This window comes from Cervus canadensis, chromosome 28 (genome assembly GCF_019320065.1).
Source record: "Cervus canadensis isolate Bull #8, Minnesota chromosome 28, ASM1932006v1, whole genome shotgun sequence".
Classification (NCBI taxonomy): Eukaryota; Metazoa; Chordata; class Mammalia; order Artiodactyla; family Cervidae; genus Cervus; species Cervus canadensis.
The window spans coordinates 46290627-46410154 of record NC_057413.1 but is presented as its reverse complement, the minus strand read 5'-3'; the positions used below and the strand labels follow the sequence as shown (position 1 = coordinate 46410154).

The 119528-nt window shown below is 44.6% G+C and overlaps 6 protein-coding genes across 23 annotated transcripts; 2 read left to right on the top strand and 4 right to left on the bottom strand.

Moving 5' to 3' along the window:
* Positions 1-6785: 6785 nt before the first annotated feature.
* On the bottom strand, positions 6786-42881 carry LOC122429837 (adenylate cyclase type 10-like). Its single transcript, XM_043450496.1, has 32 exons — positions 42680-42881; positions 41479-41583; positions 39022-39060; positions 38118-38261; positions 34945-35150; positions 34577-34667; positions 34392-34480; positions 33610-33801; positions 33107-33228; positions 30151-30227; positions 29857-30046; positions 29313-29368; positions 28444-28597; positions 28094-28283; positions 26843-26929; positions 24777-25048; positions 24105-24241; positions 23086-23211; positions 20627-20893; positions 19494-19823; positions 16999-17062; positions 15252-15471; positions 14785-14910; positions 12534-12706; positions 11791-11947; positions 10052-10256; positions 9868-9964; positions 9281-9399; positions 8900-9017; positions 8262-8460; positions 7539-7743; positions 6786-7027 (listed from the first exon to the last, which is right to left on the bottom strand). The coding sequence occupies exons 1-32, from the start codon at positions 42834-42836 to the stop codon at positions 6963-6965; spliced, it is 4779 nt and encodes a 1592-aa protein (XP_043306431.1). The 5' UTR covers positions 42837-42881; the 3' UTR covers positions 6786-6962.
* A 945-nt stretch (positions 42882-43826) lies between these two features.
* Positions 43827-69768, bottom strand: NFYA (nuclear transcription factor Y subunit alpha). 9 transcript variants are annotated; one of them, XM_043449262.1, is made up of 10 exons: positions 69601-69768; positions 62419-62564; positions 60772-60858; positions 57872-58018; positions 52825-52956; positions 52516-52621; positions 51256-51422; positions 49896-50069; positions 48769-48870; positions 43827-46445 (listed from the first exon to the last, which is right to left on the bottom strand). In XM_043449262.1, the coding sequence occupies exons 2-10, from the start codon at positions 62491-62493 to the stop codon at positions 46392-46394; spliced, it is 1044 nt and encodes a 347-aa protein (XP_043305197.1). In that variant the 5' UTR covers positions 62494-62564; positions 69601-69768; the 3' UTR covers positions 43827-46391. The 9 variants fall into 9 exon arrangements, with proteins under 9 accessions (XP_043305197.1, XP_043305204.1, XP_043305202.1 ...); XM_043449269.1 differs by having other exon boundaries at positions 51256-51404; XM_043449267.1 differs by having other exon boundaries at positions 60775-60858.
* A 189-nt stretch (positions 69769-69957) lies between these two features.
* OARD1 (O-acyl-ADP-ribose deacylase 1) lies at positions 69958-78911 on the top strand. 10 transcript variants are annotated; one of them, XM_043449275.1, is made up of 7 exons: positions 69978-70169; positions 70355-70451; positions 70986-71048; positions 71393-71537; positions 72578-72636; positions 73613-73725; positions 75230-78911. In XM_043449275.1, the coding sequence occupies exons 3-7, from the start codon at positions 71010-71012 to the stop codon at positions 75330-75332; spliced, it is 459 nt and encodes a 152-aa protein (XP_043305210.1). In that variant the 5' UTR covers positions 69978-70169; positions 70355-70451; positions 70986-71009; the 3' UTR covers positions 75333-78911. The 10 variants fall into 10 exon arrangements, with proteins under 10 accessions (XP_043305208.1, XP_043305210.1, XP_043305212.1 ...); XM_043449276.1 differs by lacking the exon at positions 69978-70169 and adding an exon at positions 70196-70234; XM_043449273.1 differs by lacking the exon at positions 70355-70451 and having other exon boundaries at positions 69958-70169.
* APOBEC2 (apolipoprotein B mRNA editing enzyme catalytic subunit 2) lies at positions 77721-90965 on the bottom strand. Its single transcript, XM_043449272.1, has 3 exons — positions 90665-90965; positions 81103-81666; positions 77721-78117 (listed from the first exon to the last, which is right to left on the bottom strand). Exons 1-2 carry the CDS (start codon positions 90802-90804, stop codon positions 81123-81125), a joined length of 684 nt encoding a protein of 227 aa, XP_043305207.1. The 5' UTR covers positions 90805-90965; the 3' UTR covers positions 77721-78117; positions 81103-81122.
* Positions 90966-100796: 9831 nt separating this feature from the next.
* Positions 100797-101830, bottom strand: TSPO2 (translocator protein 2). Its single transcript, XM_043449461.1, is given in 5 exon segments — positions 100797-100991; positions 101236-101369; positions 101664-101708; positions 101711-101731; positions 101734-101830. Coding segments are annotated over 5 exon segments (492 nt in total).
* Positions 101831-105236: 3406 nt separating this feature from the next.
* On the top strand, positions 105237-119125 carry UNC5CL (unc-5 family C-terminal like). Its single transcript, XM_043450943.1, has 9 exons — positions 105237-105487; positions 110332-110777; positions 111303-111603; positions 112305-112567; positions 113267-113368; positions 113634-113701; positions 114550-114650; positions 114807-114920; positions 116945-119125. Exons 2-9 carry the CDS (start codon positions 110393-110395, stop codon positions 117165-117167), a joined length of 1557 nt encoding a protein of 518 aa, XP_043306878.1. The 5' UTR covers positions 105237-105487; positions 110332-110392; the 3' UTR covers positions 117168-119125.
* The last annotated feature ends 403 nt before the right edge of the window (positions 119126-119528 follow it).

The following is a 119528-nucleotide window of genomic DNA, read 5'->3' as shown; positions in this document are numbered from 1 at the left end:
AACGTACAATGGAGAAAAGACAATCTCTTTAGCAAGTGGTGCTGGGAAAACTGGTCAACCACATGTAAAAGAATGAAACTAGAACACTTTCTAACACCATACACAAAAATAAACTCAAAATGGATTAAAGATCTATGTGTAAGACCAGAAATTATAAAACTCTTAGAGGAAAACATAGGCAGAACACTCTCTGACATAAATCACAGCAAGACCCTCTATGATCCACCTTCCAGAGTAACGGAAATAAAAACAAAAATAAACAAATGTGACATAATTAAACTTAAAAGCTTTTGCACAATGAAGGAAACAATAAGCAAGGCAAAATGGCAGCCTTCAGAATGGGAGAAAATAATAGCAAGTGAAACAGCTGACAAAGAATTAATCTCCAAAATATACAAGCAGCTCAATACCAGAAAAATGAACCCAATTAAAAAGTCGGCCAAAGAACTAAACAGACATTTCCCCAAAGTAGACACACAGATGGCTAATAAACACATGAAAAGATGCTCAACATCACTATCAGAGAAATGCAAATCAAAAACACAATGAGGTACCATTTCATGCCGGTCGGAATGGCCACCATCAAAAAGTCTGTAAACAATAAATGCTGGAGAGGGTGTGGCGAAAAGGGGACCCTCTTACACTATTGGTGGGAATGGAGAACAGTGTGGAGATTCCTTAAAAAACTGGAAATAGAACTGCCATAGGCCCCAGGAATTCCACTGCTGAGCATACACACCAAGGAAAGCAGAATTGAAAGAGACACATGTATCCCAATGTTCATTTCAGCACTGTTTACAATAGCTAGGACATGGAAGCAACCTAGATGTCCATTGGCAGATGAATGGATAAGGAAGCTGTGGTACATATACACAATGGAATATTACTCAGCTATAAAGAAGAACACATTTGAGTCAGTTCTAATGAGGTGGACGAAACTGGAGCCTATTATACAGAGCGAAGTAAGCCAGAGAAAGAAATGCCAATACAGTATATTAATGCATATACATGGAATTTAGAAAGATGGTGACAATGATCCTATATGCAAGACAACAAAAGAGACACAGATGTAAAGAAGAGACTTTTGAATTCTGTGGGAGAAGGCAAGGGTGGGATGATTTGGGAGAATAGCATTGAAACATGTATATTACCATATGCGAAACAGATGACCAGTGCAAGTTTGATGCATGACGTAGGGCACTCAAAGCCAGTGCTCTGGGACAACCCAGAGGGATGGGGTGCAGAGGCAGGTGGGGTTCAGGATAGGGGGGACACATGTGCAGCCATGGCTGATTCACGTTGATGTATGGCAAAAACCACCACAATATTGTAAAGTAATCATCCTCCAATTAAACAAATAAATTAAAAAAAAGAAAACTTAATAATGCTGATAGCAGTTCTCTGCAAATTGATTTACAGAGTCAACATATTCTATCAAAATTACAGCTGTCCTTTTTGTAGAAACTTGCAAGCTTACAGTCATATGGAAATGCAAGGGACCCAGAACAATCAAAACAATCTTGAAAAAGAATAATAAAGTTGGAAGACTCACATTTCCTGATTTGAAAACTTACCACACGCAGCCGAGAGGAGCTACCCTGAGCTGGAGGTCAGGGGCGGCGGCCGAGAGGAGCTACCCTATGCCCGAGATCAGGGGCAGTGGCTGAGAGGAGCTACCCCATGTCCAAGGTAAGGGGCCGCGGCTGCGCTTTGCTGGAGCAGCCGTGAAGAGAGATCCACATCCAAGCTAAGAGAAACCCAGGTAAGATGGTAGGCACTGAGAAAGGGGATCGGGGGGGATACAGACTGAAACTACAGTCACAGACAACTAGCCAATCTGATCACATGGACCACAGCCTTGTCTAACTCAATGAAACTAAGCCATGCCATGTGGGACCACCCAAGACGGACGGGTCATGGTGGAGAGATCTGACAGAAGGTGGTCCACTGGAGAAGGGAATGGCAAACCACTTCAGTATTCTTGCCTTGAGAACCCCATGAACAGTATGAAAAGGCAAAAAGATAGGACACTGAAAGATGAACTCCCCAGGTCGGTAGGTGCCCAAAATGCTACTGGAGATCAGTGAGAAATAACTCCAGAAAGAATGAAGGGATGGAGCCAAAGCAAAAACAACACCCAGTTGTGAATGGGACTGGTGATAGAAGCAAGATTCGATGCTGTAAAGAGCAATATTGCATAGGAACCTGGAATGTTAGGTCCACGAATCAAGGCAAATTGGAAGTGGTCAAACAGGAGATGGCAAGAGTGAACATCAACATTCTAGGAATCAGTGAACTAAGATGGATCGGAATGAGTGAATTTAACTCAGATGACCATTATATCTACTACTGTGGGCAGGAATCCCTTAGAAGAAATGGAGTAGCCATCATAGTCAACAAGAGTCCAAAATGCAGTAGTTGGATGCAATCTCAAAAACGACAGGATGATCTCTGTTCGTTTCCAAGGCAAACCATTCAATATCAAGGTAATCCAAGTCTATGCCCCAACGAGTAACACCAAAGAAGCTGAAGTTGAACAGTTCTATGAAGACCTACAAGAACTTCTAGAACTAACACCCCAAAAAGATGTCCTTTTCATTACAGGGGACTGGAATGCAAAAGTAGGAAGTCAAGAAACACCTGGAGTAACAGGCAAATTTGGCCTTGGAGTACAGAATGAAGCAGGGCAAAGGCTAATAGATTTCTGCCAAGAGAACGCACTGGTCATAGCAAACACCCTCTTCCAGCAACACAAGAGAAGACTCTACACATGGACATCATCAGATGGTCAACACCAAAATCAGATTGATTATATACTTTGCAGCCAAAGATGGAGAAGTTCTATACAGTCAGCAAAAACAAGACTGTGGCTCAGATCATGAACTCCTTATTGCTAAACACTGACTGAAATTGAAGAAAGTGGAGAAAACCACTAGACCATTCAGGTATGACCTAATCAAATCCCTTACGACTATACAGTGGAAGTGAGAAATAGATTTAAGGGACTAGATCTGATAGACAGAGTGCCTGATGAACTACGGGTGGAGGTTCATGACATTGTACAGGAGACAGGAATCAAGACCATCCCCAAGAAAAAGAAATGCAAAAGAGCAAAATGACTGTCTGAGGAGGCCTTACAAATAGCTGTGAAAAGATGGGAAGTGAAAAGCAAAGGAGAAAAGGAAAGATATACCCATTTGAATGCAGAGTTCCAAAGAATAGCAAGGAGAGATAAGAAAGTCTTCCTCTTGAAACATCCCACCCTCGCCTTCTCCCACAGAGTCCAAAAGTCTGTTCTGTACATCTGTGTCTCTTTTTCTGTTTTGCATATAGGGTTATCATTACCATCTTTCTAAATTCCATATATATGTGTTAGTATACTGTATATTATCTATGGTGAATCAGATCACCAGCACAGGTTGGATGCATGAGACAAGTGCTTGGGCCTGGTGCACTGGGAAGACCCAGAGGGATCAGGTAGAGAGGGAGGTGGGAGGGGGTTTGGGATGGGGAATACATGTAAATCCATGGCCGATTCATGTCAATGTATGACAAAAACCACTACAATATTGTAAAGTAATTAGCCTCCAACTAATAAAAATAAATGGAAAAAAAAAAAGAAAGTCTTCCTCAGTGATCAATGCAAAGAAATAGAGAAGAACAATAGAATGGGAAAGACTAGAGATCTCCTCAAGAAAATTAGAGATACCAAGGGAACATTTTGTGCAAAGATGGGCTCAATAAAGGACAGAAATGGTAGGGACCTAACAGAAGCAGAAGATATTAAGAAGAGGTGGCAAGAATACACAGAAGAACTGTACAAAAAAGATCTTCATGACCCAGATAACCACGATGGTGTGATCACTCACCTAGAGCCAGACATCCTGGAATGTGAAGTCAAGTGGGCCTTAGGAAGCATCACTATGAACAAAGCTAGTGGATGTGATGGAATTCCAGTTGAGCTATTTCAAATCCTGAAAGATGACACTGTAAAAGTGCTTCACTTAATGTGCCAGCAAATATGGAAAACTCAGCAGTGGCCACAGGACTGGAAAAGGTCAGTTTTCATTCCAATCCCAAAGAAAGGCAATCCCAAAGAATACTCAAACTACTGCACAATTGTACTCATCTCACACGCTAGTAAAGTAATGCTTAAATTTCTCCAAGCCAGGCTTCAGCAATAAGTGAACCGTGAACTTCAGATGTTCAAGCTGGTTTTAGAAAAGGCAGAGGAACCAGAGATCAAATTGCCAACATCCGCTGGATCATGGAAAAAGCAAGAGAGTTCCAGAAAAACGTCTATTTCTGCTTTACTGACTATGCCAAAGCCTTTGGCTGTGAGGATCACCACAAACTGTGGATAATTCTGGAAGAGATGGACATATCAGACCACCTGACCTGCCTCTTGAGAAACCTGGATGCAGGTCAGGAAGCAACAGTTAGAACTGGACATGGAACAACAGACTGGTTTCAAACAGGAAAAGGAGCACGTCAAGGCTGTATATTGTCACCCTGCTTATTTAACTTACATGCAGAGTACATCATGAGAAACCCTGGGCTGGAGGAAGCACAAGCTGGAATCAGGATTGCTGGGAGAAATATCAATAACCTCAGATATGCAGATGACACCACCCTTATGGCAGAAAGTGAAGAAGAACTAAAGAGCCTCTTGATGGAAGTGAAAGAGGAAAAAAAAAAAAGAAAAAGTGAAAGAGGAGGGTGAAAAAGTTGGTTTAAAGCTCAACATTCAGAAAACTAAGATCATGGCATCCAGTCCCATCACTTCATGGTAGATAGATGGGGAAAAAGTGGAAACAGTGGCTGACTTTATTTTTCTGGGCTCCAAAATCACTGCAGATGGTGATTGCAGCCATGAAATTAAAAGACGCTTACTCCTTGGAAGGAAAGTTATGACCAACCTAGACAGCATATTAAAAAGCAGAGACATTACTTTGCCAACAAAGGTCCATCTAGTCAAGGCTATCGTTTTTCCAGTGGTCATGTATGGATGTTGAGTTGGACTATAAAGAAAGCTGAATGCTGAAGAATTGATGCTTTTGAACTGTGGTGTTGGAAAGACTCTTGAGAGTCCCTTGGACTGCAAGGAGTTGCAACCAGTCCATCCTAAAGATCAGTCCTGGGTGTTCATTGGAAGGACTGATGTTGAAGCTGAAACTCCAATACTTTGGCCACCTGATGAGAAGAGCTGACTCATTTGAAAAGACCCTGATGCTAGGAAGGATTGGGGGCAGGAGGAGAAGGGGACGACAGAAGATGAGATGGTTGGATGGCATCATCGACTCAATGGATATGGGTTTGGGTGGACTCTGGGAGCTGGTGATAGACAGGGAGGCCTGGTGTGCTGTGGTTCATGGGGTTGCAAAGAGTCGGACACAACTGAGTGACTGAACTGAACAAAGCTGCAATAATCAGGACTGTGTGGCTTGCCATAAGGATAGATATATAGGCCAATGCAACAGAATTGAGAGTTCAGAAATAAACCCATATGTCTAATAAAACCATACATCAACAAAAGTACTTGGGGACTTCCCTGGTGATCTCGTGGTTAAGACTCTAAGCTTCCACAGCAGGGGGCATGGGTTTGATCCCTGCTCAGGGAACTAAAGATTTCTGCCATGCCATGCAGTGCAGCCAAAACAAAACCAATAAATAAATCTTATTAAAAAAATGAAAGTGACAGTATTTACTTAAATGTGGGAGGAATAGTCTTTTTAACAAATGGTGCTGAGATAGTGTATATCTACATGTAAAAGAATGAATTTGGAAACTTAACTTTCACTATATGCAAAAGTGAACTCAAAATAATCAAAGACCTAAATAAAAGCTAAAACTATAAAACTCTTAGAAGAAAACAGAGAAAAAAAATCTTTGTGACTTAAGATGAGCAATGATTTCTAAGATATGACACCAAAGCACAAGCAGCCAAAAAACAAAAACAGATAAACTGGACTTTATCAAAACAAAACACTTTTGTACTATAAAACAATACCACCATGAATGTGAAAAGACAACTTACAGAATTAGAGAAAATATTTGTAAATCAAATTTGATAAGGGTCTAGCACCCAGAATATATAAGAAATTCTTCAAGCTCAACAATAAAAAGGCAAATATTCCAATAACAAATGGGCAGAGGATCTGAACAGACATTTCTCCAAGAAGACATACAAATGGCCAATAAGCTTATAATAAATGAACATCATTAGTCATTAAGGTAATGCAAATCAACACCACAACGAGATATCATTTCACAATCACTAGAATGGCTATAAAAAAAAACAAGCAAATAACAATTGTTTGTGAAGATGTGAAAAACTGGACCCCTTACACATTGCTGCTGGGAATATAAGTGGTATGGCAACTTAGGAGAAAATATGACAACTCTTTAAACAGCTTCTGCATGACCTAAAAATTCCTTTCCTGGGTATATACCGAAAAGAACTGAAACATATGTTTAAACAAAAACCTGCACACAAATGTTTATAATGGCATTATTCATAATAACCAAAAAGCAGAACTAAGCCAGATAACCACTAGCGCATGAATGGATAAGCAAAATGTGGCATATCCATAAAATGGAATGTTATCCAGCCACAAAAGGAAATGCTACAACATGGAAGAATTACCTGTTAATAGATCTCACCTTATATGAGATGGAGTCAGTTTAATCTCAAAGCCTCCCTGGCCTCTGGTCTAGCTATGGTTCTAGTAATAATTTCTGCCACAGTTGCATTAATGAAGAGAGTTAAAGATCTAAATTTCATGCTTTAGAAATACATGCTTTTATTTTTATGAAGATATACAGATAGTGGTGACTATAAAAGGCTAGCATATTTAATATGTATATATACAGCATCTTAAAAAGGAGACTTGGGGGCACAGCTTTGTGTTACATGTAATAAAAGAATCACGGTCCCTTCGGAGGATTTTTGTTTGACTGTTTTAACAGATACATTCTTGAATTTCTTCTTTATCCTTCTTGTTGACACCAGCCTCTCTGACAAATCCTGAAAATAGAAACATAAAGAGTAACACAAACACAAAGAATTTCCTCTGCTATTACAAATTTAACTCATGGCCTGGAAAAAGGAGATTTGCTGGGTCCTAAAGCAAGAAACTATATTCTCTCCTCTCTTTTTCTTTTTCATCTTATCATTCACCTTCATAGACATTACATTGTGATTTCTAAGGCCTTCTTTCTCCCTTAGTGACCATCCAGCTACTCCAAGGAAACAATCTATTTGTTTGCACTGGGACCAAGGGGGAATTTCCTATGCCTAAGACTTACAGATGCTGAAACAAAGGGCTGACAGAGGCTCTTCCACCCCTTACATAAAGGGGTCTCTGTTGAGGCTGAGTCTGGCACTGTGAGAGAATGACAACTACCTCTGAAGCAAGGACTAATCCTTTTATCTCCATGTCCCTTCTTATTTGGACATGACTTTAACTGCTTGTGAGTAAGAATCTGAGACTGTTCTTTATATCTGTCAGACAAACGTTCCAGGAAGGAATGTTTACTTTGTATTTCCAAGTTTTGTTCAAAGGAGTTATTTTCCTCCAGGAATTCTCCCTCTATCCAAATCCTGGTCAGGCAGGTGTCAAAAGGTCTGATGATGTTGGTCAAGGACATCTTTCCATTTCTCATTACAAAGGCTTTAAGCTCAGAGACCCACTGGTGATAGACAGGGCAGGTCACACATCGAGAGAAGAACTCCTTAAAGTACTGAAAGGAAAGGAAGGTCCATTAGCTCAGGGATTAGTACTTTCTTTCCTCCACTCCACTCCATCAGAACTTACTGCAGTTCCCACTCAGCACACTCACTCAGGGCTGGGGGAACAGGAAGGAGTTACTTATGGTCAAGGAGGCCCAGAAAGCTTGTTCTCAGATACAGAGGAACTGGAATGTTTTAGATTCAGAAGTAAAGGATGTAGGAAAATGTGTCAACCTATAGCCAAAGCCAGCGTGGTCTACTGAGGAGGGCTAAGTACTAACATTTTAATGGCACTGGGTAGTAGCTTTTGCAAATCCAGTAATGTTAAGAAACCCAGTCCTGATCTACACGCAAGAATATCTGGGAGGATACATGAGGTAGGTGGATAGAGTCTGTAGGTGGAGGGAAAAAAAAGGGTTCAAGGAGGAAAAAGAGACCGAGGCAGCAAGGAGAAGAGTAAGGGAGAGAGGCAGGTGGCAGAAAGAGTACCATGCCTTAGATGTTAGTTCAGGATAACGGAGACAGGTACCGTGAGGGTTTGGCGGCGAGTCTCTGCAAGAGTTTGCAGGAAGACATCCTCTGGCATTTTCTGTAACACTAGCACATGGCACTCTAGGAATCGGACAAAGCCATGGGAACCAAATAGTGAGGCATCGGTTCCTTTCACCAACTGGCGAGCCTTAGAGAAGTGGTACTCAAACTGATTCCACTGTGAGTCCTGGGCAAACCTGAAGGGAAAGAACCACAGCTCTCAGCTCTCTCCGCTAACTCCCACTATGGCTCCTCCACAGAACCGTCATTACTCTAAGGCTCTAAGACCTCCTTCAGTCAGATTTGTGATTCTGGTAAGGGGCCAAGGCTATTAACTCACGTGTAAGGAGGCTCAAAAGAAAACCAATGACATACAGCTTTGCCATGGATTATCTCACACGTAAATGTAACTCTAAACTGAACCGTTAATCTATGAGCCCAAACCTCTTAAGGGACAAGAAGAACCCTTCCAATAACGTGGGGGGAAATGGGAGGTGAATGGTCTTTAGAAATGGGTTGGAGATGTGGAACCATCCTGCCTTGGAGGGCAAAAGGCAATAGCTTAAATGAGTTCATGGTGTCTTCAAAATTACCCTTTCCCACAGCCCTGAATAAGACTCTGATACCCTACATTACCACATGGCCAGAGAGGAGTGGACCCCCAGCATGACATTGCTCTGAGAATTTAGAATGCAGCTGTGCTCATAGTGTTGAATGAAATGCAGACATTCCCCAAAGGGCCGACACAGCCATCCTGTGGACAGAGAAAGTAACCAGGCTAGTAGTATAAGTTGTCGACTATAAAGTGGTATACAAGGTACGTGGTCCAGGGAGGAGACACCACCTGGAAAGCAGACACCCTGAATCACAATGTGGTTCCTACACTTTAAGGAACAAGGGCCAGGAGCAGAGGCCATGCCCAAAGGACAGGTCCATGAGTGCCTGTGTTCCAAACCTAGGGCCCCACCTGAGGTCTGAATCCCTCAGGAATACAGCAGAGCCCTGCACACGATTTACCTTTTCCGTAGAGCAGCAGATCTAAGCAAGCAGAATAGAAGCAGGCCTGGCCAAGGACATCATGACTCTGGGAAATGAGCGCCCACTGACTCTCCAGCACATGGACACACAGATCAAATCTGCCGAGAGACAGAGCCACTGGGACCAGCTGGAGAATGGGGAGGGCTGTACAGGATAGGATGGGATCCTACACCTTCAAGGTGGCCTAACAGCCTCTAGACCTCTGTTCCATGATTCTATTTATATAGAGAACATCTGTGTCCGGGATCAGACCTATGTCTAAGCAAAGGAAGTGGGAAAATGACTCTGAGACAACTTCCAGGGTGAGCTATTGCAATTACTGACTTCCCTGCAGTAAAACAAATGCGGGGGGGGGGGGAGGGGAGGGGGGGAATATCTAGTGCCCAGACTCTGCCTTTCTACTCCTGACCCCTCAAACTTAAGACGATGTTTCCTGGAGGACTACTGGAGATAGTCCTGGCTGTGGAGACAGGACAGCTTCTCCCTCTCCACTCTAAACTGCTTTAGAAGGTCATACTCTCCCCTCTGAGGCAACAAATACAAAGGACAGTAAAGGATCTTAATACTTCTTCTTCAGAAATGCAGATCTGAAGAGAACTGAGAGAACCAGATTCTCCAGAGCTGGTTTCTTGAGGTGTCTGCATATCTCATGAGCTTGAAAACCTAAGGAGGTTAAAGAGCATCGTGAGGTCTAGAGGTGCGCCTGGCCTCTCTAAAAGCCCCAGGCCCACCAGCCCCAGGCCCCATTACCCAGCTTGATGGAGAAGTCGAGATGCCCAAGGCAGAGTTTGGTGTAGGCCAAGGCCTGCATGAGCTGGGCTGTGGCTAACAGCCCCTCCCTGGAGAACCAACACAGGCTGCTTTTCTGAATGGCCAGCTGCTCACGGTGTAGCCACTCGTCCTTGTCACCCACGTTCTGAGAGAACTGGGAGAGGGCCACATAGGTGGAGACAGCCTGTGGGACAACAAACACGGGGTGAACATCCAGACTGCACAGTCAGGCTGCAGCGCCATCTCACCCCTTTTCTGGGTAAGAGCCCCCACATGCCCGCCATTCACTCTATGTGGCACTCTTGGGGCCACCGCTCACCTCAACTCCAGCTATGAAAACACACTCCTTCTCACCCCTATGTTTCTGATTTGACCATTCTCACTGCTTGTTCTTTAAACAAACAACTTCCTCCATCTGCCCCTCTTCTTTTCCCCAATCCAAGACTTTCCCCTTCAAGACGCTGGCCAAACTGCACCTCTCTTGTTTTCTCTAACTGAAGCCTCTAGTTGCTCCTTAGAACTCTATAGAATTGCTGCCATCTCTGTCATCAGTTGTGTGTACAACTGACATCATCTGATGACACTCTTGAAACTCTCTTTGTTAGATTTCCAATATAAGTAGACTCTGTCACGCCTCTTAGAAGAATTTTCCAACAGCTTCTCGTCTTCTTTGGAGTAAAAGCCCAAACTCCCACAGTGGCCACAAGGCCTGCACCACCTGCCATCCCCCCTCCCTAGACTCTCTGACTCACCTCCTGGCTCTTTCTCTCCTTCTCGCTCCCCTTCAGTCACACTGGCCTCTGCACTACTCCCCAACACAGAGGGCAGGCCTTGTGCATTCACTCTGCCTTCCTCCTGCCCGCTTTTCTCCCAGGTAGCCTCTTCTCCCCCATGGCCTACTCATCTGGCCTCTCATCTCCTTCAGATAGTTGCCCAAATGCTACCTGCTCGGTGAGGCTTTCCCTACCACCTTATTAAAACTGCACCCCTAGTTCCCCTAGTCCTCTGGCCTCTGTCCTCATTGCATTATTATCACCTAACATACTATATATTTCACTTATGTTTCCCTGGAACCAAGATCCAGTGTCTGGTACAGAGTAAGTAAAAGTCGCTCAGTTGTAAGTAAAAGTTCGACTCTTTGTGACCCCACGAACTATACAGTCCATGAATTCTCTAGTCCAGAATACTGGAGTGGGTAGCCTTTCCCTTCTCCAGGGGATCTTCCCAACCCAGGGATCAAACCCACATTGCGGGCGAATTCTTTACCAACTGAGCTATCAGGGAAACCCGGTATAGAATAGGTGTTCATCAAATATCTGTTGAGCAAATGGAGATATACATATACATATATAGACACTAAAATTAGGAAGACAGATTTCCCTTTCTTCTTTTTCCCCAAGTCAGAAAATCTTATCCTTTTTTTCGGAGCACTGGCTTGAGAATCTGATGGAAGCTATGACCCCTTCCCTACTTCTGATCACTCCTTAAATACTTTTTTGTACACACAAATACACACAAATGTCAACATTCAATTCAGAGGGTACACAGATAGCCTCATACATGAAAACTGAGAACCCTGCTCAAACACACAATCAGCAATGTCCTGTTAGGTCTGGGTTACCGTGGAGCCATGCTTAACCAGGGACTTGACAGGGTCTCCCCCCCTAGTGTTTTAGGTTTCTGAGTGAGGTCCAGAGGTAAAGCAAGGGCTTGCGTACCTGGGCTTCACCAGGAAACTCCTTGACTGAGTTCTTCTGCATAAGAGTGGCCAGGCAGGCAAACCTGCGGCTGCTGGCTGTGGCCTCCAGGCTGTAGAGCTGCCGGAGCAGAGACAGACAGTGCAGCTGCTGCTGCAGGACCGCCAGCTTCTTCTTCCTGGTGTGAGGCAAAGGGGGGTGAGCACGCCCTTATTCTTCACCAGTGTCCACCATCCTTTCCCAAAAGAAATCGGAGTCTACTCATCCACAGACTTCCAGACTCAGAAAGATTCCTGGGAGCCCACTACTTCTAACCTCATATGCTTTTTAAATTCATCCCTCTTGACCAAAAAGAAGTTTTCAGAGAGGTTTTTAAAAAAGGTTCATTCTTTGAATTGTTCTTTTGGTTGAATAGATTTCCTATAAATTATTACAGCTCAATAACGAGGCAGTGTTTAATATTATGCGTATATCTGTCAGAGAAATAACATTAAATTCCATATACGTGTATGTGTACAGAGTCAGAGTACACATATATGTATCTTTATTTGAAAAAGACAGGATAATACCATACTTCAAAGACAAAAGATGTACTCATTCTGCTACACTGAATTGGCCCAGAGAGTAAGGTAAATGAATGAGAACTGTTCATATGCTTGAAAAGAGGAGTCTTAAGAGTCAAACAGGCAAAACCCCAGCCTAGGTCCAACTTTAGCTCTCTGTGACCCTAAATGGAACCCGGACAAGTTGGCAAAGCTTCTCACTTCTCACTAGGGTTGTTTCGAGGTTGACTCAGGGAACAGGAATACCAGCATTTTTCTAGAAATGTTTGGAAAATGACACCAAGCCAGGTCCAGGGAAAACTCCTTTTCAGCAGACGAAGGGCTCGCCTAGCCAGTTTTTTGGCCAGGGTGATCTGTCCCATGTTGAAACAGACCTGGAGACAGTCAAGTGAAAAACAGGAATGTAAGCGTGAGAAGAGTACTAAGGACAAGGTTCTGGATACAACACACTGGCTCTTATTCTGGAATGTGTAACTGGGGCCCGAGGTGCCAGAGGGAGCGGAGTTAGAGCAGAACCTGGCCACACTAACAAGCACCCGTAGGGCCATGAGCAAGTAAAGGAGTGAGAGAATGTAATTATGGAGAAAGCACTCTCCTTTCTCATCTCCCACATGATTGTCAGTGAGCAGTAGAGAAAGGCTGCGATTTACAAAGCGATGCTGGAGACTCAAATGGGACTGTCTTTAGCTTCAGATGCCATGGAAAGCATCTGAAATATCACCAAATTTCATCACTCTCTTCATAAACAAGTTGTACCACCACAGTGTATGAAGATAGGAGCTGAGGAACTACCCTGAGGTTATCATATACCTTCATGCTCTATGGCTAAATCCTCCAAGAAAGGGATCAAGTCTATGGTAATTTCTGAACAATCTTAGGAAGACTGCCCAATAATTCTTTCTTTAAAATGGAAAGAAGTAATTATTTAAAACTTTGCTTCCTTGGTGGCTCGGATGGTAAAGAATCTGCCTGTGGTGCAGGAGACCTGGGTTTGACCCCTGGGTCAGGAAGATCCCCTGGAGGAGGGCATGGCAACCCACGCCAGTATTCTTGCCTGGAGAATCCCATGGACAGAGGAGCCTGGCAGGCTACAGTCCTTGGGGTCACAAAGAGTCAGACACGACTGAGCAACTAACACTTTCAAAGACCTTTTGGTTGAAACACAAATAATACAACACTGTGGACTACTGTAATATTCCCTTTGGTGTTCAAAGGCTTTATCCACATTAGGTTTATTCTCCAAGCCAAAGTATCTTAAGGTTTACACTGAAATTAATTTTTACTTACTTTTAAAAAAGTTTAAACCTTGGCTCTCCAACAAAAATCCCCCATAGTTTTAGGGATTCATTATTTATAAACTGATAATCATCCAACACATTTTGCTCTGTTGGATGTAATAGCAATGAGGCTGGGAGAAGTTGCTGAGCTGTCCTGAGTTATTCATACGGAATAATTAAGTTTATTTCTATCTGTCATTTGAAAATGGAATGTCTCATGCCGTGCTTTCCCCAAAGTTTTTATTTGTCATACAAATCTTATTCCTTCAGGAAATTTGTCATAAATGATACAGAATGACCTACAGGGTACATGATTTATTTATTTTTTGGCTGCACTGCAGCCAAAGATCTTAGTTTCCTGACCAGGGACTGAACCCTCCCGCCCATTTGCTGCTGGAGTGGAAGCGAGGAATCTTAACCACTGGACCGCCAGGGAAGTCTTATTTACTGTTAAAGCAAGATGTGGAATGGAGTACAAAGAGCTCCTGTTTGTATTTAACAAAGGAAGTGGGTAGATTATATACATTTATGTATGCTGAGCCCCTCTGGCAAAATACATACAGATATATAACACTAGAGGGAGAACACAGCAGCTGAGCGGTATAGGGTTGAGGGGGGAAGAGTTTGGAAAGTATGCTTTTTTCCTTCTAGTTTTATTGAGGTATCTTTCACACATAACACTGTGTAAATTTAAGGTGTACAACGTGATGATTTCTTTAACTGAAGGACAGTGACATATAGCGTTAGTTTTAGGTGTACAGTATAATGTTTCAATATATGTATATACTGGAAAATGATCACTACAAGTTTAACATCTATCACCACATATAATTACAATATTTTTTTCTTGTGATGAGAACTTTTAAGATATACTCTCTTAGCAACTTTCAAATATACAATACAGTATTGTTAACTACAATCACAAGCTGTACATCACATTTTTAGGACTTATAACTGGAAGTTTATATCTTTTGATCATTTTCACCAACTTATCAACTATGCTGGGGGTGACAAGGGATTAGGAAGTACTCTTTCACATTCTACATGTATTTCTATGTTTTGAATTTAAATCACATTTATAATTGCTCATAAAAAGCAAAGAGACTTTAAAGGAAATAATAGGGTAATCCTTAAGGAGAAATAACCCAAAATTCAAGGTTAACCCCTGCCCTCACCTCCGACTGGAGACGACAGAAAGTGGCTTCTTCAAACTGACAGATCTTCATCTTGTGCTTTTTAAAAAATGAGAATGCGGAGGGTTGGCCCAGAAGACTGCTTGCCTTCCTCAAATAAAAGAAGGCCTCCAAACAAGAGAAGGGGAGGAGAAACTGGATTAGGATTCGGATGCTGCTAAGCGTGTGATCAGGACGACGGCTGGACCAAGGTTATGGAGAATTTGAACTGTGACAGGATTTAACTGGAAATGGGGAGCTGGACTGTGCGGGAAGGAGTCGGGGCAGCATCGGCAGCACACGCACTCTTCACTGCCACACTTCCACTTAGCGCTCTCTCCTAGACCCCTTACAGCTCCTGCCTCTCTCCCACTTTCCTCTGTTTTTTCATACTTGTTGGTAAGAAAGCCCAATCAAATCCCCCCAAGTCATAGGGCTCAGCTCAGGGGTAGAGAGCAGAGCTTGCTTACCATGTAATTATCTGACAGATCCAAGGAGGCAGCGGCAGATTCCAGCAGGTAATAAAATGCACAAGTGGTTTCTCCAATGACCAGGCAGTGCTGGGTGAGGGGCGAGAGCACGCGCTTCAGGACTTCCCTACAGTGGCAGGGCTTCGTGGTCAACATGCCTTTCTTGGGATTGGTCTGAGCCAGTTTCCTGTTCACTTTATCCAGGAACTCTTCCTCTGTTCTTTGTGGAGAGAAGATGAAGAGCTAACAGTGGCCATACAGTACCCACTTTTGCTGAGGCATTACCAGGTCCAAAGCCACTTTGTCTGGGAAGCTTTCCTTTATGATTCATTAATCCTACGTCTATCCTTCTCCTCCATTGATCCACAAGGTTTTGAAAGACAGGATTTTGTTCTTAATGGCAAAGCCCTATTAGGGAGTTTTAAAAACCTAAGGCCAAACTAAGTACCTCACAAACTTAATGGGGAAAAGACCACATCTCAAGAGTAAACTAACTGTGCTACATGAAAACATAAAAAGGATACAAAGCACTAAGTAATAATAAATTTATCTATCAGCCCATTTGAACTCCATCATGGCACATGTGAATATTATTTTATGAAATAACACCATCTTATTCTATAAAAACCCCGCCATTCAGGTAGGCAAAATTGCCTCCCTTTTACAGATGAAGAAACTGAAGCTCTGGCAGGGTCAATGACTTACATATGACCTCGCAGCTACTGATGGGAGTGCTGCGCTTAGTCGCTCGGTCATGTCCAACTCTCTGTGACCTCGTGGACTGTAGCCCCCCAGAATCCTCTGGGATTCTCCAGGCAGGAATACTAGAGTGGGTTGCCATGCCCTCCTCCAGGGGGTCTTCCCAACCCAGGGATCAAACCCAGGTGTCCCACATTGCAGGTGGCTTCTTTACCGTCTGAGCCACCAGAGAAGCCCAAGAATACTGGAATGGATAGCCTATCCCTTCTCCAGGGGATCTTCCCAATCCACGAATCGAACTGGGGTCTCCTCCAGTGCAGGCAGATTCTGAGCTACTGAGTAAAACCAAAACTAGAGTTCATATTTCTGAACTACTAGTCCAGCGCATTTTTCACAGGCACCACAAGTTCATAAGAGGTCTGATCTCTCTGAGATAGAATGACTGAAAAAGTGAGAACTGAGGACGGCTTTGGATAGTGAACATGCTGATAAGTAGAAGGATGTAGACATCACTGAGTACTTTTAAAAGGGAGAATTGTGTGAGTAAAGACACATTAGGGATGGGGGTGATTAGTGTAGAATATAGATTTTTGTTTGAAAACTGTAGGAAATCAGGTTGAATAAATGATAGGGAACTTGAGAGTTGCTGGTGAATTCAAGGTAAATTTGCAAAATTGGTAAGATACGCATTAGAAAGCCAGGAAGTACATGGTTATGAAATATAAAATCATTTTAATATCATCTGGGTTCAAAAGTTATTGAGCAGGCAAATTTATAGCTGAAAAAAATCTGTTACGTGTATAATACATTTGAGAGATACTAAATAAAGTTTTTCTTAATCACTAAGAAATAATTTCCCTATAAACAATCAAACAAAGCCTTTCTGATTCACTGTTAACTTGCATTTTGGGCTGAGTGACAGAAGTCACTATTCCTGGGTGGTCAGATGCCTTCCTTGTCTGTAGGTAAGGTGAGTGCCCTGGTTTAATGATCAGCTGTGTCTTACTTTCTGGCCCCCTCCACGTCCACTCTCAGCATCTCCACCTACCTGCAGTATTCCCTTGTGAAGGCCTCCTGACTTCTGGATGATTCTGTCTGGAACTGAAAAGTGTCTGTAGGGAGAAAAAGATGACTATCTTTAATTGCCTGTGTTTGTATTAACTGAGAACATTTAAAAATTCTTGACTACCTTTCATGAAAATTGCTTCCCCCATTATAACAATGGTAAATTTAGGTTTAAAAGTAACCTTACATGCAACGGTACTAATTCTTTCTTCCTTAAACGCAATTACTTGTGATTTAAATAGTAATTCCTTTCATTCTCAAACCTCCCAAACCAATTCCTAATTCTGTTTGCCAAAGAAATGAATAAAGAATATGTCCCTCTAGTTTGATGACTAATTCTAATAGTAGAAATCTATGAACATATCTGGATCAGATTTATGACTAGATGGGAGAGAACCACAGAAGAAGTGACCTAGTGAAGAAAAACATGAGGGCACAAGATGTCACATCCCACCAGGGTCACAATAGCCAGAAGAGATTTCCAGCTTTACCTGGTTGATCCTAAATAACCTCTATCCTCCAGATTTGCCTCTTTCTCTACAGCTGTCTTCAGATCAAAAGGCAAAAACTTGAAAATGCTGTAGAGATGTTATCTATTTGGGCTCAGGAGCACAGGTGGTAGGATTGAAAAGGAGTCTAAAGGAACCATTATAGGGAGGGTTTGTGTTAAGTAAAAGGACTGCTCGCTGATTATTTAATGACGTCATATAAGGTAAAGTAGGTCTAAGGAAACTGGAATTTGGCAGCACTACTGTGATGCACGATTCTCAGGCACCATCACATCGCAGGCTGAGAGAACAGCATGCTTTGTTCTGCATGTCTGTGCACAGAGACCCAGGGTCTGGGAAGCCTCCGTAAGAGTTCGGCTGTGCTGGAAAGGTCTTGAGCCTCACTCACACCTAGACGGACCAAGCTGTCTCATCTAAAGCTAATACTGACCTCTCAAAAACAAAAGGCTGAAAGGAATTATGAATGATAGTGTGATTTTTTCATAATACCAACCAGGACATTCACTGTTTTCTTTCCTCTTCCCCTCAGAAAGTACAAAAGTGCAAATTACCATAGACCTCATCAGCCAGTGACCAATTTCTCCAAGTCACTGGTCCACCTTCAGAGAGTCATAAGAATGTTACAGCCAGAGGAGGTATTAAGATCATAGATCAAAATCTTCATTTTTGTCTTTTACTACCACCAATTCGCCATATCCCTTTCCCCGCCAACACCAACACCAACTTCTCCTTTATTAAAGTAGAGAAAAAGAAGATATTCCTGGGTCTTGACAGCTGTCTTCAAATATGAAAGAAGGTAGAAAGCTGAAAAATGAGTGAAAAATTTGCAGGAAGGTAGAGTTCACCTTGGTGAAAGAAGTTTCCTAACAGCTACTGAGAATGAAGTGAGCTGTCCTACAAGGCAAGCTAACTGAAAATGTTAAAACAAAGAGGGTGAACTGTTGGCCCTCTGCAGTGAACTCTCAGAGTCCTAACCACTGGACCACCAGAGAATTCCAAGGGTGAACTCTTACCTGGGTTGTGGTAGAGGGCTATAGGTTTGGGGGAACATCTATCCACTAAAGCGTCTTTAAGAAGCTAACCCCTACATAACCCTCAGATCTCACTTCTGGCATTATCTCCTTCAAGGAAAAATCTTCCTCATTTCTCAGGCTGGGCTAATAGCCATTTCTCTAGGTATCCAAATCCCTAGGTAGTCCATTTTATCACCTTTAAGGCCATATTGGAATTCTCTACTTATATGTCTGTACCATCATCAGCCCCCCAAAAATCTGATAATTTCACTTCATATTCTTAACACCTACTTGAAGCATCTGATACACATAAGGACTCCATATATGTGTACCAAACTGAAAATTTATAATAATAAAAACAATAATTAAATGTACTGAGCACTAACCATATGCCTGGTACTATTCAAAGCACACTATATATTTTAACTCATTTAATCCTCACAACTATCCTATGAAGTGTGTACTGTTATTTTTTTCAATTAATTGAAGTTAAGTAACTTGCCCAAGGGGCTCCCCCAAGTGGCTCAGTGATAAAGAATCTTCCTGCCAATGCAAGGAGACATAGGAGACTTGAGTTTGATCTTTGGGTCAGGAAGATCCCCTGGCAAAGGAAATGGCAATCCACTTCAGTGTTCTTGCCTGGAGAATCCCATGGACAGAGGAAGCCTAGCAGGATACAGTCCCTGGGTTCGCAAAAGGGTCGGACATGATTGAGCAACTGAGCACACACACACAGCTTGCCCAATATTGCCAACCAAAACAAGTATGATCGCTAAAGTTCCTTTTAATTCTGAGATCACACTTAAAAAAAAAAAATTTCTGGTACTTCAGTGATAAATGACTCTCTCCACCTATTTTTCTCTCTTAATCTGATTTCATCTTTTGCATGAAGAGTTCCAAGTACATGAATAAAGAGCAGTGATGCCCACATATCTTCTTTCTGCTCCCTGATTTACCTTGGGGAGAAGGCAGCTGCAATCTGTCTGTGATCACTTGTGTTAGTATTGAGCCAGTGTCTTTGTAGCTACAGAATCGGGAGGTCCCGCTGGAGCTCTTAGTGGAACAGATGGCAAAACGGTGGAAGGGGACAAAGTCTCCCCCCTGACAGCTCCCACAGCGGCAGGCCAGATCTCGAAGAAAGCAGGCACATTCAAGGTGTAGGGCTGTTTGCTGTGCCTTGGGCCACAGCTCCCAAGCCCCTTCCCGCAAAAGAGGCACTCCAAATTCAAGCACCTCTGTCTGAGGTAGGGATAGTTCCTCTTGTAGCTTTAGAGGAGAGTCAGCATCTAAAACATAGGAAACGCTAAATGAGAGCCTCCCTTAAGGTAGTAAACTCCCAAGCACATGCTACTAGTTTATAAGAAAATTTTATTGATAATTCTTATTTGGTATTATTGCTTCCTTTGTATAAAGAATTGTATACCAGTGATATTGACCATATTTAGGATAAAGTACAACAGGGAAGAAATGATCAGGAGACAGATTTCTTAGTTGTTCCTCTTAAATTGAGCTCTTTTACTATTAATATAAATTATTATAAACATCAAGTAACCAGAAAGCCTCTGCTCAAATATAAGACTCAACTCAAAGTCAAAGGGAAACTATTTGTGGATTATATGTGCTTTGGGTAGCCTATGTTACAATTTTATTCTTTCATGGGAGAATATGAGACTGCAGCTATTTAATGCATATCTTGCTTTGTTCATGTCTGTTTCAATATCACACTTAACTCCCTTGTGAATTTCTAAAATCAGAAATAATTTACCCACTTTTCTTCTTATTTATTCCAAGAAGCCAATAAAAGACTAGGGCAACACTTTCTAAACCAAAAATCAAGATACAAATACTTAGTGCACGGGGTTTAACATGGAGCAAGAATTCTTGAAATTAAGACAATTTTGAAAAATAAAAGCTATTCAATCCCTATAAACATGGCTCTTCCATGATTAAAGTAATAATCTCCCCAATTCTTTAGACATAAGCTTTAAGAGACTGGGGCCCATGACACATAATATTGATGTTCTTTCTGAACAAATACATCCTCACCCAAAGCTCTCTATTTGGGCCTGAGAACAAGGCACCAGCTCACCTGACTTTGTCTCCTCTTTGGTATGCTCAGTCTCAACAGAGGAAGGCACTAACATTGGCTCAGCAGGAAGCGCTTGGCCCTTACTGCACCAGCGGAGCACGTGTACATCCACAAGATCCTTCAGTACCTCAAGTAGCTTAGTTTTACTCCAGCCAGGCAGGAGGTGCTGCAGCAGATCTATGTGGAAGGAGTGACCAATGACTGCAGCACATTTAACCAGCGACTGTTCCTCTGGGCTCAGTTGATCTAGTTGGTTCACTGCTATTTCTGAAGAAAAAAGAATTAGCAATGAATAAGTTTTCTACCCACACAGAATGCACCATGTTAATAATCTGCTCATTAAAAAAAATAAAAAGGCTTGCTTTTTATTTCACCTGTTCTCCACTCAGCCAAATCTCTTGAAAGAACCTTATCTCCATGTCTTCCTTTGTCCCCATTCCTCACTTATTATTTATCCAACAATCAGGTTTTCACCATGACACTGAAGCTATTTCTTGCGGTCACCAAAACCTTTTGCTGGTAGACCCATTTTCTTCTTACTTTCTCAACTAAACATGGAGGCTGTGGGCTTCCTGGTCCCAGAACTCTAATTAGTGTAAAGAGCTCAAAACTCAAAGCATTTTAGTAAATCTCTCCAAATTCTGATCCATATATTAAAGCAGTTGTTATTAAATCCATTATATTACCAAACCCCAAATCTTGGAATAATTCTAAACTCTTTCCTCTCTCTCACAACCAACTGGCCACCCACTCATTCTCTTTCTGAAAGTTCTTCAGTGTATTTCCTTCCAAACAATTCTAGTCTAAGTAGTCATTTTCACCTGGATCATTATACTATCATTTTGAACATCACAGTCTTCTCTTCTCTTATCCCAATAACATATTAACTAGTGGTAGAACTGTACGCCTAAACTACAAATATAATGTCAGCCCCCTTCTTCAATACTTTTATAACTTATATGGCCTTTTACAATGCAGCTTTGGCTTTTCATTTAGACTTGCTGACTGAACTATTCATTTTAGCTTGTGAGTTAACAAATCCTTTTTCCTTCCCTGTGGACAATACTGACCTTGGGTTAACTTTCTAGCCATTTCCTAGGAGCCCCATAGAATTAGAATGTCAGCTGAGTTACCAGGTAACACTGCTTATGCAAAGAGTGACCCTTGACTGGAAACTGAATTTGGACTAGGAAAACTGTGAATAAGCTACAGCTACCTGGTGGTAAGCCACAGCTTTGTGGGGGTTCTGTGGGTGCAGTGATTCCTGTAACAGGTCACAGTGCCAAGAAGCTCTGCCTACAGGACTATTCTAAGAGATATCAGTTTCTCGTTGGGAAACGGGCCATCTAAGCACCCATCCATCATAGTCTCATCCCATCATATCTAAGGTATTACTTGAGGTTCCAGAGGATAGCAGTAGGAACTGCTGTGAGGATCCCCACTGAAGGAAACCACTGGCTACGTTCTACTAGAGTGCTGTATTTCCTGACCTGTATGATTCTAAGTTAGTAAAGCTAAAGCTAAGTGTGGCCTATCACAGTTGGAGGAATATGAACTGTCCAGATGAACCTAAAACCATCAGAGTGAACAGCTTATGATAGCTAATATTCACTGACTGCTTATTATATACCATGATTTATTTCATTTACTCTTCAACTAACCCCATGAGGTTGGGACTATTATTATCCTCACTTGATTGATGAGAAGACTAAGGCTTAGGTAAGTTTATCTAACATTTCATATCCAGTAAGTGGGGGAACCAATGGTACCCAGGTTTTTCTGATGCCAGAGCCCTGGTTCTTAATTACCAAGGCATTTTGTATTGCTGTTTCACATACATGTCTATATTCTCAGTAAGACCATAGTTGACTTGAAGGTATGCTTAATCCTGAAAGGGGGTTAATAAAGTTCCCTGGCCACCATACATTTGAATAGAACATTAAAGCCTTCATGTATAAAAAGAGCACTCCCTGTCTAATTATGCCTACCCAATTCCGAGGGCTTTATTCTTCATCTCATCAGTCATTATAAACTTATACTTTGCACTCTTTTTGTTAAACTCCTGCTAGGTCCCTAACACTGTCTCTTCACTAGCACCATGGATTTTCTTAAACCTCAGCAACATTTTCTCCCTTGATTACTGTCTCCTCTAGCACAGGAATATGCACAAAGGGAAACTCAGGTCATACATTTTTATTAAATAACTAGAAAACTTTTCCAAGTCACCAGTCAGTCTCAAAGAGAATAGTGGGCTCAGTTATGTAAAACATAACTCAAGTAGCATTACAAGTCTTTAACAACTCTTTAGGCAGTGCCAGAATTTATTTCTGAAAGGCAGGTTTCTTTTTTGAAGAAACAAAGCTAGCATGATAATAAGGGATCTATACTCAATCACCAACCAAATTACTAAGTGCAATGACATCCATAATTGATTCACACGAGGTCTTCAAGGGACCTGCCTTTTAATAATGGTGGAAGGAGCACTGTATCCAAGTTCACATCATCCTTGACTGTGCAGACGTAAAGTTCCTGGCCTTCAGAGCTGGCAGGAGAAATACTGTACATTGTGGATTTCACGGCATTGGCTGTAGGGAAAGAAGACTTTGACTGCTATGCTCAGTGGCTGGAGTTTTAGACACAAAATTACAAGAATGTACTCAAGAAACTGAAAGGTTTAAGGTGAACTGGAGCACACACCTTTAAAGTGGTTTACCCCACCCATCCTGCCTGTTCTCTCATTTTCTCTTAGAAGCTAACAACATTTTCTGTACCACACAGTATCTAACATTCTTACCTTTCCTGTTTACCTCCTAACATCCCTCTCTGCTACTGCATCACAGCTCGAGGATGCCTTTCTGGATTTACACATACTTCTACCTCTTTCTTTTTCCCTTCTTCCATTCTCCATTCAAACCCTCAAGTCATCCTTCTGAACATCACTAATGTGCAATTCGCTACTAGACTCTCATGTTTATCTATTCTTTTTGATGTTTTTAAATCCTATTTTTAAACCCCACTTCTTGGGCTGCTCAAAAAAAGAACTAAAGTAGATCGACTCAATTACTTTATCTGAGGCATTTAGTGTTTTCAACATGAAAAGTAAAACAAGTGTTAGTTGCTTAGTTGTATCTGACTCTTTGCAACCCCATGGACTGTAGCCTGCCAGGTTCCTCTGTCCATGGGATTTTTCAGGCAAGAACACTGCAGTGGGTAGCCTTTCCCTTTTCCAGGGGGATCTTCCTGACTTGGGGATGGAACCCAGTCTCCTGCATTGCAGGTAGATTCTTTACTGTCTCAGCCACCAGACGGTAAACATAGCTGCATATTATTTGTATAGTTCACTTAGCCAGGAAGGCTTAATCCAGCTTATAATGCCAGCAGGGAATAGGCATATGCCTAATAAGGACCAGGTGATGCCATGTTCAGAAACAAACTCCAGCAGCGGGACCAGTGTAGAACCTTGGGAAGTTCAGCTTACCTGAGAGTGTCTCCCACTTGCTGTTCTCCACTTCCTCCTTTTGGAGGTCATGAAAGGACAATATGTTTTTAGAGAGAAGATCCTGGCATAAGACCTCACAGTAAAGGGGGTTTCCAAAGCACCTGCGGAGAAGGTAGCTGTAGAGAGGTAAGCAGGGGATTGCTGACTAAAGAGGCCCACTTGAAGAGAGCCAAGCATAATGGTATTTCATAATGAGGAATACTTCCTTTGTTAAAGTCAGTTCCTGATGATATACACTAACAGAGGGAAGCAGCAGCACAGAAATGTAAAAAGAAGTTTCTGACTGGTTTTGTAATGTATTTTGGCAGTAACTTTTCTTTCTTAACTATTTTGCTTCTGTCGATGTTAAAAGGAACTGATATCCCCTTGCTGAAGGGTCTGGAAGAAACTGGCCTGGCCACACATAATGGAAAAATTAAGCAAGCCATCCAAGTCCTAACTGTCCTGTGAAAACCTGGGTGAATGGTTCAGGGAGGTAGCCCTTTTACTGGGTTACTAGAAGACTGTCTACTCTTAAATCCACTTTTGGGCTTCATCATGGTTTCTAATGCACTTCTCTCCCCCAACTCTGGTGTGAGACCTGAGCCTTCTCTTATATTATGGCACTGGCTCCTCCCTTAATCAAGTGCCCAGCTAGTCCTAGCCACTCACATCTGCAGCTCTTGGGGGATGCTCACCACCCCCAGTTCCCAACATGCCATTCTCAACAGTGAGGTCGCTGCCAACTTCGAAATGGGCACCAGGACAGCTGGAGGGGTCTGCAGGAAGTGCTGGGCCTGGCCACACAGCGTGGAGGTAGGGGTCAATGTCATCACCATGATGACGGGCACAGCGGAGAGCAATGTTCCCAAAAACTCCCAGGAAGCTGCATCCATATACTGGGCCTCGTCAATGAGGAAAATCAGCGGTGTTTCCCTTACTGCCTGGAAATAACAGTAGAGAAACAATGACAACCTCTGATTAGAAATGAAGTCATCTGATTTTCAAATCTACCATGAATTTCCCATCAACATCTTAAATGTCAGTACAGGCTGGTATTTTCAGAGTAAAACATAAACTAAGCTCAGTTAATATTTTACTTTATAAATATAAAATAGAGCCTGTATATCTAATTCCTAAAGAAATGTACTGAGTTACTTTGAACATGAAAATACTCTAACTGAAATATGAAACAAACATCAAAATGTTCTCCAAATCAAACCTGAAGCTTTCAAATATTTCATTTTGGCAAAAGCTTCAAATTGTGTGGAAATTCATAGTATTCTTTATACAGTAACTTCCAAGCCAGGCTGCACATCAGAATTACCTGGCAGTGCTAGCTAAAACCACCAATTATCATGTTCCACTCATGTAGACTTTAATAAAGTATTCTCTTTTATCCACATTCTCCACCCACATTCCATTCCTCACTGCCACAGGTAATCATGCTAGTGTACTTATCATACCACCGTCTGCTTGTATTGCATTCCTATAAAATGCACATTGCTATTTTGTCAAGTAAAATGTTCTTATGTAAATGGTACTGTATTACAGGTCTCATTATTTCTCTTTTTACTCAGGATTTCAAAAATTGGTTTATAACATTATATGTTTTATGTGTACAATATTGTATTTTAACTTCTGCACACACTACATCATGCTTACCACTGAAGGTACAGTTTCCATCCATCACCATATAGTTGACCCCCTTTACCCTCTGGTAACCAATACTCAGTTCTCTGTATCTATGTGTTTGTGTTTGCTTATTTATTAATATTCAACATGAATGAAGTTATATTGTATTTGTCTTTCTCCATCTGATTTATTTAACTTAGTATGGTGCCCTCAAGCTCCACACATGTTGTCAGAAATGGCAAGATTTCATCTTTTTTATTCAGCTATTCCACTTCTGGATATTCATCTGAAGAAAATAAAAACACTAATTTTGAAAGATACATGCATCCCTATGTTCACTGCATCGTTACTTACAATAGCTAAGATGCAGAAACAACTGAAGTGCTGGCCAATGGATGAATGGATAAAGAATATGTGGTGTATATATATGTGTGTATATATATACACACTCAGCCATAAGAAAAGATAAAACAGTCAGGATTATTTTTAGATCAGATAAAATCAGTGGTTATGTTATTATGGTGTTATGTTGTATGTGTTGTTATGTTTTCACCTTCTGCCTTACTAATATTGGCACTATATATACCCCAAGTGTTCATCTATAAATTCATGCCAACACCTCCCTAACCTTCACAAACAAAACACTGCAATGAGCCAGCTACCTGGGATTTATATCCAGGAGTGGAACTGCTAGGTATAGACGACGAATTTTATTAAAAATCTGACTGGTTACTTCAACATAGCTTTCCAGAATGGCTACATCAGTTTCTTCTTATACAGATCCTTGACTCTGTAATCCTAGAATGGGGACTGATTTATTTTTGATAAATAGGAGATAAAACAGTTATCCACCTGCATCTAGAAATCACTGTTTTAAGTTATTAAAATTTCATTAAGAAACAGGACCAGGAAAGAGCAAAGACCTTTTCTTGTATGCTGTGCTGTAGGATGGATTCAAGGTTAAAGATAAATATAACAATGAAGATATCAATAAATATGCAGGCCAAGAAATGTCTAAGTCCAGGTAATATGTGGATAGATTAAAATGAGCATAAACCATTTCCACCTATTAAGAATTAATGGTATGTAGCAAAAATACCCACCTTCTGAAGCACTTCAAAAAAACATGTTTTAATCTTCTGTTGTCTGGCCAGGTCATCCATGTGTGAAACTTTGAAGGATAAGGGAAACTGACCGGGAAAATTAACCATATATTATCATTCAAAATGACAATCTAATAAAAATATACAGGTTCTCAAAAGCAAAGAGAAAATGATTCTATTTTGAGTGAGAATGGGTTTCTACAGGAGTGGACACAGGGTTACAAATACCAATCAAACATCAATATATAGTTCAGAGGGTGAGACTGAAAGTTCACTGGTGGTTAGAGAGAGACATCTCCTTTCCATGCTGAATTTTGGCAAACCCTTAAAGGATCATGACTAAGGAATAAAGTGACAGGTCAGACTTAGCAATGTCATTCTGGACAATTCTAGTACCCAAGATATTCTAAATATACCAAAATGAATGTAGCATGAGACTTGTGAGAAAGAACTGCAATGGACATCTCCAATATTGTGAGCTACCATGGACCTGAGGGCCAAGTGAGACTGCTCGCTGACGACTTCAGGTAAGGCTTGTCTTAAGAGAGCAGTATGCTGAGGGACTGGAAAGATTTTTGTTTTTTCTAGTTTTCATTAGATACAATGCCCTGCATGCTGGGTAAATTAGGAGAAGTGATGGAGGATGAATAAATGGAATTGTGGGCCAGAGAATTCTTAGCCTACTTGCTATTGGGTACTACATAAATCCTGGATCACTGGAAGCTTTTGAGATTCAGATGCTGGTTCAGGTGACATACTCCATGACCCAGGAATGGAAAGGGAAGGTTAAAGAACAAGACGCTGCAACCAACTCAAGAACACATGGATATAACTGCTGGGTATACTTGACTGGTCAGTATCACCTTTTTACCACTTTCACATTTACAATGCACCCTACATCCTCTAAAATTCATACAAAAACCACATAAAGTACTACAACTGTCATTTTGCAGGTGAAAAAAAACGAGGCTCAGAGCGGCTAAGTGACTTGTGCCAAGACGTACAACTAACAAGTTTCAGAGTTGGTCCTAGAATCCACTCTCCTCAAAAAGGAAAAAGTCTGGGTTCTGGTGTCAAAGACTTTTCAAGTCTCAATCCTGCCATTGCTAACTCTGTGTCCTTAGGATATATGTACATGTATGTACATATGCCTAAAGGGTTTTAGATTAGAAGACAATCCTAGGTCCAATTATCCACCAAAAATATCAGTAATATCAGTAATCCAGTTCAAGCAGCTACTGCCTTCCTTACCTTCACAAAGAAGAGGTCATTAAAAAGGCAGTGAAGTGGTTCCTCCACTATCCCACAGAGCTGTTTGTGGAGGCGCTCTTGCCGGTAATGGGCTGGGCATGTATCAATCTCAAAGAAGATGGCCATGAGGGTCTGGATGGCATAGAAGCACTGCTTGGAATCTGCTTTCTTCAGCTTCAATGGCAACACCCTGGTGAATGTTACTATGGTCACTGGGAGTCCCCTGATCCACAGAGAGGTCTCATTCCAGCAGCCCAAGGATGCCGAATCTAATGATACAAGAATCTCACCAGTGAGGGAAAGGAGCCCCAAGAGAAATACATGCTAAGTCACAAAGCAAGAGTCTTTACCTGTGCCCTTCCTTCTGGGCCAGGAAGTTTATTTCAGCCAAGAGCTGACTTTTTCCACAGCCTTTTCCACCTTCATATAGAACTGCCTGTCCCTTCTTCTGGTGCAAACATTCCTGCTGTGCCATTCGGAAAGCTTCCAGTTCTTTCTCCCGGTCTGTTAAAGAGACAAGGAGCACATAACACTCCTGTACTTCTTAGCAAATACTTATTTATTTGAATTAATTTGTAAAGGTAATTCTCAGAATAGCTTTTCCCCCCAGAATCTCTGACAGAATTCCATTACTTGACAAACCTTCAGATCTTTTTTTCCAGAAAATCAACTCTGGACTATACATGAATGTGTGTTGGGCTTACAGGCTTGCTCCAGAGCCTAAGTAATAATATTGAGGACAACTAGGCAACACATGGACATGGGAGCTATATCTGAAGCTTTTTGTTAAAAAAAAAAATTTCCATTATAACTATTGAGTGTTCAGAGTCTATCACTGCTATGTGAAAACAATGGTCTAGTGGATATAGATAAAGCAAATATAAAGACCGGGAATACACAGTGTGGGTGGAACACTCTCAGTGCTATCGTCACTCTCTCAGGATGAGGAATTTCCCTCTAAAGATTTCTCTCTAAAGATGAGAATCCTTACAAAGATTCTTACTAAATGTTGGAACTTGAAATGTAAACATCCAAAGTGGAAAAGAAATGGCAAGTCCTCCTCAAACTTAACATAAACTCACTAAGAAGGTTGCTCTCTATTTTCTATTACAATCTTATATGCATTTAGTCTCTTTTTGCTTTTTAAATCACATTTTGCTTTTTAAATCACATTTAACGATCTACAAAATTATGATTTAAGGTAAAAAGGGAAACTTACCTAGCAAAGAGTGATTTTTATTTCTCTCTGTGGCCAAATGTCTCTTCCCAAACATTCTGGGGAAAAGGAAAAAGGGAAATGTGTTAATTAAAAACAGATTGGGATAGATAACATATTTTTAAATAGAGGACAAGTTGTCCTTACAAACAAATATTTTCAAACAATCAAAGAGGTCCAGAGTTCTGTATAAAAGTTTTTAAAAAACTAAAAAAATTTGCAAGGGGAGAAGGGGAGAAAAACTATTAATTGTTCCAGGCTCAGGGAAGTAAATAGTGAAAGTACACAAAGAAACAAGAACATCTAGACTAGTGACCTGCTACTACTATTCTCTTCATGTTGGACAGAAGAAGTTCACTGAGGAATGAGCTAAGAGCTCAACATAAAATCTAAAGATCTCAGACATGAAACCCTCCTCTTACGTCTCTTATTCCATCAGGCCCGTATTAGAAGCATTGTTCTAATTTCATACAATCAAGCACTGTTTATTTCTATGCCCTGATTCTATAAAACAGATGGGAGTGAACTATCGCATAATGACACTCACATACATCTTCTATGGCCAACGTATTCATATATCTTCCCTGGGTTAGAGATGTTTTTCATCATTTTCTCTGGGAGTTTCTTGAAGTTGTAAGCAGGTAGCATAGATCTCAGATATGTTACCTCATCACAGGACACCAAACCCGGATAAGCAGTTATCATTCTTGCCACGAGGCTTACTTTTGGGCCAATAACTGTATCACAGAGACAGTGAAGAAAAGGATGGAGACTTTTTGATCACCTCCTCCATCTTTGCCCTCTAAATCACAGACCTAACAGTCCAAATATCCTATCCTACCTGTATATTCGTGTCTTGAAACTGCCCCAACCATGCCACAGAATACTGGTCCATTGGTGATACTGATGGAAACAAGCCTGGGGGTGAGAAAAATAAGAGTTGACAACTATGTACTCAGAAGCCTCTAAGTCAGGCACCAGACTGCCACTCCCCTAGATCCAGAAATCTAGTTTTAGAGTCCAGAATGCATACAGCCAGAAGCTGCTGTCAGACAGCACCACATGGTGGGTACAAAGTACTGAATATAAGGGAAATAGTCAAAAGGAACAAAATATTTCTCCTTCTCTAGGAATTTCATTTGAAGAGCTATTAGTAGTGAAAACACTAAAAATACCTTGTATCCATCAGATACTTTATGTGTGCTCTTTGAAGTACTTTCAAATTCATTACCTCACCTGATCCTTTGAGGGATAATTAACAAACATGTGAGGTATGTAGGGCAAATATTTAAAATCCATTTGACAGAAGGAAAAAAAAAAACAACCCATTAATTAACTTTCCCATAGTTGTACGAGTTAATATTAGAACCAGAATGAGAATCCAGGCCTCTTGACTCCCAGACCAATGTTATTTCCACTACACCATGCTACTTCACATAAAATCCCAAACTGAAAAGTAGATCAATAGAACTATACAGAGTTAATGGATCAAATAATGCTAGAATGTGAGAGAAAAGGAATACTCAGAATGTCAGGCTGCTGATAGAAGCATCTCCCAAAATATGCTACTTAGAACATTCATCCTTCTGGGGTTTTATGTCTTGGTGTTTGGTGATCAAGTAAATTTGGGAAATGTTGAATAAAACAAAATACAGCAAATTTCTTCACTGTAAGACTACTCAGAAACTTTAATGTTAATGTATATTGTGAACCTTCAAGAAGGAAATATAGTTGTATCAATTCCCAAATGTACATGACCATGAAGATATTTTCTTTCAGTATTTTTAAAGGGACTTATGTTCTACCAAACACACTTTAGGAAATTACTGAATCAGAAGTATCTTTGAGGGAAAAAAACACTGGCCTGGAAACTAGATTTTAGACTCTATTAGTGTCAAATTACTTGGCTTTTCAACATGACCTATGGGTCTTAGTTTACTTAAGTTAAGGAGGCCAAGTGAGATGAACTCTAAGATCTTGTCTAGCTCTTAACATCTACAATGAAAATGAAAGTGAAAGTCACTCAGTTGTGTCCGGCTCTTTGTGATCCCATGGACTATACAGTCCATGGAATTCTCCGGGCCAGAATACTGGAGTGGGGAGCCTTTCTCTTCTCCAGTGGATCTTCCCAACCCAGGGATCGAACCCAGGTCAAACTAAGGATCAAACCAAGGATTGAACCAGGATCGAACCAAGAGCTAGACAAGATCTTGAGAGCTCATCTCAACATCTACAATATTCTAAACTAAAAAAGACTGAAAGGACCAAGTTATGGTCTAAGAGTCATAGAAGGCATGCTTAAAGGGATTCTAAGATAGTCTCTAATGACCAAAGGAAGGGCTAACAGCAGGACCCTTGAAGACCAGAAGTCAGTGCAAAATTTGGAAACAGAATAGACCGCACTGGAAGGAATGGCTTAGCATACTCATACTGGAGGTACGACTGGGAAGCAGGCTGTAGTATCTGCGGATCTCAACAAGCCTGAAAGAACAGCCATCACATACCTGATGGCTCAGATGGTAAAGAATCTGCCTGCAATCAGGAGACCCAGGTTCAATCCCTAGGTCAGGAAGATCCCCTGGAGAAGGAATGGCTACCTACTCCAGTGTTCTTGCTTTGAGAATTCCATGGACAGAGGAGCCTGGTGGGCTACAGTCCATGGGGTCCCAAAGAATTGGACACAATTGAGTGACTAACACTTTCACTTTTCACTGAGTATCTGAGTATCTATAAAATACCAGGTTGGCCGAAAGGTTTTTCTGGGTTTTTCTGTTACATCTTATTGATAAGCATGAACAAACCTTTTGGCTAACCCAGTAAGAAGTTGGATGAGACAATCTCTAAGTTTCAGTATGAAAAGGGAATATTTGTATTTTGTAAGAGGCAGCTATGAGGTAATGAAAGTAACACAGGTTTGAGGACAGAAGATCTGGGTGTCATTGCCAGTTCTGCTACATGCTGTAACTTCTCTTCCTTAGTTTCCTCATGTGTAGGAGGATATAAATGTTCACACTGGCAGCATATACTATCATATTTCAAAAATGTTAAAGTAGTATGACAGTACATGATATAATTTTTATTCATCTTGAATAAGTATGGCAAGCAAACAAATCTTTGACTCAACGGTGACATTAGGAATGACTGTTTTTCAAATCTATTCATGAACACACTGTCCTTATAGCTTTCTAGTGAAAAACAAAAAATGGTCATTTGAAAAATTCCAACCAATCATGTCATAGTTGCACAACTTCATTAGGACTAGGCTTTTGTAGGTGGGAGAGTGGTGTGGATACGGAGGCAAGAGATCAGTTCAGTGTGAATTCCAGAAAAATCAACAGGACTGGGAAAGACCAAGAGTGAAAGCCAAGAAGAAGAATGTTAACCAGCTGTAGTCCCTTCCTATCGAAGTAATTGCTCCACAACTTCCCTTCCTTCCCCTTCCCTCCCCAAAGACAGGCAGCCATCTCTTCACGTACAGATATGTTAGTTGTATATTGATTTACATATTGGCTGTTCCTTTGCAGCGTTCTAGCATCTTGCTATGCATGCTCTGTACCTTCCCCTCTCCTACCCCACTGGATGAAAGCTTACACCCATTTCCCCTGGGAATCTAGCACATGGTTTTGTATCTAGTGATTTCTTAACATATCTTGTCTTCTGACTTCCCTTAGCATGTTCCCTCCCCTTCGGCAGACTCTGGATGCTCTTGACCCCTGCTACTTGTTACCACCTCCTCCCCTGCCTGCAGAGCCCCACTGGGTCTGAGAAGCTCCTCTCTGCCCCACCTTCCTCCTCACTTGGTCTCAGCAAGATTCTCCCAGCAGAAGCTGAAGATGTTGAAGGAGCTCTCCAGGGCGTGTGCACACTCGTCTGGCTTCTTATCACCAGGAAGGCCGAAAACACAGAGGAACATGCAGCCCTGAGACAGGGGACAAAGAAAGAAGAGGGAAGTTGACCTGGGGAAGAAACACAGCTTGCCTCAACTGAACTAGCTTCCCTGAGTGAAGCCAGACCCTTTCCTGGCTGGGTTTTCTATTAGGCATGAAGGAGTCTATAAGATTCATGAAATTGAATCCTACGCCACATCAACATGGAAATTTTTAAAGAAGAAGACAAAAACTTCATTTAACTATATAAAGAACTGAAATTTAAAACCCAAGAGAAATAAGAACTTTCAAAAATTCAATTTCTAGTGTCTATCTTTGAGAGAGAGCATCTATCAGTGAGAGAGAAACTGGTCATAAGATTATTATTCCTCACTCACCTTTAATGTTGATATGTCAAGTTCCCTTGTACTTACTGTCTCAAACATAAAGATCCGGCTCAGCTGGCCACCCCCTTTCTCTATCACTGTGGAGATGTACAATGCAGCCTCCTGGATAAGATGACACAAATGCAACATCCATGCTGTCTTGTGGAACTCGAGGCTGACCAAAACTATAGTCACAGTACGGAATTCAGATATGTACTCCATAGGCTGGCCTTCATCAATCTACAAAGACACAGTGAGTCACCTTGCTGTATCTTCAATTTCAGTATCATGTTTAGGCATTTAAATTCTATATTCCATGGTAAACACGAGAAAAGGACTTTCGGATATTAGACAAAAAACTTAAAATTCAGGTTCAAGAGGCACAGAACATGTACCAACTAGTGCACTTGGAGTCAAAATCATTTGACTTTAAATCTAACCTACTGATGAAATTTGCCAAGCTTTTCTATTTTCCTGTCTAAGACATAGTTTGATATATCTAATTCTATTAGTCATTATATTACTATAGGATTCACATATACAGAATCAATCAACAAATATTTACCAAGCATACAATCTATACGCTATTTACAGAGTATTAGTTTCCAGAGGGACAAACAAAAACCAAATATGGTTTCTACTTTCTAGGACTGAGAAATCTAAACTTATAAGACATGTCAGTAACTGGTGCAGATGGGAAAATCTGCTGGTATTACAATGGGGAGGAGATGAACTGGATCAATATGAATGGTTGTCACATATGTACATGTACACTTATTTATAGAAACACACACTGCCTATACACAATGACTCAAGAACTAGGAAACAACCTTCTTCAAAAGGTTTTTCATTATGTGCTTCCGCAGGGTTTGCTCAAGTGCAGAATCTGGATCCAACTCCAGGGCAGTTCTTAGAATGTCTGAGAGAAGGAAAGCAAACAAAATGTCTCCAGCCATGCAGAAAATTAATCTTTGAAATGGGCATGGGTAGTATAATAAAGGACAAAGTAACTTACCAGCACTTGTCCGGTAATGTGGCAGATAATCGAGGCACTTGTAAAAATGCTCATCAAAATCAAATGGGTCAATGATCCGCATATCTCTTAACTATAGAAAGGGAACTGCTCAATTCGGTGTCCACCCACCGACCAGATTACCTTTGGTTCTTTAATAGAGGGCTGAGGATGGCATTTCCCTTGTTTATTGCTTATCTTTTCCACCTTACTATTCTGCCTTATATTCCTGGGAGAGTATACCCCACCTCCCTCCAAAATAAAGTTCCAGTGGTTACTGGTTTGGTCTGGTGTTGAGCACTGACAGAGTACTGCCCTGTGTAGTAGGAAGTACTTTTCAGGACTTTCAGTGAATGCGACCAGCCTCCTACCTTCACAGCTTCATCCTCCCTCATGATTTCCACTTCAAACATGTACTGCTCACAGAGCTTCCAGCAGTTCCAGGACAGGACAATCTCATTTGCTTGAGCCAACCGTTGAGCTAACTGGACACCATCGACATCCCGCCCAATCACCAAGAGGTACTGTCGCTGCTCATCTCCAACAATAAACTGGGAAATCCGACCTGCAGACAGACCTATCCAGAGAAAAGAAGACAAGTGATGACTAGACAAACTCAGCTGGCAAACTATGCAAAGGGTGGGGGGGGCGGTGGGGTTGGAATCCCTACATTGCTTTATGCATCATACCAAACTCATTGCCCACAGCTGCAGAAGTATTAGGTGAGCTCACCCTCAAAAATAATACCTTGCTCTAGATCTCCTTCTGTGTTAAATACACCTGGAGGCAGACACTCAAACAAGCCTGTGCTGTATGAGGGAAGAAGCTCTTGGATCCTAGGCATCCGAGAGTCTTCTCTCTAAATTGCTCTTCTAAAACATAGCTAGGTCCTGATGGCAGAGACCAAGCGGTTATGCTAAGGAGCTCTGCCACTCTGTAACCATACCAGCTCTCCTCATACGTAACCAGGACTGAGAGAGCAGGCAATCGGTATTTCACCACGAATGGGCTTTGCCATACCCTTTTTTTCTGCCTCCTGTTTTTCTTGCTCTGGAGGATTTTTTATTGTTAATAACAGCTGAAAAACTGGTTTGCTTGCTGGGAAAGAATGACAATAACAAGGAGAAGTATGCCCTTAGGTTAAGTCACCCAATCCACCCAATCCAACAACAAGGGAAAAGCAATTTTAAAAGAATGACAGGGGTATATATTTTTGGTATACAATTTTGGTTTTTACAAATGTCTGTAAATTTGAAAACACAGCAATGTAAACCATATAAAATGAAATACAGGGAGGAAAAAAAACAATGAACATAGCAACAGCAAGCTGTGGGACAATTTCAAGTAGTCTAGTAGGTATATAACTGAACAGAGGAAGAGTTAAAAGTTATTTAAAGAAATAATGGCAGAACATTTTCTGAATGTTACAAAAACTAGAAACATGTAGAACCAAGAATCTCAAAGATCCCCAAGCTTAAGAAAAATTAAGAAAACTGTACCAAGGTACATCATTATCAGATTACCTAAAACCAGTGATAAAGAAAATATATTAAAAGCAGCTGAAGTGGAAGAGAAGACACAATATATACAAAGAAACAAAAATAAAGCTTTTTTGTTGGAAACACTGCAAGCTAGAAGACAACAGAACAGCTTTCATGTAAGAGGGGAAAACTAGAATTCTATACCCAGGGGAAATACCCTTCAAAAACAGAGGTGAAATACGTTTTTTTTTTTGTTTTTTTTTTGCAGACACAAAAAACCGTATCTCCAGCAAGCCCATACTATGAGAAATGTTAAAGGAAGTTCTTCAACCTCAAACAGATAATAAAAAATGTTGATTAGGACATGGAGAAATTGGAACCTTCATACATTGCTGGTGGAAATGTAAAATGGTACAACCACTTTGGTAAAAAAAAAATTAACAATTTCTGAAAAAGGTAAACATGCATCTACCATTATGATCCAGCCCTTTCACTCCTAGGTATTTAACCAAGAGAAGTAAATGCAAATGTCCATACAAAGACTTGTACACAGATGTTCATGGCAGCTTTATTTGTAGTAGCCCAAAATGGATAACAATAAATGATGAATCTCAAATTATGCTGAACTGACGTAGCCAAAAAGTACATACTGTATGATACCACTTATATAACATTATTTAAAAATTAAAAATAAACTCCAAGATAGAAAGGAGATCTGTGGTTGTTAAGGGATATGAAGGGAAGGGAGGGAAAGTTTATAAAGGGCACAGAAAAGTTTAGTGAGTGTTGAATATGTTCATTGATTGTGGTGATGGTTTCAAAAGTATATACATATGTCTATGTACAGTATCAATTATGAATTATCTACAAATAAAAAAAAAACCAGAAGAACAAAAAAAAAGGATGGTAGGAGAGATGCCATATAACTCAGAATACGACTCTTCACTTCTGCTCCTCAAAATACCAATGAATAGCTGGAGCCAACTTTCGCCCTTACTTCAGAAACCCCTGGAGGCTGTGGATGCCTGGGAAGCAGTTTTTTGTATAGCGCTTCCCCTTCAACCTTGACTCTGCCACTGCTGCAACTGTGGCCTGTGTACAGTTTTTAAATTTCTATGGCATTTATTATATTTTTGATAATGTAATACAGTAACATAGTTCAAAAACCAAACTATATAAAGACTATACATTAAAAAGTCTTGGTTCCAACTTACATATCTATCTACACTATTTTCCCCCAATAGGTAACTTTTATCAGTTTCTTATATATCTTTCTGGTGTTTCTTTATACAAATATAAACAAATAAAAATTCTTACTTTTCCTCCTTACTCAAAAGGTAGCATACTAAACACAGTGCTTTGCATCTTGCTATTTCTCCCCTATATTTTGGAGCTATTGCTATAGCAAAACATCCTTTTTTAAAGTTGTAGAGAATCTCACTAGGTAGACATGTTATTGTTTATTTGACTAGTCTCCCATAGATGTATTGTTTTCAACCTTTTATCACAATCTATATTGCAATCAATAATTTTAGTACATATGATATTTTATAAATATTCAGATGTACCTATAGGATAAATGTTATGGTTGAAAGATAAATGTTAGGATTGCTGGGTTGAAGAAAAAACGTATTTGTAATCTTTATAGAGATTACTGAATCAACCTCCATAGAAGCTGTACCACTACTAACTCTCATCAGCAATGTGTGAGGCTTATTCTTCACAACCTCATCAACAGTGTGCTCAGCATCTGAATTTTTCCGTATCTATAGATAAGAAATGATCTAAATTGGTACTTTCAATTAGTATTTTTCTTATTATGAAGTTGACCAGTTTTCTACAAGTTACAAGGGATGTTTTCTTTATGTGCTACTTGTTCTTTGCTCATTTTTCTCTTAGAATGTTAGTCTTTTCTTGATTTCTAGGCGTTCTTTCTTAGAAAAATTCACCCACTGTCTACAAAAGTTGCAAATTTTTTTTCCCTAGGTTGTCATTTATCTTTTGAATTTTTATAGTGGTTTATTATTATTTTTTCAACTGATCACTCTTTTAGTAGCTAATACCTATCTTTAGCTGCAGGTCCTGGCCTTCTCTGGTATGGTAGATCCCAAATTTCTCCTGTATCTCGAGACTGCATTTTGCCACCAGAGTAATGATGTCACTCAGTTGATTTTGTTCCACTGTCCAGAGTGCTAGGAGTACATTCCCTGCAGAGATAAAAGACAGGCTGACAGAGATCAAATATCTGAATTCACTCGCCAGGGCAAACCCATAGCAATGCAGATGTCATGCAAGGTGTCAGAAAAGGTTTCTTGGCCCTATTTATCATGCTAGGTTAAAATACTGCTTTAGATCCTCAAAACTATTCAGCATATAAAAACATTACTAGGTGGAAGCTGAAATGTTCCTAAAACTAAGGCTATTTCTGCTAATCCTTTCTCTTTTTTCCATCAGTATATTAACAGAAAGTGGAGAGGTACTAGCTAAGAAGTTCACAAAATGTAGGATTACATTCAAGTTGAATTTTAAGATTTTAAGTGGTTTTATTAAATTTAAATGAAAGGATAGGCCAACTCTGTGGCAGATAGCTGTTAATGATCCTGAAGTTCTCCAGAAAGGAGAGACAAACTAGACTTCTCTCCCTATCGTATACTTAGCTTCTGCTATTAGTGACCAAGTTTCTTGTTAGTTTTCTCATGAATGCTTTATAGGTACTTATTTTCCTGTCATTCAATCTGAACAAAATGTAAAGTACATGGGAGCTTACTACGGACACAGCTTTTCCATTAAATTGAGAGATCCTCTGAGGCAGAGACTGTGCTTTCCTCATCTTTGCTTTCCCAGGGCCCAGTACATGTTAAATAACCAAACAATGTTGAATAAACAAATATGCCAAATTCCATCTAAATACAGTCTTCCTAACTTACAGTGCTGTAAATATTAAAAAAAAAAAAACCTGAAAAATACCTGTGATATTTAGGATATCTCCTCCAAAACAGAGCACATCTGAAATCAAGTAAGGGAGAGAGAGGAAAACAAGTCAAAAATCAGAGATATGCCAGATCATGGGCAGGGTCATATATGATGAAAAGGATGGCCTACTGAGTTTTTCCTCCTATTTTTTTTCTGGTTAATTTATTCTCTCTAAAGCTCAGATTCCTTCTTTCTTTCCCCTAAATTCACCCCCAAATCTGTGGTTCCTATATCCGTATTCTCTAAAAACGGGAATGTCCTCCTCAAAAACCCTTTGAAGTTATCTTCAAAACCATCCTATTTGTTCTCTGGATCCTAGTCCCTTTCACCCTCTTAAAAACTTCACTCCCTTTCTTATCTTCTCTCTACTCCATCATTCCCATTAATATATATTTTAAAAAAAAAACAAAAAACCAAAGCACAACAAAATTAACCCATGTATTCTTGACTGTTTTCTTCTCTAGTTATTAGCTCATTTTTGTTACAGTCCCAGCAAAACAATTCTCAAGAGACTGGTGATATACAAGTTTCCCCTCCTATCCTAATCATGCTTATTTTCTTTACCATTCTCTTCTCAGTTTATTCCAATTTGGCCATTTCCACCAATTCACTAAAATTGTCATCAACAGCATTCATCTTGCTAAATTCACTATTTTTCTGACATCACTGCACTTGATACCCTTTCATTTTCAACCCAGCTAGAATGGCCCTCTTCCAGAGACATTACTTCCACTTAGGCTTCAGAAATACCACAAAATCCTACCTGACTGGCTGATTTACAGTCTCTTTTGTAGGCTCTTTCTCCCTAATCAAAATCCTCCCCTGGAATTCCTTAAGGCTTAGTCTTAGGCTCTTTATTTACACTCGCCCCACGTGGACTCAATCATTTATTAACTTTAACATCTTCATGCCATCAACTCACTTTTCAACTCTTAACAGATCTATTCTCTGAACTCCATCTTAATCACAGCTACTAACTTCATTTCTCCCCTTGAATGACTGACTTATTAACATCTTTAAACTCAATCTATTAAAATAGAACCCTTAATTTTCCTTCTCAAAGCCATCTTTCCCATCACGATTAAGTGATACCACCATAAACTCAGTCACAAAAGCCAGAAAACCTGAGAATCCCTTTCCTCACTGCTTCCCACTGAAATCAGATACATTAGAAAATCCTGCCTGCTGAACTGTGAAATATTTATATTTCAAATCAAGTCATCTCCATATAGCTCCCTTCATTGCCATATATCTAGATCAATGGTTTCAACTTTTACTGCACACTGAAATTGCCTGTGAAACTTTAAAAATCCTCATTCTTGGGCCTCACCCAAGATGTTCTAATATAACTGGTCTGGGGTAAAGTCTAGAAAGGATTTTTAAAAGCTTTCTAAGTGGTTATCCAATGTGCTGCAAAGGTTGAGAACCACTAAGCTAGATAAGATCTCCATTATCTTGCTGCAACTGCTCCAAATGCCTCTTCCAGCTTCCATTCTTAACACCTATCCTCCATCAGTTCCCAATAATACAATCTTCATGGGGGTAGGTAGGTACTGCATCTATTTTATTTTCCCATCTGTTTCCAATACCCAGTGGTTCTTGCTTATAATAAATACATGATACATGATGTTCATCTCCCCCTTTCATCTAAACTTGGAGAGATCAATTGAAAGACTTTTTATTTTTAAATTAAAAAAAATTTTGGCCACACCCCACGGCTTACAGGATCTTAGTTCCTGGACCAGGGATTGAACCTGGACTCCAATATTGGAAGCATGGAGTCCTAACCACTGGACTACCAGGGAATTCTCTTGTTCCTCAGAGGTACAGGGGTAGTCAAATAGTCACTTAAATGCCATGAAGTAATTATTCTGGTGAATCTCGGAATAATGACATAACTCAACAGGATACTGTCAGTAAAGGAAGGCAATGTTATATTACAACGTATGTCACATAGATGGTACCCAAAACATGTTTATTGTACAAATGAAAACTCCCCCTGCTCCAGATAAGGCAAATATCCACAAGCTTAATACATGACAGAAAGTAAACACTCATTCCTACTTCAACAGATCAAAATGCAATAACAGAATGGGAGGGTGTTCTGTATGTTTTATCTGATATACACATGAGGTACATATTACTGTTAGAAGAGACAATCTGAGGAATACTTTATTTTGAAATAAAATACAAATATATAAAGTAAAAAGCAGCACTTTCTTCCCCTTTCTGAACAGGATGAATCAACAGGATGTGAAACTGGGTATAATGGCAGATACAGGCAAAGATCTAGCTCATCAGTGGCAAAAAGATATAAAGATATTAAGGATGAGTGACACTAAAAGGATGTCACTCTTACTGTACATTTTAAAGTACCCCAGGCCCCCTTCTGTTACAAACCCTCAGGGGTCCAGCACCACACCTCTTTCCTCCCCGACAATAGTCACTCACGCTCCACGATGTCACTAATGTAATAACTGAAGATGCGGGCCAGTCTGTCCATGTCATGTTCCAACTTGCAGCTCAGGCTGAACCTGTCCATTAACGCTGTAAACCCTGACCACCAAAGCAAAAATCACTATGTTAGCTGCAAATCCTAAACTTTTAGGCTCTATTCCCTCCACACATCAGGCCAGTAAAACCAAAGATCTTTTCAAGATGAGTCATTTCATTATCATTTAACATGATGTTACTGAGCAAGTACTCAGGGCCAGACTGGTTGCTGCTCCGTCTGGGAGTCCAGAGGGCCACCCTCCCCCGTTTCCAGGAGCTACCCACGGTGAAGACTCATCCACGAGAGCCCTTTTTCTTTGGAATCCAGCTACTGCTTTCCCATTACACCTTCTTAAGGCTTCCTGGCCCAAGGACACTGTGGGATCCCTCCTGCCCCACGTGAGGGATAGAGAAACTACTGACAAGGAGAATGCATTAAAGCCTTATGGAAAACTCACGGAGAGCTTTTCGAGGACAGACACCTGAATCACTCATTTTCATATCCGTGACACACTTAGCTCCATAAATATCTGTTACTCATAGCAGTTGTGCATGCATGTGAAATCACTTCAGTCCTTTCCAGTTCTTTATGACCCTATGGGCTACAGCCCGCCAGGCTCCTCTGTCCATGGGCTTCTCCAGGCAACAATAATGGAGTGGGTTGCCGTGCCCTCCTCTTACGGATCTTTCCCACTCATGGATCAAACCAAGGTCTCTTATATCTCCTGCATTGGCAAGCAGTACCACTAACGCCACCTGCGAAGCCCCTCTGCTAGAACAATGACGGACACTTACTTACAGACCCAAAATAGGAATTAACTGAGCAAATAGAATCACTGGATGAAGCAGAATATTTAATGGAAAACGCTCAAGGTTGGGAAAAACTTGGGTTCAAAGCCTGCCATATGACCCTGAAAAATCCTTTCCCCTGTGTCTCAATTACATCGTCGCTGAAGTGAATTCCAGGGCTACGCCAGGTCGTCCGAAAAGGCGTCCTCCTGCTCTGCAAATGGCCCTCTAGTTTTCGGCGGAGGCGGCGAAAAGTGCAGACACACTCCGCCTTAGCTCACCCCGGGGCCACGCCCGTAACCGCCGCGACCCAGACTAGCAGAAGCCCTCCAGCAGGTCGGGAGAGCGACGCGTCTCCCTTCGCCCTCACCCGTCACGTGGACGCCAAGGAGGACGCCCTGGGCCGTGGCGAGCTCGGGTTCGGATCCCCTGGGCTTCCTGAAGACCAGTAGGTCGGGGAGCAGCGCCGCCAATCTGGCCTCTATTGGCCACAGAGGCGGCGCCGCCAGCCGCTTGGCGGTTGCCATGGCGGCGGCGGCGGCGGCGGCGGAGGCAGCAGGCTCGCCCGTCGAGTTACCGGAAACGGGGTTCCTCCCGCGTGGTAGCCAATCTTTAACGACGGCCCTGACTGGTCCCTCCCACCAACCAATCAGTGCGGGCTCCCTTGGGGCCGGTCCCTTGTTTTGCAGCACTTTAGCGCTAGCTCCGGCTTCCGGTGGGCGGGGAGACGGGGCGGAAGGCGGGCTGGGCGGTGTCTTCAAAGGAGCATAACTTGACATTTTAAATGTTTGAAACAAGAAAATGCTTCTACAATGAAACTGATCAACTGGGAAAAGTATCGAAAGGGCGGTCCTTTTCATTTCACCGGCATTGAAAGTTGGGTCATTTTAGTTTCTAAGGACGAATTCCATTTGGCATCTGACGAAAGCACACTTAGAATGGTTTTTAAATTGAACAGTTAGACTAAGGCTGTTTAACACAGGCGGTCCTTTTCTCCCATTTTTGTTGTCTGCCAGGAGGTCATTCGGTATCGGGAGTATTTCCCGAGCTGTTTTTCTCGCACTTTTGTGTGAAAAGGTACTATTTGAGGTTGCCGGTCTGTGGTTCTTATTTGTTAAAACACTAAGCAATAAAAGGATGAGTATATTATGGAATTTTATCAATCACAGAAATGCGTGTTCTACACAAAGAAATTAAAAATCACATTTTCACTGTGTTTAGTTCTACATGTGTCAATGCTGTTTTGGTGATAACTAAAGGGCTAATTTTACTCATGGAATCATTGCCTCTTAGTGAACACGTCCAGTGAGAATATCAAATAAATGTATGATCAACCCACAGGTGACAGTAGTCTCCTCAGTAGAGTGGGAGCGTCAAAACGGCAGAAAAAGAGGTGAAGGGGCAACACACAGCTCCAAGTTTGACATTGTCCATAGAGCACATGTGTTTACAAAGATGGCAATACATAAACACAATCCAGAACCCATGGGATGTAGACTCCTCAAAATTCAAGACACTTTTTAGCATTTTTATATTTATTTTAAAAAATAACAATTGAAATGACATCAATGATCCATCACCTGTGCTTCTTCCACTGCTGAGGGGGTAAAAAAACCCAAACCCTTCTCTGTAGTTGAGTCCCGAAGGAAAATCAAGACATTATTACCAGACATCCATTAGCCAGAAAAATGCTCTAAAAATGCTCTGTTGGTCCAGTGGTATAGATACTGACATGTTCAATGTACCAGTGCAATTAAAATATATACATTTACAATTATTCTGCCAAAAAAAGCACTTAAGTAAAATAACTATGTATTAAACCAATTATTCACTCATCCATTCACTCTTTTTGCATCACTACAGTCACAAGGACAAATGAATAAAAGAACTACGAAGAAAAAAATCCAAACCTCACCCCCACTTTGTGGGTTATTATGTGCTAAAATGACCACAATAAAAGGGTCATGAGCTATCTGAAATGCAATGACAAAATGACAATTGAAGCATTTCATTAAAAAAAAAAAACCCCAAAAAAACCAAAAACAAAAACCCAAACTTGTGAGAAAACAATCCACAACAGTATGAGGTTGGTAGTATATGTACAATCTTACAGACACAAATAAATAGCATTTTAGAACTGTTGTTGTTGGCTTAAGTACTAGAAATTAGGTCTGAGGAATTTCTTTCTGAACTCTGCATCTTGAAGACTCCTAAACAAAACCAAAGGATAAAAACTCATTGTTTTTAGTCATCTGTCATCTGAAGAACCTGGGGCTTACCAAATAAAGTCAACACCAAAAGGGTCAACCCCTTCTGACATCTGGAAGCCAGGACAGATGAGTAGACTCAAGGGAGTAGGGAGATACTTCACTTCCTGCTTTCTCTGCACAGCTCTGTACCTCTGTTTTGTACCATTACATTGATTTCCTTTTGTGATGTTCTCTTTGGTGGGTTTAATTTCTTTTTCCTCTTAATACAGCCAGAGTGATATCAAAGGAAGAGCCAATTTCTAGTCTTGGTATTGAAATCAAAACCAAATGTTCTTTGAAAGAATTACAAAGTTTTCTTTGTTTCTAAAAAAAGAAAAAAAACAGCAGCTCTTCTGAAATCACCTTGTTCTCCCAGGGTTCCACATCTAGAAAAGAAACATTTTTTTTCTGAGGTTTTCTGAGGCACAGCCCACTTTGGGGGCTTCGGTCCTGCTCCTGACCCTGCAGGAATCTCTATCTCCAGTCTGCACTTTATCCCCAGAACATGGATGCAAAGTGAAAGCCTTTCTGCACAAGACCTATGGAGAAAAGGGGAAACGAACAGAAACTGGTACCAAAGAATCAGCTGCCATGGAAGAATGAGAATGTTCACTCTCTGGGGCCAGCACACAGCACAGCAGGGCTGAAGCCAACATCCACCTCACACTCCAGCAGGCAACCTGGATTCGGTCCCAGCCAGCTTGACTGAACAGTGCTTTCCAGAAACTGTCAAGGGTCAAATCTCAGACTTCCTTTCCATGCTTGTTAAAAGGTTAGAGTATAAATGTAAATTCTTCTCTTCATTATAATGATCCATCCCAGGCATCCATCCACTGGCAAATCATGCTATATGACATCACAAGGGTATATATACTACTCTTTGTCCTTCTGGACTGAAACACACACGAACCTTTCTATTCCCCAAATGCTGTCACAAAGCCTATGATTGAAAATTTCTAGTTTTGCTGTTTTGGAGTTACTATACATGTCCTCAGTACTTCAGCACAGAAGTTGTATAATTTTGTTTTCTACTAAGGAAAGGCAGTTTCAAGGTCCAGTACCCTCTAAATCGTCTTACAAGTAGCCTCAGCAAGAACTATGGTCCATATGACCTGTCACCAGACAGACAAGTAGACCACACCTTGTGAAAGCTGAGAGATCCAGCAATTTATGTTTTTAGTGCTTGAATCTTTTATCATTCTATCCCCAGAGTTAGCTTTTTCTTGGCTGGAGTCCAAAAATCCCAACCTATCATCTGGGTAGAAGAGATTCTTATTATTACCACAGATTAGATGAATGTATCTCAGAGAATTTATTGTTTCCATATCATGAGATGGAGCTTCCTTGCCTGGAAACCATCTCTGAATGCAAAAGGTCATCAGTTAGTCTGAGATCTCCCATTAGAGGGATGGGTGCTGTTCAGAATCCGTGGGAAGTAATGGGCTGCAGCTTCCCCAATCAAAGTTTAGGTTGAGAAGGTTGTTCTCCTCTGCTCAGATGGCTGGCATCACCAGTCAACACAAGTGCTATGTGTACTGCTGGGCTGGCATGAGCCCCTTGCATCATCCCAATCCATGAAATGTCAATGTCAGCAACAGTCTGAGATAAGTCCTGACTGAAAGGGTGAGACAAAGGCTTGTAACTTCGGTTTGCCAGACATCCTTGCAATTATAATACTGAGCCACTTATTAAAAACTAAGTGGTTTCTGTCCTGTAGAAAAGGGCAGAATGTGATCGTCAGTGTCCCATTGGAAGAGTTGATCAATTTCCCTGGAACAGTGGGAAACAGTGTGAGGAATATGGCCTTGATCAGCTCCATCACATGGCCTGGGGTTAGGACACTCGGATGATCTGTGTCATAGCCTCTTCATCTGCTTGATTTGGATCCTACAAAGAAAGCAGAGTAACAATTAAAGTCCTTTGCAAAAGCAACTGGGAATTCATGGCTCTCACTACTTATCACCAAGGGAAGTACACAAACACTATGTCTGCATGCATGGACTGCAATGCAATTCCATTAAGAAAGAAGAGACAATAAACTTTATTCTTAGAAAAACATTTCAAGTCTGGCCTGGCACTCCATGACTGAACACTCCAGAGTTGAGAGTATCTCCCTTTTTTAACACCGGTGCTGTGCTCTACACACTTAGGGATTAAGGATCCCTAGGCGGCTAAAAAAAGACCTAGAGAAACCAAGTCATGTTGTATATTTTCATTATTTAAATACCGAGCACTTGGCAGGGCTGGGAAGGACACTGGATTTTACTTACTTTAATGCACTCATTTTGCAGGTATACCTGAAGCCTGGACTAGAATCAAAGTTAGTGACAAGCCCAGCAAAAATTAATTCTCAAATCTCTTGGCTCCGACTTAATCTTCTTTCCACTAAACTCTGCCTGCCTTTTACAAAAAACATGCACTGTTAAGACGAAGATCAGTCCTTGGGAGTTCCCTGGCAGTCCAGTGGTGGGTCTGGTGCTCCCACTGCTGTGGCTTACATTCACTCCCAGGTCGGGAAACTAAGATCCTGCAAGCCATGTAGTGCTACCATACACACAAAACCCCACTACATAACAACCACCTTCAGTTCCTCCATACCAAGGCTCTGAAGCCTCAACTGGCATGATCCAAGAAAAAGCTGAAACATTTCTAGGGGTGGTAGGACAAGAGGCTGAGTCTTGATCAAAGACTTGATCAAAGACCAACATTTTCTGAGTTCTCACCATACACTAAGTACTGTGATTAAAAAAGCACTATCTTATAAAGATGGACTGGACAACAGTGAAGCTGGAATGTGATGGGTCTTCAGAATAAAGCTTCTGTACGGGAGGAACAGAATAATGGGAGGAACCTATTCAACAAAAATTTACTGATGCTCGTTTTTGAACGGGTATTATGCTAAATACAACGGGAAACAACAATTCTTGACTCTCTACACAGCTTATAGTCTAGAGTAGACAACCACTGCACAATCACACAAATAAAACGATTATTACTGCACTGAAAAGGAAGATGTGAGACAATAATGGAGTAGAAGAGACCTCTGGATATGGCCTCTCAGATTGAAACCAAGACCTAAAAGATATGGAGACAGTTATGCAAAAGGATGGCATGAAAAGCTTTACAGACAAACTATTTTAAAGACAGAGGTTCTTGAACAGTATAGCAAGAGCATAAAGACTGAGAAGCAGGAGGAAATAAAGCCAAAGGTGGACAGGAGCTAGATCCTACAGGGCCCTGCTGGCCATGGTAAGCACTTTCGATTTTAGTCTACGTGCAAATGGAAAAGGGCAGGAGTGGAAGGGAGCAGGCTAGTGATGTGATATGATACATACACTAAGATGTGGAGAGTGAACTAGAGGGGCACAAGAGGGGAAGTAGGGAGACTGGGCAGCTGCTGCCTTAACTGAAGCAAAGAAGAGAGGGTTAGTCTAGCCTGACAGCAGTTGGGAGGGGAAAAGTAAGCTGATTCAGAGTATAGTTTAGAGTTAAAACCAAGAGGACTTCAAAAACTGGGCAACTCTAGCTTTAATAATTGGGTGAAGGGACATGTGACTTATTGAGATGAGTGTCTGGTTTAGGTTTAAAAATAAAATAAAAACCAAGAGTTTTACTTTGGACACATTGACTAGAAGTGCCAGTAAGATATAATCAGTGAAATTAGATGTTTAAGAACCAGTATGGTTACAGACTAAGTTCTGGAATTACACAGCCTGGGTATGAATTTCAATTATACCATTTTATTAGATATTTTACTGTAGGCAAATGAGTTAACCCCTCTAAACCTCAGATTCAAATGTAAAATGGAAACTGTAATTCTTACCTCATGGGAGTTGAGGCTGTGGTAAAGATTCAGTGATAAAATGCTTATGAAAGTGTTTAACGTAATGGCTGGCACACAGCAGTTAGGTGTTAGCTGCTGCTACTACTACACTAGGGAATAAACTTGTTCTCTGAAAATCAAAAAAAGTGAGAATTTCAAGAAGGAATTAATAGTAGTAACTGGAAAAGACTGAGAGGAAAAAAGGCCACTAGATCAAAGACCTTAGTTCTTTTAAGAAGAAAGAGACTCCAAGATACACAATGTTGCATCCAGTTTAGAGACTGATTAGTTCCTAGTGTGAAAATAGCAAGAGGACACTGTGACGGCTTCCACCCAAGAAGATTCAAGGCAATAAAGCTAAGAATAAAAAGGTATAAATCCTCTTACCTGCATATGAGGACTATCTTTTTCCTTTGGAGAGAAAAATCGTCCACCTTCACCACGCTTCCGTGCCATGGCATGACGGTGCCGAGATTCATGCAAGTATTTCTAAAACAAGAGAAAACAAGAAATAAATAAATAAAAAATAAAATAAGAGAAACCAAGTTACTAGCTGAAACCAGCACAGCTCTCTCCAATGCTCAAAAGTTTAGGACGGCTGTGATCAAAGCCATCAGAGGCAATTATGACCTTGTATTATGGAGAAATCTTAGAGAAAACAAACAGCAGCTAACCGTATCTATCTATCCTAAGAATGTAAATGCCAAATGAGTAATAACTAAATACATATTCCCCAAAGATATAGCAGAGATCACCACCTACCTCCCAATATATAGCCTCCCTTTTGCTTTGGTAACAAACCGAATTTTAGCTGGTACAGTCTCATTAAAGAGATGGCATGTACTAGCCGTATTTGCAGTTAAGTGTGGCCATGTAATTAAATTTTGGCTAATGTGATTATGGAACTTTTTGGATGTTTCCTTACTCCCTTTGCACCTTGGCTAGAGCCCAGGCAGTCATCTTGGACTATGGACAGAATACCAAGAAATCAGGACAGTAAGAGGATGAAAACGGTCTTGAAGATTACCACAGCCTAAGACAATACATCTTTGCACTTTGTGTTAGTCACTCAGTCGTGTCTGACTCTTTGCAACCTCATAGACTGTAGCCCACCAGGATCCTCTGTCTATGGATTCTCCAGGCAAGAATACTGGAGTGCACAACCATTTTTCCCTTCTCCAAGGGATCTTCCCAACCCAGAGATCAAACCTGGGTATCCTGTACTGGAGGTGGATTCTTTACTGTCTGAGCCACCAGGGAAGTCCACCTCTGGACTTTATGGAAGATTTGAAAACAAAAAACAACAACAACAGCAAACGCTATTTATGTTGCAGTTATTTTTTAAATATTATAGTTGCAGCTCCATACAGCAATAATAAGTACCATTACAAAAGGTAACAGCTGTCTAACTTCAAAGTCTGGAAGGTACTCAAGGAAACTAACCACATAAAAGGTTATTTCAGAAGTAGAACCCTGCTGTTCTCATCCTGTATCCGTCCCAGTGTTATACATACCCTTCTTTCTTTTGGAATTTTCCCTTCTGCCTCTAATTTAGCCCGGGCTTGTCTCCTCTTAAGTATACGGTGGTACTGTTTGGCATTGACATAGAGAGGCTCTTCTTCAAGCATCTCCGCCCCAGGGAGAGGGATTCTCTGGATTGCAGGCACAGAGCCAGCACCAGGTACCATCTGTGTGAAGAGAAAAATCAGAGCTTATTAAGTAGTGACATGAAGTATGGACATGGGAAACAATTTCTTGGTCCCTGTTCTTCTGAATGCTAAGACGAGTAGCTTTAGAGGGCATTTGTTGAATGCAGATTCCTGGAGAACATTTACACTTAAGGCCTGCATTTTAAACAAATTTTCTAGATGATTCTGTAATAGGGGGTCAAGGACCCACACTGAGAAACAACATAACCGTGTCCAGGTTTTTGTCCACGCAAAGCTCCATTTTCTAAGAATGTCTGCTGCCATCTAATGGTCATGAATGGTAATCACAGGCAGAAAAAGAGCACAAGGGAAACACAAAGAAAGGTTCAAATGGACCAAGTGCTGCTAACTGCATTTAGTTACGTAATTGTTAACTTACTATACAATTCAACCCATATTTTCAGGAACAAACCCGATTCCACTACCTTCCCAATAATGACAACTTTAGATGGTTATATTGTTTCTTCTAGTGGACTCCTCCACTGCTGTGTAGGTTTCTAGTATCTGTTCTTTCTTGGCTTACCCATTTTAGGTATTGTACACTGACACCCTATTTTGACATATGAGTTTCCCCTCTTCCCAATATATTTACATCGCACATTTTTTTTGGTTTCTCTATTGACTACAACCTTTCTAATTTTGAACATTTTTGTTTCACCCACTTTGGGCCGTATACTTTCTACTTCCCAAAGATTAGTAGTCTATAACTCTCTTCATTGGAATTATGAATGTGTGTGTTAGTTGCTCAGCTGTGTCCAACTCTTTGCGACCCCATGGACTGTAACCCACCAGGCTCCTTTGTCCGTGGGATTCTCCAGGCAAGAATACTGGAGTGGGTTGCCATTTCCTTCTCCAAATGAATTATGAATAAGTTTCCAGAAAAGTGAATATTTACATCTGCTTCTCTTCTGCTATATCTCTAGCACTTAGAATAGTCTCTGGCACACAGCAGGTACACAGAATGAGTTATGGTTTACTGTAATGTTTATTGTAAAAGTAGACCACTGTGTCTTAAGGGATTAATCTCAGTCTCAAGAGGTCAGGATTATACACAAGCTTCATAAGAGATTTTAAAAACACAAGCTGAAGAAATTTTCGAAGACAAAGATATATAGAAAAATAAACTATAGAGAAGAACGATGAAATGAAAAATCCATTTTCTTACCATGACCATCCCGCCTGAGTTGACCACATTGCCTGCCACTGGTAGTGTCACAGTGACAGTCCCTTGCCCACTGCTGGTTGTGTTGGTGTTGGCTCCCGTCTGAACAATCTGTGCTCCTGCCAGACTGGCTGCGGGGATGGTGATCATGCCTGAAACAGGGACTGTAACTTTAAGAAAATAAAACATAAAACAAACAAAAAAACAGGTATACAGAAAGAAGGGAACACAGTTAGTCCCTCTTCTATCTGGCACATACTTATTAATCCTGGAAAAACATGCCCTTTTAGCACAAGGGGAGAAAAAGCACTCTTCCATTCTCTGTCTTGCCTGCTGTATATAATCCAAGTAATCACAAGTTTAGACATGTTAATAACTATATGGGATCTAGTTCTGAATAAAACTACCCATACTGAGTTGAAAAAGTTTTCAATGGGTGACCAAATATTTTGGAGGCTTCCCCTTCTATGAGTCACTCTGACTTCAGCTATAGCCACTGTTTTTATATAAATGACCTGCTTCAGATGAAGATTCTTAAAAAACTGTTTAAACTGACAATGAGACAGCTACAGGACTAAATCTTAAAATTAAACCAGGCATGCCAAGGCCCCAAACACAGCACTTGAGGATTTGTTCATCACTCTCTGAGCTATGCCTGTTCTGGCTCTCTCCTGAGTCATAGGAGAGCATGCTGCCTGTACTCACTGGATCTTGTGTACTGCCAAATTTTAATCACAAGACAAACCTTCAGTCACAGAACACATACCACTAATAAGGTGGTATTTATTTAGTCACATTCATATCTTGCTTACTAGACTAGTGTCTTTGAGAAGAAAACTGTTTTCAGTAATGTGCTGCATACACAGTGGTCATATAAGTCTTCTGGAATAAATTAATAATGAAGTGGCTCGGGGGAAAGAGAATAAACGCAGCAGTGATATATTTCTCTACCACTAAAGAAACTCTGTATTTCTAATTTTCCATTTAGAGAACAGTTCTTTGAAAGAATAAAAAGCTTATATAATCCCTAGGGTCATAGTGGTTGTCTTTAACAACTACTGTAGTTCTCCTACAAATGGAATCAATACTGGTCACATATTAGTGACAAAGAACTAACAATCAATGGAGACTTAAAGGAAATCATTTTTGTTGTTGTTTTAAAAGTACATTGTATAGAGGTCACTACACAATTTCTAAAGCAGTCATTTGCTCAAGATGAGCAGGATGCCCCCCAAAGTCCCACAGAAATGCCGGCACTCGTACCTTGCTGGAGGATGGTACCATCGGCATTAACTGGCTGATAGACGATGGTCTGCCCCTCAGCAGTCTGTGCCACTTGCTGCCCCTGGACAGCAATCTGCTGCTGTGTCTGTAGGACACAAATCATGACACAATTTAATACATTCCAAAGACACCACAAGAAAAAAGGACCACGCAGTCCTCTTTAGGAAAAAGGCATGTTGGCGATAGTTTTCTTCCGCATTTCTACTACATGTGAAATACTCTACCCGGTTCTGACCCTCCCAAAGCAGCCGTGCTCCTGTGGACGCCGTGGAGAGACAGTGGCGTTACCTGCGTCTGGCCAGCAGTGACGGCCGTCTGGGGCTGCTGGATGATGATCTGCTGGGTCTGGCCCTGCTGGCCCTGCACCTGCACGGCCTGCCCACCCTGGATCTGGATCTGTCCCGGTGGGACCAACTGTATCTGCAGAAGAGAACACCGAGATTAGCGCCCTGCTGACACTGGTCTCCATTGGTCCTGGAGTGTTAGTTACTCAAATTCCTCCAGAAGGCAGGAAATGCTCTGGAGAGGGAGAAAAACACAAGTCCTGTTCTGCTCTCTTATGAATTAAGAGAGAGCTTGTTTTCCATTTATGAAACTGGGGAATTTTGATCACTGTCTGGATACTGGATGATATTAAGGATGATATTGCTGGCATCAGGAATAATTTCTAAAAGCTTATTCACTTAAAAATATACCCTGAAGTATTTTTGATAGGTGAAATGGTGGTGTATATATTCAAAATAATCCTTGAGTCAGGGAAAATAGATGAAAATAGATTTAAACATTAAAATACTAGTCTGTGTGTTAAAATGGGTGATGAGGATTCGCCGTTTCATTCTCTTTGTTTTTGTCTATGTTTGAAGTTTTTTATAACAAAATATTGAAAAAAATTACTAAGTAATTTCTACATTTTCCAGCTGGGATTCTATAAATACACACACATACACACACACACAAAATCCTTAAAAGATTTTGTACAGAAAGGGGTATTATCATATTAGATACCCCTGCAGTCAACACTGAAATTTAACAAATTAAATTAGAAAGTGTTGGTAAATAAACAAATAAGAAATTTATCTAGTTACCTGGATCTATTTCTACCTGTTTTTGGATAGCAAGGAATACCTATTATTGGTCAATAGGGTTTCCTCTTCTATCGATTCATATTTCTTTGCCCATTTTTGTATTCGACCGTTACTTTCATATCAACACATATAGAGAATTTTTAAACATGTATTCTGGACACAAACCCCATTAAATGTTAAAAATATCTTCTCCAAATTATGTCTTCTACCTTTATTTTATGATATGTTTTGACATACACCAAATTTTTAAAGTTATAAAATTGTTTCTTGGGTTTTTTTTTTTGGTTTTTAAGAAATCCTTCTCTACCCCACGTCATAAAGAAAATATTCCTATGAACAGAGCTTGCAAGTATGCCTCTTTTATAGTTAGATCTGTAATCTATCTAGCAAGTGTTTTTGATACAGTATGAGGTAGAGATCAAGTTTCCTTTTTGATACCATTCTTGAACCATTTCTTCACTGATACTTTATACTATTTTTGTTATATACCAATTTCCAATATTCCTACATCTATTTTTTGGCTCTCTACTTTAGTTCCATTGTCTGTATCAAGCCATGGATCTTAATCTAAGGAGAGAGCATAGGTTTCACTGGAATTCTAAAACAGAAGGTACAATCCAAAAAAAGGTGAAGTACACTTCTAAAAGACATGGTTATTAAAATAAACACACACACTAAAGTAACCTCTAATAAAAATGGATCGAAATTTTAAGTGCTCTATGGGAGGCTATGGAATCATACCTAGAGCCAGGTCATGCAACATTAACAGAAAATAATTTTTCCAAGATGGTTTGATTAGTTACAGTGCTTCCTGGAGTGAGGGGAATAAGATAACCTTTTCAAGGTCTTCTCTTAAAGCCCCCCAAAAAGAGAAATCCTACAAAATCCACAGAATTTACAGCTGAAATGAACGCTAGCAATCACCTGATATAAACTGCATTTTTCAAATGAGAAAACCAACAATCAAAGAACTTGGCCAAGATCAAAAAGTCTGTTTAATGGCAGACCTGCAAATGAATTCAGGTCATTGCATTCCTGATACAGTCTTCCTAGCTCTGTATCACACTGTTTCTATTCAACAGAGAGGAGGGCATGCCAAGTGGGGGGATTGGAGAGGAGGCAATGAGAGGAAGGACAGAAATGAAATAGCAGTGTGAAATTGAGGCAAGCACACACACTGAAGTATATTTAAAGACTCATACATTTATGCATGGAGAAATGTAGAAACTATTTTTGATTCTGACTACAACTCTATCTTGGCAAAAATATGCTGATAGCCTTAAAAATGACCTTACCCTTTGCTCAACCAATTCCTCCACTCCCAAAAATATTCCCCTAAGATTAAATTCAAGTGAAAAAAAACTATAAAATTCAAATACATTTATAGTAACCTTACCTATAAAAGCAAAAACAAGAAAAAAACAAAACAAAATGTCTATTAGAAATTCTGATTCATCAAATTGACTATTACGAAGGAATTTAAAGATAAAGGAAGTAAAACAAAACCACCACACACACAACAATAAAACTATATGCTTGTGTACAACTACGCCCAGGAGATGTGCACAAAACTACAAGGGAACATGCAAAACTTCAAAGTTTGATTATCGAGCATGGCTGAATTTTCTTTCAACTGGTGGCTTAGACACTAAAGCGTCTGCCTATAATGTGGGAGACCTGGGTTCGATCCCTGGGTAGGGAAGATCCTCTGGAGAAGGAAATGGCAACCCACTCCAGTACTCTTGCCTGGAAAATCCCATGGATGGAGAAGCCTGGTAGGCTACAGTCCATGGGGTCACAAAGAGGGACACGACTGAGCGACTTCACTTCACTTCATATTACATTACTCCAGAAAAATGAAGATATTAATGAAATCATAGAAGATGTAAGTAGCTTTAGAAAATTTTAGTAAAAAGTTCATAAACATATATATATATATATATATATATATATATACACACACACACACACACTCACTGTGGGATCTGGTTATTAGTTATTAATACAAAGGTGAGATGACTTAAGCATATACTTCTCTGTAAATTATTTCTCACTGAAAATACTTCATTATTAACCCTTCCCCCAAAGTCAACAGTTCATCCTTTTTAACAAGGACATAATGTGTGCTGAGTCACTTTAGTCGTATCTGACTCTTTGTGACCCTATGGACTGTAGCCCACCAGGCTCCTCTGTCCATGGGATTCTCCAGGCAAAAATACTGGAGTGGATAGCCATTCCCTTCTGCAGGGGATCTTCCCAACCCAGGGATCGAACCTGAATCTACTGTGTCTCCTACACTGCAGGCAGATTCTTTACTGCTGAGCCACTGAGGAAGTCCAAGGACATAATATACCATTATGAATATAGTATGATGTATTCAATCGATTCTTTACCAATAGACACTCAGGTTACAATTTTTTTTTGTTTTTGCTAGTACAATGCTGCAATACATGTCTTTGTATATTTCTCCCTACATATTTATCTTTTCTTCCTATAGAATAGATTCTCAGAAGTGGGACAGGTACATCAAAAGGCGTAAATATTCAAGAGCGAGATACCTTCCAAAAGGACTTTACAATTCGAAAATCAACAAAAATAATGTGCCTCATTTTCTTTACACCCATTCTAGCACTGGATATAATCAGTGTTTTAAATTTCTGCCAACAAGATAAAAATGCCTGTAATTTTACTTTTGTTTTCGGTTTCTGAATCAGTCTTTCCAGTGAATTTACCTAACTACTTTACATGTCTGTTTAAAGAATCAGCTTTTATTTAGTTTTCTACATTTTTGTTAGTCTTCTACTTCATTAATTTTAATCTATCTTTTACTCATTTTCTTCTTGTCCTAACTTCCTAAAAAAAAAAATATTATTATTTATTTTCAGTTCTTTTAAAATATTCAAGGTTATAAATTTTGCTCTAAGTATAGCTTGAAGTGTGTGTGATAGGCTTGAACTGAAATACTTTCATCACTTGCTAGATAAGGTATAAATAATATGGAAGGAAATGAAAAGGATAACATTTCTGACCCAAAACAACAATCTCCAAAGCAGACTATAAATTTCCCCCCTCAGTGCCCAGAAGAGCCAACAAAGGACACACTGATGATGACTTTTATTAAACTAGATGCTCTTTTTATAAGGGCTTCCCAGGTGGCACTAGTAAAGGTCCTAACTGCCAATGCTGAAGATGTAAGAGATGTGGGTTTGATCCCTGGGTTGGGAAGATCCCCTAGGGGAGGGCGTGGCAACCTGAAATGGAACAGGACTCTAGTCCTTGCCCCTAACCACGTCCTCTGCCTGCCTGTTGTCTGTGGAAAACTTTAGTCAAACAATAAATTTAAACACAGAAGTGAGAAATGTGGAAACAAATGAAAAGTCAAAGGAGACCTTTAGTTCTTTCTCAAGGTCTATAGATAATATCCTGAGCTATATCCTGTGAGCTGTCTTACAGATACTAAAACACCAGGTGGAGAAGTTAACTACACGATGACCAGACTGTACCCAGGACACTGGCTGCCACAATTCCAAGAAATGGCCACAAAGAAATGGGAACACACAGATCCTGGAACTGAAGATTAACTACACATAAAACAACTAAGATGATGCTGGTTAGGCCACTGAAGAGCAATTTGAAGATGACTGTCAGAGCTGACTGTGCTGTTCCTGTATGTAGCCCCCTCCTTCTGTTTACAAAAGCTCTTGCCTCACTGGGTGCCACTGGCGGGGAGGTGGGGAGAAAGTCAGCCTTTGGACAGATGTCTACCACCCGTCCCTCTCTAGTTGCCAGGATCTGAAACAAAGCAAACTTCCCTGTCTCTTCCACAAACCTGGCCTTTTGAGTACTGAGCAGCCAGACCCTCCACACTCTTTTGGTAACAAACGCACCCCTAGTATTGATGCCTGGAGAATCCCATGGACAGAGTTGTTTGGCGGGCTATAGTCCTTAGGGTCGCAGAGCTGGACATGACTGAAATTACTTAGCAAGCTCTCTTTTTATATTATTTACACTGATTCAAGATCATGTCTAATACCTTAGTCCTTATCAGAGATGTCCAATTTCTCTATAGCTCTGCTTTCTATCACTGACACTACAAAGGTGGGAAACTGACCAAATGCAACTAAATGCAAAAGGAAGGTAAGACGCAATTAAATACAGTATCAATTTTCAATTTATAACAACTTATTTCTTAAAACTTCTATCCTGATATTCTAATATTCTTCTTTTTTTTTTTTTTTAATACGACTCACCTGCTGCAAACCCTGTGTCCCAGATACAGGTACTTGCATGATGGTTTGACCTTGTCCTCCAGGAACAGCCTGGACCATGATGGGTTGGCCAGTTGATGTGATTAACTGACCTCCACTGACCTGTACCATTAATGGCTGCCCCTGGACCTAGAATAAAGTAAAATAAGAACAATGAAATAACGTAAGACACAAAATGGTTTCTACCTAAAGACAATCATTGCAACTACTCTGCTGTCTTGCTAGAGGAGGAAAATGTAGGAGAGACACTAAGAAAATAATTTCAGGTCCTCATCCTCAAGTAGTCGTCTTCAAAAATACAGTATCTGTAACTAAATGCCAAACTGAATACTTGAAAGTCAGATAAAATGGGGTATAAGCAGAGTCTTTGGGAAGTCTCAATAGATACAAGGTGTTTATCATCAAATACAGGCTAAACTCATGAGAAGTATTTAATCAAATCACCAAGACTATTTGCCTTTTTAGTCCAGGAATAGTCTCCGGTGAAGGTCGGAGAGTAGGCAATGAGAGGGAGGGCTGATGGTGGGGATGGTGGTTGGAGTGCAAATTCTAAATAACTTGGAAGGAGTAAATCAAACTGTACCTGGCAATGACTTCAGGTGAGGTATCAAGCAGCTCCAAAAGCTTATATAGAATACCCTTTCTCCCTACAGTTTCTCAAGCATAAATGAAACACGTACCTTTTACTCTACCTCACCACTGAGAATTCTTGTCCTGTGGTTGTTTAAGGAGCCCATTAATAAAAATGCCTAGAAATATATTGGTCAATTTACAATTTTTGCGGTGGGACTGCTCACACTGGACCCTGCAATATCTGCATAGTTCTTTTAGCTTTAACAAACATAAAAATTATACAAATTTTCAAAGTACCAAAAAACTCTCAACTTTCAATCTCCAATGAGTAAATGGATCATTCTAAAACCCAGGGCACTGAAAGTGCTGTAACATCTTGAGTCCCAATATAAAAATGTCTAGCTATCTGAATGCATTCTGAAAGCCAAAAACCAAACCACTTTAGACGAGAATTGAAATGTTCAACAAAATAGCTGAAAATCCAAAACTTTCATTTTCAGATTCTATCCTTGTTTTGAGGAATTATTTGTAACAGATCAAAAGAAAATTTGTATATCTGAGATAATCATTCTCAATGCCAGTGAAAGTATGTTCAAATAAAGTAATTAGTTAAAAGATCAATCTGTCCTAGATTAGTAGATTAGATATTAAGCTCTCCCCACCCCTATGAGCATATTGGAATCTTTAGGAACATTCAAATTCTGTGTTTTGTTAAACTGTTCATTGACAAATTCCACTTTACTTTTTAAAGACTTTACAATCTGATTCTCCTCTGCTTTTCTCCTCTTATTTCCCCATCCCAAATCAAATTCCCTTTGCTATACCAATGCTTCTACATGCTCTATTAGGAAAGACTTTTAGAAATATTTATTGCATGACTAACTGAAAGAAGTATTTAAAATTCTCCACAAATAATCACAGCCCTAGAAGAAAGGTTTCCATTAGCTCCATGAAGTGCTTCCATTTCAAGTAAAATCTGCATAAGAAGTAAACAAGTTTTAAGGCAACTATTTTTGTAATTTTCTGGCTATCCATCATCTTAACTTTTCCCTTTGCTGACAGGCTACATATACACAGATGAACCATTTGAGACTCCAAGGAACGTGCTGTTTTTACAACATATGATGATACAAGGATACATGCATCAGACAAGAAGCCATACAGTTAAGAGCATGTTACATTCCCATTCCACAAGTGGTTAATGACAATACTCTTTTATGTATCAATAAGATGAAGCAAGCATGAAAAACATGAGTACCAAGCTGCTGAACTCTGAGATTTGAATACAGTTTGCGAGTACCTACAAACTCAGCTTATTTCAGGATACTTTATGTTCAGAATTGGCTGTATATTATCAAACATTATGAGTGGCAGGTATGGGAGTAGGGCTGAAAGGGTAAAGTGAAATGACCACAATAAGGGATAGTTCACTGCAGGATGCTTGCTAAGCAGTACTAATAGTGAAGTGAGATGCCAGTTCTACATTCTAGGTCCTACTCATTTCCATTCAGAGGAGGGAAAAAGGCAGACTACTTGAACTTTGCCCATTTCTCAAAAATATGGTCATTTTAGTTAAAGTAACCTAATACAGAAAAGACTTTTGCTTCTTCTGTTTACTTAGGAACTGGCCCAAATATAACCCCAATTTAGGTACTTAACTTGGTCATACGTAATGTTAAGAAACTGCATTGTTTAAGTAGGAATTCTTATAGTGGCTATAATACCTAAGATTTACAGACAGCATATTTCTCTTTTGTCCAACCAAGAGCTATGGGGCAATCTCTGCAGATCCAATAATAAGGTCATTACTTCCGCAAGAAAAGTAGTGAGAGGACAGCAGAGATTAACAAGATTCAGTGAGTAGATCAATCTTGTCAAATGCAATCATTATTTTATATGAGTTGTCCTTTTAATAAAGCACAATCTAGCCTAGTAAAATGTATACATTTTCTTCTCTATTATCATAATACAAAGTTCAAGAAAATTTACTGTGCAATCTTATTACAGAATCTGAGCTCTAAATAGGTTCTAATGCCACTTATAAGAATTTCTTCACTGATTTGTTTTCAGGTATTCCCCAAAAAACATACTAGCCAAATGGCACTTTTCAGAAAACTGATATAGCATCACTACATGATTTAGCACAAAGCATTAGGAAACTGGTATCTTATAAGCCTCAAAGACAAGTTAGCAGCATCAAAGTCATGCAACTGGCTTTGGCGTCCCTCCGTGAGATCCTACCACAAACAGCACCAGACACGAAAAGAGAAGTTCATGCAGTGCTTACAGAGAGTCAGAGAGAGCACCACTACCTGGAGGGTCTGGACTTGCTGGCCTGAGGCCGATGCCACCTGGGCCTCAGTCTGCAACTGGACAGCAGTGACACCACCCTGCTGCTGAGAACAGGAACAGGAAGAGCTTGAAATGTGTCAGGAAGGAAATGTAGAGTTCAAGACATGAGATCACCTTACCTCTTGTGGGAGAGGAAGGGTCTTCTTTCAATAGCCCCACCCTACACAGGACTTTCAAACTGGAGACTCCCTATACTGAAGTTTTTTGTTGAAGGTAACAGATTACAGACATTAGCCTTTTGTCTACAGAGCAGAACTTGAAATACACTTCCATGACTCAAAAACATCGATGTAGCTGACATCATTAACAAAAAATTCTTAATGCAGCCCTTCCCTTCAAAAATAAGCATTTGATCCTTCTGCATGCAATTATTTTAATGTTCTTTTTATTTCCTCAAATGAGTTCACAAGAACAAAATAGTTCATCAGGTTTTAGCAGCCTAGAAGCTAAAATGAAGAACTTCTGGACCTTGAATGCAATTACCAGAAAGGAAGAATAAAGCAATCACTGTGAGCCAAAGACATCTTCATGAGGTCACTGCTCTCACGTCCCCAAACTAGGATTACTACTACTCAGCTGGACTACCTTAGAAGCAATGTATTCATAGACTCAACTTAATTTTTATTACCCCTAGTAGTAACTTCAGACACAGCAAGAATTCACTCACTAGGGCACTGGTATGAATGAATGGAGGGTCCTCTGTGGAATCTCCCTTTCTATCAAGGCAGCTGAAAGAAGTTGTAGTTGTGTGGAAGGAAAAGCCAGCAAAGGAATTTTGACAATTAATCTCTTAATAAAAAGTAGCTCCTTCCTTTGGTCATTAGATATAACAACTCACCATCAAAACACCCACTGTCCACCCGCCACCCCTCCACTAATGACTTTTCTATATTATCTAGGTCCCATTTTGAAAACAAAACATTTCCAATTTTTGCCTACAGGCCAAATCAATGCACAATCAATTTATTTTCTTCTAGGGAGAAAAAACAAGCAAAGTTTTCCTAAAACAAACCCAGGTATAAATAATCAGGAAATGTAATCTGTGTATAAATTCAAGAAGGCAACCTATCTTAATTAAGAATAAACCAGCAGCAGAAATCCTTTCTAATATGTGCTTATCCCTACGTGTGGATACCTACTATCCTCATATTAAACTAGAGCTTTTCAAAATAAACACTGTGATGGATCAAATTAAATAGTGGATTTCTTAGAAGCTATCTTGGTTTGTCTATTGTGGCCAAAGCCTTACCAGACCACAAGATGGCTTAATCAATAAGAGAAACAACCAAATTTAATCCAGGAAAACAAAATCACCCTTTAAAGCTCCATCTGAAAACAGACCAGGTATTTTTGATTTCTACTAAGATAAAAGGGGGCAGTTTACTAAACCGGGCACCCATGAAATCAAATTCTAAGTAGTCATGGACTGGATAGACTTCTGAACAGAGAAAATCAGAGGAATCACAATAAATCCAATCTTCAAAAAGTACTTCAGCACAAGTCACCAGACCCACCATAAGATCTGATGCTTCCCAAAGCCAGAACTGAGTAGTGCTATTATCACCTCCATTGCTGTGATGTTTAAAGCAGTTTTACTTCCATACCTGCTGCTGAATCTGTCCAGCCTGTACAACAATTTGCTCCGTTGAACTATTGCTGTTTGCTGTATACTGTTCCATGGTCCGTCCAAGTCAGAGTCCTGTCCAGTCAGTTTCACTCTGGAGATCCTAGAAGACTGCAAGATACACTCCTATTACAGACGGAGGAAAAGAAAGTAAAGTAAGATTGTTAGTTAAGGCCTCACCAGATATTTAGTTTATTGTTGATATGCATTAACATTTAATATGTTAAAGAGCATCTTGATAATGCTATTTAACATTTAAAAATGCTTAGTCATTTCTCATCAGCAACCTTCCCTTTCAGTACTACTAGAGCAACACCTGCACCTTAGAAATTCTCATTAAGCTACAGTATCACTTTCTTACAAGGCCCATTTAACACAGATTTTCAGGCCTGCACATGTACTTTAGAGAACTGTGCCTTTAATTTCTAACACATTTGTACTATATGTGATATGCAATAATTTTAGGTTTTATTATTTAGTATGTAATTACCCAGCTCTGAAGTCCAACAGATTGCTTATCAGTGTTAAGTAAGAAAGACACAGTGAAGGTTCAGGAGTTTGGGTTTTAATCCAGAGCAAGAAATAAAAAGGAATTATAGAAACAGCATAAATGCTCTTTGCAGATTAGATACAAGAAAAAAATTTTACGTATCAAGGCTATTATTTTCTTTGAAAAGAATCTACATTCCCCTCAGTCATGAATCTGAATACCTAATAATACCCCACCCTTTATTAATTTTAACTTTTTTAAATGACAATTTTCATATATATACCCCCAATAGTGAGAACACTATAATGTTCCACTTAATCCCCATAGCAATCACCCAGCTTCAACAATTTTCAACCCATGGTTAATCTTATTTCCCATATAGCTCATCCATTTTTCCACCCACCCTCCCCCTGCATTGCTGTTGTTCAGTCGCCAAGCCGAGAGTCTGACTCTTCGTGACCCCATGGACTGCATTATTTTGAAGCAAATCCCAGACACCTTATTACTCCATAGCTCCATAAATACTTCAGTATCTGCCTCCAAAGAGTAAGGATTCTTTTGTCTTTATCATTTTATCACAATGATACTGTGTCTCTACAATTGCTTCAAACATTAAAAATTTTGTAAGTTTTTAATATCATTAAGAAAAAAAAAAAAGCAAGAGAATTCCTACCCCCCCTAAAAATCTACTTCTGCTTTATCAACCACGCTAGAGCCTTTGTTTGGATCACAACTGTGGAATATTCTTAATGAGACAGGAATACCAGACCACATTACCTGCCTCCTGAGAAACCTATGTGCAGGACAAGCAGCATTAGAACTGGACATGGAAAAACAGACTGGTTCAAAATTAGGAAAGGAGTATGTCAAGGCTGTGTATTGTCACCCTGCTTCTTTAACTTATATACAGAGTACATATCACATGAAATGCTCGACTGGATGAAGCACAAGCTGGAATCAAGATTGCCGGGACAAACATCAACAATCTCCAATATGCCCATGATAGCACTTTAATGGCAGAAACTGAATAGGATCTAAAGAGCCTCTTGATAAAGGTGAAAGAAGAGAGTGAAAAAGCTGGCTTAAAACTCAACATTCAAAAAAGGAAGATCATGGCATCCGGTCCTATCACTTCATAGCAAACAGACGGGGATAACGTGGAAACAGTGTCATGTTTCATTTTCTTCGGCTCCACAATCACTGTGGACGGTGACCGCAGCCACAAAATTGAAAGACACTTGCTCCTGGGAATAACAGGTATGACAAACTGAAACAGCAAATTAAAAAGCAGAGATATCACTTTGCCGACAAAGGTCCATAGAGTCAGTTATGGGTTTTCCAGTAGTCATGTATGTATGTGAGAGTTGGACCACAAGGCAGGCTGAGCGCTGAAGAATTGACGCTTTTGAACTGTGGTGTTTGAGAAGATTCTTGAGAGTCCCTTGGACTGCAAGGAGATCCAACCAGTCAATCCTTAAGATCAACCCTGAATATTCATTGGAAGGACTGGTGCTAAAGCTGAAGCTCCAATACTTTGGCCACCTCATGTGAAGAAATGACTCACTGGAAAAGACTGATGCTGGGAAAGATTGAAGGCAAGAGGAGAAGGCGGCAATAGACGATGAGATGGTTGGATGGCATCACTGACTCAATGGACAGGAGCTGAGTAGACAGTGAGGGTCAGGGAAGCCTGGCAGGCTGCAGTTCATGGGGTCACAAAGAGTCAGAAATGACTTTGCGACTGAATAACAATAAATATCATTAAATATGAAGTCAGGGCCCAAATTTACTCTTCTCATACACTTTAACAGCTGAAAGCTCCTTTTTGAAATAAGGACACGATTAGATAAACTGAAGTAATAATAAGAACTCTGAATAAAGGCTTGATTCAAAACCTTTAAATCTTCTCCCAAACTTTTTCTAGGCCTCCATAAATTCTAAAATTTGAGTGAGTTACATCTGAGTTACATTGAATTACATGAGCTGCACATCATAGCAGCAAAGCAATGTACCTCTCCTCACAAATCCACACATGGTAGATGAGATGAATTACCCACCATGATTGTAAAGTGTCTCAGTATTAGTGAATGCCCAAATATTTAGGAAGAAGTGCACTGATGGGTGAAGTTTAGACATAGATATATACAGATTCCTCTCTAAAATTAGAGGCAAGTACAGTACATTAAGAGCAGACTCTAGATGACGGGTACACAGGTATTTATTATAAAACTCTATATCTAAAAAACTTTATACTAAATGTTGGGAGGAAAATCTAATAAAACTCAATCAAGTCTATTACTTATAACCAAATCGGTACAGAGTATAAGAGCCACAAATGAGTGACAGGATGACTATGCCACCTAGTGTGATGGTATATATGGCCATGTGGTTCTTCAACTTACCATCCTTGCTTTAATAGAATGCTCACCAAACACGCATCTAGCTATAATTTGGATTCACATATACAGTAGCCAACAGGGAGCAGGTATGATCAGTAACACAAGTAAACCTAACAGTTATTTCTCATTGCATACTGACAAATCGGCCTTCTGATTTTTATACGTCTCTTCTAAACTGGTTGACTGAGTTGGTTCCTCAAGAGATTCTGGGAACAAAATCTCTAAGAAAACCAGATTTTCGGTCAGACTAAGTGGCTCTTCCAGGGAAGTGAATGGTCTTTCCTAAATTCCATCTGGTCTCTAACTGCAATACACACAATGCATTTATGTTTCTAAGCTAATAAAATTACAAATTAAAGGTCATGAGTAGTGTGATTTCACTTATAGGAAACCCTGAGAAGGTAACAGTAATCCAGAGACAGAAGGCAGATCAGTGGTTTCCTGGAAATGGAAAACAGGGGAAGAGGGAAGTTGACTGGGATAGAGCATCTGGAACTTTCTGGGGTGATAAAATGTTTTATATTTTCATTATGGTGGTGGTTGCATTTGTGAATAAATTTATCAAAATCCATCAAAACGTACACTTAAAATGATTATCCTTTATGTCTAAACAAGGAATGTCCTCTGTATTTTAACAACCCACTCCACCTCCAATCCCCTTCCTGTGTGAGATTTTTTTCCTAGACCCCTAATTTCCAGAAATTTACATCATACTGGAAGTGCAGAGAAATGACTGATAAAAATCTCATGCAGGTTTTCTTTTTAACTAGTTTATCCTCATAATACAAATGCTACAACTTAAAAACATTTAAATCCACTACACTTGGATGGGTCAAAACAGAAGGGGTCTCAAGTTTAACAGCAATTTCCTGTCATATATTAATGAGGGAGTGATTCAGCATGGCGCATGATATCTAGACTGCTAATGGTGAAGAACGGTCGCCACCAGCTTCTGTGAAGCCATATGTTCCCACTTCAGTTAGCAGAACTGCAATATATCTGACATCGTCTTTCCTCAAGTGCTTTTCTGCTTACATTCTGACAGAATTAAGTCAGCTGGATTTAGCCTGTCTAGTTCTTGCTCCTAACTCAAAGTTTGAATGTCTTTTCCTCAAAGACAGCAAGAACATATATTTATTCTGGTTAGCAAGAAAAAATTTCTTCCTCCTCACTTCAAGGTACAGAACCTGAAATGCAGCTAACTACTTAGAAATCCATTTGTTTTGGACCAACACACATTTTAACTCAACCAGAAACTCAACCTTAATAAACAAGTGAAAAATCCTGCAGAATTATCATATTTGATCATCACTACCAGGCAAAGACTAGAACAGCAGTTTTTAAACTTTTTGACAGCTCACAGCAAGAAACACATTTCATATCACAAATGCACTTAGAATATATTTTTAAAAGTAACTAAAAGTTTCATGACTGATCTTTTTAAGTATAACTTAAGATGAATGGTGGTATTCTCTATTCTACTGTAAAAAATTACCAGAATTGGCCCACTTAATTGACTTCACAACTCAACAAACAGGTCCTGATCTATGTTTGATAGAAGACTAGAGAACAAAGGGCTGTCCCATATCCCCATCATCCAAAAGGTTTCTGGACTGCAGTTCCTAATTTGCATAATCTCCACTAATGATGGACCACCTGTCAAACACTGTCTTGAAGGTTTTAGAAATAAAAGGAAAACTATATAAGTTTTTAACTTCAGAGAATCTTTAAATTTAGTAAAGGAGTAAAAATCTGTACTGAATCCCTAACGGAAAAAAACAAACAAAAGAGTTTGAAGGACAAAAATTGGGGATAGACATGAAGTCTCTAGAAGAAAATGTGGCGTCTGACCTGGTCTTAAGCATAAGTACGATTTACATGTGACGAAGTGGAAGGGAATGGAGTGCTCCAAATGAAGGCATAGCATAAAAACAAAGAGAAAAATTTCCACATATAAAACAGCAGGCTAAAAGGCCACATGTCAAGAGAAAGCTAAAGGTCAGATTACTGTACTTGAAATTTCAGGCAAGGAAGCTCTTTTGCAAATAGGCAGAGTTTCTAGAGGGGTTTAGCAATAATGTGACCAGACAATAACTGTCTATTAAAAGGAAGTCTAGCAAAAATGTTTGCTGGTTTTAAAGTGACATATACTACCATTTTTAAGTCCCCAAGTATTTATCCTCTCCAAAGGCAAATGTAAACATTCTAAAAAAAAAAATCTAAATCACAGTGCCCCATCTATCAGATATTTTACAAATCAATTTTGTAAATGATTTCAACAATAAACAACTCATGGCAAAAAATGAAAACAAACTGTCCCCAATTTTTTAGTAGTGGAAAAACCACTAGAGTAGCTTTCTGAAACTTACCAGTTATATGACTTTAGTAAATGTGATTATAAAAATAGGCATCATATACTAAAGGCTAACTGTATGTAACAAGGACTGCTTGTACTGTGCTTCACCTGAGTAAAAAATTTTAAAGTCCTAGGAGAAAAATCTCCCTTCCTCCCACCCAAAGTCAGCTGTTACTGTGGAGCAGAATCTCATAAACCAGTAACTTATTTTTCCAAACTTGAAAAATAAAAAATGTGCTTCTAGACTTCTTCTGAAATTTCCACAAAATAACTGCTTCCGAAAAATCCCTTAGCAAAATATACAAGTGGTTTTACCAACTGCATTTCTCAACCTACTAAACTGTCACAGATGCCCACTGCCCTATACTTTCTTCTTTCCCCGAACAGACAGCCAAGTTTGGCGCCTCGGCACATGCTCTTCTCTTTGTGAAGAACGCTCTTCCGTTCTTTCCTACCCAAAGAAATCCCATTATCCTTCTAGGCCAATTAAAAATGTGGCAATGCTGGCCTTCCTCCGAGGCTGTCGGTAGCTCACACATCACAGAATTGAACTTGGCCCCGTTACAGCACTAACCCTGAGATATGAATTACCTGCTCACCTGTCAATCTCCACCAGGCTGGGAAGGTTCTCATCGACCTCTAATCCCTCTCCCCCCAGCAGATGGACGCCTGGTTCATACTAACTGTTCGATACTTGGCTGTCAAAGGAGACGATCTCTCACCCTAACGAAAACCCCAGAAGACTGTGAAGTTTCTATAAATATCCAAGAAAACGTCAACATACTGGGAAAAACCAAACCAAGAGATGGCTGTGAACCAAGCTAACGAGTGAAGTCTGACATGTTCGAAGTGACACAGAAAGGTGAAAGGAAAAGAAACTGTCCATTCCTAAGGGAGCGAGAATCCACGAGACGAGCAGCAACAGATAAGACTAACGAAAGCAAATTGTGCAGCCTCGGGGGAAAGGAATGCACAGAGCTCGCAATCTTCCAAGAGCGAGGTTCCAGGCACCGAACGGACAGAGGCTCACAGCCCGGGCAAGGAAGGGACATTGCCTGGATGGGCTCCAGGACGGAGGTGTGCGGTTCTGCCCGGCGATCGGGGAGGGGAAGAGAGGAAATGACGAGCCAAAAGGGGGTGGTAACGGCGCCGGGACCGGAGACCCGGGAGTGCGCTAGGAGGAGGGGCGCAGCGGGGTCCGAGGAGGGGGCGCACTAACGAACCCCTTCCCCGCCCCCCCATCCCGGCAGAGGGACGGCGGGGGCGGACCCGCAGAGTGTCGAGGCGGGGGCGGGCTGGCCTTCTCTCCGCGCTGCACGCGGGGCCCGGTGGCCACGGCGCGCGTCTTCCCCGGTCCTCCTTCCCCACCTAGGAAGGCTGCAGACAGGACAAACCCGCTCACGGAGGGGAGGGGTGCGCAGGCCCCGCGGGGGGAGACTTCCCGTCCCGGGGGCCGCCGCGTGTTGAGTGCAACGGCAGGTTTAAGTTGTGAGGCCAAAAAGACCAGGAGGACACTGCCTGGGCCCGAGTGTGTGTATACCTGAACGTAGGGGCCTTGTGGCTGGCAAACCCCACATCCCCGGGTCTGGGGTCCGAGAAACTGGGCCAAAGGGTTGGGGAGAACGGCAACGCATCCCCAACTGGCCCTGGCACCCTGCGCGGGTCTGGGCCCCGAGATGCCTGCTCCCGAGGGCGCCATCCCCTCGCGGGGCGGCCCCCTGCAGGCCTCGGTGGGGAGTGCCCCGGAGAGCTTCGCAGGCTCCGGTCCGGGGCAGCAGGTCGCCCCGCTCGGCTAGGCTCAGCTCGACTCCCGGGGCTCGACAGGCGCCTGGGCCTCTCCTGAGTGGTCAGCGAGACCCGCCAATCGGGGCGCTGGGGCCGGCTCTGGGCCGCTGGATATTGGCTCCTTACACTCACCGTGCCTCGCTCCCCCGGTTCGCTGCCCGCGCTGATTGGCTCCAGTACCGGACCCCGAAACCCAATCAGAGGCTCCAGCCGCCGCTGCCGCCGCCACTGCCGCTGCCTCGCAAAATGGCGAAGTCGAACAAAGGGGAATCGGGCCTCCCTCCAACTGCCTCCGCGCAGGCGCCTCTTAGGCCACGCCCCCTACCCCGAGCTCTGGGCTCGCCCCACCCCCCCGCAGAAGCAGCACCGCGCAGGCGTGTGCCTCAGCCACGCCCATTTTCCTGATTGGCTCCCACCCGACCGTAGGAATACGCAGGCGCCTTCTAGGCGCGCCAGACCCTTCCACTCAAACACCGCCCTGAACATTAGCACCACGCAGGCGCTAAGTAACTCCTTTGGCAACTGCCCTCCCTCTTCTATGCGGCCCCTGGAGACACACCCCCCTGGGACTTAATGCGCAGGCGCCGCTCTACCCAACTTGCATTCGGCTGTCTCGTTACGCATGCCCGGGCGGCGGCGGCGGTCGGGTGCTCTACGGCCTTCACCGCCGGAAGTTCGGCGGCCATCACCAAAGAGTGCAGGTTCGGCCAGCTAGCTAGAGGGGCTCGTTTCCGTCCGGCCCCCGGATGGTGGGCGGCCATCTTAGGTGCGCGCAATTAAAGGCTGCGGTGGGATTGGCTTCGTATCGTGGGCTCGTCCGCTGTTACCCACCTACCAGAGCCCTTCCCCGCGGGGCGGGACCTCGTAACGGCCAACTCCTTTCCAGGTGAAGGGCGCGGTACGTTGGAGCTTTGAGCAAGCCTCCTCGCTTCCTCCCTCGGGATCCCGGGACAGGCCCTACGCCTTGGCTGATCAGCCCTAGGGTAGGCGACAGAGAATGGGAGGCCTCTCTTTACTTTTCCCCCCAGTTCCCCCCCGCAAAAGATGGGAGTGAGCCTTCCTTGAGGGGCCGCCTTCTCTCTCACCCCTGCCCGCGCCTTGGCAGTACAGTCCGCCCGACCGGTACACTCTCTAGTTGGCAACTTAGCGGGACTGTGGCTAAGCCCCACCTTTTTGTCCCTGGGCCAGACCCAACGGGGAAGTACTTTTGTATCTTTCAGAGAAAAGACTGTCCAAAATCAGCTTTGCTCGGCGCGGGCGCGGGGAAAGGAGGAGGCGGGTCCTAGGACTGCCTTTCTTCCGCTCCTGGGAAGCGCGAAATGCAATCGGGTCACGGCCGCGTCCGAACCAGGCATTATTCCTCCCCTCCTTGCCCAGAGGATTTTTGCGTTCCTTTTTAGAGAAGTCACATTCATTGATAAACGGTGGGTGGAAAAGTTAGTACGTGGGTGGTCAGGGAAGTCTGAATGTAATATATTCGGGCTGCCTAAGCATGATTTCCTTTCCCCTTTTTATAGCTGAAGAAATAGCGACCCAGTATCATGGCTGGCAGCCCTAATGAAGATTCGGAAGGAAGCCGAGTGGGTAACAACTATTAACTTACTGGTGAACTGAAATTCAGAATGCTTGAGGTCAAAGCACAAACACTTTTTAGTTAAACTAGTAATTGAATTGTCTTTTTTTCTCTCCTGTTGATTTATTTTAAAAAGGCTGATACAATCTTAGGCAGAGCCCACTCATTACTTTACTTTGCACATGCTTTAATTCGCTTTAGATAACCTCTTAAATTCTGAAAATTTGTCTTTTAAATGAAGGAGGGATGGTGGGGAGAGGTAGTGGTTGTGGCGGGCACAATAAAGGAAAAGAAGTAGCTTAGTATTTTTCTATATCTAATAAATGTTTTCTTTCTCTTTGCACATTTTAGATTACTTATGTGAAAGGCGACCTTTTTGCATGTCCCAAAACAGACTCTTTAGTGCACTGTATCAGTGAGGACTGTCGAATGGGCGCTGGGATAGCTGTCCTCTTCAAGAAGAAATTTGGAGGGGTGCAGGAACTGTTAAATCAACGTGAGTTTTGAAAGCAGTTGAACTCACCTGCCCTGACTAGACCATCTTTTGATGCTCCTGTTAAGCTTAATAATTTAAACAAGATATATATGCACAGATGGGGTTCCTAACTACCGAGTCCTTTTAACACTGCAAGTTTTTCCTCTACAGAGTTTGGGTTGGCCCACGAAACCTGAGTTCCTGTAAAAGTTTTAAATGAAACTTTTCCATAAATACACTTTTTCTCCCTCTTTCATAAATCTTTCTTAATATCACTCCATTTGTGTGAAACCTTTAACAACTCTGGCATGCTAAGCAAAGTCCACAGCTTTTAGCCTGGCATTCAGGATTTTCTGTTTGCCCATACTGTGCTTATACTTCAAAGAGTTTAGAACTTTTCCTTACAAACACTTACCTCACTTGCTCCCAGTGATTGTAAAGCAGAAATGTGTGCCAGAATCACAGGTGGAGCTTCTGAAACAGTTGCTTAGACCACAATTCAGGCTTACTGAGTCAGTCTCCACTGGTGATTCCGCTCCCAGTCTAAAGAAAGCAACTTTTTACTGCTTTATGTTATATTTGTTTCAAAACACCACACATTCTTCTGACTGGAAACTGTTAAATAATTAAGTTTTTAATATTAATACATCTATGTTCCCCATAATGCTTAACACATTAGCTGTTTGTATGTAAAAAGATAATGATTAAATTATTAAATACACATTTGGCAAGTAAAAAATGCTGTACATTCTAAAACATTTAAAGGCAGTAGACATTAACATTTTTTAAGAGAATAGGAAAGGGTATTTGAAAATGCAGCAGGATTGAAGACGGAGTATGAGGAAAATGTGATTAAAAACATGATTTCCTAAAACAGGAAAACTGGAAGTTAAGGAATATGGTGTTTAGGAAGGCTGATAAGGATCAAAGGATTCTTCAGAGTTGAAAATTAATTCTAGTTCTGAAGTAGACTCAGATCTATAAAGATCTTTTAAAAATCTAAGAATGAAGATCAGTGTTTTGGTTTTTCTTTTTTACTACTAAATAACTATTTTTCTTAGAGAAAAAGTCTGGAGAAGTGGCTGTTCTGAAGAGAGATGGACGATATATATATTACCTGGTAAGACGGGGCCAATTTGCAGTAAGTTTTAAGTATTAGCAAACAGATGGGCTGTGCTGCACTTGTGTTGATCACAGTGTTTCTTTATAGCCAACAAAAAATGGTCAAACGCTGACCTCATGCTGCCTCAGACCCAGAGGTGGTGGCTGTTTGGTGCACTGGGTTAGAAACATGAGGCTGCATTCCAACTTGCATGGGAAGAAGTAGTGATATTTACCAGAGACCTGTTACATGATGTGCGAAAGATGCTTCCCTTGCTTTAATTCCTTCATTGTCCTAGTGAAATAGAGACAATAAAGTCTCAAGAGACGGATTGCTCAAAAGAGTTTTTCTCTCATTCTTCCTTACCAAATGCAGTGCCAGGTAATACTCTGCTCCTCTCCTGCCTGCTTCCTCCATGTGGATTTCTTCCACTGTCCCAGTGGTCTTTGACCTGTGAAGGAGTGCACCCTCTTGGTGATGCTGCTGGATGAACTTAGAGCCAGCTCACTCCAAGCTTGATTAGGGTAGCACACAAAGTGGGGATGCTGTCCTTTAAGGCTACTGTGACTTTAAATCTTGTTTGGAATGCTACCAGTTTCTTTCTGTTCTTTTATAGGGAAATAAAAAGCAAGCACTGTTTTTAAGTAAATAAACCGAACAGGAAATTTTTAGGTGCTGTGGGTTCTTCCTTGTTACAGATACATAGCTTATCTCTTGGAAGTAGCACAGGAACTTTCACCTACCTGCTTAAAAACAATAGACAATAGGCACACCTGCTAATCTGGGTTTCTTAGGAAAAGAAAAGATGTGGCAGTGTCTGGGTCTCTGGTTCTATTCAGTGGATTCCCATAACTGGAAGAGACCATATGACATTTGTTATCTAGTCTATAAAAGTATACTTATTTTAATTACCACGATGTTGGGAGAACATGATGACGTTTCTTTGGCTCTCATTTTGGACTAATGGAAAATTGAATTTGTTCTTCACACTCAGATTACAAAGAAAAGGGCATCACACAAGCCAACTTACGAAAACTTGCGGAAGAGTTTAGAGGCCATGAAGTCCCACTGTCTGAGGAATGGAGTCACCGAACTATCCATGCCGAGGCAAGGAAACCCGGGGCCCTGAGTGAAGACTTGACTGTGGGGCTTACTGTCCTACCCAGGACAAGTGATTGAAAAGCTTATCTTAACCCAAAATGTAGATTTAAAGGTGGACAGATCAAAACATTTAAAAATCATCAGTAAACCAGTTGTCAGATCTTCGCTCAAGGCATGCCCATCTTTTAGCTTGGGCTGAGTGAATCAGGATGATGAAAACACAGATCTTCCTCAGCCTGCCTAGTAGGGAGGAACCATTGTTCACCACTATTTGTTGAATTCTAGGCATTCTCTAGTACAGCTAAAGAATCAAGACTGAGCAATTGTGATTTTTCTCTGGGCCACTTCAGGTGTCCCAGACCTGTTCATTCTGTGTGAACAAAGTTGTAGCTTATCATTGCTTTGTAAACTGCATGCTTATTTATGTTCAGCATGGATAGTGGCCAGAGGATATGTCGCTAATGTAACGACTTAGACCCTAGATATTGGGAACTTAAGGGACTGATGTTGGGGGTTCAGTATCCTCTTTGTTTCCTTTTCAGGAATAGGCTTGAGGTCCCTTCTCTTCCTGTCAGACTAGTTCTGAGTCAGTACTGACCATGCATGCAGGTTTATTCCAAGCTCCGAGTTAGAAATGTGGCTACTTGGTCCCTCGTCTTAAACTGGTCTGTAATATATTCACGACTTCCGTACCAGAAACTGTTTTTTTTTTTTAAAATCACAGTTTTTTCAGGTACTTAACACATTAATATAAAATTATCAATTTTAAGCCTTTCTTTTTTCCCTGGGGATATTGAGGATCAGTAAAGTAGCATCTTGGAAGAAAGGTGCTGGGTAGTAAGAGTTTTGTGGGCTGATTGAGGTTTCTCACCAGGGTGTTGGGAAGATTGGAATACAATCAGCTTGGCATTTCCCAGTTATCTTCCTTAACGTTCCGTTACCATAAGTGTATTTTTAAAATGGGCTTCCCTGGTGGTCGGTAAAGAATCTGTCTACAGTGCGGGAGACCCAGGTTCGATCGCTAGGTCAGGAAGATCCTCTGGAGAAGGGCATGGCAACCCACTCCAATATTCTTACCTGGAGAATCCCCATGGACAGAGGAGCCTGGCAGGTTATAGTCCATGGGGTCACAAAGAGTCAAACACGACTGAGTGACTAACACATTTTAAAAATACCAACCTTTTCCCATCTACCCACGGCTTGTTTTCACTAGTAGAAATAGTGAGTTCTTCTGTCTCGTGGCAGTTACACATTTCTAAATGTACCCTGAAGTAACTGGGAATTGGTACTTTATTTGGCAAAAGAGAAGTGACAGCTATTGGATGTTAGGGCTGTCCAGGAAACAGCCTTAGGTGACTCACAATAGGAATTAACTTCTAAACTCCCACCATGGTTGCCTATAGGTGTGAAACCAGATGTTATCTTTGGCTTTGGGTGGATGCAGCCTAGGGAAAGAGAGAAGGAGCCTTTTCCTCAATCACAACCAGTGGAGATGTTTTGTCTTTTTCAGGATTGGATGTGGTCTTGATCGTCTGCAATGGGAAAATGTATCCGCAATAATTGAGGAGGTCTTTGAGGCAACAGACATCAGAATTACTGTGTACACACTCTGAATAGAAGAGCATTTTGGATGTGTCTACCTTCTGCATCACCTGGGCCACAGGACTGCGCAAACTGACCTTAAAATGGTCAGAGGACCGTTTCTTGTGAAGTAGTCTGTGTCACAGGCCAGACCTGGGTTGCTGTATTCTCAGGATTGAATGGGACTCTGGAGGAGGGGTTGCTTGATGCTGGGAATTTTTCTTTTTCAGGAAGGTAAGGGGAGGGACCAAATGTTGGGCCTAGGACCTCTTATTTTGCTGGGGATGCTATGTGATTTGTTTGGGTTGCCACTAGGTGGCAGCATTACTTTTACTTCTCTGCTGTTTTAAGAGAAATTTCAGGAAGGATGACCGTTTTCAGTTAATTTTGCATCTTGTGTCATTTGTGCACTTACTTGGTATCATCCTTATGGCATCAAATTCATCCTAGGACAGAATTACGGGTTTGATTTTTGTTTAAATTACAAAAGTTTTATGCTTACAAGGAATTTGTGGTGACAAAAATGGAAAACTAAAGATCTTTGGGGGGGGGGTGCTCCAATGAGGTTCTGTGTACATGTCTGTGTTGATTTGTACTTGGCTAATGGCGGGTTCATGCGTCAGAGGGCCCAGTCGGAAGAGGGCCACGTGAGAAGACGTCAGAACGGGCAAGGACACTGGGGAGGCAGGCTTTCAGAGTCTCCTAGCGAATGCTTCCTCTGTCCTGGCCACCATGTAGTTTCTGTGACTGCACCTGTCTGAATTCAGTCATAAAACAGAACAACGTATGCGAAATACCTGGCAAGGTTCTTAGTGTGAACTAATGAATGACTCAACCCGCAGTTCTCAACAAAATGCATACAAATCTCTTTAAAATAAAGGTCCAGTCCCTCTTAAATAGGAATTTAATTGGGGGGGGGGGGGGAGAGTTGCCAGTTTTGTGTTTTTGAGCTCCAGAAGATTCTGACATCTATCCAGCTGGGATGGAAAAGAGTAAATTTGTCCCCTTCTAAGCTCAGAGCAGCACTTTGTCCACTCTTGATTTTCATGGTGGAAGAATAAGGCTCATGGATTTTAGCCAGTGGTTCAGTATCAGAGGTGTGGGGAAAACTAGGAGACTATTTCCACCCTCTGTTCTCTTACTGTGGTATTGAGATCAGACAGGCCTGCTATTGATTTTCTCCATAGAGTGAATTCTTGGTCTGTCATAGGACCTGCTGCTTTCCCAAGTGTAAAAGAATCGGATTTTAGAAGGGGCTTGTGGAAACACCAGGAGAGCACTGGTTAAATGTAATCTTTGTACTTTAGACTTGTGTTCTTATCGCCTGGCAGCCTGATATGAGGCAGCAGTTTCAAAAAGTATTTGACTTCTTCTGTATCTCTATGTGTAACAGACAAGTTCTTCATGTTGATGGGGTAAGGGCAGTGCTGGGAGCAAGTTCATTGTCAGACTTTTAGACTAAGGCTTTTCTTGTAGCTTTGTTTCTGTCCACAGACACACAGTGAGGTTGAAAGGGAAGAAAGAATGTACAAAAGTGAAAAGGAGAGTGGGGTGGTAAGAGGAAACTAGAATTGAAGTATTTCGCTTAACTCTGCAAATACATCTTACCACTGGGTCAAAACATTGGTTTTCCAGGCTTCTGCTACATTTTAATGGACTAGGGTTAATTTGTTTCATGGAGTATGAGCCTTGTTCACATTCTTATTAACAAAACCTAGTCTTGTGAAGGTCTGGCTGTAAGTGGAATTCCACAGGGATGTGATAAAGTGCCCTGTCATTTGCAGATAGTCTTGGGGTCAAATTCCGATGACTTATCACACTTGAAGCCTGGGGAAAGGAGGCATGACCTGATAATCAGAATGGGCACATTATTCCTGGAAACCTAGTTAGAGTTTGGCGAACACCCAGAAATTCACACGTGAAATTTTGCTTCTACATAGGACTCAAACAAGCCTTTTAAGAAATGAGACTTTTGACACGATCCTGCCCTCGCCATCAAGTATGACGCACAGACTACCCCTACATTAAGTGTGTCCAAACATTTAGATCCTACTTCTCGCCCTTTCCTCTTTAATCAGGGGGCTAATTGCTTATGGATTGGCAATTGGGATGTTTATATTCCTTAGGAACAGGTTTCCTGTGCCTTTTGTTTCATCCTCTGCCATACTCCTTGTTTCAGAGGAGAGAAAAGACACTCATTTACAAATAATCTTGAGACAGTATTTCCTGAAGGTCAAGACCAAGGTGTGAAGTCTGCATGGGAGTTGGTACATCCTGTGTAGCCCTGGCAAGTTCCAGTTTAAGATTCTTCCACTTTATATAATGTGGCTTGGTTCATAGCCTGGGACATCCCTGTTTCTGGGATTTGCTGTCTATAATTTCTAAATGTTATCATTCCTTAAAAAACCTGGTCACAGAAAGACCACGCCACCTCTTTTATTAATGTTGCTGTTTAAAAAAAAAAAAATCCCAACTTAACATGAGATGCATTTCTAGACATGTTTCAAAGATCTGTTCAGACTTTGGGTCTGAGGCTCTTTGCCCCAAGCCCAATTGGGGGAATAATATGGACCTTCAGTCCCACAGAGCCTGGTGCCATTTCTCTTCACAGCTCACTTTGCTGTTTCCCAAGAGCAGCCTTAGAGAGAGAGACACAGCTTAAGTGATTTACAGCATAAGTGTTTTGAGTCCTCAGAAGGCCTTGGGCAGTAGGGTTGGTGGGTGTCGGATGTCGTTCAGCTCCAAGCGGTATTAAGAAGTCAGGCATGTCCCAGGTGACCACGTGTCATTGCTGTCTCTTGGTGGCAGCAGGCAGACCTTTGTGAGAAAACAGAAAGCAATGTTACTGAGAGCCCTGCTGGCCCCAAACAACGAAGAGTTTTCTTTCTCAGTTAGGGTTTCTTTGTGCCTTTCTCAATGAATGCCTGAATTTCTCCATAGCCACCTGTGGTTTCTGTTTTATTCAGGATTGGATTTGTTTCATTCATATTTTGGTGTGGTTCACACAGAGAGAGCCCCAGAAGAGATGTGCTTCAACTATGTTGCCGCTGCTGCTGTCAAGTCACTAAGTCGTGTCTGATTCTTTGCAGCTCCATGGACTAGACAGCTAGGGTGCTCTGTCCATGGGATTTCCCAGGCAAGAATCCTGGAGTGGGTTGCCATTTGCTTCTCCAGGGGATCTTCCCGACCCAGGGATTGAACCCATATCTCCTGCTTGGTGGGCGGTTTCTTTACCACTGAGCCACCTAGGAAGCCTAACTATGTTATCTTGCTTTAACTATATGGTTAAATCCTATTCTGTCATTTTTTCAAAAGATGGAAGAAGATATATGAGACACATTTCTTTAACAAATGCTCATTTCTTGAGAGTATTTTAATTAAGCAGAGTTCTTTGGGGCTTTTAGATTACAACTTGATTTCATGCCAGTTTTTTTTTTTTTTTAATTTGGTACGTTTTAACCTCTCCCTTCAGGAATATGAGCAACCAAAATAGAGTACAGGGAAGCATGTTAATGGGTCCAGATAATACAATTATGTACACTAATGGAAAGAGACTTAGAATGTGGAACTTGTTCAATAATATTTTATTAAAAAATTGACTTAGAAGTGGACTTTTCTCTCAAACTGATTTATCTGTTTATTTATGTTGATTTAGATCAGTGTAAGAGGCAACTCTCAATTATCGAAAGTTAAAAGCTTTTTAATCCTCCTTGAAATGCTTAATTTTTATAGCAGATTTAGCTATTTAATTATTTGACTTAATAGGTAAAACACACTCATCTCTGAGGTCTTGCTAGTTTGGCAGCTGAAAAAGTGGCCTGTGACTACAAGATGTTTAAGAAGAAAGTATACTAGAGTTAAAATTAGGCTGCCAGTCATCATTCTACAGAATTTATGTAGGGTTTATGGGTGCTAGTTTCTACACTAATAAAATCTTCAAGGAATTTTTGTATTTTCAGAGGTCACCTTTAGAAATCTGTATTACTACTCACCATCACTCTTGAGTGGTGTCTTATTTTAGGTGAGCAAGGTATCTCATAGCACTATCTGACCCTGGTCTCACTGAATTCAGTGAATAGGTCTTGCTTTTTTATAAGAAATGGCTGAGAACTGTGACTTGATGGATTGACCAATGCTCAGCTGGAGAACGATCCAAAACCCTGTGTGCATAGACCTGCCAACATCAGGCTCTGGAACATTGGTGTTTCCAGAACATGTCCATGAAGCAGCATCTCTTTAGAGTATTAAGACTGAGAGGCACCAAAAATAAATTTAACATCCTGGAAGCATTCTGCTTTCATGTTTCACTAACCTGTGAGGTGTTACAGAATTAAAGTTGGATAAGAGGGTGTGAAGACCCTTTCTCTGGTAATGGAAAGTTTTGATCAGTAACTCAGGTCTTGTAAAGGGACTTAGTTATACATAGCACTTCTGTGGAAGCAAACTAGATCAGACCAAATTCAAAAAGAGACAGTAGGGGATCCTGTACCCTCTTTCCTGAGGGCAATTGGCCTGTTTCTCTAAAAGAGTCTGATTTACCCTCAGCAAGAGGTCGAATTGGCCTTAATTGTGTCCTAATTATTTGCTCAAGTAGCTAATCTTTACTTCCAGTTCTCCTATCCCATCTTGATACCTGTTAGGAGGCTACTTCTGAGCTGTTGCCTAATTTGCAAACATCTTTTTAACCCTTGAAGTATTGAAGTAAAGTCGCTCAGTCGTGTCTGACTCTTTGCGACCCCATGGACTGTAGGCTACCAGGCTTCTCCATCCATGGGATTTTCCAGGCAAGGGTACTGGAGTGGGTTGCCATTTCCTTTTCCAAAACGTTCCTTTATAGCAGAACTTGTTGCTTTATTATCCCCATTCCTGAATTCATCGTTTTTGTGCAAGTTGTGCTGAGGTCTTATTAACAGAAGTGTTTTTGCATTGTACGTTCACACAGCAATTCCTGGTCTCCCTCAAAGCAGAACCATTTGTTTGAAAACATGAATTTCTCAGCCTCCCTCGTCCCCACAAAGAGTTGAATACAAATCCATTCAAGGACATTCAAAATTACCAAAAATGAGGGGGAAAAAATGCCCCTGTAGGAATGAAAAACCAGCATTAAAGGAAAAAATGGTAGGATTGTAGATGGGGTGGGGGCAGAGTGTCTAGAAGGTGTCTAGAGTTAGTAAGTTTGGACAGGTGGACATGGGGACTTGTTAGAGAACCGAAATATCTTTGCTGTTCAGTAACAGGTCCTTGCGGGCATCCCAGCTGGTGTAGTTGTAAAGAATCCACCTGCCAAATATAGGAGATGCAGGAGTCGTTGAGGGTTCGATCCCTGTGTTAGAAAGATCCCCTGGAATAGGAAATGGCAATCGGCTCCAGTATTTTTATCTGAAAATTCCATGCACAGAGGAGCCTGGTCCTGGGCTACAGTCCATGGGGTCGCAAAGAGTTGGACATGACAAAGCAACTGAGCGCGCTCACGTGTACACACACACATAGACACACACACACACGTGTGCGTGCACAACAGGTCTTTGTACCATCCTCATCTTACGAAAGTTATTCGGTCTCATCAAAGCTTCTGGATTTCTATCACCCTTGAGCACTCTAAGTTATGGAGAAAGTCAGTTTGATATAAAAGGGTAGGAGAGACAGGATTTAGGGAGAGGAATTTAGAGGAAAGAGAAAAGGCAGGATCTAAGAATGTTGTTACCACCAACCAGAAAAGAAGAGATGAAATCTTTTCAAAGGAAAATCAGAGAGACCACTCATTCCACCTGTCCTATCCAAGTTGACAGTGAACAGACTCACGTGAGGCTGAACCTAGCTGCCTACTTCAGGATGTCTGCCAACTTCTCCTCGTAGTACAGGAAGTTCTCCTGAATGTCCTCCCAGGGCTCAAAGGCCTTGGATTCACCCTCTTCTTGCTCCACAAAATTCTGCCAGATGAACTCGAAGTCCTGGGGCTTCATGATTCGAAGTCTGCAGCCGGCCTCCTTCAGCTTCCTGAGAGCCGCCTGGACCTCGGGCTCCTCCCACATGAAGAGCCGCCCCACCAGGATGAGCAGGCGCAGGTTCTTGGTCTTGTTGAGGGTCTTGACGATGCGGTCCGCGCAGGCCGCGCAGGGGCTGGAGGACACGTACCAGGTGACCAAGTAGCGCAGGGCGGGGTCGAAGGTCGGCATGATGCTGTTGAAGAAGGCTTCCTCCGCGTGGGCAGCAGCGTGCTCGTCCTCTAGGTACCCTCGAGAGGCCTGCACTTCGCCTCCCTTGCTCTGTGCTTCCACCACATAGCAGAGGAAGGTCTTGTTCCTCCCAGAGCTGTACTCCACGTTCCGGAACTGAAACTTAAAGTAGTGGGCAGGTAGTCGCTCCCTATGGGTCAAGGAGACAAAGGCACAGGGAAGGAGATCGGGTGATGAGTTCTTACTCTAGGACTCGCCTGGAGTAGGTGGCTTTCCAAGATCAATTCCCCCGGGGACAGATTCATTCTGTCTACTGAAATAGGCCTTGCCTATATGCTAACGGTGGTGACAAAGGCATGAAGGAATTCAAACGGTGTATCTAAAGGAGAGGAGACAATATGGAGTGAGGTGTGCATCCTGGACACCACATTAGCACAGATCTTCAAACACTCCTTCACTCCCAACACATGGCACACGCTCAGATTTCTAAATCAGTGACTCTTTAACCTGACTGTACATTAGAATCCACTGGAGGAGCTACAAATGTCCCTGCTGGCGCCCCACACCAAGTAAATCAGAACATTTGGAGGAGGCCTGGGGATCGGTATTAAAAAAAAAAAATGCTCCAGATGATTCAAATAAGTAGCCAGGTTTGAAAAGCAGTGCCCAAATAGTATTACAAAGTAGCAAGCATGTAAACATTCTTATGACAGAGCAAGGCAAAGCTTGTGCAGAATACTTCACGCTTTCATAATCTCTCCTTGTCACTCAGATATTGCATCTTAGGTACTGCTGCTGCTCTGCTGCTAAGTTGCCTCAGTTGTGTCCGACTCTGTGCAACCGCATAGACGGCAGCCCACCAGGCTTCGCCGTCCCTGGGATTGTCCAGGCAAGAACACTGGAGTGGGTTGCCATTTCCTTCTCCAATGCATGAAAGTGGAAAGTGAAAGTGAAGTTGCTCAGTCATGTCTGACTCAGCAGCCCCATGGACTGCAGCCTACCAGGCTCCTCCGTCCATGGGATTTTCCAGGCAAGAGTGCTGGAGTGGGCATCTTAGGTAAGGGGTGGCCTAAAATGTGCAGTCCCAGGCTCTCCCAAGGACTTTCTCATGTCATCTTTTCCCTCAGGTGAAAGAATGGTTGTCATGTAAGTGTCCAAGAAGGTTTATTTTTGAAATTAGGCTACCTCAGGGTACTTTGATATGAATTAACTTGTGTGGTATTGACACATTTCAAAACCGTAAAAGACTTAGCCTCTGTCCTTTAGATGCTTATAATCTACCAGCTAGATTCTGGCTGGAAAGAAAAGATGTAAATAAGACAGCTGAGAACAGTAGAAGACGGCTGGAAATGACGAGGTGGAGTAAGGACCCACGGTGAAGTTTCTTGAAAGTTTAGCCTTGACTCAGGAGTCAATAGAGAATTGTTACAGGTTCCTGAGGAAAGAAAAGTATAATGAAACAGATCCACGGAAGAGTTACGGGGGTGACTTTAGGCAGAGAGAGCGAAGCTGGGGAAAAGTCTGACATTTGGGAAGCCCAGTTGGTGTCTTGGGACACCAGACTTGGTGATGAATATGTCCAGTGGCTTCCAGGGGAGGTGGATGATTAGGAAATGAAAGCAGCAGAAAAAGGCCAGGTGTTTCAAAAAGTTTGGTAGGAATAAGGTAAGAAAAAGAAACTAAAGAAGCAAGCATCAGTGTTGAAGATTGTCTTGTTTGTATGGGCATGTTTTTCTAAAATAGGGAATATTTGTGCAGGTTTGAAGGCCACGGAGAATGAAGAGGCTGTAAGAAGACAGACTGAAAAGGTCAGAAGGAGAGGAGGGGATGAGTACCAGCTGGAGAGGCTGAATGTTTTCTTTTTAAAAATGTAATCTCAGATCTCCCTGGTGGTCTAGTGGTTAAGAATCAGCCTGCCGATGCAGAGGACACGCGTTCGATCCCTGCTCCAGGAAGATTCCACATGCTGAGGGGCAACTAAGCCCTCATGATGCGACTACTGTGCCCCGCCCCCTAGATCCTGTGCTCCACAACAAGAAAAGCCTCTGAAATGAGAAGGCCCCGCTTGCCGCAACTAGAGAAAGCCCACATGCATCGATGAAGCCCAGTGCAGACAAAAATAAAACAAAAAAACTTCAAAAAATGTGATCTCTGTGGTTGCCCCAGAAGATCCCCAACTAGTAGCTCTTCTCTTTCTTCTCTATACCCCTTCCCTCCCGCCAGAGAGGTCACCCAACTCCCTGGGCTGCAGGGGGATCCCTGGTATCGCAGGGCCTTGGCTTCTTAGGGATAAGTAGCAGGTGCCAAGGAGCTGAGTAAACTTGAGTCGTCCCCTTCCGCATCACCAAATTTTCTCCACCCGGGTTTCCATGTCCCTTGCTGTCAGGTTAAGTTTCCACTGTGGAGATGGATGTGTTTGGGGCCCCAGCCCTGGGATTCCTTCGAGTACTATCTTTAGCTCTCTAAGTCCCTCTGTCCCTGGTTGAATGTGTTTATTATTTACTTAACATTTGGGGAGAAAGGATGGCCTGATGATTCACCTCTCCTCTTTCAGTCCCTGCTGGGAAGTCACTTACACTGAGCTCTCCCCCATTAAACACACCCCAGAAGACCACTCCTCAACTTAGCCAGTTGCTAAATGATCCTTTCACTTCCTAGAGTGGCTTTTTTTCCTCCCTAGAAGCACGGAGCCTACCCTTCTTGCTGAAACCTTTTTTTTCTCCTCTCTGATCAGTGCCAGACCACCCCCAATCCCAGCATCCCGCCCTCCCAACCATCCCCAAGTCCAATCAAGAGCCACCTGTAGGATGGATTTGCAGTAAAGTTTTTGGAAGGATTCATAGCTGCTTGGTTGGCTTGGGGGCTTCAGCAGTAGCTTCCTATGTGGTCCCTCAGGTTTCCTTTCTGAAACTGAAAAGTATTGCTCCAACTTTGCCAAGTACAGCCCAACCGAGAAGACATGTGTGGCCCAGTGTGAGGTTGCCTGTTGGCTGGATGGTCTACAACTGATGCTTCTCTCAGTCTGTCCTCTTCTTCTTTAGGCAAGAGGAAAGGACCCAGAGAAACAGGAAGCCCAATGGAGAGGAAGAACCTTCACCTCTCCATAAATATCGGTTTCCATCCCCTGGGGCCAGCAGCCTCACGGTCTGCCCTATCCCTCAGCAGGGTCTTCTGGACCCGGTACCTCAGAAAGGGAAGTGCATTCAAGGGCCAAAGGAAAGTCACGGAAGGTCTGGGCTCCCAGTCTTTCTTTGGGTTTGCTCAGAGACCGAGCTTGCTGGGCTTCTCAGTGGGATTCTTGGTCTTTCTAGAAGGAGCATACAGGTTGAATGAGGTTCTTTGTGGTTCTCACAGACTGAAACAGCCAGGTCCTGGAGGGTCACCAGAAGAACAGAGGTGGCCTGAAATTTATCCAGAGAGCTAGCCAACGTGGTCATCTTGGGTCATTCTATAGAATCATGAAGTAAGTCAACACTACTATGCCCACTCGGCTTCCCTGGTGGCTCGATAGTAAAGAATCCACCTGCCAATGCAGGAGACATGGGTTTGATCCCTGGGTTGGGAAGATCCCCTGGAGAAGGAAATGGCAACCCACTCCAGTATTCTTGCCTGGAAAAGCCAATGGACAGAGGAGCTTGGCGGTCTGCAGTCCATGGGGTTGCAAAAGAGTCGGACATGAAAGAGTGACTAAATAACATTATGCCCACTAGTGGAAAGACAGAAATAGTGACAGTGATTTTGTAGATAATCACACACATCTTTTATTTTCTCATAGAATGACATGCTCTAGTACCATATTTACATATAGCCCTTTGCTCTCAACCCCAGCAGATATTTTCCTGCTTAAGTGTGAGTGTGTGTGTATGTCTGTGTGTGTGTTTGAGTGTGTGTATGTGAGTGTATGTTGGAGTGGTGGCCAGGAGAGAGATGCTGATGATAGATTTTTTCACCTGGACCCAGTCGCTTCTTCAAGCACAGAAACCAACAGCATAACACCTACCCCCTCCTGCCAACTTCGGCACCTCCTTAGGAACCATTTCCTCATACTTTCTGCAAACAAGGCCATTCACACTTCATCTCCTTAGACCTGGGTTTCTGGACATTGTAGTTCTCTAGGCAGGAAACCAAGAATCCTTGTATCTAGAAAAAGAGGGACAACTCTCTGCTTGATGGAGGGAGAAGAGATGTGACTCAATGTAATATGTGTGTGTGTGTGTGTGTGTGTGTGTGTGTATTTCTTTTCCCCCCTCACTTTCACATTAAAAAATATTTGCATTTCCTAAGCATAAATCTAGACAGTGAAGGCAAGCAACTTGGAGAGCAGTGGAAACTTGTCTGAGATTAGACATTTGTCCCCCCAAATAATCCATGGAGCAGAAAACCTACTCAAAGGTAATTGAGTGATGACTCATTTCCGCTTTGCTCACTAGACCTTTTCATGACCTACTTGAAAGAGGCAGAATTGCCAGTCTGAGTTTCCTTTCCCATTTCTCAGACCACTTTTCGAAGTGGATGCTACATAGTGGGCATCGTTAGAAGGAGGAATATGGGGAAACAGAGTTCTAACAGCCAAACTTCCTAGAGCTAAGAAGGTGTTTGATGGACTGCTGGCTCCTGACTGGCGGTTCTGGATGGGATTCCGCAAGCCCTGGGCCCGCTCTGTTTCTCGGCTGCACATAAGCTTCCACCTTACCCTGACCCTCAGAGACCAGAGTCAGTGACCATCTTCTGTCCTTTATGAAACAAGCCTTCGCAACCTGCTCAGGAGTCCAGGTGAGGGGCAAGCAGCCACGGCGTTAATAGTGGCGTTGAAGGCCCCGGACTCCTGGCCCATCCCTTCTCTGCACCCTGCTTCTCCTCTCTCTCCTCACATGGGTGGAGTAAACTACTGGTGGCTAAAGAAGTGGTTGAAAGGAGACTCACTGCCTGTGCCATTTATCTCTGTTCCAGAATAACCCCTTTGATAGCAGGTTCGGCTTCATGTAAAATCATACACAACGTAACTAGAGATAAAGACAAACACACAGCAAGGGTTGCTGCCAGGCAGAGCTGCAGCTGGGACGGAGGGATGGGGAGTCAGCCCATTTTGGTGCCCAGAGCTTCCCTCAAGCAAGCTGAGTTCAGAAGCAAGCGAGAACCAGAGGCATTCTCTTGTGAGCCTAGTGCTGCTGGATCTTTGTATATATATTAATAACATATCCAGAACTTCTCCCCTCAAGAAGCCCTCCCTGATTGTTAGGGAGTTTGGGGTCGATGTGTACACAATGCTATATTTAAAGTGGATAACCAAGGACCTACAGTATAGCACAGGGAACGCTGCTCAGTGTTATGTGGCAGCCTGGATGGGAGTGGGGTTGAGGGACCACGGATGCACGTGTATGTATGGTTGAGTCCCTTTGCCGTCCACCTGAAACTATCACACCATCGTTAATCAGTTATGAGGTGACAGTCGTTCAGTTGTGTCCGACTTTTTGCAATCCATGGACTGTAGCCCACCAGGCTCCTCTGTCCATGAAATTCTCCAGGCAAGAATACTAGCGTGGGTTGCCATTCCCTTCTGCAGGGGGATCTTTCTGACTCAGGGGTTGAACCTGGGTCTCCTGCATTGCAGGCAGAGTCTTTACCATCTGAGCCACAGGGGAAGTCCTCCAATATAAAACAAAAAGTTACAAAAAGTAGCCCTCTCCCCATTAATTCCCTACCCGGATGTCTGACAGAGAGCCTACCACACAATAGGCACTCAATCATGAGTTCACTCATTTATTCAACAAATAATTATTGAGCACCAGTTAGGAGCTGGGTACCACTCTTGGTGCTGGGGAGAAAACACCTAAAAGGCAGAATCCTTGTCATCATGGAGATTCACTGCCTGGAGAAAACAGGCAGTGAATAAAATGACTCCTATTCAGAAACTGTTTGTTGAATTTGCATAAAAGATTTCTCTTTATGGCTTTTTCTGGATGCAGTGTGGTGATTTGGAGTCAGCCAGTCTTGGGATTCACATCCTACTCCATCCACTTTGTGCATGCGTTCTTAGTCGCTCAGTCATGTCCGACTCTTTGCGACCCTATAAACTGTAGCCCTCCAGGCTCCTCAGTCCATGGGGATTCTCCAGGCAAGAACACTGGAGTGGGTTGCCATGCCCTCCTCCAGGGGATCTTCCCAACCCAGGGATTGAACCCAAGTCTCTTGCATCTCCTGCATTGGCAGGCGGGTTCTTTACCATTAGCGCCACCTGGGAAACCTGACTTCATCCACTAGATTTGGGCAAATTATTTCTCCGAGGCTTGGTTTCCTCATCCAAAAGACAGATTGAGTAATCTAACCTCTCTTTGGACAATGGTCGACTTTCGAAAATTAAACCTGGTACTGATGGATGGTGCCTTCTCTGGGCCTCAGGTCTTACCCTTTTAAGCACATCCATCCTCTGCTCTTCCATTCCTGTTCAGAGGGCTCTCCCTTTCAGTGCTTTTTTTTTTGGTAAAAGCCCTGATTTCTAACATTTGCTGCTTTCCAGTCTACACACCCACTATGGAGATTTCAAGAAACCAACAGGAAGTCAGTGAACAAGGACGTGGTAAGAGATGCATCCAATGGATTCTCAGCTGAGAGGCGTGAACAGGCCTGGGCACACCACTGCTACTATAGACCTTTTGCTAGCATTTTCTAACACATCATTTTTAATGTTCTTAAGTCTGCTTTCTTTTTTTTTCTGACCGTGTCACGCAGCCTATAGGATCTTAGTTCCCTGACCATGGATTAAACCTGGGCCCTTGGGAGGGAAAGTGCCCAGCCCTAACCCCTGGACCACCAGGGAATTCCCTGCTTTCTATCCCGAGTGCCCTATTCAAACCAGAATCACGACAAGTGGGTATGTTTCTCCTTATTCATACCTGGTAGTCCCCCTTCCTTCAGACTGTTTGCTCAAAAGCTGTCTGCTGCTCTAGTCTGGGGCCCTGTTCCAAGGAGCAGTGTGATGAGACCCTCCCCCGGGGAGGCCAGGCTCTGCTGGCCCTTTGACGCCAGGACACCTGGAGAGTGGAGGAGAGGAAAGCTTTCCCTGGGCCTGTCCCCTCACAGACACAGCCGCACCTCGAGGCTATTTTAAGTTCTCTGTTTACCCGCAGGGGCCCAGGAGACAGATCTCCACAGCTGTTCCTTGTGGCCGGGAAATACGACGGGCTCCCCCTCCCTCCTGAACTGCTCTCAGAGCCTCCGGAAACTGGCCCTCCTGTGCCTCATTGGGGAGCCTTGGCTCAAGGAAGCCTTTGCACCCCACCACCTGGAGGATGGAGACAGGTGGGAGCCCTGTTTGGGAGACCAGTGAGACGGACGCTAGGCTGGAGTCAGAAAGCGTGCCTCTTACTGGTTCTGTGGCCTGGGAGCGTGACTGGACCTTCCTGACTCTGTTTCCCCATCTGTGTGGGGTGTGGCGGTGATACAGCTCCTCTCTCAGCCTCATGGTGAGGCTGGAATGAGCTCAGTCGTGTGAAAGTGTGCCGGCATCATAAAGCCCCGGATGCGTGCCCGTGACATCAGAGGATTTAATCTTTCAAAACCCACCACCCTGAGCCCCCAAAGCATGTTCAACCCAGCAAACATTCTAATTCTCTTCTGAACTGACCCTGCCCGTGTGCCGGGGAGATTACAACACAGCAAAAGTGGGTGTGCCTGTGTGTGAGAGGGAGACCAAGGCCAGCATGGGCCGGCGTTCTTAGCTGTTAGAAAAAGGATCTCTTTCCATAAAAAGCCACTGGAACGGAGGACTCTCCCAGCCTGGCGGCCCTAGGCTCTCCCTGTGTCTATATTAATCTGTGCCCTGTTGCTCCTTTAATCCTGGGATGAGGGTGACGTTACTCGGTTGGCCACGGACAAGTGCAAGTTCAGGGGCTCTTCCCTGAAGCCTTGCCTCAAGAACTAGGATACGTTTCCTTCAGGTTCTCTTAGAAACCGGAAAATGTCTCAGCCAGAAGGAACTTTGGGAATCAACTAACACAACTTCCTAAGGTTACAAATGTAAAAATTGCAGCCAGGCCAGGACTGGAAAAAAACACTTGCCCAGCTTCAAACAGCAAGTCCCAATCACCTCCCAGGGCTCTTTCTGCCCTTGAAGGCATCATGCCTCCATTCTTCCCGGAATTTCTCTTCCTGCGGCCCCTCCGCTGCCTGTGGGCATTGCTGGAGACTCCCAAGAAGGACTCCTTACGCCCCCACATACTCAGTCCCTGGGTGGGGAAGATCCCCTGGAGGAGGAAATGGCAACCCACTCCAGTCTTCTTGCCGAGAGAATCCCATGGACAGAGGAGCCTGGGCGGGCTACAGTCCATGGGGTCGCAAAGACTCGGACATGACTTCACGATTAAACAACAACAAATTCCCTTCTTATTCTTCATTTAAGAATTTACCAGAATCTTCTGCCAAAGGGACAGAGAGAGAAGAGGAGGATGACTGCCTTGTTTTATTCCTGGAGGTGGCATAATCTAGACACGACAGGGGGACCCTGTTTGGAGCCTCAGCATTCTCGGCTCTAGGTCCTGCTTCCTCCAGGCTGTGGTGGAGGGTGAAGGAACCCCTCCTCTGTCCAGAAGCCCCGGCCCTGGCCTGTGTTACCTGGCCTGTAACCTCTCTTTTTCCCTGGGGGTGGATGTGAATCTCAGCCCCTGGGGTGATTCAGAGATGATGCAGCAAGAAAAACAGACTGCTTCTCACTAGCTTGGGAAAGGATGGATCTGTCTTTCCTATTAGGCTCTGCTACTTCAGGGAGAAGCTCTAAAGAAAGAGAGGGTAGAGGAGAGGCCCACTCAGAAGCAGGGACAGAAGTTGCAGGAGGAGGTACTCTGGGACTGTATTGAAATGTGCTGGCGGTATCCCGTGTTCTCACCAAATTCCCTGGGACTAAACTGCTTTTACCTAGAGGGGCAGGTGACGCCCCAACACCAGGAAGCCCCAGGGCTGGTTTCCTTTTCAGGGTCCTCGATTCCCCAGAGTTCCCCCTACCTCGGCTGATCGGAGGTGTCACTCTGAGAAGCTGGGAGAGATCTGCTGCTGCCTCCCATGTGGTGCACACCTGTGCGCTGTTGGTCTGTCGGTGGTGACCCTGACCCCTACTATTCCCATCCTAAGTCCCCCAGCCTCTCCCCGCTGCTTCGTGCTGGGGAGGGGGAGCCCAGCCCACGCCCAGCTCTCACCCGGTGACAATCTCAAAGGGCGGCAGCTCAATCAGCTCCTTCAGCTTCTCGGGGTCCTCCAGGTTCTCCAGGTCCTCGCCATTCTGGGAGGCGGGCTCCGCGGCCGCCGCGGCTGCCGCTGCCTCTTCTTTCTGAGCCATGGAGGGGCTGAGGCTCTGGAGTCAATGAGAAAGAGGGGAGAGGCGGCGGGTCTAGGCCAAGGCCTGGCGGCAGAGTCCCAAGCAGCTGTCAGCAGCTAAATCTGCCTGGGGTGACGGGAGAAGGATGGGGCAGGCCAGGCGAGTGCGCTCAGCCCCTGGCCCGCAGGCTTTATAGCCAGAGGCCCCTCCCCCAGCTTCTCTCTCTCTATCTTTTTTTGATTGAGTGAAGGCGGGTGAGGGGATGGGGGGAATGGAAAATCTGGCCATCGGTGTCCCCTATTTATCAGAAGCAGAGACAGGAAGCTGGCAGGTGGGGATGGCTTGGCCTGCACCCCTGCCCCCTGCACCGGGTTACATAGGTCTTCACATTCTCTTTCTCTTCCTCCCTAACCTTTTTTTCTTTTCTTCCTGCCACCGCCCCCCCCCCCCCCCCCCCCGCCCCAGCTCGCCTGGCGAGATTGCGGAAGGGACCTAGGGTGGGTGAGTTTTCGGAGGGGAGCTCTCTCAGAGTTTCAAGCGGGACAAGGCTTGTGTTGAACGGGACCCACGCCAGCCTGACTGGGGGGACTTGGGTTCAGGGAAGAAGGGTCCTGAGATGGGGTGAGGGGCATAAGTACTGCCAATGGGGAAGTCACTGAGTTGTTACTCAAAGGGAGTGCATGCTGATTTGCCTATAATGATACCTAATGCAACATCACATCCACTGGGATTCTCCAGAAGTAACTGTTTTGCCATTGACTAAGCTTAGAGTTTTGGAAATAGGCCAGGTAGTGAGTTTAGTGCTTTATGTGTGAAATCGGACTTAATGCTCTCAACCGTCCTGGGAGGTCATGTGGATTATCCCCATTTTACACAGAAAGGTTAAGGCCCCGGTTTAGGGTCATCAGCCCCAAAGTGGCAGGGCCAGGATTAAAACGAGGACTTTTTATTCCTGAGGTCAAACATTCAACTGCTGTGTGTGTTCCCTCTCATTTTGCCCTTTATTTGTTTAATAAATATTTATTGAGCATCTATCATATGCCAAGGGCTGATTCAGTTACTGGGGCATGGCAAAGAACAGAACAAATGAAAATCTTTGCCCTCATGGAGCTTGACAATATACAATATTGTCAAGGGTTGGGCAATATACAGGGTAAGTAATATACATGGTCTGTTTGGTAGTGCTAAGGAGAAAAGGCAGAGAAGGGGGACAGAGTGACATGTTTTTTATAGGGTGGCTAGAGAAGAACTTTGAAAAGGAAATAATGAAGAAAAGATCTGAAAAAGCTGAGGGACATCTAAGGGGTAAGTGTTTCAAGGAGCAGAAGAGCAGGTGCAAAGGTCCTGAGGTGGGAGCATTCCTGGTGTGTTTGAAGACCAAGTAGGGACATTTGTGTCACTTGGGAGTCTTAGGAGGTGAGGCCAGAGAGATAAACAAAGGCTAAGTAGGCTGGCATCACCGACTCAATGGACATGAATTTGAGCAAGCTCCAGGAGATAGTGAAGGACAGGGAAGCCTGGTGTACTGCAGTCTGTGGGGTTGCAAAGAGTCAGATATGACTTAGCGACTGAACAAGTACGCTGGGGCCTTAAGGGGCTGTTCTAAGGACCTTGGCTTTTTCTCTGAGTGAGATAGGAAGACACTGTCTTTGAACGGATGAGTCACGTGGTCTGACATATGTTTGTGGGGTCGCTCAGGCAGCTTTGCTGAGAACAGTGTGAAGGTGAGAAACAGCAGAAGCAGAAGGCCTGGGTAGAAGCCTATTGAAACTAACGAGAGATGACGGGGGGCCCTTGGAACAACCCCTGAGCTGGAACAGCCTCAGGAGGGGCTGGATGAATTTTGTTCTTCCCATGGTGGGTGCTGAGCTGGGGCCATGGGTTTTTGTGTCTAGGGCAGTGCAAATATTCTCAGGGCAACAGAAGGTGGGGGTCAGAGTCACCAAGAGGCTGAAAATGAGGAGCCTAAGAATGTTGGGGAACTAGTCTGAACATAGCTCCCAGAGCTAGTCGGGGGTGGTGATGAGAAGGTAGGGGACCCTTTCCATGGTCTAATTAGAGAATAGGAGTCAGCATGGTTGGGGCTCTCTCCTCCAGAGAGTTTTGGGCAGCATGGCACCCTATGAGTAAGATGCCCAAGCATTTTGATCTGTCATAGTTTATATCTGTTGTCCAGGTATAATTGTTACTGGCTCCCTGGTCACTCCCAAAGTGCCCCAGTACAGACAAACTATATGGTCACCTTCCTTATTAGGCTTGTTACTAATTCTGGCATTCTTATCCAGAAGTTATTTATTTTTTTCAGGCATTTTTCCAGGGATGTAAGGCACAGGATAGTGGGAGTAGTGCCTGTGTCCTCAAAGAAAAGGCAGTGATAGCTGATAAATAACAAACACACGTTATTATTATCATTAGCATCTCACAAACAACCAATATTTAAATGCAAAGAGTTTACTTCGTCCTTTCATTAGATCAGCATTTACTGAGGGCTTCTAAGAGCCAGACACTCCTGGAGTAAACACTAAGAATACGGACTCGAATGCTGCCCCACCAGGAGCAGCTCCCAGTCTTACTAGCTTTGGGGGGCATTCGGGCACTCGGCTCTCATCATCACCTTTGGTCCTCACAACCGTCTCACAGGGGTATGTATTATTGTCTTCCTTTTTCAGGTTAGAGCGCTGCATCTCAGAAAGGTGATTTGTATAAGATCACATGAGGATTTAAGTCCAGGTCTTCTGAGCTTAGTTCTACTTCCAGGGCCGCGCCCAGCTTAGCTTTGATGGATGCATCTCTGAAGCGTTATCTCCCACTTCTGGCTGCAGCTACTGGACTAAGAAGAGTAAAATGTCTTGCAGCGGGGAGGGTGGGGAGAGGGAACCTTTCAGCTCGCTGTTCCCTTGTGGGAAAGCCTTCCTTCCTGAGGGTGAAAGTGAAAGTAAAAGTCACTCAGTTGTGTCTGACTTTTTGAGACCCCATGGACTGTATAGTTCATGAATTCTCCAGGCCAGAATACTGGAGTGGGTAGCCTTTACCCTTCTCCAGGGAATCTTCCCAACCCAGGGATCGAACCCAGGTCTCAAGCATTGCAGGAGGATTCTTTACCAGCTGAGCCACAAGGGAAGCCCAAGAATACTGGAGAGGGTAGCCTATCCCTTTCCCAGCAGATCTTCCCAACCCAGGAATCGAACTGGGATCTCATGCACTGCAGGTGGATTCTTTACCAACTGATGAGCTATCATCTTATATTTTGGCTGTAGTGTCTGCCCTAGCGGCTTCCCAGGTGGCACTAGTGGTAAAGAACCTGCCTGTCAATACAGGAGGCCTAAGAGGCATAGGTTCAATCCCTGGGTTGGGAAGATCCCCTGGAGGAGGGCATGGCAAGCCACTCCAGTATTCTTGCCTGGAGAAGCCCATGGACAGAGGAACCTGGTGGGCTACAGTCCATAGGGTTGCAAAGACTCGGACACATCTGAACTGACTTAGCATACACGCACGCACACATGTATGTCCTAGATTGGAAGGGGGGAAAAGATCCGTGTTTATATTCGCATCTCAGATCTCGATTCACTGTGTGATGATGTTGGCCAAATTACTTAGCATCTCTGGATGGTCCTCAGTGTCCCCACCTGTGACACAGGCTGAGTTATTGCTCGTATTCCAGGATGGCCAAAGGGATGAAAATGCGGAATCAGAGCCGGCTCCCGAAGACCTGTAGCGTGGGGATGAACAGTATGGTGGAAATTTTCTGAGTGATGTTGGGAGATGGCACAGAAATGGTCCTCGGCAGAGGACCCAGCGTGTTCCTCTCTGAAGACGCTATCCTTCACCCCTGCCACATCCATACACTGGGGAGAGTGCCCTGGATCTCCCTGGACTGATGACTGACAGTTTCCTTTCCTACTGCTCCTTCCCCTCCACCCCCTTCCCTGGAGGCCCTCTGACTCCCTCTGGCTATTTATGGCATCTCCTAGGGGCCCAAATTCCTGCCTTGTCCCTGGCTTTCCTTTCCAAGCTAGTCCAGTTTCCCTGGCTGGCCCCAGAATGCAGCAGTTAATCTAGGGGGTCGGGTGCCAGGAGCTGGACCACTCCTCCTGCAGCTGCCACTGTCCTCTTTTTAGTATGGGCTCCCCCCCACTCCCCTGTGTTAGCACTCTTGGGTATGTTTCTATCAATAAACTGCTTCTGTAGAGGAGGAAAATGAGAGACAAGTATTTATTTCAGTGGTGTCAGTGGGGTGCTGGGACTTGAACTCAAGTCTGTCAGCCTCCAAGTTCCATGCTTTTCCCACTATGTTATGTTGCCTGGAATTCAGTAATGTGAGAGCTGACACCAGCCCAACCCTCCCTGGGGCTTGATGGGGTTCTAAGCAGGTCACATAAATGAACTCATTTACTCCTCATAAGGATGTTGGGGTAGGTACTAGTATTTCCTTCATTTCACTGGTGGGGGAAATTGAGATCAGAGAGGGTAAGTGGCTTGCCCAAAGTCACACAGCTAGTGAAAACAGAGCTTTGGGCTTCTAGAGTCTTAAGTCCTTACCTTTCAGTCCCGACTGCTATCAGGACCCCTGAGGCCAGGCTCTGAGGGTGGAGGGGCAAGAAGGGGACCAGGGGAGAAGGTGTTCTTGCAGGGAGACTGAGCTCTGGGAGCAACTTGTGTATGAGGGGTGTGTGTGTGTGTGTGTGAAGGGGTATAGGTATAGAGACAGCAGACAGCAGGTGAGTGGGAATGGGAACCCACAAGGGAATTCTCCTACTGTCTTAGGACCCAGCCAGCCCCCCTGTGTCTGGGAGGCGCTGGGTTAGGCCCAGGGCCTGCCTCTCTCGGCCCTGTTTCCCATGGTCATTTCAGAAAACCTTCCGAGGGCCTAGGAGGCACTGAGGAGGAGGTGGCAGGGTCATGCATGGCTCTTCCTCGGGTCTCGGCCAGAAGCCGAGCTGCCCTCACCGGGAAGGGAGTAGAGAGGCCTCGAGGGGGCCGATGGAAAATAGCTGCCTCGCCAGGGGAAGGTTTAAATTCTCACTCTGTGAAAGCAGATACTCGGGAGCCCGCTGATGGAGTGGATGCAGGGCAGCTGGCGCCCCAACAGTGCGTTGCCCCAGAGACCCAGCCTGGCTGTGCCCGCCCCCCGGTCACCACCGAGATGAGGAATACAAACAGCGGGCCGCGGGCACCGGGCACCCCCTGGTGGCCAGGAGCCTGCCCGCTGGCAACCGCTCTGTTGACATAAACAACAGGGGTGTCCAGAGCCTGGGCGGGGTGCAGCGAGGGGGCCCCGGGGCTCCCAGAGTCTGAGGTTCCCTGGGAAGGGAGGAGAAACTCCAATCATGCAGGGCGGAATGGAGTTTCCAGTCTTCTCCGGGGCAGGACACTGTGCTTGGCTGGCCATGCAGGACGCACGGCCCCGGGGAAAAATGGTGACAACCGGGACTTTAGTCCTGGTCACCTTGGTCTTCCATTCCAGCGGCCACTCCCGGCACCACCCGGCCCCCAGGGCTGGCTGGCTCTTTGAGTCTTTGAGGAGCGCGATCTGATTAGAATCATGCCCATTAGGTGACTAATAGTATTCCCCTTTGAAGGGGTGTTTGCAGGGCCAAAGAACCTACTGGGAGAAAGCGATAAACTTAACAATCAACTTCTCAGAGGAGACTTGCAGCCCTCGGAAATGTGCTGGAGCAGGTGCAGGTGGAGCGGGAAGGAGCTCACTGGGTGCTTCTCTGCCCAGGTCATTTCCGGGCAGGCTGGGGGGACCTCAGAGATACAGACACCAGCGGGACAAACGAGGCTGATTAGACACCCCCGTGGCTCCTGGTGTGACAAAGAGGGCTTCTTCTAGCTTGCAGGTTAGAAGAGGGGGCCTTTGTTATGAGGGGTCCTTGAAAGCTTGGTTGGGGGAAGGGGCCTCGGTAGACTCTGCGTGAAGGTGGAGGTGGGCAGTCCAGATTTGAGTGGATGCCCGCCAAAGTCAGGCTTTGTTTGGACGGGTAACTTTGTCACTGATGAAGATCAGCAAGAAAGCTTTAAAACAAAAATATCTTGTGCTGGTTTTCTGAAACTACAAGAAAAGGGAACTCTGGAAAGACTCTGAAACAGGGGAACCCCGGGAGATAGAACAGGTGGAGCACAAAGGAAGCAAGACTTTGGAGCCCTGGCTTGGTCGTGACTGTACTCAAGGGCCTTACGCCTCCACTAGACCATCGCCTCTACCTGCCCATAGGGCAGGACTAATGTTTGTCCACTGGACATACACCTACCAGCCTGCCCACCTCACCTGCCACTGTGTATCCCCATTCTGCAGACACTAGCAAAAGCAGGAAGGAGAAAGGGACTGGGGAGCAAAGACAGGATGAAGATACAGCAGAGTGAGAGATCGCCCTGCCTCCTGGGGTTGCCACTTCACCAGGAGCTGCTCCCCACCTCTCCAGACATCGGTGAAGGGCTTGTCTCTCCCCCACCCACCGAGTGAATCACATTCAGACACCATGTGTCTGCTCAGAGGCAAATGGAAAAACACTGCCCGAGAACACAGAAGCACACACGTAGCTCAGATGGTGGAATCCCAGGACACATCTGGCAAACAGAGGAAACAGCTCCGACTCTATTTAGGCACAGCTCTAGGTAACGAGAGAGGAGGGACCAAGGGCAGTGTGTATTCCAGGCTGGGCTCAGAAGTGGAAGGTTGGGTAGAGGAAGGGCGAGAGGCCAGGCAGGTGGAGGGGTGAGGGGGCGCGGGGATTAGAACTCCCGCTCAGGAACCAGGGAGCTACTGCTGAGGGGGATATTAAGGACAACTTTGGGGTCAGAGGATAAGTTTGAGGTTGGGGATCCTGTCCTTTCTGGCTGTTTTTGCACAAAGCCAGGAAGCCCTTTATTTGGCTCATGCCTTGCCAGGCAGTCAGACTATTCCAGGGCTTGGGACACTGCGCAAATCAAGCTTCCTTCTAGGACCAACATCCAAAACTAGAGGCATGTAAAACTCTGGGCTTGCGGTGTCCACTTGTTCTAGGGCAGTCGGAGTCACATGAGCGACACGGTGCATCTTCTTGGAGATCCAGTTTAATTTCTAGAATTAGTTGGCAACATCAATACAGTTGGTAGCAAGTATCTATAATGCCTACATGAGATGGTAAAGACAATGACAAATATCTCTGGAAGGTCCATATGTTGAAATGGATAAGAACCCATGCAGTGTGACTCCTAAGCATGTCCTTTATCATTTATAAATTTAAATAATTACCTGGATCAATGGAGTTTTCAGTTCAACTAAAAGAAGCTTTAAAAAAACCTGTTTGAGGTGAAGTCAAAATCCATGTGAATGTGTGCAATAAAGCGTTCACCATTTTGTGCCTGTGGCACCGGTCAGGCTGATCCACAGACCCATGGGGAAGGTCATTTAGCCTCTCGGCACTTAGGAAGTCCGGGAAGTACTTCTAGAGTCTCAGGGCAGAGTGGATCTCCATTGCCACATGAGTCAGAACCACGGGTACTCATTAAACAGGTCTCCTCTTAGGACAGCTAACATTTATTGAGCACTTTCTCTGTGCCAGATGTATTCACTCTTTCCTCAGATTCTCTGAGGTCCCCATATTACAGATGACGAAAATGAAGCATAGACAATGAAGTAAATTGTACTGGATTATCAGTTAATGAATGACAGAGTCAGTGTCCAAGCCCAAGTTGATCTGTCTCCAAGGTTGGAACTGCAAACCACTGCACCCTATCTATGGGCCCCCATTCCTCAAGTTGATCTGATTCCGTGAGTCTGGAGTAAGGCTGGAGTCCAGGTCATCAACCAGGGTTCCAGGAGGTCACTAGGCTGCACTTTGAGAGGCAACACCCCCACAGCAGCTCTTCTCAATCTGCTTACACGTTAGAACCACCTGAGAAGTTTCAACAGCTCTGAATGCCCTTGTGCATGCCAAGTTGCTTTAGTCATGTCTGATTCTTTGTGACCCTATAGACCATAGCCTGTGAGGCTCCTCTATCCATGGGGTTCTCCAGGCAAGAATACTGGAGTAGATTGCCATGCCCTTCTCCAATGAATGCCATTCCCTCCCTGAAAAGAGAGGCTTTTTCGGTTGGCCCAGTGTCGGGGCAGGTGTTGGTGGGGGGCTGGTCAGCATTATCTTTTAATGGGACAATGTGTTCATTTACTTAATCAGTTAATCAGTCAAAGATAAATGAACACCTTCCCTGTGCCCTGTGCCGCCCTGGGGCTGGGGCCACAAGGGCAGGTGGAACACAGGCGACCCATGGGCCCCGCTGAGCAGAGCATGCCCAGAGGAGGCGGGGAGGAGGAGATCCCTTCTCACTTGCCCTTCCTCGGTGAGTTCCAGGAACAGCCCGTCTCCTTCTCAAATGTAATGTCCTCTGGCTGTTCCCCCTGTGTGGTCCTTCCCCGCCACCACCCCCCGCCCCCGCAAGGGGTGTATTTGGTCCCAGACCCAGAACTCAACTCACAGAATCTAAGGTTGTCACAGCAAAGGGAGCCCTGAAAGACCATCTGTGCTCGGAGCTCTCTAATTTCAGTGAGCAGCTGAGAGAAGTGCTGAGCGCTTGTTAAATCCAAAGATGCCTAAGCTCACCCCCAAAGTTCTGATTCTTAGGTCTTGGGTAGGGTACGAGGAACATGCATTTTTATTTATTTATTTTTTTGGCTGCCTGTGGGATCTTAGTTCCCTGACCAAGGATTGAACCCAAGCCCCCTGCCCTGGGAGCATGGGGTCTTAACCACTGGACCACCAGGGAAGTCCCTATGCATTTTTAATAAGCTTCCGGATGGCTCTGGAACACCCTCAGTGGTGGTTCTCAGGTGGGCTACACATGAGGAAGTCCTGGCAGTTTTAAAAACACCAATGCCCAGGCGCATCCCTAGAGAGTCTGGTTGATATTTTTAAAAGCTCCTTCCACAAGGCACCTGGACCTTCCAGCTGGCCTTGTTTAGGATTTAGGGAGGCAGCCCTGGGGCCATCACTGCTTGCCACCATCAGGGCTTTGAGACAACAGGAGAAGAAAGCAAGAGGACAGAAGAGAGGAAAATTAAAAAAAGCCATTAGGAAGGTTTAGAAAGGGAAATAAGAGAGAAGCCTGGACAAAAAACTCCTCCTCAACTCACTGGTCAGCACTGAGGCTTACATCTTTTTTCAACATTAGTGTAATTAATATAATTAATTAAGATTAATTATAGAAATTGAAAAAGACTAGTATGACATATATAATGCATAATGTATCATATAACTATTATATATTATATTATTGGTGTAATTAATATGATTAATTAAAATAAATTAATTATAGAAATTGAAAGAGTAGATACACGTATAAATGAGCCACTTTGTTGCACACTTGAAACTAATACAATATTGTTAATCAACTACATGCCAATATAAAAAATTAAAATAAATAAGATTAATATAATATAGAATATATTATTTTATAGGTGGTATATAATATATATTTATCTATTATGATACATAATATAAAATAAGCAATAAATATATTGTTCGACAAGATAATTGGTATCCTTTCTTACTTTATCTTTCTGTGGCTTTTCAGAAACTTTGTTTTTCAAGTAATTAAAAATCTAAGTCCCAAATTTTGAGTGAGGTTTGGCAGGGCATTCACACCTTCATTCACGTGCGTGTGTGCACACACACACACACACACACACACAGAGACATGTCCATTCCCACCCAGCTATCCTGAACCTCACACACTTCACATCATACCCGGAAAGTTAGTTAGGATTTTATTCATTGATGCTATTAATACTAAATTAATTCTTATTAATACAGGACTTATTACTTTGTATTAAATGTGAACTGTTTCCTCCCTCTCCCATGTCTCTGAATCCTAATGGGAAGTGGCACCAGGGGGACCCAGGACAGCGGCCGCATTGGATCAAGTCACCTTCAGGGACTCAGCAACCTCTGGCCACCGCCCTCCCCTCCACAGCCTGCCCGTGGTCTCCTCTGCCCCTACCCCGGCCTCCCTCCTCTCCCCTGATCCCGGCCTCAGTCACTCCTCTCCCCCCGGGGCCGGTCCTCAGGACAAAGGCTGTCCCTCCACAGGTGGTGGGTGATGGCAACGGCCACGGTGAGCCAGGCCAGGTAGGGCAGCAGCAGCAGGGTGGCAGCTTGTTGATGGGGATGCCAGAGCAGAGCCGTGTGCATCACCAGCCCGAAGAGCAGCAGCAGGTGCAGCAGGGCCTGGGCGGGGGCAGGGCGGTCAGGCGGGCTGCCCTGGGAATTGCGCTCGACCTTTCTGCAGCACCCTGGAGCCAGCGAGCCAAGTTCCGGGCGCTCTGTGCGCCCCACGGAAGTTCAGGGCAGCCTGCCCCACCGCCCCGCCGCTACCTGCCTGCACCTGACGGCCCTGCCGCGCTCCCTGCTTCGGAGGCCGGGCGGCCTCCCCGCCCCCTGCCCTGCCCACTGCTGAGCTCTGGCGCCTTACCAGGCCGGGGTGTGGGCTGCCAACAGGAGGATCAGGACATCAGCTGATGGTGAGCTGCACAGCCTAGAGACTGAGGGGCAGCGGCTGCCCAAAGCCCCCTCCCAGGCCCTTCCACACCCGGTGGGAGGCATAGCTGTGGACAGACGGTGGCAGAAACGCTCAGAGGAGGCTGATTCATGGTAAATTGGGCCTTGTGGTTGCCAAGAGGGAATCCTTTGTGGGGTGAAACGGGGGGGTAAGTGGGTCTAGGCATCCTTTGAGGGCAGGGGGGAGGTAAGGGAGGGTGGGCTGGAATCCTAGGCGGGTACAGAGGAGACACCCCGAAAGAGGCAAGATGAGGTCTCATCCCTTTAGAGATCAGCGTGCAGCAGCAATTCAGGGATGGGAGACTTGCTCCCAGCCCAGGGCATGAGAAGCGGGTACTCAGCCTGTGATGGAGTAGATGGTTGTCCACACCAGCAACAACTCTGGGGTGGGCACCAGGGCAGCTTTCTCAGGCTTCACACCAGTCGGGCATCGAGTGATGGATGAGCAGCCAGACAAGGGTGGGCCCCAGGAGGGGCAGGACCACGAAGATGGCCCCTTGAGGCCACATTCTCCTGGAGGAGGTGCAATCTGGGGAGGCAGAGAACAGGCTGATGGTGGCCTTCCCCTAGTCCCTTCCCCGCATCTGCCTGTCTGTCTCCTCCTACCTGACACTCTTCCCCGGCCTGAGCCTCTCATAGGAGGTCTAGTCCTGGACACCGCCTGGGGTCTGCTCCCAGCCCCCTCCTCTGAGCCTACCCTGCCTTCCCCCCTTTCCACATTCCATGGACTTACTTTCTCCACGCCACTCATGCAGCACTCAAGAGTGTCCCGTCTAGGACTGACAACTCCTTTCCAGTGAAAGACTCCTCTCCCTCAATGTGTGTCTGACTCCTGGATCTCAGGTCCAGGATCGCCCATCTTTTCTCCCTCCCACAATGGATGGCACTTGGCCAGGTACATAGCAGGCCCTTGAGGGAGGGCAGTGTCTGAGACTGAACTCAACCAAGCCGACATAACCAACCTGGAAGAACCACGTTTGGAAGATAGGAGCCAGAGAACCCTGGACTTCCTTTCCAGTCCAGAACCAGCCAGCCCCTCTGGCCCAGGCTTATCTCACTATACCAGACTGGAAAACCCCAGGGGCCCACTCTGCCGGAGCTCCCACCCAAATTCAGACTCAGCTGATTGACACTATGGGTTCCTTGCTCTGAAGTTCTCATCTATGCAGAGGGGCTCCGGGAGGTTCCCCCTCCACCTCTCCACTTCCAGAGGGTCGGGGCCACAAACACACATACCCAGATGTCTTGTGGCCTGACCTCTCAAGGGAACAACTGCTTGGTCTCTGATTAAAACGCTGCCATGCTCACTTGTATTTTGTTCCGCGTCTTCCTTTGCAAATGGGGTGAGGCACAGACCGTCCTCCAACAAACGTTATTGTTTAGTTGCTAAGTCGTGCCTTACTCTTGTAAACCCATGGACTGTGGCCCACCAGGCTCCTCTGTCCATGGGATTTCCCAGGCAAGAGTGCTAGAGTGGGTAGCCACGCTCTTCTCCAGGGGATCTTCCCAACCCAGAATTGGAACCCGAGTCTCCTGCATTGCAGGTGGATTCTTTACCATTGAACCACCTGGGTAGCCCCTCCAACCAAGATCCCCCACCCAATATCATGCTTCTCATTTGCCTGTGATATTTCAGCCTCATCCCCATGATTGACAGAATTTGAAGGGGAAAAAAGGTGATTTTCCTCAGTGTCTGGAGTGACAGTCTACACCATCCTCTCCTGTCAAGGGCCCATGAACATGTCCTGGAGGTTCTGGGGACCGGGCTGACCAGCCTGTTGGCCTATGCATCTTTCTATTTATTCTCTGCTTCTCACTGTCTTTTTCTTCACCTTCTGCTTTCCTGTCTCTCTATCATTTCTATTTTTCTATGCAGTGTTGGAGGTTTCCCTACTCCCACCACCCCCAATGCTTTTTTCCTGTTCTCCCCCAACTGCTGGTGCCTTCTTATTTATTTGCAGGCCTGTGTTCCCCTTACGTCAGGCAGCACACTTCCCAGACTGAGTGCCAGTGATGTGTGATGGGTGGAAGGCAGAGGAGGGTGGGGACGGGGAGAAGGGTGGAGCGGGGCTCCCAGCTGGACTGCCTCTCTCCAGTGACTAGGGTGATGGCATTAGCTGGGGAGTCCAGGTTGCTGCCTGCATGGCCTGGAAGGGTTCCTCTCAGCAGAGGGTCCCCTGGTCTACTAGACCCAGTCTCTGGAGGGGCCCCCTTGATGGAACTATTGAGGCGTTGGTGCTGTGTAACCCAACCTCCTGAGACAGCTGAGCCCCAGGCTGCCAGGCTTCTGATGCCTGGCATCGTGCTCTCTGCATCACACGAACCAGCTTTGTGTCCGTAGGGGTGGCAGGGACCCTCAGATGTAACCGGGGTTGTCCCCAGTGAAACAAGCCCCAGCTTTGGAAATGATCTCATAAGACGTAGCCCCTCGTTATTGACTGCTAGCTCGCATGGCCCATCCTGGCTTGGAATCGAACTTGACAGATGTTTCACAAGGCCCTGGAATCTGATGACTCAGAGAAAAAGGCAGCCATCTGTGTGTCTCAGAGCTTTGTCCCCAAAGACTGACTGCTCCCCTCTTCATCTCCCAAAGTCCCAAGCACCTCTTTCCTGCTTGTGCTTTAGACAGGAGGTCCTCTCCCCGGGTTGGCTACTCTCCACCCTTCCTTCACCCCATCTCTCCTCTTTGGGGACCTGGGCACCCCTGGGAGGTATTTATCCCCTCCTCCCAGGGAAGGCGGCGCAGGGGCGGGGGTTGCAGTTTGGGACAAGAAGCTAGAGAATCATTAACTAGGATGAAAGCAGCAGCAGTTACTCATTTTCTATGGGTGATGATCAATGTGGGGCTGGAGGAGAGACCTGCGCTGCAGGAGGCCAGACCACGGTGACAAGTTACCACTTCTGAGTGACCATTCCGTGGTGTGCGCTTTATATTTATTAGCTCAATAATGGCCGTCCTTATCCCTCTCAAGGTAAATATTATCATGTGCCTTTGACAGGCCAGGAAGTGAGGCTCAGAAAGATTGAACAACTAACCTATGATTACACAGTCAGCAAGTGGGTCACCAGGTTCAACGTTGGCAGTCTGGATCCAAAAATGCCTCCTCTTTCCTCTCAGCTGACCCAGTCTTTCGTCCCAGTCTTTATTAAACACCTACTTTGGATTGATCGGGCTCTACCTAGAGCTGAAGATACGGAGCAGATGGCTGGAAAAACATCCCTCTGCGAAGGGAGCGTTCATCCCATGGCAGAGTGACAGAGGAAGGACCAGGCTGGCAAACATCCAGAGTGGCAGCAACCCTGTAGGCAGTGGAAAGAGCCCTCGGTAGGGAGTGGATGTGGTTGTGCCCCAATGCCACCAGCAACTCGTGGGCCATTAGCCCAGTGTCTTCCCTGTCATATCTGTGCAGAAAGTGGGTGGAACTAGGTCTTGTCTAAGCTCGGCAGTAAAGAATCCACCTGCAATGCAGGAGATGTGGGTTCGATCCCTGGGTTGGTAAGATCTCCTGGAGAAGGAAGCGGCAACCCACTCCAGTATTCTTGCCTGGGAAATCCCATGGACAGAGGAGCCTGGCGGGCTACAGCCCATGGGGTCACAAGAGTTGGGCATGACTCAGCAACTAAACCACTACCAAGCTCCCTGGACAGGCCCACAGTGCCATAACCTGGGGGCTTCTAAGATATAGAACCTCAGGCCCCACCTTAGACCAAAGGGATCAGGACCTGCTTTCTAACACGGTCCCTCAGACGGTTCATGTGCCCATTACAGTTTGAGAAGCCCTGGTTAGGGTTCCTCCTACCTTGCGCTGTTGCAGTAACCACTGACCAGCAGAGGGCACTCTAGGGAGGCCTCCCCTGTACCCAGGTTGTCTCCCTCTGTCCCTCCCTTCCCCGGTCTAGACGGGTAAGTTCATGGACTTCTAGGAGCCTCCCTCACCTCGTCTGGACTTTGCCAGCATACAGGACAGACTCCCCACCCCTCTTTGGGGTGGCTGGGAGGCAGGACTCTGCCGGGAAGCGGGAAGCGCCAGGCCACTCCTGCCTGAATTCCCCGCCCACCTCCACTTGTCTGCTGGCTTGGTGACCGAGTCTGGCTGACTTCTCTGTTTCTCAGAGAAGGAACTGCTGTTCCTGGACAAGTGGGCCGCCTCTGGGTCACCTACACGGTAAGGGGAGCACCCCCTGGGGAAGCTGGGGGTGGGCTGAGCGTTAAGATGGGGACACCTGAGGCCCCAGGGAGGAGCCAGGCCTGCTCAGGTGAGTCTGGCAGGTGTGGAGACCCGGTGCTGGAGGAGGGAGAAGGAAGGGGCTTGGCAGAGGGCCACAGCCCAGTGCGGGTGAGGACCGGGGGAGGCACTCGGTGAATGCAGCCCATGACCTAGGCTGGGACTCAATATCCTGGTACACGTTTCATGTATAATTGGAGATCATTCAGCAGTAGACCCAGTAAGAAGCAGTGATGTGGGAGAAGGGTTGAGAGTTTCCTTAAAGAATATGAGCAGAACTTTGCAGCAGGAGCCTGGATCCTTGTGCTGGAGGAAGTAACTTCCGGGGGACAGGTGATGGCGCATCCTAAAAGACTCTCATCTTGTGAAAGTGCCACCCAGGATGATCCAGAGTCTGGGGCAGGACATACTGGAGAGCTGGGTACCAAAGGGTCAGCCATGGGGTTGGGAGGGTCCAGTCTGCAGGTACCAGGCTGTTAACGCTATGTATTTGGGACCCTTCCCCTTCCTGGGGGCAAAGAGAAGGATGGGGTGAGGACCAACACAGCCTGGAGAGCTGTCAGCCTGGGAGAAAGGGAGCTGAGAGGAGGGAGGAGTTACCTGCTCCAGGCCAGGTAATGAATGGGCTCCTGTGAGAGGCCCTCCAGGTTGGAAGGTAGGACAAGGGGACTCTGCTGCACCACCCAATGGTGTGGACGGGATTTGGACTCTGGTCTTTGGAGGCCCTGGAAAAGCTGTTGCTATAGAAACAGAGTGAGCCCCTCCTTTCTTTCTCTGCAGCTGGCCCATCTCCTGCTGCTGGTGCCTTGGTGGGCAGGGGGTAGGCGAGAGCATCACTCGCTGTGGCACCAAGGATGTGCCTATAGTTCCTTACGTTTGTTTTTCCTTTTATTTATTTTCATTTCTTTCTCTTTCAACTTCAATTCCTCTAGAAGTGAAAAGGAAGAGGCCTTGGGGAAAAAGAAAGGGCAGGGAGAGAAAGGGAGTGTTTCTGGAAGCTCTTGTCATCCTTGCTCATCCTTCCCTTCTGCCTTCAGTTGTAGCTTAATAATCCATCCTCTGCCCTCACTGGGGGAGGAAACTTGGCTTCCTTATCTGGGAAATGAGATAAAAATAACAGCTAGCTCATAAAGCTGCTGTGAGGATCAAATGAGCTGGGCCACGTAGAGCGCTGTAACACCCTGGCTCTGTGGATGTTCGCTATTATTATTACAGTTATAATTCCAATTATCTTTACTGCGGAAGGACTGCAAGGATTGAATGGGACGTAAAGGGAAGCCTGTGGCTCTGATCCCCGTCCCCGCCAGATTCAGGCATCGCCAGCTCACTTAACTCCACTCGTGTGCCCTGCCAGGGGCACCGTCTGAAGGGTTAGATGTTAGGGCCGAGGGAGCAATGTCATGCCTTCTCTTCTTGTCTATGTTTTTAATGACGACATGGGAAAATAGATCCCTCCCCAGGGCTCCATCCTGAGGATGCAGCGGAACTTTAGACCCTGGCCAGGGGAAGCTGGGAAGGGGGCTTAGGTTTCATGGGTCTTGAGAAGGAAGAAAGAAGGTGGGCAAGGGTGGAGCAGGTGCTTGGGGGAGCGGCCTCAGGTCGGGGTTAGGGGTGTGAAGTGAAAGTGAAAGTCGCTCAGTCGTGTCCGACTCTTTGTGACCCCATGGACTATACAGTCCACGGAATTCTCCAGGCCAGAATACTGGAGTGGGTAGCCTTTCCCTTTTCCAGGGGATCTTCCCAACCCAGGGATTGAACCCAGGTCTCCTGCATTGCAGGCGGATTCTTTACCAGCTGAGCCACGAGGTGTGAGTGAGGGAATAATTCACCAATGCAGATCCTAGTGGATCAACCATGGGGACCTTGGGCACTCAGAAGGAGGATGTGGTGTCTCACAGAACTCAACCTCAGAGTAAATGAATCCCATGCTCTCAGAAGCTCCTTGAGAGCTGAGTAAGAGGTCATTGTGTCAGGACAATGCCTGGGCCACAGTGGGTGTTCAGAAATAGCTTGTTTGAGTGGAAATCCACACAGGAGAGAATGTGATCAAGAATTACTCAGCATGGACTTCCCTGGTGGTCCAGCTGTTAAGTCTCTGAGCTTTCAATGCAGGGGACGCCTATTCGATCCCTGGACAGGGAACTAAGATACCACATGCTATGCGGTGTGGCCAAGAAAAAATTAAAAATAAACAGTTACTTAGTATGGTGGGAGGACAGTGGTCAGGGAGGGTGCAACAGTCAAGGGCTGGTGAGTGGGGGCTGGCAGGGGGCACTACTAAGCAAGAGTGGTCCAGGAGAGTGAAGGAGGCAGAGGAGGACAGCATGGAGCAGAGAATAGCAGGAACAAAGGCCAAAGGTTAGACTTAATCAGCTGCACAGAGCCCAGTCTTGCTGAGGGTGGAAATTAAGGGAGGAAGAGGATAAGTCGGAGGAGAAGACCTGGGGAAGAGCTGGCATCTTTAAAAAAAATTATTTGTTTATTTGGCTGTATCATGTCTTAGTTGTGGCATGTGGCCTCCGTATTTGGGGCACTCAATGCTCTCCAGTTGGGGCATGTAGGCCTAGTTGCTCAGTGGCATGTGGGATTTTAGTTTCCCAAACCAGGGATCGAACCCACGGTGCAGTGCAAGGCAGATTCCTAACCACTGGACCACCAGGGAAGTCCCAAGAGCTGGCCTCTTTAGGAGGATTCTGCTGGACAGTGCAGGCCCCCATCTGACCCTGGGAACCTGGTGGACCTCACCTGGAGACCCTCACTTTGGGTTTTCTTTCTCTTTCTGCTTCCACTTTTAACTTTTGTTACTCTTGTAGAATGTGTATATATATATATATATATATATATATAATATATCCCTGTGAGTTACCCTCTGACCTTTCTAGCAGAAGGAGGGGCATAAATAAAACACACATATTTGGACAGGGTTTATCATCTAAAAGTGATTTTCACATGATCTCATGCCATCCTCATCATCAGTCTGAGAGGCTATTTTTTTTTCACTTTAATAGTTTTTAAAAAGAATTACAAGATTAATAGAAAGACATGCTTGAATGTGAAAAATTCAAAGACTACAGAAAAAAGGGTTTAAGAAAATAGAAAGTCCTCTTTCACACCTTCCAGCTCCCCCAATTTCTCATCTCTTTCAGTGACAGTCAATAAGAATAGTCTGGAGGATGTCCTCCCAGACTTGCATGTCCAAGGCAGGAATCACTAGAACATGTTGCCGTTGAGTCCTTGAAGTAGACAGAATACCAATTGCAATGTGCTGTGAGTGTAAAATACACATGGACTTCAAAGACTTGTAATGAAAAAAGAATGTAAAATATTGCAATAAATTTACATTGATTACCTGTCAACATGATATTATTTTGAATATATTGGGTTATGTAAAATATATTAAAAATTAATTTCTCCTGGTTCTTTTCACTTTAATGTAGTCTCTAGAAAGTGTAAAAGCACATCTGTGGCTCACATTATATTTTTTATTACACAGCTCTGCTCCAGACCTTTCTCTAACACTTATATGTGTACATGTGTGCATGCTAAGTCACTTCAGTCATGTCCAACTCTGTGAGACCCTATGGCCTGTAACCCGCTACACTCTTCCATCCATGGGATTCTTCAGGCAAGAACACTGGAGTGGGTTTCCATGCCCTCTTCCAGGGGATCTTCCCGACCCAGGGATCGAACTCTATCACTTATATGTGTACATGTGTGCATGCTAAGTCACTTCAGTCGTGTCCAACTCTGTGAGACCCTATGGCCTGTAACCCGCTACACTCTTCCATCCATGGGATTCTTCAGGCAAGAACACTGGAGTGGGTTTCCATGCCCTCTTCCAGGGGATCTTCCTGAACCCAGGGATTGGCAGGCAGGTTCTTTACCACCTGGGAAGCCCATCACTTACATATATACACTCATAAATATATATCTACACTTCATCTAGTTTTGCTATCTACGTTAATGAGATCAGAGGATGTCTAGTCCTTTGTGACTTCATTTTCTATTTTTTAAAAAAAATCATTTTTGCATATATATGCCTTTTTTTGACACACTGCTCTATTTATTTTTAATTTGTTCATGTATTTATTTTTGGCTGTGCTGGGTCTTCGTTGCTGTGCTTGGGCTTTCGCTAGCTGTGGGGCGCGGGAGATGCTCCAGTTGCTGAGCACAGGCTTCTCACTGCAGAGACTTCTCTGGTTTCTGAGCACAGGCTCTAGGTGTGTGGGCTTCAGTAGTTGTGGTACAAGGGCTCATTCGTGGCAACTTGAGGGCTCTAGAGCTTGGGTTCGGGATCTTCTTGGACCAGGGATCAAATCCATGTCCCCTGTATTGGCAGGCAGATTCTTATCCACTGTGCCACCAGCGAAGTCCTTGCTTTTCTATTTTAAGACTTTCCTCGGTCGGCCCACGGAGATCAGGGGTGCTATTTAGACAGAGGTAGAAACTGAGGTACATTAAACAATAGGACAAGCTCAAGGTGACATGACCAAGGTGGCTTGTGAACTCACATCCTCTAACTCCAAACCCAGGCTCTTCCTGTCTAGTGAGAGGTGAAATTAATTAGGTCACGGGGAGTCACAGCAGGTTCTTGAGGGAGAGAGGGAAAGAGAGAGACAGAGGGAGGGAGGGAGAGAGAGGTGAAGTTCTGTTAAGGAAATTGATCTGACTGGGGTGCATGGGGTACGCTGGGATGAAGACAGTTTGCTCCCTCCTCATTGCAGCCACTTAGAAGCCAGGTCCTAGCCTCCAAAGGCTCACCTGACGCTGACTCTTTACCCTAGGCTCTTGGCCTTGGCTGGCACAGGGGAGCAGGGCAACCGGCAGCATCAGGGGACCAGGCGGATGTGCTGCTATGAGAGTTCCTTCCAGCCCGCCCAGTTCCTACTGCTGGTGGGAGTTCTGGTGGCGAGCGCCGTGCTCCTGGTGCAGTGCCTTCGATGGCGCTGTCCTCGCCGGCTGCTGGGGGCCTGCTGGAAGCTGGAGAACCAAGAGGAGCCAGAGTCCCATCCCACTCCCCCACCGGAAGATGAGTCCTCCAGGGAAGGACCGCCAGCCACGCTGCAGGAGGTGGCTACCTTCTATCAGGAACTGCACACGCCCACCCAAGGCCAGACCGTCATCCGGCAGTTGATGCACAAACTGTTGGTGTTTTCCGCTCGAGAGGTGGACCACCGCGGCGGCTGCCTGATGCTCCAGGATACGGGCATTTCCCTGCTCATTCCGCCAGGTAACAGCACCCCGCTCCCTTCTCAGCCTACAGCTGTTCATGTTACATATTAGACAGGGGCGCCAACCCCGAGGGAGCACCATTCAGGGACACCTTCATAATTTTGAAAATTGTATGTTTCGTGTACGTCTTTCTTGACTCCAAAGATGGATATACTACACATCTCTATGACAGTTTCGTGGCAGGTGGAGGCAAAGGGCCTTGTTCTAATGAACAGCCTGTTATGACAATTCTCCCAAAAATGGAAGTAAAGTGTCTGGAGGAAGAGCACCCTTTGCACATTCACACAAGGGCCCGAATGAGCTCGCAGCATCCCTCGGAAGAGGGGGATGACTTGCTCGTGGTTTCATCCCAAGTCAGTCACCGCCCTCTTGTTCTCCTCCACACTGCCCCCAGCCCCATGTGCCCTGCGGCGCCCTCTCTCCAGGGCTCCCGGCCCGCCTCCTCTCCCGCTCTGGCCTGGCCCCCTCTGGGGCAGGGGTGTGCCTGCCTGCCAGGCCCCCCTCAGCGCTCCGTCCTCCCCAGGTGCTGTGTCTGTGGGCCGCCAGGAGCGGGTGTCGCTGACCCTGGTGTGGGATCTGACGGATGCCCCCTCGCTGTCCCGGGCTCAGGGGCTGGTGAGCCCCGTGGTGGCATGCGGCCCCCACGGGGCCTCCTTCCTGAAGCCCTGCACCCTCACCTTCAAGCACTGTGCCCAGCAGCCCAGCCAGGCTCGTACCTACAGCAGCAACACCGCCCTGCTGGACGCCAAGGCCTGGAAGCCGCTGGGGCGGCCGGGAGACCACACCTCCCGGGATGAATGTCGCATCCACCTCTCCCACTTCAGGTGGGTGCCCGCCCCCTCTCTCTGCCTGCCTCGTCCTCACTTCTCTGCGGGGACTGCCCCTTATTCTGTCCAAGCTGGCCTGCAAAGCCCGTATCCCCCTGTCGTTCCCTAGTCCCTCTGTCCTAGTGCCTACGGCTGCTTATCTTGCTCCCACCCCATCCAGGACTGTGCATCCCCCCATGGTCCCTCTGTCTGTCTAGAAAGGTCTGGCTCAACCCGGTCCTCTGTCTAGAGGGGCCTGTTCTGCCTCCACCTCTGTCTCTATTATTGTCTGTCTCTTCCCTGTGCCCTGGTTCAGGACTGTCCCCCCGCTGTCTAGGGCACGTTGCTCCCCTCCAGTTCTCCAAGACTCCATCCCACGTCATGTCTGTCCTTAGCTCTGTCCTTCCAGGATCTTGGACCCTCTGCCTCCCAGTCTCCTTGCCACCCATGACCAGAGCAGGGCCATGCATGGTGGCCCTAAGCTCACCTTCCATCTTTCCTACACTGACCCCGTGACTCACTGACATGACGCACATTCCATTCCTCTAGCCAACCCCTCCACCCTAGTTCTTCCCTACATGGCCTAGAATGTTCTCCTTTCCTCCCTGGAGGCCCCCACAGAGGCCCCTGGTGCGGTGGGAGCTGGGTGGCTGGTGGGCTGGTGTCCTGGCCTGCCCGGCCCCATCGCACGTGGTCCCTGCCACCGTCTCTCTCCGCAGCCTCTACACCTGTGTGCTGGAGGCGCCGGCGGGCCGGGAAGCCCGAAAGTGGCTGCAGCTGGCCGTGTTCTGCTCGCCGCTGGCCCCGGGGCAGTCCCACCTGCAGCTGCGCGTCTACTTCCTCAACAACACGCCCTGCGCCCTGCAGTGGGCCGTGACCAACGAGCAGCCGCACGGCGGGCGCCTGCGCGGGCCCTGCCAGCTCTTCGACTTCACCGGGGCCCGAGGGGACCAATACCTGAAACTCAAATACATCTCGGAGGGTGAGGGAGGCCGGGCCGGGGGACAGCGCGTCGGGGAGCCCCGTGGAGGGAGGGGTCCAGGCTTCCTCTGAGATGGAAATCTGGTTGCCTCAAGTTTCTTTTTGAGGCTCCTGGGCATGCAGCAGCTTCGGGTGGTTGGTGGGGGGGGGCTTCTGGCTCCTCCTGCTGCCTCCTGGAGCCCCAGGCTTTGCTCAATTCCTCCCTCTGCTGCACTCAGCCCTGGTCCTTCCGTGGGAGGACAGATGATGCTGGTGGGCAGCAGGAGGAGAGGTGTTGCCTTCGCAGGGGCAGGGAGGGAGGAGGAGGCTTCTATGGTCCTGCCTGGTTGAAGCCCACGTCACAGGAGGAGGCCCAGTCTTCTCTGCCCCTGTTCCTTTGTGGGTTGGCTGTGGGAATTGTCAATGGGGCCAAGGGTGTGGTTGTGTGAGGTGTGGACACGGTGCGCATGCGTGCCGCTTCTAGAGGCTGGGAGGGTGGGGGTTGGATGCGAAGGTGGAAGGGCGGAGGGGTGGGTCTGTGTGCTGGTAGAAGGAAGAGCACTCACAGGGTCCTCGCCCAGGCCCTGGGACCTGCCACCCACTGGAGTCACCCTCCTGCCTTTGCTTCTGCCCTGCCCCTCCCCTCAGCGCCCCGAACGGGGCTTGCCCCAGGGTGACCTTACACGAAGGTCAGCCTCCTGAAGCCCTCTGCCCTCTGCAGGTTGGGAGAACGTGGACGACAGCAGTTGTCAGCTGGTGCCGCACCTGCACATCTGGCACGGGAAGTGCCCCTTCCGCTCCTTCTGCTTCCGGAGAAAAGCAGGTAGCCCGGGAGCCCCGTGTCCCCCTCCTCCCCTCCCCTCTCCGCCCCTGGTCACCCTGGAGCCCTGCAGCGCCTCGTTCGGCCATGCGTGCAGACCTTCTTTTTAAAGATAGGGTCCACAGCAGATCTTCGCAGAGAGATGGATGGGGTGGCCGGCACAGCTGCCTCCGAGTTCCAACGTCTTTCTGTGGAAGTCTATTTTGCTGTCCTGCTCTCCTCTCCTGGGTCTGTCCCTCCCTCACCTGCTACGTCTCCTTTTTTGTAGCCAATGAGAACGAGGACTGCTCGGCGCTGACCAATGAGATCATTGTCACCATGCACACCTTCCAGGATGTGAGTTGCAGCCGAGGGGCAGGAGGGCAGGGCTGGGGGAGTGGTGGACGAGGTAGGCCAGGGTCTGGTGCGCGGCAAGTATGACTGATCACACAGTCAAGAGGTGAAGAGGGCATTCTTCCAGGGGCAGAGACTGTCTGGCCTCCAAGTGACGCTCCATCTTTGACTCTCCTGTCCATCCATGGGTGAATCCAGCAGGAGGGTAAAAGAACCAGACCCTACATGAACCCTTTAGGGGTTTCTTCCAACCTGGAGGAACTTGGGCATCAAAGGGAAGTGCTTTCCTTCTGCACAGATTGTGGGCATGTGGGAGACAGCGCTGTGTATCTTCAGGTGGAGGATGACCCAGGAGGAGGAGGGGCTTGAGTAGGTGGGATGGAAGTTAGAGATCGTGCCCTCCTGCAGGAAGACACGAAGAAATCAGGATTGGGGAATCTTTGGGGAACCATGTGGCATCTTATTGGAGACTAGGCAGATACCCCTCGAGGTATCCTTCGGGGAGGTACCAAGGAGAGGAGCAATGGAGGAAGAGGGCACGTATGCCTGAGTTCAGTGTCTCTATTATCAGATGACCTCCCCTGCCCTTGACCCCACTCAACACTTCTCCTGGTGCCCTAGGATGTACCTTGTTTGGTCTTCATGTCCCAGGTCCCAAAGAGCCCAGTGAGCAAACTCAAGGCTGAAGGTTCCGGGGTCCGGGAAGCAGAGGGTAGAGGGTATTGGTTAGGGTGGGGCTGTGTCTCCAGACTGAAGGAGAGATGGGAGGAACAGAGGTGGGTGCCCTGGCTTTTTGCTCAAGGGATGTCTCATGATCCCTAAGTGTGTTCCCTGTCCCTCTCTTGGCTCAGGGCTTAGAGACCAAGTACATGGAAATCCTCAGGTTCCAGGCATCGGAGGAGGAATCCTGGGCAGCCCCACCCCCAGTCACCCAGCCACCCCCCTGCAATAGGTGAGGTGGGGGTTGCCTGGGCTGCTGTGGTGGGGTGGGGGATGTTTGGGATTGCTGTCCCTGGGTTTGCAGAGCGATCACGGCATTGAGCTGTCTGCGGAACCAGGCTGGGTCTTTCCATCCTCCCCTTCAAGGACACCCTTTCCTCCACCTCAGGCTGCCCCCAGAGCTCTTCGAGCAGCTGCAGATGTTGTTGGAGCCAAACAGCATCACTGGCAATGACTGGCGGCGATTGGCCTCCCACCTGGGGCTCTGCGGTATGAAAATCCGGTAAGACGGATAAGGTCTGCACTTGGGAGCGGAGGGTGGACTGGTGGGGGTTCTCAGGACCCCTTGGAGACTGGACCATTCACAAGAGAGTGACTTAAAAGTCAGGGAATGGCTACTCCCCACCCTACTTCCCAGAAGGGAATTGATTTCATTGGCAGTGATCTCATTGGTTTGGGTCCAACCGTCCTTGTTCTCATGGCTTCAAAGAGAAGAGGACATGACAGGTGAGAGAGGAGAAAGCCAGGGGAGAGGACCAGGGGAAGTCAAAGGGACTCCGCAGGAAGGTGTTGGACATCTTTCTGTTTATCACCGTATTCTTGGTACCTAGAGCGATGCCTGGTTCATGGCCAGTGTTCAGCACATAAATATTGGCTCAGTAAATATTTAACAATGAATCAGTTCACATGTAAGTCGCTGGTACATACTGAGTGCTTGACATGCTGTGCTCTGCGGGGAAGAATGGAAGACTACAGGATAATGTGTGTAAAGCCTGTAGCTGAGTGCCTGGCACACGTTAATTCAATAAACATTGGCAAAACAGGCAGTGCAGCTATGGTCTCTGTGAAGAAAGATGAGTAGACCAATTCTGAGCTGAGCCCCAGCACTCAGAAGATGACAACAGTGGTCAAAGTCCACATCCAGGAGATAGGATGAGAGCTGGATCCTTAAAACAAGGTAGATTTTAAAATCACCCACTTAAAAGACTTCCCTGGTGGTTCAGTGGTTAAGACTCTGTGCTTCCACTGCAGGGGGTGTGGGTTCAACCCCTGGCTAGGGAATTAAGATTCTGCATGCCATAGGGTGTGGCATAAATGAATAAATAAAAATGCTCCCTCAAAAGCAAAAAAATAAAACCACTCTTTTAGTAAACATTTATCAAATACCTACTAAGTCCTGGAAAAACTATACTAAGCATTGGGATACAGAATGAACAAAATATGGTCCCAACACCAGGGAGGTCACTCTGTACTAAGGGATACAGAGAGCTTAAAAAAATCAAGGTATGTGTGCCTTTGACATTATTTTTATGTACCCAATATTGTGAGGCAAGTTGAAAACAGGCATGAAATGGTTAAAGCAAGAATAATAAAGACTTACATTAATTACAGTTGACCTGCACAACGTGGAAATTAGAGGGGTGACCCTCCATGTAGTTGAAATCCTGGTATACCTTACAGCTGCCCTCCACATCCACAGTTCAGCCTCCACAGATTCAACCAACCAGGGGCCATGTAGTACTGTAATATTTACAGTTGGAAAAAATCTGCATGTAAGTGGACTCACACAGCTCAAAGTGGTGGTGTTCAAGAGTCAACTATATATCTCAATTAAATAAAAAAGAATAATAAAGCCTAATGGGAGTCTGGACTAAGGGGTGCAGAATGGTCTCCTCCACCTGAGGTGGGAACAAGGGCTTCAGGTGGTAGGGAAGTAGGGGATCATCTTGGGGAGGGGGGCAGAAGGTCTGATATGCTTAAGGTGGGAAGGAAGGTTCAGGATGGGAGCCGGGAGAAGAGGTCAGAAAAACACAGAAAGGCCAAGTGGTGGATGGGCAGGGAAGTCAGGAGAGTGGGTTTGGTTAGTAGGTGAAAGAGACTCTGGAGGGGTTTTGGAGCAGGGGAGGGCCATGGGTAGGAAGAACTATTTCAGTAGTGGTGGGCAGGATGTGGCCTGGGAGAGAGGGAGGGTGGGGAGTGTTTGGGGTGGGGGTAGGGCGCAGAGAAGGCAAACACAATATCACAGCTGGATATTCTGCATCTTCAGAGGTCTTCTCATCCAAGCCCTGGTGTGAGAAAAAGAGGAAACTGAAGCCTAGAGAGGAGTAGACTTTGAGCCAGTGCAATCTCAGATGTGACCCGGGCAATCTCTGATTTCAAAGTCCTGGGTCCTTCCACCATCTAGAGTGCCCTGGAAGGCAGGCATGAGCAGGATGAGGGCCAGAGCTGGGGGGAGGTGGGTGGTGGATCTCGACGCAGGGTCCCCTCCCTCCTCTCACCGCTCCCCCCTCACCCCCTCCCGGCCAGGTTCATGTCCTGTCAGCGCAGCCCCGCGGCAGCCATCCTGGAGCTATTTGAGGAGCAGAATGGCAGCCTCCAGGAGCTGCACTACCTCATGACTGTCATGGAGCGGCTGGACTGCGCCTCCGTCATCCAGAACTACCTGAACGGGACGCAAAGCGGCAGCCCACCCCGGCTGCGCGCCGGCGCCCAGGAGAACCAGGGCCTGGAGCTGGATGAGAAGCTCTGAGCGCCCCGCCACGGCGCACGGTGTGGCTCTGTCCCCCGGGAGGCCGTGGATGATGTGCCCCGACCCCCAGGAAGCAAAACAGCTGCTCTTCCTGGCTGGACCCGCCGACCTCATCAGGACCCTCGGGTGGTTCCCCCGGGGCCACAGCGAGGCTGGACGCCACTGTGAGCCCCCGCCTTTCCGGACCACCCTTCTGGCCCGCTTCATCCTGTGTGCAGAGCCCTTCCTGGCCGGCAGGGGGCGCAGGAGCCCAGGAGATGGCCCCAGCCTGGCCGGCCTCCGGGAAGCTGTTTAATAGACCAGTGGGCTGTTAGACTGCCCTGTCGGCACTCCTTGGGGACTGGTTAGTTCGCAGAGAATTCCCCGAGCACTTAAGTGATACTCAGCATTGGACTGGGTATCATGGGAACTCCTGGAATAAATGAGGTCGGGTTTGGACCCTTGCAAAACCCCTCTGGGAAAGATTGAAGCCCAGGAGGAGAAGGGGACGACAGAGGATGAGATGGTTGAATGGCATCACGGACTCAATGGACATGAGTCTGGGTGAACTCCGGGAGTTGGTGACGGACAGGGAGGCCTGGCGTGCTGCAGTCCATGGGGTCGCAAAGAGTCGGACACGACTGAGCAGCTGAAATGAACTGAACTGAACTGTACTGAAACCCCTCTTGGGGGAACCAAGATGCCCTCTTGTAGGAGCAGATGTAGGAGCAGAGGGCAAACTCCCAGCACTTGCCCTGTGGTTAGGGATATGAATGTCATATGAACTGTACCAGCATAAGGAGTTGGGAAGGGAGGGCGCGGAGTATGGGCTGGAGCCGTGAGCAAGCCTTGTGGAGGATGTTGGAGAGGTAGTTTGCAGAGTGGCTCAGAGATCTTCAGGTGGAGAAAGGTGGGGAGATGACTGGACTTACAGTAGGAGCCAAACGCTCATGGGGTGCAGAGGCCTCAGGGAGCCTAGCACAGTGAGTGTGAGGCAGGGCAAGACCAGAGTTCAAGGCCAGATCTAGGGATGGGCAGTCACAGCTGCTGATCGCCTGTCTCCCCTGACTTCTTTGTCTCTTTCCTCTCATTCTTGCCTTGTCTTCCTCTCTCTCTGCCATTATATCTGTCATGAAACATCAAAACTGGACAGAAACTTTCAAGATTATTATTGTTGCCCAACCTTTTAATCTCTTTATTTCGAACTGCATGCATTTTAAGTCTCTCTGACCTCATATTGCTGTCGCTGGCCCCTGCAGCGTCTCCATCCCTGAATCTCTCTGTCACTCCCATGTTTTTGTGTGTTTCTTTTTCTCTCTGAAACCCGCAGATATTCCCCTCAGGCAAGTGTCTCTAAACCATGGTTAAGTATCAAGGCTAGTGAAAGACACCAGACTACCCTAGGAAAGGATGGGTGGGGATTTTATCTTGTGAAAGAAGAAAGTGTTAGTCACTCGGTCGTGTGTCTGACTCTTTGCAACCCTATGGACTGTAGCCCACCAGGCTCCTATGTCCATGGAACTCTCCACGCCAGAATACTGGGGTGGGTTGCCATTCTCTTCGCCACGGGATCTTCCAGACTCAGGGATCGAACCCAGATCTCCCACATTGCAATCGGATTCTTGACTGTCTGAGCCACCAGGGAAGTCCTTTATTGTGTGAGTCAGGATCCAGTTTAGGATCAGGAGAGAGAGGATAGGGATTAAAGAACATCCCACTTAGTCAACTATTTATTCAGCACCTACTGTGTGTTAGGCACTGTATAGAAAATAAATCAGTAGGCTGGGTCCTGAAAGGAGAACAAAGGATTTGACTCTATTCAAGCAGTTCTTTTGTTGGCAAATAGGTGTTGTTAAATTTTTCAAGAGCAGGCAAATGATCTCTCTGGCAACACTAACAATTTGCTTCTGTATTTAATTAAAAAAATATTAAAGCTTTTTCTATGATGAACAATATTGTATAATAAAATATGAAAATTGCCTTTCTTTGTTACTAACTGTATTTTGCTCAGATTGGTAAATTCAGATGTGGATATGAATGATTTTATGTGGTAAGGCTGTACCGATGGGAGCAGGCTGGAGAGCAGTGTTTTGTAGATTGTACTGCTAGCATGGATGTCGTCTGGGTACAGAAAAGTAGATTAGGGAGGTTCACTTTCCATTCTGTTAGAAGCAAGCCTTCAGGGTGGGACCCTCCCACTGCCTACCACCCCACCCCTGTCCTCCTCCCCTAACCCCATCCATCCTGTTAGTCCTCCCACCCCACTGGGGGCTGCCAGCTACTCCAGGCTGGTACCTTGGCCTTCTCCCTCTTCATTTGGCTCAGGATTGACTACTAAGAGCATCTTTCTCACCTGGAGTCTGATACACTTTCCCCCTCATC

Bases quoted from the DNA above. Each gene is read 5' to 3' on its own strand.
- LOC122429837 (XM_043450496.1), bottom strand. From the start codon at position 42,836: ATGGCAACCGCCAAGCGGCTGGCGGCGCCGCCTCTGTGGCCAATAGAG. The intron at 28,284-28,443 runs GTAAAGACTCTT...AACATTCACCAG, and splicing joins GCCCAGAAGGAAGGGCACAG to GGTGTTGCCATTGAAGCTGA. The intron at 9,965-10,051 runs GTAATGGGGCCT...TAACCTCCTTAG, and splicing joins CGACTTCTCCATCAAGCTGG to GTTTTCAAGCTCATGAGATA.
- NFYA (XM_043449262.1), bottom strand. From the start codon at position 62,493: ATGGAACAGTATACAGCAAACAGCAATAGTTCAACGGAGCAAATTGTT. The intron at 58,019-60,771 runs GTGGTGCTCTCT...ACTTTATTCTAG, and splicing joins AAGTCCAGACCCTCCAGGTA to GTCCAGGGGCAGCCATTAAT. The intron at 52,622-52,824 runs GTAACGCCACTG...TGTGTCCTACAG, and splicing joins TCACTGCTGGCCAGACGCAG to ACACAGCAGCAGATTGCTGT.
- OARD1 (XM_043449273.1), top strand. From the start codon at position 71,010: ATGGCTGGCAGCCCTAATGAAGATTCGGAAGGAAGCCGA. The intron at 71,049-71,392 runs GTGGGTAACAAC...TGCACATTTTAG, and splicing joins AAGATTCGGAAGGAAGCCGA to ATTACTTATGTGAAAGGCGA. The intron at 71,538-72,577 runs GTGAGTTTTGAA...TATTTTTCTTAG, and splicing joins GCAGGAACTGTTAAATCAAC to AGAAAAAGTCTGGAGAAGTG.
- APOBEC2 (XM_043449272.1), bottom strand. From the start codon at position 90,804: ATGGCTCAGAAAGAAGAGGCAGCGGCAGCCGCGGCGGCCGCGGAGCCC. The intron at 81,667-90,664 runs GTGAGAGCTGGG...CTTGACCCATAG, and splicing joins CCCTTTGAGATTGTCACCGG to GGAGCGACTACCTGCCCACT.
- UNC5CL (XM_043450943.1), top strand. From the start codon at position 110,393: ATGTGCTGCTATGAGAGTTCCTTCCAGCCCGCCCAGTTCCTACTGCTG. The intron at 111,604-112,304 runs GTGGGTGCCCGC...CTCTCTCCGCAG, and splicing joins ATCCACCTCTCCCACTTCAG to CCTCTACACCTGTGTGCTGG. The intron at 112,568-113,266 runs GTGAGGGAGGCC...TGCCCTCTGCAG, and splicing joins ACTCAAATACATCTCGGAGG to GTTGGGAGAACGTGGACGAC.